Raw genomic sequence first — 120,363 nt, 5'->3', positions numbered from 1 at the left:
GACTGAAAATCAATTGGGGAACTTTAAATATTTAGAGAAGTGTACACAGTGGTTACAGAATATCTGGACGGGTATGATGGGGGAAGATAAGGAAGATCAGTGTAAAATGCTCAGGGCATTACTGGGTAACAAAGCAGAAACAATGAATAAGCAGAAACTCTGGGCATGTTTGAAGTAGAAAAAAAGATATTAGGGTTAGAGGTAACATAGTTGATCGGTAGTGGCAAGAGCAGTACAAGAAGTCAACAAGGAGCTGAGTCACCATTATGATGGGCTCAATATTTCACACTGAGGAAGCCACAAAATAACCCAGGCCCCAAGAGTGTTTCACCTCCATGTGGACCACTTACAGGGCATTCTTCTTTCCATGAAATTTCTATTACATTATTTCTACAAATATATTTACAATAACTCCCTCAGTACCTGGGGGTAGTCTGAGATCATACTGTTCCCTCTTTTTCTGGCAGCCAAAACTGCATAAGATACCGCTCCAACTTTTTTAAGCAGTTAACTACACACTTCTTTTAGTGTGACAGCCAGAAATGAGTGAAATAGGTCATAATGTCCACCAAGAAGTCAAGAGAAATGATCACCCTCTGCACTCTGAACGCCATCTCCTTTTGCTGGCAGCCTCATTGCACTGCTCATAATGACTTTGCTGTCTCAATTCTTTTATTATTTATTTATTCATGAAACATACATTTATGGTACTTCTATCATCTACCAAGGACTCTATACAAGAGGAACTGGAGGATGTTAAAGAGAGCAAAAACAAACACAGTCCCCTGCCTTCATGTAGTTTAGCATCCAATGGGGGAGACAGGCACTGAGCCAATAATCACACTCATGAAAGCATCATCCATCACACGTGAGGGAGGAGGTGGCCCAGGACCACTCATGCTCCCCGTAAGACTGCCTTCCCTTGTCTTCAATCCCTCCAGTGGCACGAAAGAAGAGGGTGCTCCACAGCTCCCTCCCAAGAGAGGCTTATAATCCCTCTACCACTATCTACACTTTATCCCAGTTTCCTACAGTTAGCACAAAAGGTCCCGGTCTCTCAGGAGATCCCACAAACCCAAACCCCCTAACTCCTTAAGCCTCTGACTTCAGCCCCACCCTGACTCCTACTCCTCAAACTCTTCTGCTCTCCCCTGAAGAATACCCAGTCCAATATCAATTAAAATCCCCCCAATAAATACATAAATAAAAATAAAATCCCCAAAGTCCTCAAAATTTCCATGAATGTTCCTATCACCTTTGTGTTCCACCTCAAATCTCCCGCTCCCCTGAGGAATCTGCTTTCCCTGCAGTCGTCTCTGGTGGTGGTTCTTCTATCTCCCTGGGCCTGGAGGGGGGAAATGTATCCTCCTTGCTCCTCTTCTAAATCTTTTTCTTTCTCTCACTCCTAACCCCTCCCCCCTCCCCCCCTCTCCCAGGCTCCCGCTTTGAAACTCGTGTCATCAGACTATACAACCTATTACTTTCCTTATAGGAGCCTTTGGCTCACCTGCCCCTCTTTCTTCTCACCTTTAAAATTCTTCCAACACCTTCACCCCACCCCGTTCTCTTCCCTGGACCTAGTCCAATCAAAGTTTTGGCCCCCACCGCTCCATGGCAACTGCCCTTTTCAAGATCACCAATAACTGCTGCAGTGCTCAATGCAGTGGTCAGTCATAGTCTTCATTTTGTTTTGCTTGTCTTCAATATTTGGCACAGGCTGACCACTACTTTCTTGAAACAGTTCTATCACTTGACTTCCAGAACCTTATACATCCTGGTTTTCCTTCTACTTCACTGGACCCTCCTTCTTACTGTCTCCAGCTGATCCTTTCTCAACTTCCTCATTCTAAAACCTCGGGTCACCTTGGACATTTCTTCTCTAGTTCACTTGTTCTCTGGATGATATCATCTAATTTTTTGACTTTAAGTGACATTTACATGCCAAAGACTGACACATTTATATCTATAGTCCAGACCTAGGGTAACCAACTCATCCCAGTTTTCCCAGGACTTTCTTGGTTTTAGCACCAAATGTCCCATGTCCCAGGAACCTCCTCAGTCCCAGGCAAACCAGGATGGCTGGTCACCCCACCCAGACTTCTCCCCCAAACTGTAGATTCATAAATCCAACTACCTACTCTCTAACTCCACTTGGATATGTACTAGGCATCTTAAAGTTGACGTGTCCAGACTGACCCTTAACCTTTCCTCTCAAATCTGCTTCTCTCATAGACTTGCCCATCTCAGTAAATGGTGACTCCATTCTTCTGGTTACTTATGCCATTAACCTTAATGTAGTCCTTGATCTTTTTCTTTCTTCTGTAACTCATCTTCAATCTGTCAACATATTCTGTTGGCTTTCCTTCAAATGTATCCAGAATCTGACCACTTTCCTCAATTCTACTTTTATTACCTTGACCAAACCACCATCATATCTTGTCTGGATGAGTACAGACAAGTTTAAAACTGATATCTCTGCTCTTTTCTCCAACCCCCATCCACACAGAGTGTTTATTGCCCAAACAGTAACCAGTGCAATCCTTTGGAAATGTGCCAGATCACGTCCTTTGCTTAAATTGCGTAATTATTCTCCACCCACTCAGACTGAAAGCCAAAGTTCTTACATTGACCTTTCAGGTTCTACTTCACCTGATCCCTCTCTGTCTTCATCTCCTGCTATTTGCATGTCCATTTACTCTCTTCCAAACATGCCAGCCTTATGGTTGCTCTTTAAACACGGCAAACATGCTTCTATCTCAGGGCTTTTGCCCTTACTCTTCCCTCTACCTGGCATAGTCTGCCTTCAGGTATATGCAAGCTTCACCCTCTAGTTCAAATGTTGCCTCATCGGTTCCTCCCTGACTATTTAAAATAGCGTGCACTTGTGCACACACATGCACTTCCTATCTTCTCTCTCTGATGTGCTTTTCTCCATAACGCTTAACACCAATGGACATCCTTTATATTTTACTTGTTGATATCTCCTCCATCACTAGATGATGATCCTTAGGAAGGAACTGTTTTATTCACCACTATATCCTCAGCACTTAGAACAGAGCCTCGCACACAATAAATATTCAACAAATATGTGTTATGTAAACAAATGAATGAATTATAAATTGAGATAAGAGCTCCAGAGGGCAGGACTGTAAGGACTATGTAATGTGTAACAAAGGAATCTCAGCCTAGAGAGTTAGGGAGGGCTTCCCTATGGAAACACCCCTCGAATGGAGACCTGAAGGATGAGTAGGTATTAACCAGATGAGGATGAGAAAACAACATTTCAGACAGAAGGAACAACCTATGCAAAGGCTTTGTAGCAGGAGACTTCACAGTGTGTTCAAAGAACTGAAAGAAAACCCATATGCCTGGGGTACAGAGAACAAGGAGGATATTTCGAAGACTAAGCTGGGCAGGTATACAGGGGCATGGTTTTTATCTGTATGTGAGAGGAATAAAAAGACATTAGAAGAACTTAATCTGGGGGTAGATGTGTATATGACCCAATCATATTTGTGTTATGAAAATATTTACTCAGGCTGTTGTGTTAAATGGGGTGAAGGGGGCCAGAGTAGAAACACTGAGACCAGATGGACCATAGTAATAGTATGGGTGAGAAATGATGGCCCTATAGACTAATAAGGTAGTAGTGGAGATGAATGAGTGACAAATTCTGAGATTCTAGGAGTTAAAATGAACCAAGTCTGGAGAGGAGTTAGAGATGGGGAGGCGGGAGAAAGAGGTATCAATGATGATGCCTAAATTGACTAACAGAAGAGAGAGTAGTAATATTTGCTGATTGGTGGGTACTAGAAGAGGACCTGGCTTGAAGGGGATGGTTTAAGAGTTCCATCTTGGACATGCTAAGTGTGAGGAGCCTTTCAGACATCCAACTCCAAGAGAAATTTGTTGAGCTATTTGACATACAGCACCGGAGCTATGTAGAGATCTGGGCTGGAGAACAGTGTTTGGGGACTATCATTGTAAAGATGGTAATGAAGCCTTGAAATTGATGAGACAGCTGATTTTTTGCATGAGTTCCTACTAAGCCATATCTTTCCACCTCTGTACTCACACAGATAACTTTTCAGATAAAAGCACAATTATAATTTTACTCTTAATTTCATTGTGTTAGAGTCAGATTATTGCTGTCACCTGTTATAGTTTTTTTAAGATTCTCATTCTCGGTTTCCCTCTCCTCTTTCAGCCTTGTTGATCCTGCACTACTAATGATAATCAGTAGCAGCAGCAGCAGCATGAATGTTTCTAATCCATTAATAACCACATGGAACCAAACAAAATGTAAATGTTGTTTTTGGTACCCCACTTGGGACCTCCCTCCAGAGAGGCACTAATAGAGGCAAATCCATGTCAGATCAGTCACAGCAACAGTTCAAAGTTCATCCAACTCTTCAACAGCCCATGATGTCTCCCAAGGATAGCATGAGAGAACTTGTAAAATTATTTATGCGTCAGGCAACTTCAGAAACATTACAAGCATACTCTTAAACCTGGTGCTTAAATCCCAGTTCCTTTGTTTGTGACAAGTTTGAGCAAGTTGCTGAAACTCTCTGGGTTATAGTTTCCATTTATAATATACTGATCACAATATCTGTCCCACAGATCTATAGAGAAGATTAAGTGAGGTGATGCATGCAAAACACCTGGCACCTAATATGTACACAAACAGAAGCTTGTTTACTTTTGTGTTATTATTATTACTACCATTTTCCCCAAATCTATGTGCATCTAATTTACTACCAGGTTATATCTTTTTTTTGATAACTTAGTGGGCTCAAGGGAGGATCATAGTCTTATTCCAGCAGATAATAGCAACATAAGAAATCATATATGTGCAAAGTTGGTCATAAGATGGATGAAAAGAGTTGTCCAAGAATAAACTACCATTGAGGAATATTTTCAAATACAGCATAGGGGATGGACGGACATTACTGGTTGAGAGTGAAAATCAAACTTAACAAAGTTTCTTTTTGTTCAAATGTTGGAAAGCATAGACACGTACATTTATTATCAATTTAATGCTGAAATATTTACCACTAGCTAAATGTCTTAGGTACCTAGAAAAATAGGGTACTTACAGAAATTTACATTGTAGAAAATATTGAATTTTAATGGAAAATATAACTTATAATGGAATTTTACTGAAATCTGATCTTTTTCTAAGAAAGTATGCACTGGGAAAGCCAAAAGGAAGAGTACAGCTTTTGGAGACAGAGCTAGGCTGGAAATCTAGCTCCTTACTTACACACTGGGTTGCCATTAGCAAGCTTTGCCATGTGTCTAATCTTCAATTTCCTCATCTACCAAATGTGAAAACGAATGCCAGTGTCATAAGGTTTTTGAGTGCATGAAGTGACTCACCATATGCAAAGTGCTTTATACAAAATAAGCATTTAATAAATGTTAGTTCCACCTTCCTAAACACTGCCAGCTAAGCAAAGGTAAACAATAGGGAAGTAAAAGCCTTATTTTGTTCAAATGAACTGCACTGCACCCAAGCTATTCTAATAATACACTCTACAAGCTTCTTACTATCTTTCATTTTCAGCACTTATCTTCACAAACCTATCTTGGGGATCCCACCATTCATTACAACCAAGAGAAGACAATGAAACAGCATCTATTTTTAAACAGTTGCTAAAAGCTCCAGAAAGGAAAATCTATTTCTAATGATCCTGTGTTTAATCCCATGACACTTGGTAGATGAAAAATGAATCTCATTCTTTGATTGTAACTGTTCTTAGAAGTCACTGAATTTAAATATATATATATATTAATCAATATAATACATGCATGTGATAACAAAGCAAATAGGACTCATGATGAAAGCAAAAATAGCATTCTCATCCTTCTCTTCTCACCTTCAGTACACACCCTAGAGACAAACTCTTTCGGTTGTTTCTGTTTCTAGTTTTGGTGGTTGCTTCCCTAATTCTAGATATCATGATTTTATCTCTGTTTTGATTCATCCACTTTAGACATAGTATCTAGTGAATCCCATATATGAGAGCTTAAAATTCAGGTCACTTACTCATCTCTATTCCTCTCAATGTATGTTATCATTATTTATAGTTTTTCTATTAGTTATCTTTCCATCTTTAATAATATATTTCAACTCTATTTTTTATTCCAAAGGCTTTGGCAGTATCTGTGGCAGCTACATGTCCTAATGGCATAACGTAATGTAAGCTCCAGGAAGGTAAGGAGCTCTGTCTGATGTTTTTCTTTCTGTTTCCCAAGTGCCTAGAACAACACCTACACCCAGTAGGTTCTCAGTAAATATTTGTCAAGTGAATGAATAAATGACTACGCTAATGGTATCAGTGTATTAGCATCCTTACCTTTCCTTCTACACGTCCTTCCTCCCATCAGCTCACTTACTTTTTTACATTGTAAAATTATTAATATTTATAAATTGTCCTGTAAACACAGCAAAGCCTTCTACATTTTGTCTATAAGTGACTTAGGGCTACTTGTCTTTGCTTTCCCCAAACGTTGTTCAGTTTATTTAGTGAGGAGGCCCCTACACACCAACTGCCTACGTATTGGTTTGGGGAAGGGCGAATGAAGTACGCACTGGTGGCTGTGGTTTCATCACAGACCTCAAGTGAATCCCTTGGTTTCAATTCAAGTTCTCGCTTGCTTGTGGTTGATCCTGAGGCTAGAGACTCTGGGATTCTGAAGAGCAGATCAGCTCTTATCTCCTTATAGCTCCTTATCTATAAAACTAAGTCTCTTCCAGCCCGTTTCATTCACCAAGACATTCCTGTTCAGTTTCAATCTCCCAGAAATTTGTTAAAATCATTTGCTTGGGAACTTCCCTGGTGGCGCAGTGGTTAAGAATCCACCTGCCAATGCAGGGGAAACGAGTTCGAGCCTGGGTCCGGGAAGATCCCACATGCCGCAGAGCAACTAAGCCCGTGTGCCACAACTACTGAGCCTGTGCTCTAGAGCCCGCGAGCTATAACTACTGAGCCCACGTGCCACAACTACTGAAGCCCACGTGCCACAACTACTGAAGCCCACGTGCCTAGAGCCCGTGCTCTGCAACAAGAGAAGCCACCGCAATGAGAAGCCCACACACTGCAACGAAAAGTAGCCCCTGCTTGTCGCAACTAGAGAAAGCCCGCGCACAGCAACAAAGACCCAACGCAGCCAAAAATAAAAAAAATTTTAAAAAAAATCATTTGCTTGTTGAATTGGTTCATCCCCACCTTGATTTTCTTTATGGCTAGTGGCTTATTTCTTTTTGTGCTTTTCTACTTTTATTTCAGTAGATGTTAAAATGAAAATGTGTACCTCATTTGTCATCTTAAACCAGAAATGTTACAAGTAATTTCTTAATGTTTTATTTCATCTGTGTGTATGTGAAAGCGATTATAGAATACACATGATTTGTTGTAGGCAACTTCTTTTTGCCTTTCCTGCTCCAAGTGCGACTGCCCACGTGAACAATAACATAGTCAATATGTGATTGTTGAGTCTCTTAACTTTTCTTTCTTATTTTAAATTGAACTCTGAGATTTATGTTAATTCTGTGATTCATCTTTTTAAGCCACGTTAAAATCTTTTTTTTTTTTACCAAAATGCATTTAAAAATAAGAAAACGCATTTAAAAAAGAATATCCCCTTTCCTCCCACGCACACTATGGATGAGAACAAATCCTACCTCAGAGAGGAATGGATAAGAGGAGAAGGGAGGAGGGGTGAATGAGCCACTGTGTCCTGACTTCCTGCTTATGTGGCCATAGAGCCAATGTACTGACTCAGCCAATATTTTCCAAAAGAGGATGAGGCTGGAGAATCCCAGAAAAAGAGGTCCAAAGATCACCTACACTTATCACACTTCCACCTGAAGAAAAGCAATTCTCTTACCAAATTCATTCTTTCATCTAGCAAACATTAGTTTGGAAGAAAGGAGTCTCATATTTATTGATCATACCATGTTCTAACTCTTCTACCTGTATTACATTTTTTTCATGGTTACAAGAAACCATGAAAAGGAAATAGGTATTACAGCAGACTCTTGTCATTTGAAGATTTAACATCGGACGTTTTGGCTATTTGCCAGTAACTCCAAAAGTTTAGGACCTGGCATTTTTCTAAAGGATTCGCTTGAAGCTGATGCCCCCTTGGAGGCTGAGGTTGCAGAGCAAATGATAAACCAGTGAGTGAGATGGGATTATTGGCGAGCATCTCTATTTCAGTTTGAGTTTGCTTTTCTCGCATCTCTTTCCTATCTGTGTAGCTCTCCAGAAGTGCTCCAGTAGTCTTCTTGCATTTAAGGCTTCCACATCTCAAGATTATCCCTTGAGTATTTCAAGGGTCTATTATAATCAAGACATAAATTAATGTGACAATGTTTACCCAGGAAAAAATGGCAAACTGGGACTTGAGACCATTTTTCTAGACTCTAAAATTCATGCTCTTCCTTAGCTCACCCACTGAGCTTCCTCTAATGCTGGGGACCGAACTGCAGCAATAACTTTTGTCCCCACCAAGTCTGAGGCCCCATAAGGAAGGCCGCACCTCTCCCAGCAGCAAACTGGGCTTCAGGCAGTTTATGGGTCCTGTGAAGTTCAACCTGTCAACAAGGAGGCTTATCTTTTCTTTGTTTGCAGGAAGATACAAAGCTAACTCCCTCCTGAGGACCAACAGAATAAGATGAGCAAACACAAGTCATTCAGTTTAATCAGTCAAATGACCAATTTAATAACAGGTAAAGATGTGTGACCTGAAGAGAATATGTATTTCAATCATGAAAAATTGACAAAGAAGCCAAAATCGAGCTCAGAAACAATGGTCTTAAGTTCTGCCAAATTCAGAGGGAGCCCATGACTTAGGCAGTCCATGGTTCACCAGCTACATGATCAGCTGGCAGAGTTTTCTACAATTCCGATGTTCTCATCCATAATAAGGTGAAACTTAAAGTGTTCCAGTTATTTTTAGCAATCACTAAACCAGTGTCTTTGGGCATGGGAAATATTTTGTCAATGACCAAATCTGCTTCTCTCTCCAAAATATCTCATCAACATGTTTCCTTCAAAACAATTAGCTCTGTTTTAGTAAGAAGAAGTTTGCCCACAATGTCTTTAAGGAGATTAATGAGATCAATTCTTCCATAAAATTACCAGTGTATAATAGGGCCCTAAGTGCCCATCCTCTGACTGAGCCTCCAACAGATATTTATGAGCTTTTCCTACTTTGTGTGGCATACTCTACTTGATATGAATGTTTTGGTTTGTTCTGCTTTGGGGGATTTTTTTTTCTCCAAGAAAAAAGTTCAAAAATAATTTCTTAAAACCAGATAGCGTCTGGGCCCCAGGCAGCTTAGTTAGCTGAGATGCCCCTAAATAAGTATTATAATCATTTAGAAAGTACCTAGGCCAGATAATCAGTGAGATTATTAGTGTTTTCTCCTAAGGAACACAGTACAAAGAAAAAATAAAATCTAATACAATTTGCACAAATAACAACCCAGTACATTCATGAGACACTTAGAATTACAGAGTAACTTCACATCCATTACTTCATTTAGTCCTTATGAGGTTCTTGTGAGATAGATATTATTCTCTTATTTAACAAGTCAAGTAACTTTCCTGAGGTGACACAGATGCTATATGACCAAACCCAACTCCATTTATTATATATATTATTCTTTTACTGAGGACAAACCTGGTGCCCATACTAAGTGAGGTGCTAGGGTTACAACAATGAGTGAGACAGCATCTTTCTTCACACTGTGTTTGCAGTGTGTGTACACATATTCTCAGTAAAAAGTCTAACACTTGCTGGAATGCGCTAGAAAGCAGTCTTTTTACCAGCAGACAAGAAAACTCCAGCCAGGCATGGTTGCAATTCAGCCCACCTGCCCTGCTTCGGCTTTGACCTGGATAGATCATAAATCATGTGAAAAGATGCTCAGTCATGGTGCCAATTCTATCTTTGTTCAGATCCACACAAGTTACCAAGAAAGCTTTTCAGCAACCTGATTTATCAGATTGTTGTTATGAGGGCAGTTAGTGTCACATTCATTGTGCCAGGTTGCATCAGTGTTCAAGCTCCGCCCTAGGAAAAAGTAAGGGCAACTCTTGAAGTTGCAGTCACTAAGAGGAAACCATGACCTGAAAGAGGTCACATACAATCACTTACACCAGTTAGATGTGAATAAACTCTTTTTTCTGCTGATATCTAAAATGGGATATAGTAACATGAACTAGTATTCACTCTGATGTCCCCTAAATTCCACTGAAATATTGTCAGAAAATCAATATGTAAAACTTTCAAACCATTGGCCAAAGGCACAGATAGCGGTCTGAATAGTGGAGAGTTATGCCAGCAGGACATGTAAAACCTTACAAATGACTGTGACCTGTGTCAGCTTCACCCCTCCACCTCTTCCACCTGCCTGCTTCTCTGCACTGAGGCACCCTCCTCTGGTATATTCAGGAACAGGCTCTGTCCCCCCTATATCTTTCCTGAACTATATAGCCGGGAGTTGCTCCTCCCTACTCTTTCAAGTCCTGGCATCTGGCATGACGCATTTTGAAGCTGGGAATCCTCTAGAACTTGCAGTCAGAGTCCCCTTTGAGGGAGGCTGCCACTCTTTCCCATGGGACCAGCAGACAAGACAGGCCTATCTTGTTTCTGCTCAGCCCACTTGTGTGTCACGGCCCCAGCCCCACAAAGCGGTATGATGTATCAGTCTTATCCAAACTGCCTACATAGCTAAAAGCACTGGGCCAAGAAAGGAGTAATCTAGTTCAAGAGAAATAGTCCAGGAGCAAAGCACCCAGCAATTTTAAGCCCTTATAGCAATTCCTAGATGGACGTTCCCCAAATCCTCACCCGTTGCCCAACCTGCCCCTATCTGGTGTAATCTCTGCACTTTACATAACCTCTACCATGCAAATCGCCACATTTGGCAAACCCCACTCTTAAGCACAGTGTTTACCCTTCCCTCACTGTTCATTACCCCCAAATCATTCCATCCAAAATAAATCCCTGAGGTGTTCCAGCTCGACAGTCCAGAGTGGCATGTGGAAGTCTCCATCGTGCAAAGCAATCCAGGGTAGATGTGGACATGTCACCTCCAGGTCCTCCCTGAAAATTTCCCATTAGTGAGAGCTACAGACACTCCCCTTCCTTCAGATATCCAGGAAATAGCTGTTAGCTCAGATACACACATCTCTAAAGGACAAACATTCACTCTCAGAGATGGTATAGCCAGAGTTTAAACAGAAATCACAAAATAGTGGCCACAGGGCTTCCCTGGTGGCGCAGTGGTTAAGAATCTGCCTGCCAATGCAGGGGAACCGGGTTCGAGCCCTGGTCTGGGAAGATCCCACATGCCACGGAGCAACTAAGCCCGTGAGCCACAACCACTGAGCCTGCGCGTCTGGAGCCTGTGCTCCGCAACGGGAGAGGCCACGACAGTGAGAGGCCCGCGCACTGCGATGAAGAGTGGCCCCCGCTCTCCGCAACTGGAGAAAGCCCTCGCACAGAAACGAAGACCCAACACAGCCAAAAATAAATAAATAAATAAATAAATAAAGTTAAAAAAAAAAAAATAGTGGCCACAGACATGTTTTATTTAAGCCTTTACATTAAAAAAATTAATCAGTTTCTGGAGTGGACAGAATAAGCCACTGCCCCCAAGTTGTCCACGTCCTAATCCCCAGAACCTGCGAATATGTTACTTTCCAAAGCAAAAGGGACTTTGCAGATGTGATTAAGTTAAGGATCTTGAGACAGGGAGGTTATCCTGGATTACTCAGACGGACCCAGTATGATCACAGTGGCCTATACCAGGGAAAGAGGGAGGCAGAAGCGTCAGAGTCAGAAAAGGAGATGTGATGAAGGAAGCAGAGGATCTGTCAGAGAGATATTAGAAGATGCTATGCTGCTGGCTTTGAAGGTGGAAGAAGAGGCCACAAGCAAAGGAAAGCAGGCAGCCTCTAGGAACTAGAAAAAGTGAGGAAATGGATTTTCATCTAGAACTTCTGGAGGGAGCACCGCCTGCCAACACCCTGATTTCAACCCACGGAAGCCAATCGCACACTTCCAATCTCCAGGACTGGGGGATCATAAACTCATATCGTTTACACCACTTAGTTTGTGGTCATTTGTTTCAGCAGCAATAGGAAGCTAATACAGTTTCCAACATTTAAAAATCAGAAGTTTTGACATTTAAAAAAAATACTTCTTGCCTTTCTTAGAAAATGAAGAAATCTGTCTACGCTTGGCCTACTTTCCATGGCAGAAATCAGCTGAGGAGCAGCTGCCTCTTTTAGAAAGAGAATGGCGTGTATACTCCTCCATCATCCCTCCCTTCCCTGTGTTCCCAAATGCCGAGGCTAAGAGCCAGGTGTGGATCCTCATAATCTGGTTGCTTTCGTGAGCGATGGCTGGTCTGCTTCAATCAATGCTCAGGCATCACTGTGGCCACACCGTTCTTCCTCTACCTTTTTACTGACTTGAACAATCGCTTAAATGGACAGCCATTCCAAGTTTAAAAACCTGCCAATGGAAGGCTACTGCTTTTATCTTCACCTCTGAAAAACACTGTACAGAGAATTGGAAAAACCAGGGAAAGGAGATAAGTGTATCCACAGGCAAGCTGGAAAGAGGAGCAGATCATCATGGTGACACCGGTGAGGTCCCATATCTTCTTGGGTTCAGACAGACTTATTTTGACAACTTTAGTCATGGGTGATTCGTAGTAATTGCACACACACATAAAGATTCTGCAGATTATGATCACTTGAAAGCCCTGGCTTTGTTTAGTTTGAGAGAAAAGGAGTCTAAATTAGATTTTAGAATTTTTGGCCAGTGACGGATATCATGTTTTATAAAATCATATTTTAAATCCAGTGGATGTCAACCAGAACCTAGCTTGTTTTCTCTGGGAAGAAAAGCTTTGGCCACAAACAACTCCTAAAGGTCTTGTAAATAGAAAGGCATAATTCTGAATGTACCTAAAAGGGTACCCAAAGTATCTCTGCCTTGGAAGCACCCACTCAACAACTTGACTCCCAAAAAATGTTTCCACTGTATAGGGAGAATATTTTGCCAAGCCTGGTGCAACCATGATGAGCTTTAAATGTCTAAAGTTATTTTTTAAAAGGCTACTTTATAAAATAGTAGTGGAATTTTTTTGCAATAACACTGAATATCAAAAGTCAGCACAAACAGTACCTTTCCAGAAATCAAGATCAGTTCCTCCGTTAAAAACACCTATTCAGAGCCTTCCCTGTGAACGGGTAACTTCATCTGGCTTTGTTTTTATAACATTTTATAACACCTCTGACGGTTCAACTATGGAAAGGCCAATGATTGTGAACCGGCCAGTTTTATTATTAGGTTGGTTGAAAAGAGTCTGCAGTCCTGAATAGTGGGAACAGTGGAAGAGATTTATTCTCCAAAACTGGCTGTTCCCTCTCAATGTAAACTCTGGTCAAAGAACTGCTGTCTCTGGGAAATGAAGCAGATTTGGAATATGAAGCAGATTTGGAAAATGAAGCAGTTTTAAATTGCTTATGTGAATACATTTTTTTTCCAGAGTGAACTAAGTCACTCTGTTCTCTGTGGTACATGAGATTTCAAAGTACAAGCCCTGAGGAAACACACTGTTGACCTATTTGCTTATGGACCTGTATTAGTTTATTAGAACAGCTGTAACAAAGTACCACAAACTAGGTGGCTTAAGCAACAGAAATTTATTGTCTCACAGTTCTATATCCTAGAAGTCTGAGCTTAAGGCGTTGGCAGGGTTGGTTCCTTCTGAGGGCTGTGAAAGAGAATCCATCCCATGCTTCTTTCCTAACTTCTGGTGGTTTGCTGGCAATTTCCATCATTCCTTGGGTTTGGCTGCATCACCCAGATCTCTGCCTTTATCTTTACAGGTATTCTTCCTGTGTGTATTTTTGTCCAAATCTCCCCTTTTATAAGGACCCCAGGCATATTGGATCAGGATCCAGGATCCAGGATCACCCTACTCTAGTATGATCTCATCCTAACTAATTACATCTGCAGTAACCCTATTTCCAAATAAAGTCACATTCTGAGCTACTACAGGCTAGGATTTTAACATGAATTTTGAGAGAACACAATTCAACCTGTAACAGGACCAAATCCATATTTTATATCAATTGGACCAATCTTTTAGAAAATCATACTAGCAGAAAAAGAAGTTGTAAACTAAGGCTTTTCTCTCACTTTTCTCTTATATGCCATCCTCTCTGTTCTTGGCATTTGGAGGAAGGATGTATATTTATGAATAAGAGGCCTTCATTGGGGTAAAAGCTATAGAAAATTTTGTTCAATATTTAGACGTTGTAATTAGATTTCATCAGAGACTCATTTCCAAGAACTGGAAATGGGTAAATTAGTATTGTTAGGCTTTATTTTAAGAGCTAAAATAAAAGAATGAGAACATTTTGGATAAGATAGTTAATGTTGTTTCTTAAAATGGAGATAACTTGGCTTGGGGGTGGATTTTTGGTACAAAAACCTGAGAGACTTTCGCCCCACGGTGTAACCTTTGCCATTGTTGGCCTTCCTCCTTAAATCTCCTTGGCTCCCCTGCCTAGCTCTCCAGTTTTGATTCTCTTCCTGCCTTATTCTCACTCTTTGCCATCTTCAGTGTATCACACTTGTCTTTCCAGCCACTAAGTGTAGAATTTTCCCCACATTATACTCCAATCCTGTCCCCTTTCCCTGCTCTATCTTGTGACTGCATTTACTCTTTGGCTCCAGTGATCAATTTTAGGTGCCTGATTCCGAAGCTGGTATTTCTAACCTTGACTTCTCTACCTCGCTACAGACTCACATGTCCAGTTGTTTACACCTGAAACTCAATACCACTACAACTGAAAGTGTCATATCATCCTCTGCCATGAGCCATCTTCTCCTCTCCATCACATTGTTCCTGTTAATTTATTATTCTTCTACTCAACCAGGCTTGGAACCTTATGATCATCATATATGTCTGTTCCAATTCTCATATATCCAGTCTTTCTAGAAATCCTGTTGTCTCTACCTCTGATTTGTAAATGATCTTTCTCTGACTTGTCCTAGTTCAAAGCCCTCATTCTTTTTCAGCTGAGTGGTTTACATTGCTTCCTGTTATCTCAGACTCTCTCTGCTCCTTTCTAAAGTATACCCTGCTTCCACTTGCAAAAGTTCAGCTGAAAAAAGTAATTGATTCCCCCATTCTCTATAAATCTTAAACTGAGGCCAAAGTTGTAAACTGGCATTTGTGACCGCTCTACTATGGGTATACTCTTCTGGTTTCCTTTATTTCCAGCCAATGTTGTACAGGTACCCCCTTCTTTGGCCAAACTAGACTACTTGCTTTTTATTAAAATGGATTTGACAAAAGTGGATTTTTCCAAACAGTGCATTCTTTAAGGCCAAAACTTATTTATTCCATATTCTCCATGAAGTCATTTTCTGATAATCCAACAAGGTCTCTGAGGTCTTAGTATCTTATTTGGAACCTCTATGGTTCCACTTAGCACAGCCCCGACAGAGGGATGGACTCATGGTATATGACAAACGTTTTAACTGACTTTCTTTCCCAACAGGCCTTGCCTTAAAGTTATGGGCATGTTTGTGTTATCCTGTCTACTAGATTACAAGGTTAAGAAAAGTGAGGATTTTGTTTTATCCATCTCTCTTTGCCCCATATGCCCTTCCAATGTCTTGTTCTGGGCTTTAATTAGACAACTAATTAAAGACTATTAATTTAAACTATAAATGATACTGGAAAATCAACTTGACATACCAAGAAATTGTGTTATAAACTTCCCAACCAATAGATGAGCAGAAGTTTGAAATTATTATTTGACCTAAATATCTGTTTTGTTAAGTTTACCTTGATTACTAGATTATATAACCTTATCTTTGAAATACAGGTTTGTGCAACACTCTTAAGAAGTTTCCATGGGCTTCTAATGGCTGAGAACTTAGAGGAGAGGGAGGAAGAACAGCAGAAGAAAACTTCATGCACCCATGAGCCCTGTTGAAAGTGAAGGAGAAGAAATGATTCTAAATCCTAACCTCAAGAATGTCCCCATGACAAAATTTTCTCTTGTACCTGTTTCTGCTACTCTTTCTTTTTGTTTGTTTGTTTGTTTCTGCTACTCTTTAGTACAAGGTTTCCTGCAAGAGAACAAGGCTTGGTTTTTGTCTCCTAATTACTTAAGTTGAACATTCAATAATAATAAAAGTTGTTCTCCCTTGTATTTCCTCACAGGCTCACAGTAAATCATCCAAGTCTATTTTTTGCTTATCTTGGTGGCTGAGTTCATCTACAGAGGAATGCGAGGCTTTGCTTTCTCCTCCAACATGATATCCTTGGTTTCCCCTGAGCTGGTGTGATATTCAGTGATAATGATGTTGGAATTTCTAAAAACGGAGAGAAATTTGACACAATGGCAGCTTTCAGATACCTTGCTTGAAAGAAATGCAGTCTAAAAATACAAGTTTACAGATATGGAAAATATTCACCATTTTAATTTATTTGTATAAGAAGCATAGGCATAGCTTTCCACAGTAAGCTGCTATAGCCCTGGACACTTTAAAATGTAATTCAAGTTGCAAAATCTGACACTTTTTTTCAGAAATGTCTATTAAGTAAAGATTACTGAGAAGCTATTGTATGTAAACAACCGTTTTATAGATCCTATTGCATAAGTTACAAGCCACAACTAGAACCGGTTAGGTAAAAGAACTTGTCTAAGTCTTCTGGAGATTGATACCAGCATTTAGGATAACTGCAGTTTAGAGCAAAGGACAGTCAAAACCAGATCAGTCCTGAGTGCTTGGATTAGCTCAGTGTTTCAGAGGTTGAGCTCTAGAGACAGATGACTAGGTTCCAATCCCAACTCCATTCCCTACTAACTGCATAGCTTTAGCCAAGATATTTAACCTCTTTAAGCATCAAATTCCCATGTGTGAAATAAGGATAATAATAGTGTTTCCTTCCTCATAAGTTTACTGTGAGCATTAAGTGAGACTGTATATAAAGTGCCCTCTCCAAAGAAGCCACTCAAGCTGCTTTAGCTATTATTATTCATAGCAGTAACTGTCAAATTAAACCGATAATTATGGTTGTTTTTTTCTGTTTTTGTTTTTAGACTGTAAGTTATCCGGATTTCTTTGGCTTTTTAAAAACAACTTTACTGAGATATAATTCAGATACATTTCACCCATTTAAAGTGTACAATTCAGTGGTTTTTAGTATATTCACAGACTTATGCAACCATTACCACAATCTGATTTTAGAACATTTTTTGTTTTTTGCCTAATAAGCTAGCACGTCTCTTTCTTTTTAATTTTTATACTCTAACTACCTTTTCAGAATTCTTCCTACAGTCCCTGTAAGGCTATGGTTGAATAGTAGAAGGAACCATTTTATTAATGGAACTGCTAGGATTTTTGAAGTTGGAGAGGTGTAAAAATTTAATCAACATGAGGACAACGCTGGATGATGTCTGTGTCCCTGGCTGTCTCATAGGAGATCTAAGATCAGCTAGGCTGGTAGGACAGAGAAAAGCAATGGCCTAACTATTATTTTGTTCAACAGTTAGGTTGTAGGTTGGCATGTAGGTTGGACTCATGCCCTGAGAATGAAATGAGTTCCCTTACGCAAATACACACGATATTGTTGAGGGCTTAGAGAAAGGGAGTATATAATTTTATACCCCTCAGTGGTGTAGAGAGGAGAAATAAAGTGTCACAGGATGGGGGATCATAAATCTCTTTAAAATTCTGAGCTCTGAAGAACAACTCTGGATTAAAATGTGCTTTCAGGTACATTCTTTAGGAGAGGAGCACATTGTTGATTATTTCATCACTTGGCTAAATGCAGATTAAATAAGACCAACTATTCACGACTAGGTATTTGAGGGAGAAGGCTCTACTTAGTGTTAGCTTGAACAGGGCACAGAATGTAAATACTTGAGCAGGAAATTAAACCCTAGTGATGGTATTCCAAGGCCATGCTTCTGAAGTTGAGGTGAGATGGGCTGAACATGAGATTAAATGGTGAATGAAGGAAAACGAACCACTTCACAAAATTGCCTAGTTCCTTCTCTGTTCAAAATACCCACAAACACACATCAATCCATATTCAAACTCCTTGGTTCATACACACAGATTGAAAGCATATTATACTTTGGATTTTTTTAAGAGTGAATAGGTTCAGAAGAAGCTGAACATGTATGTTGTTGCCAGACGGCAGAAGTTTCTTGGATTAGCTCAGGCAACAGCTGCATAAATATTTACGTTGGCTGCCTGCCCCATTCCACTTCTTTGCAGGAAAGAGCACATTTTTTTCCAGTTCGGTTTATTGCTTGTATCTTATGTGAGTTGACTGAAGAACATTATTTCTAAAACTAGAAGTGTTCCAAGCATAACTATGACTTCTGGCAGCAAAAGAGTACCAAAAAATTTTTCTCCTTTTCTGTCTGGCTATTCCTATTCATCCTTCAAGACTTAGCTCAGAATATTCAGTATCAAAAAACGAAAAGGACCTGTGTGAATAAAACTATAAGTCCTTATTAAATAACACAAAGAAACACTCGAATAAATAGAATGATATACCTATTTAACGGAAAGGAAAATTCAAAATTATGAAGAACTCGATTTTTCCTAATTGGATCTATTCTCTATAATGACAGTCAAAATCTCAGTAAGCTTGTTAGGAATTCTCAATATGACTCAAGTTCATCTAGAAAAAAAAGAAACGCTAGAAGAATCAGGAATATTCTGAAAAAGAATGAGAGAACTTCTCTACGCATAAGGTAAAGCTAGAATTGGTAATGCCCCATGAATTTCTAGACTCTAGTGGGTGTAACAGAATAGTCTAGAAATAATCCCACATAACATGTGAATTTGGTATCGAATAATAGCTACTATTTAGTGAGCTCTTATTATGTGCTATGTATTCTTCTAAACCCTTTAATATACTAATATATTAGTATATTATATTAATAATATACTAATATATGCAGTTCTGACAGCTCCAGGAGGTAAGTACTATTATTATACTCATTTTACATATGAGAAGTCAGGTTCACGCAGTAAGTAAACAGTGAAGCCAGAATTTGGACCCAGGCAGCCTAACTCCAAGACTTATTCTGTTAATCTCTATACTATGCAGTATTTTAAATCAACAAGGGAAAAAGATCATTCAACAAAGGCGACTAACAGAAACGCTACTTTACTTTTGATATTACAGCTAATTCTAATTATATATTTTTGTTTGTTTGTTTGTTTGTTTTTGGCCATGCCGCAAGGCTTGTGGGATCTCAGAGTTCCCCAACCAGGGATTGAATCCAGGCCACGGCAGTGAAAGCCCAGAATCCTAACCACTAGGCCACCAGAGAACTCCCTTTATAGCTGATTCTAGATGGCTTAAATATTTTAAAATAAAAATATAAAAGTAACAGAGGAAAATTTGGGCTTTTATAAATCTCAATGTGGAGAGGTCTTTTTACAGCCCACACAAAAGTCAAAATCAAAATAGAAAAGATCGATAGAACTGACTCAAATATTTTAAAACCATAATTAAAGTCAAACAAAGAACTGAATTAAGGGGCTCAAAGGTAAAAAAATAATAATAATAATGCCAGCCACAAAGGGTGAGAAAAAAAGAATGTGAATTGAATAAAATGTATATATGACTTTGGAACCTACATGCTTAACACTCTAATATACTGGGAAAAAATTAAGGGGTGGGAGGGGAAAGAGGAGCTTAAAGTTAAAAAAAAAAGAAGTGAAATAATAATCATAGTATGCATGACAGGCAAACATTAATATTCCTAGCATACAAAGATCTTTTACAAATCAACTAGATGGTGATAAACGTGCCAATGAAAAACATACACAAGTAATTCACAAAATAAGAAAAATAGGTAAAAACGTAAAAAGATGTTTAAACTTATTAATGATTAAATAGGTGCACATTAAAAAGAATTTTTAATTTATCAGATTGGCAGAGACATAAGAGATAAAATTCAATGTTGACAAAAGCATAGGAAAACATGGAATTTGAATTGGTACAACTTTTCTGGAGAGGAGTTCAGCATTTGTGAATCAAAATTTCAAATGCATATAACCTATGATCTAGCAATTCTCTGTGGAGCATTTCTCCACAGAGACCTATCTGTGGAGATCATTGCCCAAATACCAAAGCTATATATACAATGGTGCTATGTTCAGCATTATTTAAAACAGCAAGAAGTTGAAAACAACTGTACTTTGATAAGCAACTACCTAAATAAAGGAATAAATATAATGGAATACTATATAGCCATGAAAATTTATGATGTAATTTAAAACTCATTGATCTGGAGTAATATGCAGGGCATATTATTGAATGAAAAGCAAATAAAAATACTGATTAACAAGTGGAATATGGCCACATTTATATAAAATTATGTCTATAAACACACATACCCACACACCACATACACATATACACACACACATATATGCCTAGAAGGATACCCACCAAAATTTCAATGGTGATTATCTTACAGTGAAGAGATCTGAAGTGAGTTTTACTCTCTAGTCTATATTTTCATGTATTATTTGGATTTTTTTTTTTGTTTGGAATTTTTAAACAAGCAAATAAATACCACTAATCAAAGAAATGGAAGAGACACAAATAAAGCACTACTTTTCCCAGGAAGACTTCAACCCAGGTTGGTCTCAGTGTTGCCCTCTGACCTCTCATAGCACCCAATGCACATCTCAACCACAGAAAATCCACTTTACAATATAAAGATATTTATTGGTATGTGTTACCCCTCCCCACTAAATCATCAGCTCTTGACTATCCCTGATATCCTATTTATGCTGTTCTTCCTGTATTAAGCTCAGAGGTTGGCAAGGGCAGGCACCCAGTTGCTCAACTATTTGGGAACTCAAACAAACATTTTGTAAAGTAATATATTGTTCAGGACAGTATTGTGAATTTTATGAGATGAAGATATGGTTTTTTCCTTTGGTTTTTATGAGATAAATAGATTGTGGAGAAATGCAAAGTAATGCCCTTTTTTAATGGATCTCTCTACCTTTGAGCAAGATACAGGGTCTCAATGAATTAACCAACATCCTTCAGAACCCTTCTTGTGAGTACTGCTGTTTAAGTTGTGACAATGCCTGCCACTGATTTGCTACTGGGAACTTGTCTACTTTTCTGGAACTCCCACGTTCTGCATCTGCAAACTGGAAATGAGGATAATTCACCCAGCAACAGACATCTACCTCCAATGACTGTGGCGATGAGGAACAGCTAACAGTGTTTGCTCGAGGACCCTGCTTTAGGCATGCTTTATTTCAGCTCCAAATTTTCCAGTGAACTCTGTTGCTATTTTGACATTGAAAAACAATGTTTTGGCACTGAGCAACACTCAAAAAAGTTTCACAAGAAGCTCCTCTTATCAGCTTGTTGACTTCGTCATGTGAGGTTTTTCTCTAGCCAGATTACAAATACATTCTGGGGTTAGTGCTTTTGAACTATAGTAACAGATATGAATTGCAGGTAGACATAGTCTCTAATAACTATTATCAGATATTAACATGACATTTTAAATACATGAAAAGGGGAGTAGATAACATCAGATACCCCAAAGGAGCCCTCTAACTGAAATTAGTTAAAAACAGAGATTCAAAAAGTCCATATCAGAAGTGTTACTGTATTCATGAACATATTCTAGAGGACAGTGTTAGTTTTGGTGCTGATGGTGCTATTGCTGCTTTAAAAAGCAGCAGACAGGACAGAATGGAAGTAAGTAAAAAGTTACAGCTTTAGCCCTCAATACACCAACTAGAGTCAATCATTTCACATTATTCTTAGGTGTTCAGGTAGTTACCTCATCATTGGGCTTGTTTTCCTGTGTTTAAGGTGGGTGTGATTTTCACACGCTCCTCCAGCCAGCTTTTAATGATCACATGAAAACTATGACTCTTATTTTATAAATTTTGACACTGCGGGGTGAGTCAAGGTCTTTCTTAGTGTTTGTTTACTTAATCTTTTGGAAATTAAGCTTGGAATTTCAACAACGTGTTATGCACGTGTCATCATTTCAATCTTAACATATTACAGAAAAGTTTATAAGACTTATGCATTGCTAAGCATTTATTTACTTAAAATCAATGGTCCAAAAGTTTTAAGAAATGTAAAACATTGGGGAATATGAATGATATACTTCCAGGAAAAAGAAAGAGAGAGGAAAAGTTAAAGAAAGGATGTTTAGAAATAAGAAGAGTGAAAAAGGAATTCACTTTGCTGTACAGGAGAAACTAACACAATATTGTAAAGCAACTATACTTCAATAAAAATTTTTTTAAAAATTGAAAATGAATGTAAAAATGAAAAAGAGTGAAAAAGGAGTACCAGATACAAGCAACCTACAAGCCGTAGTCAACACAATTGTATATGATGATAATTTATAGCACATTATGGCACATATTTATAGTATAAATACTACAATTAACTTATAGTTCTAAGGTCACACAGTCTTTTCCTTCCACTTTACACAAATATACTTTTCACTTTCAAAAGAAGGCAATCTGTTACATATTCAGTCAAGTCAATGAGCGTTAGCACATCACAACAATAAACTTTTGAAAAAGTCTGCTCATGCCTTCCTAAACTTGTATGTTCAAATCAACAAATTAGTCTCTCGAAAATTCAAACAACGGGCTCATTGGGAATTGTATTTGAGAAGAATGCGCTTGTTAATAAATGTGTAGATAAAAGACTTAGGTAACTACTAGGATCTGCTAGAGGGGTTGATGGTAAGCCAGCTACATCTAATTCTCAATAGTGATATATCTCTATTTCTCGATTTCGCAACCTAAGACGCTATCTCTCAAAGCCCCACTATGATGGATAAGTAATTCACCTCACATTACTCCCTGCTTTTTCCCTACCCCTTCTCCCAGCTTTTGTTGGTTACTCTGTACTTCTTAGCTCTTTTATTGGTTACATAATTCATATAATAGGAATTATTTTGTAATTTCATGTAACTGCAAATAATATAATGCATATAATTTCAAATAATATGCTTAAATTCCCTTTATTGTTCCATTATTTTAGACAGTATCTTAATTCTCTTTCTGTATAATGGGGGAATAAGAACACTACACTATCCTTTACCTCTTCTTTACCCCCATCTCCCAGCTTTGCCAACTACACCAGGGCTTTCAAATTATCAGTATTTAGAGCATTTACATTTACAGCCACCCTGTTCTTGTTTTATAACTTGTATTTAAGATTCTGAGCTTTGTTTAGAGGTTAACTCTAAAAACTAAAAACCAACAGCCAATAGAACATTATTATTATGTCAATATTATTCATTTCAGAATCAAGTACTGTGTTTGAACCTCAGGAGAAAGAAATGTAATCCTATGTAAGGAAAACTTTGCCATTCAAAGAAAATGATTGAAGAATCAAAGTAAAATTAATTCATTGGAATCATGCACAGTTTACTTTGTTTCATATATGGAAATGACTTTATTGCACAAGTTTTTTTTCTGAGGTTTCTAGTTGCCTTTTTTTTCTATTAGATAAGAAACATCTGAACCCTTCATCATATTATTAAAGTAATCTAGCTCCTTTTCCTTCTCTTCCCTTCCCCTCTCCCATTCATCTCTTCCATTTTTCTGCTACTTCTTACTTGATTTCTTGATAGAAAGATATTTGACATCCTGGATTAATCCTTAAGGTCACCTGTTTTTCTCTCATTCTATATTTTTGTCTCATTGCTCTACTTTTAAATTCATCTTTTTATTGAATTTAGGGGGGCAATATTTTAAATTTCCGATCATTTTCTCCTGTTCTCTTTTTGCATACAACCTTGTACTTTCTTTTTTTTTTTTCTTTTTTTATAGAAAAGTGTTATACCCTTAAAGGTCAGAGCCTTGAGAATGGGCTATCCTGTATATTTCAGGCCATAGGCAACATTCTTAACTCTAAGCAAAAGCAATAGAATGCAAAGGCTAAAGTAAAAGAAACAGACCTAATATGGAGTCAGATTTGTTCTTCCCTATTACATGTCAAAGTCCTTCTCTCGGGGACCTAGACCACCCCCCACACACACACCTCTCCCCACCACCAACCTTCTCCCCAGATTTTAAACATGACCCAATATTCTGCACCTAAGAGTCTTGCTGCCAGGCTCCCCCACCAAATTAGAAGTCCGCAGGAGTGGTCAAAGCCAGACTAACACCCTGCTTTTGGACTGACCACACCCCAACAGGGCTGTGCTCAGCTAGGTGAGTTTTCTGACTTCCTTATGCTCTTCATTCTGTCAGTTTCCTTCATAGCAATTAACATGACTTGTGAGTTACTAGTTAGTTGTGTAATTATATGGGTTTTGTTCTTGTTTTGCATTGTTTTATATTTTGCTCTTACTCTTCATCTAACCCACCAGAATTAAAGCTCCATGAGGTCAGGGACCTGTCTGCCTTGTTCATTGCTGTAGCCCTAGTGCCGGCTAGGCAATTGACAACAAAGTCTAGCAGATAAAAGTGGAGAGTCTGGGCCAGACTGCCTGGGTTTGAATCCCAGAACTGATACTCTCTGGCTGAATAGCTTTGGATAATAGAGCGACAGGGTTTTTCCCTCTGTAAAGTCAACCTTGTACTTTCTTAATAGATATCATCCTTTTTTGAATATCTCTGAGGATATTAATTAGAATTGAAAAAAATCATTTTCTTACCTGAATTATCACTTTCTTTAATTCTTTTTTGGTCCATCACTTTCTTTATTCATCATAGTTCTATTTTTTTGGTGCTGTTGCTTTCCCCCTTGTATCATCATTGGTTATCTGTTCATACTTACAAAAGAAAGTCTAGGTTGACGAATTCAAGGAGCCTATGTGGATTTCCTTCACTGTTAGTAGGTTGTTTTTCCTCAAAAGATATCACTGACTGAAGATTTCAGGGTAAGTGGGCGTCATGTTGATGGGTAGGCTTCTTTAAGATACGTGGGCAAGAACACAAAGGCAATCAGGGTTTCACTCCCAGTGTAAGAGCAGGAGGTTTTTTTCTGGAGCCCACACCCTCACTAGGAGCTCTCTCCAGGGCTAATTAGCACTGCATACAAGCTCGGCGTTGGTGGGAAGGAGCAGCTGTTTTATATACAATCCTCCTGCCCATTCCCCTCACTGGGAACCCAAGCTCTTCTAGGAAAGGTGGCTTGCACCTGTGCTGCAGCCTTTTGTGCTAGGGTTTATCTGTCAGTATGTTCTCATTTGCTTTCCTTATGTTGGAAATTTACCTTTGATCTGCTAATGATTCCAGCCTAGCCTGTTTTCAAAAGAACAAGCTGAAGTGTTTTGGTGCTCTTTTCCTGTCATTTCAGTGGTATTTGAGGAGGAAGAATGGATAAATATATGTACTATCCTGTTTACTATCTTTGACTAAAAACTTGTGCTGTGAATTCCTTCCCCACTCTCCCCAACACCCTTCATTCCTTCTCTCCATCCTTCTGTCCATCTTTTCCTCTATCCTTTTCTTTTACAGGTAAGTATCTAGAAGTCTAGGAAATGATATTAGAATTTAAAACAATGATAAGATATATACCCAGGAGTGGAATTGCTGGATCATATGGTAGTTCTATTTTTAGTGTTTTGAGGAACCTCCATACTGTTCTCCATAGTGGCTGCACCACTTTACATTCCCACCAACAGTGTATGAGGGTTCCCTTTTCTCCAAATCCTCACCAACATTTGTTATTTGCTGTCTTTTTGACAATAACCATTCTGACAGGTGTGAGGTGATATCTCATTGTGGTTTTGATTTGCATTTCCCTGATAATTAGCGATGTTATGCATCTTTTCATGTGCTTGTTTTATCATCTTTATGTCTTCTTTGGAAAAATGTCTATTCAGGTCTTCTGCTCATTTTTTAATCAGGTTGTTTGTTTTATTGATATTGAGTTGTATGAGCTGTTTATGCTCTTGGGTATTTATCTGAAGGAAAAGAAAACACTAATTCTTAAAGATACATGCACCCCAATGTTCACAGCAGCATTATTTACAATAGCCAAGATAGGGAAGCAACTTAAGGTCCATCAACAGACGAATGGATAAAGAAGATGTGGTACATCTATACAATGGAATCTTAGTCATAAAAAAGAATGAAATTTTGCCATTTGCTACAATGCAGATGGACCTGGAGGGGACTATGCTTAGTGAAATAAGTCAGATAGAGAAAGGCAAATACTGTATGTTTTCACTTACATGTGGAATCTAAAAAATAAAATAAATAAATGAATATAACAAAACAGAAACAGACTCACGGATATAGAAAACAAACTAGTGGTTACCAGTGAGGACAGGGATGAGGTGAGGGGCAAGATGGGGTAGAGGATTAAGAGGTACAAACCATTATGAATAAAATAAATAAGATATAAGGATGTATTGTACAACACAGAGAATATAGCCAATACCTTATAACAACTTTAAATGGAGTTTAATCTATAAAAAAAAATTGAATCACTATATTATACACCTGAAACTAATATTATATTGTAAATCAACTATACTTTAATTAAAAAAAAAAGCAGTGATGGGAATTTTCCTCTCTTTTTTCATAGAGGTTCTTTATAATGTCCACAATAGAAACTTCAGCTATTTTCCAAAGAACTGAAACTAAACTTAATTCAGTGGTTTTTTTCTCCTAAACAGGTCTCTTTGTAGACTCCTACTATCAAAGAGAATATGTCACATTTGAAGAAAAAAATTAACAGGTAAAATTAATTGGTATATTTTACTAAATAGTTCATCCAACATGACACATTTGTATAAGAATAATTCATGTAACAATAAATTATGTCAAAACAGAGAATATCCTTAATTATTCCTCATATGAATTTAAGAAACACTTTGTTTGGGGCTATATATTAGGTACTGGGCTAAGAGTGCTAATCCCCTGTAAGATAGGTATTAATATTCCCATTACGCAAATGAAGAACAGAAGTTCAGGGAAGTTTAAAAACTTGCCCAGAGCACAGAATCTAGTAATTAGCTAGGCGAAAATTTGAACCCAGGTCTCACTGCAATTCTCACCCCTTTCCCTGTTTCACCTCATATAGGTATTAGGAAAGCCCCAAAGTATTGTAAGCGCTGCCAAAGGACCAACCAAGACATTTAAAACAGGTGTGGCAGCTGTGAATATTGGAAAAACTTTAGCTGTCTGTAAACACAATCAGAAATTTTCATGTTCAGTGAGTCAGTTAACAGTTATACCCACTTCACTATGTAAGTTAAAATCTGTTTGCCATAAACAAATAGACCCCCTTAAGGATATTAAGGATTTTCTGACCTTTTCCATTAGGAAAAAAAAAAAAAAAAGCTTGTGCTAGGGTTGTGTGGTATGGAGGAAAGAAGACAGCCTTTGGAGACAGACAGAAATGGTTCTAGATTCTATTCTGACACTTACTAGCTATGTAGGTGCATGACACATCCTAAGACTCAGTTTCCTCATCTATAAAACCGATAATAATATCTTCTTCACTGAGTTATGGTGAGGATTAAATGAATAAAATGCTGACAAATAACAGATGTTTAAATATTATTTTTCACCATAGTGTCTTTTACTTAAATACCTTAGAATTAATAAATAAGAAGATATGTATATATTTGGTCAATACATAGTACTAAATAAAAAGTAAATCTATCATAGGACAACCCTTCTTTCTAGAATATATATGTACATTAAGCTCAAATATTCCTTTATGTATGATTTACTATGTGACTATGTCCTGTTTATTAGGGATCATTTATCATAAGGTCTATAGTTCTTCAAAACATATATTTCTCCTGAAGTGTTTTAGTCACTATGAAATATATTTATCCTCTTGCATCTTCGATTTGTTTAATTAGATTACTTTTGTATTATCATCACTACAACTGCATACATAAGTTAAGGACAACCACTCTCTAAGACAATTTTGAAAATAACTACTTCAGGAACTTTGCAGTGCACTTTTATCCCAGTAAAATGCAATAAGGAAAATGTTCAAATAGGAGAATATGTAATAACTTACATAGAGCTCAGGGTGAAGAACCTGGAAAAAAGTACTTGAACTTTGATCTCTCATTTGCCCATTCTTTAGATAAAATACTTGCTCCCTTTTGGACTTGGAAAATGTAAACAAGTATCCATATAAGGGTTAAAAGTCGTTTAACTTTCAAAGTGTGCCTAAATGCAGCCAGTTCAGACTTGTTTGTGATAAAAGTATATGTGTTGTCACAAGGTTCTTCTAACGTTTCAACTCTATTCTTGAATTGCTATCTTGTAAAACAAAAATGTTCTGGTAGCAAAGATTACTCTGAATGGTGGATCAAGAGAAGAAAAAGGAGACATTATAAAAGGAGAAGCAATGTTTAAATGAACTAATAAAGAGTTTCAAGTAAGTGTCATTTGGGGAGAAAAAGGTAAATTTCAGTGGGCTTTTGTCTTGGCTGAAAGAAATATCAGATAAATTTACTTCTCAATCACAATAAAATTAGACTCTGTAATTTGTATACCTATGTCACTCTTTTTAAAGTTTTTAATTACTATGTCAACATCCTTAATGCAAACATGACTTTAATATAACCCTCTGAACTTGGGGGAAAAATATACATTGATTGATCAATCAACAGATATAGACAGATAATGATATAATCTTGGTGAACAAACCAAATGATGATATAAGAAGTTATTTTTGAAAATTTCATTAAAGAATTATCCGGAAGTATACACTAAACTGTTCACAGTGGGCACTGAGGATTTGGGGAGTGGGGTAGGAAGAGGGGACTTGAACAATTTAAAATTCTGTGCTTTTTCTTTTTTAAAATAGGAGCACATTATGTTTATACCTCAGACAAACTTTAAGAGTGGTTTTTAATTAAATTGTCATTATCCTTTAACCCAACTGTATAAACAACACATGGAATAAGGAAATATGGGGCAGAATTCTCACTGACATCAATATGGCAGGTAATAAATGCATACATAGGTTATTTGATCTTAAATGATCTCCAATAAAAGATGCCTAATCGCCTAATGTTTTTCACCATAAATGTTTGCTGAGTTCTTTCTTGTTCTCTGTACTCCATCACTTTTGTATATATACCTCCTTTTATCTACACTTTCTCAAATACCATTTTCTTGCTCACAAACCATCCTCTTACAGAAAAACTTTAAAAAATGGCAGCCCATGGGTGGCTTATAGGTAGACCACAGATATATTTGGTTTGACTAGAAAAATGTTTTCAGCATTTTCAAACTAGTTGCCAGTTTTGTGTGACGCCAATTTTGTCACACAAAATTCCAGATTCCCAGCTTCTCTTGAAAGATAAAAGATATGACAAGAGAGACCCACATTCCGAGTTGCTTAGCTGTTCCTTTGGCCTGGGTGTGTGCTCTCCAGCTCGCATACCCTGTGACCTCCCCAATAGCACGTCCAGGGATTTGGCTCACCTCTTGCATTGTTTTTTTGTCTTATGGTGAACAGGAAAATTATTTCTTACTTATACCCTTCTTTTTCTTTTATTTTTTTAAGTTGGGGGGCGGGCAATGAAAGAAATATCAAGGAAGCCAGAATATCAAGGAAGCCAGAGGAAAAAAAAAATAGGAGAAGGCATATTTCTTTATGGAAATGAACACAGCTTTAGGGCTTCCCTGGTGGCACAGTGGTTAAGAATCCGCCTGCCAATGCAGGGCACACGGGTTCGAGCCCTGGTCCGGGAAGATCCCACATGCCGTGGAGCAACTAAGCCTGTGTGCCACAACCACTGAGCTTGCACTCTAGAGCCCGCGAGCCACAACTGCTGAGCCTGTGTGCCACAATTACTGAAGCCCACGTGGCTAGAGCCCGTGCTCCGCAACAAGAGAAGCCACCTTAATGCGAGGCCTGCGCACCGCAATGAAGAGTAGCCCCCGCTCGCTGCAACTAAAAAGAAAGCTCACGTGCAGCGAAGACCCAACGCAGCCAAAAATAATTAATTAATTAATTAATTTTTTAAAAAAATGAATACAGCTTTTCCTGTGCAGACAAAGGATGTCTATGTGGAAAGAATCAACTTTAATAACCACAAGAAACCTGCACAGGAATAGAGAACATGAAAAAATGTAATAATTTGTTTTTAAGTGGGAACAAATAAGTGATACTTTTGTGAAATGCAATTACATGTTAAATGAAAGACTGTTTTCCTACATCTATTCACTTCACTCATTTGTTTTACCTATTGACCCTGTAGGTATTTGAGTTTGTTTCCCCATTTAGAAACACACCCAGACAGACACACATCATCTACCCAGCCCTACTATGCCCTGGGGCAGTACACAGCAAAGGCTGTCCAGTCCAGCAGTGATTTTCCCCCATCTCCCTCCTCTTCCTGCTCTGAACTGCACTTTGCAAAGATAAGGGGAGCACCTGTAAAAATTTCTAACTAACTCCATTTTCCTTCCTTCCACACAGGGCCTCTCTCAGTAGCCCCCCAGTTTGGCAAAACATCCACATTAAGAGCTGAGACCTTCCTTTGCTAAGATGGTTCTACTCATTTTACAAGGTCACAGGCCTTCAGTTATAGCTGCAAACACTCAGGGAAGATCTCCAACCCTAGCTCGACCCCTGCGGGAGGAAGCGGATGACCTGTTCAAGACAGCAGCCAGACCTAACAGAGGCATCTACTGTCTGCTCAAAAGTCAGCAGCAGATCAGTAGCTACAGGGTGATGCCAAAAGTTCTCAGGCTCCCAATTTGGGGGGAAAGAAAAGGAGCCTCTGATGAACCGTGTTTGAGTCAAATCTGCATCCCCAAGACCAATCAGTTTGGGACACAGATCAAGTGTTCAGCAAACATTTGCTGAACACAGAATGTGGCTCTACTCTCTCTGGCCGATCATGAGGAACCTATCTTTAACTCTCTGTCATTAGTTAGATCCAACTTCTAGTAATACTACAACCTTGTCTTAGAGTCCACAAAGTGCTTCTACAAGAATTATCTCACTTGACTCAATCAGGGTAGTTGGGAGGTAGGTAGGGTTGGTTTTATAATATCTCCAATTTACAGAAGAGAAAACAGAACTCAAGAGAGCTTAAAGTGACTTCTTCAAAGTCAAAGAATGAGTCCTGGGCCTCGTGTTTACTATACTTTTATCCAAGCCGCCATAAACTAGACATATAAGCAGGGAGATAAATCTAAAATTGTGAATTATTATGAAACTGTAGGCCTTTAGAGAGAAGCAGATGTTACCCAAAACAGATGTTCTGTAACAAAAGATTAAACAACTGGGGAATGCAATTAAGGAAAAAGAAATCAAGATTTTTTAAAATGTTTTTATACAGAAATATTTTACAAAGATTTTACAACATAGCAAATCATTATGTCATACTATAGAAAGGAGAAAAAGATTAAACCTCAAGGATAAAGAAAGTGCTCAGAGCAACATATTGCAGTCTCCATGAAAGTGCATGAACAGTTAAGGCAAAGTACCCCATTGGTACTGGCATGTTGCAAAATGACTTGTAAAACAGTTTTTACTTGTAAAATATATATATAAAAGGGGTTATTTTCCCTCCATTTTTCTCAAAGATGTTTGAAAGGGATACATTTATGAACAGTCTTGCTCTACAACTAGGTAAAAATAACTCCTGGGTACAAAACAGTAAAAGTAAAAATGCTCTACCAAGCATGTTAAAAGTAAATCAAATGATTTATAAAACAAAACCTTTCCAAGTTTGGGCTTGCTTTCTACATTTAACTTGCCAGGCTGGAGGCTAATTCCCTCATATTCCATGACAGAGATCATTAAGGATAGCAACGTGAGTTAAATCCAGATCTTGCCCTTCGTGTGACTTTTAACTTCTAGTTTCTATGGCCGAACCACTGGCGTGTTTGAAGTCCTCATGCATTCACTGTGTTATAAATCTACTCTACAGCTTTGCTTCTATCTTCAGCTTACACAATAGCCATTTTATGAAGTGTTACATATGCTTAATACAATATTTTGCCCTAGCTAATAAGAAAAATACAAAGGTGGTCTCTAAAGTTAAACCATAAACCCTATTAGAGAACTCTAGTTATGTATTTCATTTTTCCACGTAGAGGTAAAGTCCCTTAACATCAATAGGATCAATAAGGATAATACTGGTTATCAAATTTTAATCTTCAAACTTGGAAGAGAATTTGTTTTTATAACATAACTGAGAATAAGATTTTTTAAAAAAGTAAATTAGCTAGACTTGAACAAGAGTGTTAGGGAAAACTGACATATCTGAATTCTAGTACAGGTAATAAAAATCTGCCAAAGAATAACTTAATTCACATGACTAATCACTCTTTTATGTAAATTTTACCTACTCGTGAGAAATAGGGAAAATCAGTGTTACTATTTTAGTCTCCATATTTAAACTGAGTTTTTCTTTCTCTATTTTTTTTCCACCCTTAAATATAAGGGAAATTAACCAGCTCATTTCTGCTGGCTCAAGTTTCCTAACTAGCTTTTAGCCCTGAAGGTATAGCTGTGGTAAAACCAGAGACAGACACCGAGCCATTTATTGGAATTTTGAAGTACAAAATAGGCACATGTGCTCTACATAACCTAGTAACAGGGATAGCAACAGTTAAACTGTCTTACACATCTGATGTATTAGTTTGATTTGCATCTGTAACTTCTTTATCACCATGACCACAGACAAAAAGTTGGGAGCCCAGAGTTTTCTGGGCAAATCGGAAATACATGATGTGGCCCATTGCCACAAAGGAGACTGAAATCAATACGAGCAAGCCAAAAGCTTCAGGATTTGGAGCCAGGATGACCATGATGAAATGCAGAAGATCAAGAAGATAGTTCATGGAGTTCTGTACACCATTTATAATGCCTCTCTCAGATTCAACTACATTTTCTTGCAGCAACTGTGTCACAGTTAAATCAAAGGACCAAAGACCTATAATAAAAGATATTTTTTAGAAACTTAATTTTAACTTATAGCTGTACATTTCAGATTTATAGATTAAAAATCTGTTGACATGTGCAAAATACATACTTAACCCTATTACCTTAAAGTCACCATATGTATATTTATCATAGCCTAGCCTTAGAGAATTATTTTTCATTAATAAACACTGAGTTATTAGTAGCTTCAAGAAATTGTTTTTACAGCCACAAGACAAAAATAAATCTAATCTACAAACTTCTTAATTCTGTTTTTCTGTGATTATTCATACTATGAAAGCAAAACTCTGAAATCAGAGATATAATAAATCCTATTAAAATTACTAGTATTTTTAAAGTTTAAAATGAGTAGACCTAATATATTGTTATCGTTAAAGTGTAAAGAAACTTTAAACCATTAATACATTTACTGTTTGGGTTCTAAAGCCCCTACAATAAAGCTGTCTTGCTTAAATATTAATGTCTTTGATAAATTAATGAACTGCTTTGTACCACAGGATAAATATGGTTTCATTTCAAGAATGAATTCAGGCAGAGATAATTCATCAGTACTCTATTAATGATTACTTAAATTTTACTTTGTAAGAGGTCTTTACATTATGTTTCCTTCCAGAGCTATAAAATCCATTTGTTTGGCAAAGTATACAATAAACAAATATCAGCTAGAGAAGACCTTTCAAGGATTTTTTTTTCTAACTACTGTCTTATTTTTTTTTTTTTGATTTAAACCTCAAACGCTTTTTTTTACCTTGTCCCATTGAAATATTTGCTAAATTACAGTCCTTTTGGTAAAGTTATAGCAATATAAAGACGCTAAATTACTAAAAGTATAATTATTACTGATAATATCTTTTGAAAAATTAAGTAAACTACATTAAAAGAGTAAGATATCCATTTAGTAAAAATTTTCAAGCCGTAACCATGTTTTAAGAAGGTATACATACATACGCACACACACACACACAAATATAGATTTTTTAAACTATAAAATAAAAATTTCATAATAAGTGACTGGATTATACATAAGGATAAATAGTGGATCTTGCTTAAATTAACATTCAGGGAATATTTTAGACCACTTACTGCTGAATTATCTGAAACCACATTGCAAAAACACACTTTAGTTCATCAATATACAAAAAGAGATTTCTTACCGATTCTAGCAGCAATGACGCCTGCAAACAGCAGACTGACAGAGATTATAGGCACAGATTTAGGACTCATCTCTGGGACAATATTAGCAGGATCAGATCCGTTTGACATGTGTATATCAGTTGTAGAGATGATTTCAGATATTTTTGTAGGTGTAATTGAAAGTGGTTCTGTTTGAATGAACCTAGAACGGATATCTTCAAAAGGAGAAACAGACAAGTCCAAGGGGCTTCCAGGCATGAACACGGAGATCATACACAAGATCAAACAGGAAAGCTGTGCAAATCCTGAGATCAGACCAGTCCGAACCAGGCCACATTTTCGACGTAGCCACGTAAAAGCCACAGTTCCCATTATTCCAGTTATGGCTGATGCTCCCATCAAAATACTGAGGATGGACCCGCTCAGCCCCTGAGTGTAGGCGTACCCTGTAGTGATGCAATCAAAGCCCAGGACAGTCATATAGAGGAAAGCAAGACCCATGCCCGCCAGAAACACTGGCTGGTTGTAATAGGAGACCCATCCATCTCGGAAGGTGCGGAAGGGCTCAGCCATCTGGGAGGCACAACTTAGCTCTTGCTCATGTTCAAGTTCATGGACGTCAGGGTCTTTCTCACCCATTAGATGAGTTCCCTCCAGGGGTTTTGGCTCAGTTTCTGTTAATAAAAGACATTATTATTTGAGGGAGGGGACATGGGGGAAAAAGCCAACTATCTTAGTATTTTTTCTTCTCTCCTTTCCCTCACCCACGGAGGGTATCACCCATGGATACCCTTGGCTACTACAATATAAAATGTATTTTCTTTTACTCATCTAAGAATTCCAGCCAAGGAACAATCTCCAAGTACTTATGTTAAAGAAACAAAATACTATTGATACTTCTCCCCTCCTCGCTTCCCCTCTCTCTCAGAAATTATAATCCCACCAAAGTAAATAGCAGGAAAACAGATCAGATAATGTATAATAATTATCTGGGGAAACACAGAATCTTATTTTCTGGGACCCTTTTAAGATTACATTTGTTCAGAAGCCCAACTTCCTCTTCTCTTCTTGAAAAATGTCAGCCTCATGTCCTCACTCCCTTCCACTGTCTTAACAAATGGCATGTAACTCCCTTCTTTATAGACTCCTAGGAATTCTCTTGTTCTCTTTCTCCCACTGTTCTTCCCATTCCTATGGCTCAACTTTGCCCAGCCCTCCCTCAATGAATTGCCCCTCTGTGTCTGCTGTTCCTGTTAAGGAAAAGGGTCAGGGGTCCCATTCCAACCCCTTGAGGTTCAACCCAGAGTTGCTCCTCCGACCCTCAACAGCCTGGGTTCTGACTTACTACCACATTGATATATTTAACCTCATGCAGACCTTCAGGGGTAACTAAACCTGATATAAATTCAAAATTATTTCCGTCTTAACCAATATTTAAGGTCTGAAAATAAGAATAAAGGGATTAAACATTTTGTTGAGTTTACCTTTGTATACATTCAGCTGTTTCAACTCAGTTTCCTCTTTAGGAGCAGCTTTCACAGCTAGAGCAGGGGTTTTCTGATAAACCTTCCAGAGCAGAAAGTATTCCACACACATGGATACCAAATTCCATCCCGAAATGAATCCACAGCCAATGACTGGGGAGCCAAATGTCATAATCTGGCCTACAGCCATGGGGGCCAAGATGTTCGTTAACTGGTCAATCCTTCGTATTGTAGCATTCATATCTACAGAGGTAGGCGAAAGAGGCAGGTAAGTGTGCAAATCTATCAAAGAGAGACTGCCCACTTACATAATACAACTCAACTAAGAGTGTAGACTCCTAAGATGTAAACTTCTAAAAGCATTCTGCAAGCAAACCATTTTGTTAGAAAATCATTTGTTGTTTGGATCAAGTCATATTAAATTTGCCTCAAAAATCGTGATTCCCTTGGGATTATATAAATGAGCCTGACATCAGCTTTTAAAAAATGAATTCAATAGTAACTCTACATTCATTTATTTCAACAAGCATTTATTAAATGCCTATTATGAGCTAGGCACCATTCTGGCACCATAGCAAAAAATGAAGAATATCCTTCCCTGTCCTCATGAAGTTTACACTCCCAAGGGAAAACAAAAATAATAAATCAACAAGCATATAAATATAGAGCATGTCAGATGTTCATGAAATATTGTAGTGAAAAATAAAGCAGAAAAAAAGGGCATAGAGAGTGCTCAAGGGAAGGGGGAAATTTCAGTTTTATATATGGCAAGGTCAGGGAAGAACTCACTGAAAAAAAGAGAGCATCACAGCAGAGGCGTGAAGCAGCAGGAGGCAGAAGAGTGAGTCATGCAGATATCAGGGAAAAGACAATTCCAGACCAAGGGAAGTGCAAAAGTCCTGGAGCAGGAGGAGCTTGCCCAGAGGAACAGCGGGGAGGCCAGTAGGGCTGGAGCAGAATGAGGAAGGGAGAGGATAGGAAGAGATGCAGTCAGAGAGGAGGGAAGATTGGCCTAATCATGTAAGGTCTATTACTCAAACTTCAGTTTTTATACTGAATGACTCAGGAAGCCTTTGGAAGTTAAAGTACAGAGAGGTGGTATCACAGGACATATTTTTAAAGGTTTATTTTGGCTGCTGTGATGAGAAAACAGTGTAAAGTAAGTGTGTGTGGGGGGGAGGGGTGCAGACAAGTGCAGAGGCAGGGAGACAGGCGGGAGATGATGTGGCATGGTGCAGGACAGTAGCAATGGAACTGGAGAAATAGATACTGGAGGTACTTTAAAGTAGAATCAAGAAGGCTTGAAAACAGATTAGATATGCTATGTGACAGAAAGAGAGGAATTAAAGTTTTTACCCTGAGCAACTATTGGAAGGACAGAGTTTCCACTTACTGAGAAAGGCAAGACTTTAGAAGAATCAGGTTTTGGACAAAAGAATAAGCATCTGGTTCTAGAGATGTTGATACAAGAGGCCCCATCAAGCAGACAGTTAGTCATATAGGTCTGGGGTCTAGGGAAGAAGCATGTGCCAGATTTGGGAGTCATCGGCAGCTTGATTTTTGAAGCAATGACACTGGATGAGATCACCAGGGGAGTGAGGGTAGATGAGAAGAGACAAGGTCTGAGGACTGAGTCCTGGGCATGCCAATGTTCAGAGGTCAGGAAGATGAGGAGGAATCAGCAAAAGAGGAGAAAAAACAGGAGAGCAGGGTGTCCTAGAAGCCAAGAGGTAACAGTGTTTCAAAGAGAGGGGAGTAATCAACTGGCAAGTGATGCTGGTAAGTCAAGAAAGATGAGCACTGACAATCAGCTCTAGACAGGTCACATGGAAGGTATTGAGGACCTCATAAAGAATAGTTCTGGTGGAGCAGTAAGGGCAAATGCCTGATTGAAGTTGGTTTAAGAGATTGGTGCCAACTCCAGGGGACACCATTTCTATTATATTTTAAGTGAGTGGCACACCCTGGATTCACAATGTGAATGTTGCCCCCCTGGCATTATGGAAAGCAAGGCCCTGACCAAGGAAAGAAATTGGAAAGAGTGAGCACAGATATTTCTTTTTGTTAAGTTTTGTTCAAAAGAAGAACAAAGAAATGGGGTGACAGAGACAGGGATTTTTAAGATGAGAAAAGTTGGGCTTCCCTGGTGGCGCAGTGGTTGACAGTCTGCCTGCCGATGCAGGGGACACGAATGTGAGCCCTGGTCTGGGAGGATCCCACATGCCGCGGAGCAACTGGGCCCGCGAACCACAACTACTGAGCCTGCGCGTCTGGAGCCTGTGCTCCGCAACGTGAGGCCGCAACAGTGAGAGGCCCGCGCACCGCGATGAGGAGTGGCCCCTGCTCGCCTCAACTGGAGAAAGCCCTCGCACAGAAACGAAGACCCAACACAGCCATAAATAAATAAATAAATAAATAAATTTATTTTTTAAAAAAAGATGAGAAAAGTTATAGCATGTTTATATGCTGATGCAAATGATACAGTAGATGAGAAGGGATGGAATCTGAATCTACTGCACAAGTGGCAGAGTTGTTCTTAGGAACGCAAGCAATTCAGCAGTGTAGGTCACGTAAACGGCCTCAGGTACAGCTAGGAAGAGTGATGCAAAGGTGGGAGCACACGGAAGTTCTCTTCTCATTTTTCCATTTTCTCAGTAGAATACAAAGCAAGGTCATCAGTGAAAGTGAGGATGGGAGAGGAGGTACTGAATGTATGAGGAAAAAGGAGAAAGTGAGAAACAGTCCTTTAGGAAAGTGGGAGAAGGAAGGGACCAAAGAAAATAGTATGATCATCTGGCAGCATGAAAGGGCCAACTTGAACCCAGTGGTCATGAGCTTTAAGAGAGAGCAAAGTTGTACGTTTTTTACCAGCCATGTGCTACTGTGGAGAATTGGATTTAAGCAGGGTCTTATGAAAGGAAAGTGACAAAAGGAGAGGAGGCCAAGTGAGCTGAGGGTATACACTAGGAGGTATTCATATGGTTGGAACAACTGACCTTGGAATTTAAGCTGGGTAAGGAGGAGAGACAAGAAAGGTGATGAGCAGTAAAAAGGTAGTGGAATTAATGGCTTGTAGGTGCCAACCAGGTTGGCGCATGGCTGGGGTACCAGGAGGAGTGAGCTGGAAAGATAGGAGGTATACTTCAAGTCTTGGATGCTGGAGATTGAGATTATGAAAAGGGAGGGTTTAGTGGTGATACCAAGGTCTAGGGTATGACCATGGGAATGTAGCTGAGTCAGAGTAGAGGACAAGATGAATAAAGGAGAGGAAATCAAGAAAATAACCTACTTTCTCATTCTCTATCTCATGGAGTAGAGTGAAAATTATTGAGACAAGTCCTCATCAATTATGTGGGGCACTTTAAGGGAAAAGCAGTACGTGACTAATAAGTACATTAATAGAAAACTGCCATTATTCTTTCTCTAGTTCTTCCTGGTCCTCAACTGCCTCCCAATTAGTCCTATGTGTGCAGAATGCTTATATGATAACAGGAGAACTTTGACATATTTCACCTTTCACTTGAGAGGCAAAGGCAGTTTTCATTGATCTTACACACAGCCATTTTTTGCCATGGCCTCATTAACTTCCATCTGCCCCTACTAATAAGTTCCTAACAGGGAAGTGTAGAATTGATCCAAATAACTCAATAATCTGAATCCAAAAATCAAGTACTAATGAAAATATACTCTTGGATCTGAAGGCCCCAGAACAAGAACAAAATTTAGTTAAAATGATTTGTTAATCTTTCACTACCTCCATTTTCAAGTGCTCATGAAGCTTCCTAATGCCACCAATTTCTATCTTTTATTTAGAATTTAGAAATTTCTATCTCAGGAAGCTAATAATGTTTAGATGTAATGTAGTGTCAGAAAACAGATTTTATTTTTCTGAAGCAGAATGAATGAAATAATAATTTTGAAAAAGACCTACTCATTTTACTGTTCACAGGCTAGAGAAGAATTGGTCCTCTGAATGTGCAAACATATTCCTTTTGCAGGTTTGTATTTATTCTTACGCAAACACACAAATCTGTGCTCATTTAATTCCAATTTAACTGTTTTCAGCTACAGCTGTGGCACAGAGCATGACATTCAGTAACTACTTACTATTATAAAAGGTATATTACATCTCATAGAATAATAATAAAAAACAGATTTGCTGAGCAAATAGTAGCTAGCAGGTTTGTCTACCTCAAATATGAAATCAATTTTCAGTCAATAGAGTTCAAACAAGAAAGTTATCTGTCGTACTTGATCAAGCCAGCCAGCAGATGTTTCTTTAGAATGGTGGACAAGAAAAACCTCAGAAGCTATTAATAAAAAGTGATTAACAAAGGAAATGAAGAAGGAAATAAAACAACAGATGGAATAAAAACTCAGGCAAAGGAAATGAGTTTCAAAAAGGTTTGACAGGTTAAGGGTCATGGCTCAAAAGAATGTTTTAATAAAACACTAAATCAAGTACCTAGACAAATTAGTTAACAGATTAACAGTATTTATGTGGAAAAAGAGCATCTTTCCTGGAGCTGTCTAAATTAGATGGTAACAGCTATATTTTGACCTGATGCCACTGGAGTTATAAAACTTTTCAACCTTCCAGGGAAAATTTCTCTTGTTCTTTACCCTCGGTGATACAACTTCCAATTTTAAAAACTACTCTGAAATCAAGAAACATTGGGATGAGGAAATGGGAGCAATTAGCATCCAGCTCACAACCTTCCCTGTTTATGGGCACACCCCTCCCCCATCTCACACACACACACACACACACACACACACACACACACACACACACACACACACACCTCACAACGGACACAACCGGTTCAGCCGGCCCTGCCCCGTCTCCTGCTTGGTTTCTAAGTCTTTGCTGGCAACCTCAAAATTTTCTCTTCTACTTTTCCTTTACCCTCCTCCTTTTTTTCTGTTCTATAACTCTGCCTTCTAGCAGGAATGGTACCAAAAACCCATGGTTAGAGCCTTGCTGACCCTCAGGATGGAAGAAGTTTCTGTTTCCTGTTTTGAAGCATGGTTTTTAATTAATTTTAAAACAAACATGGAGGTCGAAACCTGAGGAAAAACAACATGGAGGTTTTCCTTCATTAGGTTACTAACCCGTTCCAGGGGCTGGATCTGAAACAGCACCGCTTCCTAAGCTAATTCACAGTGGACAAGAGTTCAACAGGCAGCTTACTTCCTTTCTTAAATTTGAGAAACTCCAGAAGGTTAGAAAATAGACTGGTTAGCCTGGATTTTTCCACTCTGCAATAATTCCTCAAATAAAGAAGGACAGCTGAGAAATGGCCAGTCATATTTTTGTTATTTTTCTGGAATATCACTTTGTAGTCAGAAAGATCCCAGAAAGTTATGTGGGATCTTTGTTTTTGTTATTTATTTACTTGGATATTTAGCACAAATTAAAGATTCAGTGTAACCTTCTCTTTACTCAGGGCTTTTTTTTTTCAATTACAGACTCTACAGACTTCACAGAGACAACATGAGTTAAGAAATTCAGGTAAGAGAAAGAAAATCATCTTAAAAGCCACTTTTTTCCCCAAATACATTTCAACAGATATATATGTGATGTTTTCAAAATATATCCTTTTTGTGCCCTTTGAATTTTAAAACATGGACATGTATTACATCCTTAAAATTGCACACTAAAAGAGAAAGTAAATAACACAAAGTAAATAACTTTAAAAAAAAAAAAAAAAAAGGACAAAGTCTTATCTTTTAATTCCATGTGACAAAAAAGAGAGATGGAATTATTTCCTATTAGTAAATGATCACAGGAAGAAAAATCAGTGAGAATCACTACTTTAGCTCCAGAGAGAATTTCCTGCAATCCAGACTCACATGTGTTAAATTCATCTTCCACACTCACCATCCTCTAAAATCACTGTGGTATTTCTATCTGGAGCAGTATTATTACTGCTACCACAAAGTGATGACTTAAGCAAATCCTTCATTTTCTTCATTTAGACCTTCCACAGATTTTGTACCCTTTCTCTCAACCTCCTTTCTACCTTTTTTTTTTTTTTAAACCACATGTCTAGTCAAACAAAGTTGCTTGCTGACCCCAGTACTCAATCTTGCCTCTGTGTCCTGATAAGCCACTGAAGTCATCAGGAATGGTTTCCTTGTCAGTCAGGATGGTTGGGAAATGTGTTTGTGATACCCATTATCTCAATGACCAGCAGAGTTGACTCAGCTGACCAGATCGGTAGATAGGAGTACCCTTCCTCCTTTACTCTGTGTAATTTCAATCCAATTTGTGTCTGGGTGCTATATTGGGGGACAGGTGGGGAATATCGAGTGAGGTAGGTTTTTCTGAGCCCAAGTAATCTTGATGTAATGGACGTGTTGCTTTGTAAGCATTCTTCAGACTTTCTTTGCTCCTCTTGTATATGTTTCCAATGGACAACTAAGATGCAAGCTTTTTAAAAACCTATGTTCTACCCTGTATTTCTTTAGTATCATAATAGCAGTTACATTACACCATACATAATATAATAAAAGTTACCAATTATGGTTTTAAAGTTGAAGGAATTCACTTCTAGAGTCTCTCCTAGAATTAAGTTGTTTCCATTTGTTTGGATAAAAACAATATCCATAGTATAACCAGTAAGTACTGGTAATAATATCCACAGTATGACTGATAAAATCACAAGTCAGATTTTCACTGTTCTAAGTATTAAGTAAACATTTAGAAACAGTTAACAGAATTTGAAAGAAAGAGCTCAAAAGAAATGTTCTTCTATTTGCCAGGTTAAAAGAGAAGGTCACTATCCTATAAATTAGCTTCATAACAGTGAGGTAAATCTTTGCACTGAGACAGATAATGTTGTAAGAAAAAGACTATGACTTCAATTTATTATTCTTAAAAAATACTCGGAGAAAAAGGCTTAAGCCTCATTTACTACCACTGATTTAAAGTGAATCCTGATAAAACCCATTTGGTAGAAAGAGAAAAGCAAATTACCTGCTAGTTTGCTTCTGTCGTCTCCTGCAACAACAACAATCCAATCCCTTTGGATTGTGATTGCAGTAGCAGTACTGGCCAGGTTTGCAATATTTGCAATAGTGATGATCAGGATATAGCATGAAGTCTAAGGAATTACAGGAAAAAATTATTAAAATGTCAGTTTTACCACACTATACCTACCTCACTGTACAATATAGTTTAAAATGGTCTTTGGTAACATAATAATAAAATTTTTATTTTAATTTCATTTCATAAAAACATAAGAAATCATTCTACTTTGTACACATGAAACAATAAACACCAGTGGTCAAGTTAAAGGGCATAATGTCTTTCTAATCTGTATCATCTGTGGTACGCATAATACAAAAAATTTTAATAGTCATATGCACATTTATGTGACATAGTTATCATAAAGTGTTAACATAGGGGTGGTTTTTAATTTCCCCCACAAATATGTCCTTTGGAAAAAACAGTGAAGGGGAAGTGAGAAGACCTGAATTTAAATAAGAGTTCTGACACTTTCCAGTTGCATGACAATGGGCAATCAGCTAACATCACTTTGTCTTACTTTTTTCATCAACAAAATGAAGGCAATAGACTAGAAGATTTCTTGTCCTACCTGGCTTTGAACCTCTACAATATCAATCCAAACATACCTAAGAAGATTTAATAGGAACATCAAATTCACTGCTTTCCACTACACCCATCTCTCTCCTCTTTTCCATCAAGCTATCATGAAATCAGAGTGTGGGAAGTTATCTAGTCCATGTCCTCAAACAGAAGTATCACTTATTATTAGAAGAACACAATCATGACTGATTTATATATATGTATATATGGATACCATTTCTTAAATGGTGTGAAAAATTACAGGTTAATAATAAGGAGCTTAAAACTAGCAACTGAATTATGTAATACTCTTAGAACTGCCATTAGAAAACAAACAGGAAGGGGTTTCCCTGGTGGCTCAGTGGCTAAGAAGTTGCCTGCCAATGCAGGGGACATGGGTTCGAGCTCTGATCCGGGAAGATCCCACATGCCGCGAAGCAACTAAGCCCATGTGCCACAACTACTGAGCCTGCGCTCTAGAGCCCATGAGCCACAACTACTGAGCCCATGTGCCACAACTACTGAGCCTGTGCTCTAGAGCCTGTGCTCTGCAACAAGAGAAGCAACCACAATGAGAAGCCCATGCACCACAACAAAGAGTAGTCCCCACTCTCCACAACTAGAGAAAGCCCGCACACAGCAACAAAGACCCAATGCAGCCAAAAATACATAATAAAATAAAACAAAACAAACAAGAAAACAACCAATAGAACAAAATTTAAATTCAAACAATACTTAATGAACGCCTGTTAAGGGCCAAAAAACAAAACAAGACAAAAATGATAGGGGATATTAAAGTAGACACAGAGATCAAAATTAACAGGCCCTAATTCTTAGAAAGGTATAACCTTCCAAGACTGAACTAGGAAGAAATAGAAAATATGAACAGACCAATCACAAGTAATGAAATTGAAACTGTGACTAAAAATCTTCCAACAAACAAAATCCAGGACCAGATGGCTTCACAGGTGAATTCTATCAAACATTTAGAGAAGAGCTAACACCTATCCTTCTCAAACTCTTCCAAAAATTTGCAGAGGAAGGAACACTCCCAAACTCATTCTCTGAAGCCACTATCACCCTGATACCAAAACCAGACAAAGATACTACAAAAAAAGAAAATTACAGACCAATATCACTGATGAATATAGACTCAAAACTCCTCAACAAAATACTAACAAACAGAATCCAACAACACATTAAAAGGATCGTACACCATGATCAAGTGGGATTTATCCCAGGGATGCAAGGATTCTTCAATATATGCAAATCAATCAATGTGATACACCATATTCACAAATTGAAGAAAAAAACCCATATGATCATCTCAATAGATGCAGCAAAAGCTTTTGACAACATTCAACATCCATTTATGATAAAAACTCTCCAGAAAGTGGGCATAGAGGGAACCTACCTCAACATAGTAAAGGCCATATACGACAAACCCACAGCAAACATCATTCTCAATGCTGGAAAACTGAAAGCATTTCCTCTAAGAACAGGAACAAGACAAGGATGTCCACCCTCACCACTATTATTCAACATAGTTTTGAAAGTCCCAGCCATGGCAATCAGAGAAGAAAAAGAAATAAAAGGAATACAAATTGGAAAAGAAGTAAAACTGTCACTGTTTGCAGATGACATGATACTGTACATAGAGAATCCTAAAGATGCTACCAGAAAACTACTAGAGCTAATCAATGAATTTGGTAAAGTAGCAGGATACAAAATTAATGCACAGAAATCTCTTGCATTCCTATACACTAATGATGAAAAACCTGAAAGAGAAATTAAGGAAACACTCCCATTTACCATTGCAACAAAACGCATAAAATACCTAGGAATAAACCTACCTAGGGAGACAAAAGACCTGTATGCAGAAAACTATAAGACACTGATGAAAGAAATTCAAGATGATACTAACAGATGGAGAGATATTCCATGTTCTTGGATTGGAAGAATCAATACTGTGAAAATGACTATACTACCCAAAGCAATCTACAGATTCAATGCAATCCCTATCAAATTACCAATGGCATTTTTTACAGAACTAGAACAAAAAAATCTTAAAATTTGTATGGAGACACAAAAGACCCCAAATAGCCAAAGCGGTCTTGAGGGAAAAAAACGGAGCTGGAGGAATCAGATTCCCTGACTTCAGACTATACTACAAAGCTACAGTAATCAAAACAATATGGTACTGGCACAAAAACAGAAACACAGATCAATGGAACAGGATAGAAAGCCCAGAGATAAACCCATGCACCTATGGTCAACTAATCCATGACAAAGGAGGCAAGGACATACAATGGAGAAAAGACAGTCTCTTCAATAAGTGGTGCTGGGAAAACTGGACAGCTACATGTAAAAGAATGAAATTAGAACACTCCCTAACACCATACACAAAAATAAACTCAAAATGGATTACAGACCTGTATGTAAGACCAGACACTATAAAACTCTTAGAGGAAAACTTAGGAAGAACACTCTATGACATAAATCACAGCAAGATCTTTTTTGATCCACCTCCCAGAGTAATGGAAATAAAAACAAAAATAAACAAATGGGACCTAATGAAACTTACAAGCTTTTGCAAAGCAAAGGAAACTACAAACAAGACAAAAAGACAACCCTCAGAATGGGAGAAAATATTTGCAAACGAATCAACGGACAAAGGATTAATCTCTAAAATATATAAACAGCTCAGGCAGCTCAATATTAAAAAAAAAACAACCCAATCCAAAAATGGGCCGAAGACCTAAATAGACATTTCTCCAAAGAAGACATACAGATGGCCAAGAAGCACATGAAAAGCTGTTCAACATCACTAATTATTAGAGAAATGCAAATCAAAACTACAGCGAGGTATCACCTCACACCAGTTAGAATGGGCATCATCAGAAAATCTACAAACAAATGTTGGAGAGGGTGTGGAGAAAAGGGAACCCTCTTGCACTGTTGGTGGGAATGTAAATTGATACAGCCACTATGCAGAACAGTATGGAGGTTCCTTAAAAAACTAAAAATAGAATTGCCATATGACCCAGCAATCCCACTACTGGGCATATACCCAGAGAAAACCATAATTCAAAAAACACATGCACCCCAATGTGCACTGCAGCACTATTTACAATAGCCAGGTCATGGAAGCAACCTAAATGCCCATCGACAAACGAATGGATAAAGAAGTTGTGGTACATATATACAATGGAATATTACTCAGCCATAAAAAGGAACGAAATTGGGTCATTTGTAGAGACATGGATGAATCTAGAGACTGTCATACAGACTGAAGTAAGTCAGAAAGAGAAAAACAAATATCGTATATTAACACAGATATGTGGAACCTAGAAAATGGTACAGATGAACTGGTTTGCAGGGCGGAAATTGAGACACAGATGTAGAGAACAAACGTGGACACCAAGGGGGGAAAGCAGTGGCGGCGGGTGGGTGGTGGTGGTGTGATGAATTGGGAGATTGGGATTGACATGTATACAATAATATGTATAAAATGGATAACTAATAAGAACCTGCTATTAGAAAAAAAAAAAACACACCAAGCAAAAGTCTAAACATCTTATAAATGTCTACTAGTCGCATTAAGTCAATTACGTAATCTGTTCCCTGTGTTACCAAATTCTGTATATCAGTTTTAAATCAAACGCAGCACATTGTCTTTACACTGCATTCCATGCTCTATACTTACACATGAACATGTTTCTGAGAAATTGCATTTAAAAAATGAAAAATGTAATACTATTTTCATAATTTCTTATATGATAAAAACAAACATATACTCTCATAGAAAAACTTGGTCTATAACACAATATTATTTTCATAATGTATATAAAGTCCAAGTTCAGTCTGACAATAGAAACTCTCCTTACTACACTTTTCAAACCTTCTCTGTGTGTTGCATACATCCATCACTCAGAGAAACTGTGCTTCCCCTATTTTCATGCCTTTATGAATGCCAGTCCATCATTCCAAAAATAAATTTTAAAAACTAAGAGGGATTGATGGGAAGATGGATGTGCCAATGGATAAATATATGATAAAGCAAGTGTAATAAAATGGCAGAAGTAGAAACTAAGTGGTAGGTATATGGGTGTTCAGTGGAGAATTCTTCCAACTTTGCTGAATGTTTGAAATATTTCATAATGAAATCTTGGGAGAATAACATCCCATTTTCAAGGCCCACCTAAATGGCCAACCCAGAACTCCATTTTTCTCGAAGGCACTTAACCATGCTACCATGTATCATAGTTACTATGTGTCACATCTAATCTCGCTACAGGATCCACACTTGAATCATTTTTCTATCATTCAAATGCATCTAATACAACTTATACACAATAATCATTCAACAAAGGGGAAGGAAATACTTTGACTATAGACTGAAAATAATCACTGTTCTTTAGTAATACTACTAATAAAATTATTCTCAAGTATTACAAAAAAAAAAAAAAGAAGAAGTATCCTACTGGTTTTGACATGCTATGTTTAAATTTAAAAAATTATCTTTCCATTCTGAACATGTTCTGATTTCCATGCTGGTTTTTTCTCTGACTTCCATGTATTTCTGGTATCTTTAAATTTGTAAATATACAGTTATTAAAAAAAAAAAATTAACAGGCCCTATTTGTGAAAAGACACTCCCTCAAAGAGTTTTCATCTTCTACCACTAACAGACATTCAATTTTCTACCATCAAGAATCTTATTGAGAACTTACAAGAACCCATCCATGGTACATGGTCAGAAGCTCTTTTTTATGTAAGAAAACCATCATCAGGATGATTCCACACAGGATGACTGAAACATTCTGGATCAGCAGTGAAGTCTGGGCCACTATACAGAGAGAGAAACAAAGTGTTCATACACCGAAACATCTCAAAGGAGATGTTTTTATCCATACATCACTGTTCTACTGTATATGCATATGCAAATTACTACAAGAAATAAGAATATTCCTGAAGTAAATCCTGCCTCAACTATTTCCAGTAGGGCCCAGCATATCACATCAGACCAGTAAAACTTGCAGACAGAATAAAGAACTACCCCTCATTTTTCCTGTTAGTTGAAGCCATTCATAATGACCACATTTTCATTTAGTTTATACTCTTTAGTTTACTGTCATAAACAGAACTATATTAACTACATAAACAAGATCCACCTCTCAGGCCTTTGCAGCTTAGGCAAAAATAAGAACATGTAGGAGGTTATGGAGGAGGTTAAGTAAGAGGTCATGGAATCCATAACCTCCTAGATGGCAGGCTGAACTTGGTAAGAGCGTATGGATAAATAGGAAGGACATATAAAAAACTGCCAAGAATAAAGCAGCAGTGTGTTCCTTTTACTAAAGCTATTTGCATTGTTATGAAATTCTAAACTACACCTTTTCTTACAGAAAATGCCAACTTTCTGAGACTGAGGCACCCATGTAGATAAAGGGCTGGCATAAGGGCAGGTTAGGATACCACGTAAGGACACCTTGTAGTCTTTTCTCTACCACTCAAGAGGGAAGACGATCTAGGGCAGAATACTTAATATCTCTTATGTCTGTGTCTATAAGGTGAGGATATAATACATACCTGCCTTCCTTACTTTACGGGGTCATTTTGATGCTCAAATAAAATACTTATGAAAGCACTTTGAAAAATACAGAGGGTTGTATATGTAAGGTATAATTACAGCTCTTGCCTTTAAGGACAGTAAAGCTCATTCTGGCTTGGAAGATTATATCAAAGCCTTGAGACAAAACAAACTGCTTTCTGAAATTAATTTGAAATAAAATCCCAACATATAATTCGTTCATTCATTGCACAAGGCTATTAAATATCAACCGAATGAGGTTCTTGGCTTTCAGGACCGCACAGACCAGAGGAAAGGTAGACATGTGAAAGGATAATTATAAGAGCATAAGTGCAATAGCAGAGGTATTAACAAAGCTTCATGGGAGTGCAGGAAAAAAAAGTGTCTCTGGTTAACTCAGCCTAGAGACATCAAAGAAGATTTTCATGGAGGTTGTCACATGAGTTGATTACCTAGGATAAGTGCAAGATTGCTATCCCACCACACTCTTCTTCATCCAACTCAACATTCTATCCTAAACTACAATTTCAGTGCTCAACAGTCATAAGGTTAAAGGTCTCTATGTATAACATTCCCACGTTCCTATGTATAATGATGTAAGTAAGTAGGAATTTTTTTTCCAGGATACAAAACCCTTTTCATATGTGTTTTGGTCTATCGATTCTCAAAATAGAAAAATGTCCATCTTGGCCATTTTACTAATAGCATCAAGTCCTAGAATTTGATAATCCAGTTGCTCTCTATCCGGGGGCAGTTATCCTGCACTGAAAGACACAGATACCTCAATCTTTCCCTCGTGTCTAGGATAGACGTGGCCAGGTCTTAGCATTATCAACTGAGGAACTCAGGAAAATTTTGCCCTGAATTATTATCCAAATTGCCCTTATATTCTGAATAATTAAACTGTTCATTCACTTTCTCTCTTTCCTATACAATACTTAATGATTTCAGTATTAATGCTCTAGAATAAATGTCAATATATTATCATTTCTTCTTTTTTCTTCAAAAATGTATAATTCAGCTCTCTGTGATCCAGACTCAGGTATTCTTTTCTGAATCCATTGTTTTCACTTCCCCTACACACCTGCCTATATAAAACACAGTAACCCAAAGGATAGATGTTAAAGCTGTCCCAGGAACGTCACATTAAATGAACTCCAGTGCAAGTCATGGTTAAAGGATGCCAGAGTTAAGTAAACTCTTAATGTTTAACATGGTTCGCAGAAAAGTGCCATGGTGTTAATCATTAACATTTGTAATTTATGAACAGCCAAAAAAGATACCCCACAAAAATCTATAAACTCAGTATCCTGGCATCCCAACTTTGGGCAGGAGCCCCAGGACCCTCCATGCAGAGGTGCTGCCACTGAGCACTCCATCACTCAGGTGGCAGCTGCAGACGCAAAGTGGGTTAGTCACAGAGGTTTCTCTCTAGCTCAGGCACTCGTCTCACAAACACAAAGGCTTTTATAACACCACTCACCTTTAAGTCTGGCATTCTTATCCACCCAATCACCAATGATGGCTCCTAGGACCAGAACAGACCCTGCCACCACCAGCCCGTAGACTGCAGTCAAGAGAAGGCTGTTTCCATAGAGCTCTACCAGAAACACAGACACTGCAAAGTGCCACATCCGATCCCCCTAGAATAAGAGAAAATAAAAGGTTCTGATAAAATGTTGTAGGTTGCTAGTCAATTATACTCAAGAAGTTGCTTCCTTAACAAAAGGGCACTTTCCGGCTACATTATGAGATTCTCAAAGTCAACAATTCCTCTATGGGTTGAATGTAGTCAGGTGTTAAAACTGTTTGTCCTGGCACAATGGAAAATATTCTTGCCCAGATACTAAGTAAACCCGAAAAAAGCATGATGTTAATGAAACAAACATTATCATTCTAGAAAAAAATACAGTTTCCAAGCCCAAGGAGGTTTTTTTGAGATAAAACCTGCTCCTTTTTGTATCAGGTTTCTAGCCGGGCCTGGGATTTACCTATCCTGATTTGAAAGGCATAAAGGAGTTTGCTACTGAACCAGAAAGAAACAAGTATAGTTTACAAATGTCAGTTATGCCTTGAATGTCAAGAAAGAGCCAGTTTCCCAACTTGTAAAATGGTAAGAATGGACTATATGACCTCTCAAGTTTCTTTTACCCCTAACATTCTAAAATCTATGTTCTATTTTCACAAATAAATTTCAAAGTCATAAAACAGCAGAACAATCAGAAAGAGGAAGTTAATATGTGCATATTCTGGTACCATATGAATGAAGATGTCAGAAATAAATACATAAGTAGTTATTTAGTTATTTTCGACACAGTAGTTATTTTTGACACAGACGAGTTTTAAAAGGGGAAAAAAAATATTTCTTCACTCCAGAGTATACAGGGAATTTTGGAATTCATTGCTGTAAAATGTGGAATAACAGAAGCTTTTAAATGAGTCAGGCAAATTAATGTGTAAGAAATCTATAATGGACCTAGTTATGAGCTTTTAGGTTCCACCCCTGACTTGTAAGGTTAACCTAAAACAGGACAACAATGTTCTATCATAACCTATCTCTGTAAGAAATCACTACAGGAAACTAAATTCCCAGGCTAGGCTCCTTATAGACTGGAAGTAGTACTACACTCCTAGTTCTTTCCAATGTCTCTTAACATCCTCCTGAAAAATTTAATGTATAAGGAGCAAAGTATTATCCTAGTATGGCAAATGCTTTTAAACATTTAATAAAGGCAAGACAACAATCTTATGCATCCAAAGTTAAATTGATGCACATATTCTGTAGCAATCATTTATAATAAACTTCATGTAGACCAGTATTTCTCAAGTGCGGGTGATTTTACCCTCTAGGGATCACTAAGCAATGTCTGGAGCTATTTTGGGTTGTCACATCTGCAAGGGTGGATTTACTACTGGCATCTACAGTCCCCCACAACAAAGAATTACCCAACCCAAGATGTCAATAGCGCCAAGGTACAGAAACTTTGGTGTAGAGGATTATGAACATTGTTTAGAACCACAATTTAAAATTAACATAAGATTAGGGCCTTGAGGGATAGGGTGAACATGGTCAAGTAAACGTTAAAACAGACACTGGAAGCCAGTGGAAATACCATGCTTGAAAGACTGATTCTCACTCGATGGTCTGGAATGTGAGCTCTAGAACCTTCTGCACTCTCAACCCTCAGCACAGTGCAGAGCCCAGAGTAGAAACACAACAAATAACTGTGGAATCAACAAAGGAGTGGATATGCAGTGGATCCCGGCTGTAAATGAATATAGAGTAAGACTTATTTATGAACTATATTGTTCTGGTACATTAGATTTGTTCCATGAATGTTCAAGAAGTTTGACGCTTAATCAGTACCATAATTCATATTTCTGGGACAGCTTTTTAAAGTTTGCTCTGAAAACAGAAATCTTTTCCATTTAAGTTAGAATTACATTTCAAATACCATTGTACTAAATGACTAAAAATATATATTCACATACAATTTGCTTGAAACCAATAAAAAGACAAGTTTATACATTAAGATAAAAATGTCAATAAGAATAACAAATTAAGCTATTTTCTTAATCTTTAACATGAGAAACAAATTTAGATTTGATTAGAATAAAATGGCATGAGGCGAGGGGAGGTACTTTATCCTAATCTCTATTCCTCTGAAAAGACAAAAACATATAAATGCCTCAAATGATAGGTTGCCTCCATGAGTGAATTTCCTCTTTCTTAACATAAAGAATAAGAAATATTATTCCACTACTATTGCTTCTTCCTTTTTTAAAAAAATTTATTTTTATTGAAGTATAGTTGATTTACAATGTTGTGTTAGTTTCTGGTGTACAGCAAAGTGATTCAGTTATGTGCTCTTTTCCATATTCTTTTCCATTATGGTTTATCACAGGATATTGAATATAGTTCCCTGTGCTATATAGTAGGTGCTTCTTTCTTTCTTTGTTGTTTTATTTTTTCGCTTTAAAGCAGGACTTGAAACAAGTGCTATGAAATGAAAGTTTTCCCTCTTGCTTGTTCCTGTATGGCACGCCTCCTCCTTGATGGACAGGAATAAAACTGCTCCACTTGGGACTTCCCTGGTGGCTCAGTGGTTAAGAATCCACCTGCCAATGCAGGGGACAGAGGTTTGAGCCCTGGTCTGGGAAGATCCCACATGCCACAGAGCAACTAAGCCCGTGCTCCCGCAAGCCACTACTACTGAGCCCACACGCCACAACTACTGAAGCCCGCGCACCTAGAGCCTGTGTTCTGCAACAAGAGAAGCCACTGCAATGAGAAGCCTGAGCATCGCAACAATGAGTAGCACCCCCTCGCCGCAACTAGAGAAAGCCCACGCGCAGCAACAAAGACCCAATGCAGCCAAAAATAAAATTAATTAATTAATTAAAAAACAAACAAATAAGCAAACAAACAAAAACTGCTCCACTTGCCCCAATTTCCAAAGGGTTTAGGCTTTAAGAAGAAACAGACTCTACACTCACAAAGCCCAAGAATCAGGTAAACTCTCTGTAAAGGTTGACCAAGTGCAATCTCAGGCCCACCCACCCATTCCTTCCTAACATCCATTTCCTGTCCTCCCACAAGCTCTCATCATACTTTGAAGATTTGTTTACATGTTCATCTATCTCCAGTGCACTGAGAGCCAAAGGCCAAATGAATGTCTGTGAATGAATGATCACAGTCATTAATGCACTGAATACTTTTTGAGAGGCTACTATGTACCCAACAATACTGCAGGCACTAGAAATTCAGCACTGCGCCAAAATCAAGATTCATGCTTTCATGCTGCTTGCATCCCAGTGAACAGAGACCAAAACCAAATCTAGAATAGGTCAGGTGGTATAAATGCTATGAGGAAAAATGCAGTAGGGTGGGGCAGGAAGGTGGCATTTTGCATGAAGTAGTTAAAGACCTATGAGCAGAAACCCAAGGAAGTAAGATCTGGCACCAGGCAGACATATGGCATATAAATGGAGACAGTCCATAGCCTAATGCATAAGATTTTAGCACTGGCCGCCCTTTTTCACTGCCTTACACTGTTAGTTACCTTTTTGTAATTAGATATATTTTTTTAAAGCCCAACCTGAATTATAAGCTCCCTGATGACAGGATCCACTTCTTACCATACTTTGTATTCCAGTGGTATAGAGTAAAATATATTGATCCACTGGCAGAAAGAAATGAAGTCAGAAATAAAAAGCATTCAACCTCACACAGACCTAATGCAATATAACCTTCTACCCTAACACCTCTATACTCAGTGTATAGGAAACCATGACTCGGCAGAGTCAGTAGGGTAATGCATAGATAGGCATGTATACGTATGTATATACATATATAATAAATAAGCAGACATCTTTTGTTGTAATAAAATCAGGCAAAGTGTCAAACAGGAGACAAAACTCAAAAGATAGAATTAGAGAGCATTCCTCTTTTGCACTCCTCTGCAATAAGTGAAAATCCACTAAAACTTACATGACTACAATTGCTGTGTTTTGTTTTGTTTTGTTTTAATCCAAGTTTCCCACAAGAACTCCTTTTGCTCAATTTACTGTAAGACTGGAGTAAGCATCTGTCACTTTTCTTGTGTTTTTCACTCATGACAAAAAAGATCCTCCTGGAACAATCACAGTTCCACTCCTTTGGCAAATCTGACCTGCCAACCTAATAACGAAAGGTCGCATAAACCTTAAACTTAATCAGTGTTTGGAAGTTAGGCACCTTCTTCCCCTAAGAGATAGGTCCAGACCACAAGGTGAGAATTTCAGGTACTATCTCCATCACTTATTGGGTTTTTTTAAATACTTAATACTTACTGAATTAAATTGGAAGAACAATTTAATTGTATTTAAATTAATTAAGGGTAGTTCCACTCAATTTCTACTTAGAATCATCAGTTATTGGAAATGAAACTCATGCCCACTCCACCTTGTTTACATGTATTTGCAGAGTCATCCCTGTCTAAGCCTCTGGGGAGAAAGAAGCTGGCCTTTCTAAAAAAGCCATCTTTGAACTGCTATTTCTTAAAGAGCTGATAACTTAGCTTAATAATTTCCCAAGGGCATGGGTACAGATTTCCTCATACAATAGTTTGCATTCATGTCTTAAGAACGATCCAAAAGAAGTTTCCAGTTTAAAAAGAAAGTAACATTCACAAAATTTACTCTCAAAATTCTTTCCCCTTACTTATGGTTCTTTTAAATTAAATATCATACACGAGGCAGGAATAGAATTTACGCAGGTTTATTGCTTTTAAACAATAAGACCAATTGTTTAATTTAAAAGATTCTAATCATCATTAAATTAAATACACATCTAGCATCCTTTGGGGATTATTCTTTTGGGTTGAGGAGTGTTGATGGAGGAATCCAGGCCCACAGAAACACTGGGACTCTTCCAAGACCATGGAAGAAGTCAGAGGGAGAATTATGAGTCAGTTGCTGCTTTTCATTGGATGATGGTTTTTAAGCTAGACTGAGATGCCCCACACATGTCTAGCTACAGATAACATTTTAAAAGACCAGAATTTTCATCACTCAGATTTTTGTTCTTGGGGTCAGTTATATTTAAATTAACCTTAGAATGCTATTTTTAGCCTAACTCAGTCACTCCACTATTCTACTGTATTTTCATAGCGCAGTAGGCTGGAACTTATAATTTTAACAAAAGAAGAAAACAGAGAAATATCTTAAAATGTGAAAAAATAGAAGGTCCATGAGACATCCATCCATTCTTAGGAGCAGATATTACCATTTATTAACCCTTGTAATGCAAAATACAATTTACAAACAATGCAAATAGTCCTGTCCTTGTTAATTCTGTTTTTTGATAGCTGCCAGTCTACATAAAGTATGATAGCTCAATAATTAACAGCATTTACTAACACCTATGGGAAAATATCTTTGGTGAAAATAACTTTTTCGTTAGAGCATGTGTGTTTGGTTGATTTATTTCTTCAGCTGCATGACAAAACTGCAGGATGGCTTAATACAACTGGCCCAAATGAGAGAAACAAGAAATTGTGCAACTATGTTGTAAGAATTACTGTAGATTTTCACTTACCCATGTAGATAGAGAATGACCAAGGTAGAGAAGGAATTTTGCAGAGATCAGGTAGTTTGCTAAGGATCCTGCAAAGACACACAGTAGGTAGATAAAAAGCGTATTTAGTCACTTGAGTGAGCTGAGATTGGAATGCTTACTCATTTGTCCTTATTAAACATAATTATTAAAAACTACTTTGTGGGGCAAACCATGTACATTTCATCAAGTCACCTAGAAATGGATGGGTCGATGAAAAATTCAGCATGACCTCTTGGTCAATAACTGTGTAACTTCACATACAGTCAAGAAAGCGCTTGATTCCACATTCTTTAACTCCATTTTATTGTTGACAAGATAATCCAAACTACCCAGTCTACTTGTCCATCCTTGCCTGTGTGCACGCCCCTTTTCCCATACCTTGAAATGCCTTTCTTCCTTAACCCCCACCAAAATATGAGTCGAACGAGCTACTAATCACACTGGTTAACAGCTGAGCCACATTCCTCCAAAACCTGCGTGGAGGTGCCGGTCTCCACTGCGCAACCTGCTTCTACCCCATGCGTTCGGTCCACTCACCACAGCATCCTCCCCGGCGGTTTTGCCCTCTTGCCCTGGTCATGACACCAGGCGCCCCCCGCTTGCTCTTCTGCTGCTACGGCTGCCGCTCCTGCTGAGGTGCTTGTTAAGAGGAGGGCAGGGAACTGAAGAGAGCACCGCTGAAAACACAACAGCTCCGTGCAAAAAGCCCCCGACGACGACTATAGCAAAAAAAACACAAAAAAACAAAAGGAAAACGGCCCGGGGGTCTTCTTTTGGTCTTCTTTCCAAACTTAGCTAACACTGTAGCTGAAGTTGGAAAGGCAAAGCCTTATGGAAGCGGGTGGGAGGCTCAACAGGCCGGCCGAGCCGCGTCGGTGTCCTGTGGGTGCCGCCGCCGCCGCCGCCGCCGCCTCGGGCCCGGCTCAGGCCGGCCCTTATACGAGGCCTGGGGCGGAGCTCCGGCCGCCGCCGCTCGGGCCGCCCCTCCCTCTTTGGGCCATCTGGGCGTCCCCGCAGCGCGAGGTCAGGGGCCTTGCCGCCCTCCACGCCCTTCCCAGGAGTCGCCACCCGCCCGCGGCGCAAGGGTCCGACTGGCCGCGAGCAACCCGCGCGCCTGCGGGGACAGTCGCCGGATGAACTCTGCTCGCCGGGTTTTCCGCCCTCCGGGAGGCCGCGATTAGAGACCGGGGAGGTCGGGCGGCCGGGAAGGGCAGGACCGCGCGCCGAGCCGGCGGGGCGGCGGGGAGAGGCGAGCGGCAAGCCCGGGGCCGAGCCGCGCTTCTTCGCACCAGCTGCCTGGCCAGTCGGGGAGAGGGCGGCCGCCGACGGTCGTCGTGCAAAGCGCCAGCCCGGGCTTGGGGGTGGGGGAACATCCTTTTTGTTTTGTTTTGTTAACGAAAATCATTTTTAATATAGGTATCTAAATAAATATAATCCGTGTCACAGTGGCCGCTTTCCTGGCCTTCCCATTCCGGCCCGCCTGCGGCAGAGAATGTCTTTTCTTCCCAGGACTGCATAGCGGGGCTTCCCTCAAAGAGCCAGAATCAAAGGGCAGGAAGGGGCGCAAAGATCAGAGTTCAGCCCTCTTCAGAGGAGTAAACGGAGCCTTGGAAAGGTTAAGTCCCGCAGCGACTCGAGCACCCAGCTCTAGCCCAGAGCTAGGGTCTCCAAATCCTTCCTGAAGATGCAACCAGGAGGAAGCAGCCCAAGCGTTTCCTTTACCAACCATCCTTCTCTCTCAGCGCTCTCTGGCCCTCGCCCGCACCCACGCGTCCCTTCCCCACCTCTCCTCCCAAGTGGCTTAGTATCGCACAGGCAGTTACCAGGAATACCGGTTATCCCAGTTGTGTCCCTGTCCAGATAAAGCCATTCGGTGGCCTCCTGGAGGGGCGAGTGAACGACTGTGAAGAAGACCAGACTTGAACCTTACTTGACTTTTCCACCTCCACCCCTACCACCTCTGTGCCAGAACCTCTGGAGTCCCTATAGCCCCCCTGGTTACCTTACCCTTCTCAATCTCCTCAAAACCGGGGGACTGGATCCTACACATTGAAACTCCAACGAGATTCCACACGCTGAGCACAGGCCGGACTGACACCCAGTAGTGAAAGGAGACACACGGGAATATATGCCCTGTATCTAGACTGGCAATCAGGAGCCACAGAGTTCGAGGGGCGGGGTGCAGCTGGATTCAGTTGGGATGTGGTCTGGAGGTCAGAGATAGGGGATTTACAGTTTAGGTACTGCTGTTAACTGCCTTTATCCTTTTCAAGCCTTCTTTTTTTTCCTTTCTTTCACAGCACTTTCAAGTCCTTTCTCTTCTCTCCTGGAGAAATTTGGTTTGTTGTCTGAAGTTGGAGAACAGGGTCATGTATCCACATGTCCTTGAGAAGTAAACCAAGGCACACTCATATGAGGCACCTGCAGAAGGAGGGAACAGAGGAATCAAACTCCTCCACCTTATGGCAATCGCTTACTGGAGATGAATTTTGTGGATAGGTCCTCAAGCAAGGCACAAAAGATAATGATATTTGCCACAGAATATCTCAGCAACAAGGACTTCCAAGTGCTTTACATTAATTTTTACTTGCCATAAGGGGAGTGCTGTGCTGCCCCCAACTTCCAGGTAGCTTAAAGGAGATTCAGTTGGTTAAAAAAAAATTACTTCCGGTCCACACTGTCTGAGAAATGTTTGTGGGAATAGTAGCTAAGTCATGCATATCTCGAAATGTAATGTGGAGACTCTGTTTTCCATTGTCACCAAAGAGTCCTCAGAAGCCAAAACTGAGAGAATGGTGGCAAAAAGAACAGGTGGGAGACTATAGTGAAGCTTGTGGAAAAGAAAATTTGGAAAGAAAACAAGCAAGATCCATAACACCAAAACTAGTAATGTGTTTGCGCTTTGGCAGGGGAATCCTAAGTCCTTATTAATGGGAAAAGTCAAGATATATTTGTTGGGGCTTATAAAATGGAAAGGAATTGAAAATGAAAATGGAATTAAAAAATCCTCAAAATACGCACAAAATGCAAAATGACAGTAATCTCCTGGCCTTGACAGTCTAGATTACAAAGCACCTCTTAAATCACAAGACCCAACTGGCTATTCTTCCTTCTGAGGAATTACTTGACTGGCTGAAAATTAAGATTACTTTCAAAAGTCATATGTATTTTTTCCAGAACTCAGACAACACAACCTTCCCGTCAATGTAATCATAACTAAGGAAGCCATGCAAGTTTTAAATCAGTTTACAAAAAAAAAGATGTCCTAAAAGCCATTTTCTAGTCCATTCTCCAAGTTTTTAAGTTAAATAGGTTAACTAACTTTTAAAAAATTCCAGCCAGAACAAAATGTGCATTTTAATTTAAAATTAATAAGTATTTATGGTTGCAAAATAAAAGAGGTTTATTATTTTATTTTTAAGTTGCTTTTTCACTTACCTGTCAGGCATCCTAAGTTTCCTCTGCTGTATCTGATGTGCTCACCAGGACAAATAAATGCGGATTAAGCAATGGTCACCACTACACTGCTCTAAAGAAAAATAATCGGGTTATCATCAGCTATTACAGGAAGAGCTCAGATCCAGGACAGAGCTTCTGTCGGGTTTGAAAGTTTTTAGCCTAACATAGGAGTGATGAAGCCACGTTGCCATTCAAAAGCCTTTCTCAATGCTGCAGGCATATCTCAAGAACTGTTTGACAATTCTCCAACCTGTAATTGACTGGATCCTTGAGAAATTTACCTTCAGACATCTAATTTAAGTTATGGACATCTAATTAAAAAATAAGTATCCTCTACATTTGCATTTTGTTTGAATATTTCAAATAGATTTGACCTTGCAAAGGTTCTCATGAATGCTGACCTCTCATCTCTCTCTCCCTTTCTCTCCATTTCCCTCTCTCTCTGTCTCTCTCATACACACACAGAGATACACTCAGTAGTCTGCAGCCTCTAGTTGTAAAATTAAATGCAGAATCAGAAGATTCCAAAAGAAATATATTCCTAAGGCAAATCCATAGAGACAGAAAGCATATGAGTGGTTGTCAGGCGCTGGGGTTTGGGGAAGAGGAGAATGGGTAGAGACTGCTTAATGGGTGTGGGGTTTCCTTCTGGGGTGATGAAAATGTTCTGGAACTAGACAGTGGTGATGGTTGTACAACATTGTGCATGTACTAAAAATTACTGAAATGTATACTTTCAAATGGTGAATTTTATGTTATGTGAAGTTTACCTCAATTTCTTAAAAAAATAAATGTATTCATATATGGAAAGTTTGCCATTTTTCAGTAGTAGTAGTCATTGGGATAAATGTAGACAGAAAATCTTAAAAAAAGAAAGAGAATTTGGAAAGAGGAAAAGAGACATCTTGTCCATCACACTCACTGAAAACTCAAAAATCATGGCACCAAATTTACTGTTTAGTTTCTCCATGTGCAGCCAGAAAAAACATACAAATTTCATTTAGTAAATGTTTCAGTCTCTCAACTTTTGCCATAGGTAGTTTCTTTTGCTGTCTAATCTAATTCTCTCACGTTACAATGTAAGGCCCGTTCTCTTGTATGCTGTCTTTAGAAACAGAAGACAGACACTCAGCATCACCACAATATTCCCTTCACATTCTCCAAACCTTGATTGGCCTTACCCAGCCTTGCCTTCCTCAGGCTAAAAAAATAGGGATGGATTTCTCTGGTATTCAGTCATTTTAATTGATCTTCCTGGTGCCCGTTTCAATTGCACCATTTGCTTGCAAGCCCCTCACAGCACAGAGGGCCTCACCCATCTGAGCAGAGTTCCCGGGTCACACACGCTCATATCCTTAATCATCTGTCTCAGACACTCCACACTGCATCCCTGTTTCTAAGCAGCACCTTGAAGATGATTCCCACTAAGCTGGCCATACACTTATGCATGAAGCTTTCATTCTGGACTCCTAGCAAAAATTTCAGAGTTCCTGAATGTTCCCTTTGTGACATAGTCCATGTGTCCAGTGCAAGAGTCCCTGTTTTCCAGCTCCCTCCTCACTCCAATCTTTTACTGATGTGATCATTGTCCTGCTCTTCTATTTTGTTTGTTTTTATTTCAGTAAATACTACTTCCATACTGTTAATTTGTTCCCTAAGAGTTTCATAAGATGCCCAATTGTTACAACATGTCAATTATGAGTGCAGCATAGTAAAAGATAATGGTGTCTCACAGCCATAAAATCCTGACTAATGGTATCCCTCATCTTGGGTCCCTTGAATTTGTGCACACACAGACCCCGTAATAAGGAAGACCCTAATATGATAAAGAAGACCTTTATCATGTGCCCTGAACACAGCCCTCTTCTTCGATGCAATTAGAAAATACTGACTAGAGTTATTATTTCATCATTTAAGGATAATTAAAAATACAATAAGAAGGTCCTCCCAAGGATGTCTGCCAGAAGTTTTACTGCATTGTTACCTGCATTGAGCTGCATCTATAACAAAAGGCACCATGTATGTGGAGCACTGTGGCAGATATTAAACAAGGGGCTTATGAGATATTATCTTGTCTCATCTTCACAACACCCCTATGAAGTAATACTATTATTATCCCCATTGTACACATACAGAAACTGGAGACTCGGAGAGGTTAAATAACTCACCTAAGGTCACTCAGTTAGGGGTAGAGCTAGGGTTCAAGCCTAGACTCGACTGATTGTAAAGCCCTTGCTCTTTCCACTTTGTTATTCTTCCCGTCACCACCTAATAAGCTTGGGACAACGCAGGTGATGCCAATAAGCATAAATAGGGCTTTTTCTTCCTGTTGGCTCCCTTAGAGATGACAGGGACTCGGGCACCCGTAGGGACTTAGAACTAAGCATTGATGGTGGAGGCCACTGTAAAACTGTGGGGGGGGGGATGAATTGGGGGTAATTCCATCTCTTTGGTGGGGTGTGAACCACCTAATACCAGGAGCTGTTGGAATTCTTTCGCATGGTGCCCACTGCCCAAGTCCAGCTGAGAGTACAGCCCCCCTTTCAGAGCACTGTGTGGCTATAAGATGGATAAAATAACATTAAATAGGTTGGTGAAAAGCTCAGTTTTATACTTTTAGGTATGAAAAGGGGAGACTAAAATAAAAATAAAATATTTGGGGGGGGGTTTCCGTTTTTATTTTTAGACTGCGTACTGCTGAATTTTGTAATCAGTATTGAAAGTCAGGGCTTTATAAAAATGTTATCTCAAAAATAGTCTAAAGGAATTTCTTGGAACTGTAAAGGGAAATAGAATTGTAAAAGGGGGCTTAATCAGTATAGATTTTACATGATTAAAGAGGTTATTTTTAAGCTACTTGGAAAGCAACATAGATACAGATTCAGTATCAGGTATAGGAGATTGGGGTTTTTCTATAGTGGCAGAAGAAATGTATTTTTGAGAATAATTTTTCATATTTATAAAATGTTCTACCTAGGAGAATAATAATTAATATTTGCATAGGTCTCTTTAGTCTACAATGTGCTTTGATGTTTTCTTAATCCTCTAATAACTGCAGAAGGTTTTTGATCATGGAGGTCATACATCAAGTCAATCCCAGAAGTCCATTGCCTATGTACACACACACACACACACACTGTACATGTCCCTCTGGAAGCAGGAAAAGTTTTGAGTGATGGGGGCTTGTAATGAAGGATATTATGGGTTTGGAAAGGGGACTGGGTTAAGGAGAACTTAAGGGGCTGAAGATAAAAGTGAACAAAAGAGCAGGGAGAAAGAGAGTGGGCAGCATGGTATATCAGAAACAAGGTTCAGATTAGACATCAGGAGACAAAGTTCCATCTTTGCTAATAAGCAGCTTTGTGTCCTTGGGCAACTTACTTTACCTCTATCTAAGGTCTGTTTTCTTATTTGTAAATGAGTGCTTTAGTTGATCTCTGAGATCAAATTCATCAAAATTGTCTGCGATTCAATACAGTAGTTAGCTTTAGTGATTTTTATTTTCCTCTCAATAATTTTCCATATAATGAGCATGTAATTACTTACATACTTTTATAATGAGCATGTATTTCCTATATATCCAGAAACAAAAAGATTAAACTTTCTGTGGTTTAATTCCTTCACCCACAGGAAGGTTTCCTTTTATCAGTTTATGCCACTTCAACCTTTGAACAGGACTAACTGTAAATTATCTTCAAGGACAATGATCCATAAAATACTAATTAATTAAGCTTTTAAAAAATCTGAGTTGCAATAATGCGTTTAAAATAAACCTCAATAAATTTTTCTGCCACATATATGGTATTGTTTTTTAAGAGGAAAATGGATGATAGTTTTCTATCTTTGATATTACACTTGAATTGATTTCATTATTATACCTCTGGGGAATTTTGAGGTATTCATTAAAGGAACATATGATCCTCGTTTATTTTTAGACTACTTTGTTTATCTACTAGGCCCAAATATTCATAAGCTAGAAAATAGTATCACCAAGTAAGAGACCTTGGTTTGGTAACTCTTTTGGTGCTCTGCACTTAATTAATTTTTTTTTTGAATTGTTTAGTCCATCAGCTATCTGAAATGTAACAATGGGTATTTGAAGTTTTGCTTCCTGAAGACCATTGCATTTACATGTGAAGACTGGTTTTCAAAAATACATAAAATATGCTGCTAGAACTGGTGGACAAAAATATTTTCAAGGCTATCACTCTCAAAGAATGTGTCCTTGAACTTTTAGTTTTCATTTGATTTTGGAAGTCCAGCTTAGGCTGACTTCAGCTTCTTCAAGGATTGTTTTCTTAGTTTCACCTGACCCTCCATCAACACTGACTGTGAGTCTTCCCTTTTCCATCCCCACCCTTTCCTTCTGATAGACATTAATGGCCAATTACTGTGCTGTGGCAAGCTCAGCATCCCATTTCTTGTGGTCACAAGGTATGTACTTATAGTAATTTACTTTGTGTTCTTAGCATTAAGATGCATCCCTAAGAAGTCACATTAGAAGACACTAATGTTTTGACTAATTTAAAACTGCAAATGAAAAACACCTAGGCTACAATTATCAGTTTATGAGGATCTAGGTATCATTAAATGAGTTTAGTTGTTTCTTCTTAGTACCGATTACTTAGACATGTCTAATTTGTTTTTCTTCGTATGAGCAATCGATTGCCCTTTAAGGTAAAGTGGACTGACATAGAATGATGATTAATTGTGTCAGCTCTTCAGAGGGTGGACCATCTACGCTAAGGTCAAACAATAAGGATAAAATGGTTTAGGAAAGGTTCATATTTGTGTCATAGGAATCTCTTCAGTCTACTGAAAAAAAAAGTCTCATTAAGCAGTTGACCAGCTCAAACAAGACTGTAATCATAGCAAATTAAGTGTATTCATTTACCTATTGTGAGTTTATACTAAGCTGGTGAATAAATACTTAGGAAATAATTCCTCACTGAAATCTCATGAATTATATTACATTGGTATTTATCTTTATTTGATTGTGCTATATGGCCCCAGGGAAAATCTGGCATATTTTCTCTTTCAAACTGTTCACACTTTTTAAAGTAAAAGTATTGGGTGGGCCAAAAGGTTCATTCGGTTTTTTTCCGTAAGATGGATAAAGTAGCGCTTAATTGTCGTTAACTTCATTCGAAACAATTTTGTTAGATTGTATGTGACAGCTGTCATATCAGCGTGCATTTTAAAAAAAGACATCAAAATTGGTGAATTTTTGTGTAGCCATTTTAATATTGAAGATGGAAGAAAAAAAGCAACATTTTTGGCATATTATGCTTTATTGTTTCAAGAAAGATAAAAACACAACTGAAATGCAAAAAAAGATTTGTGCAGTGTATGGAGAAGGTGCTGTGACTGATGGAACGTGTCAAAAGTGGTCTGTGAAGTTTCGTGCTGGAGATTTCTCGCTGGACGATGCTCCACAGTCGGGTAGACCAGTTGAAGTTGATAGCGATCAAACGAAACAATAATTGAGAACAATCAACGTTATACCACACGGGAGATAGCTGACATACTCAAAACATCCATATCAAGCTTTGAAAATCATTTGCACCAGCTTGGTTATGTGAATCGCTTTGATGCTTGGGTTCCACATAAGTTAAGCGAGAAAAAACTTCTTGACCGTATTTCCGCATGCGATTCTCTACTTAAACGTAATGAAAACATTCCATTTTAAAAACAAATTGTGACGGGAGATGAAAAGTGGATACTGTACAATAATGTGGAACGGAAGAGATCATGGGCAAGCAAAATGAACCACCACCAACCACACCAAAGGCCGGTTTTCATCCAAAGAAGGTGATGTTGTGTATATGGTGGGATTGGACGGGAGTCCTCTATTACGAGCTCCTTCAGGAAAACGAAACGTTTAATTCCAACAAGTACTGCTCCCAATTAGACCAACTGAAAGTGGCACTCGACGAAAAGCATCCAGAATTAGTCAACAGAAAACACATAATCTTCCATCAGGATAACGCAAGACCGCATGTTTCTTTGATGACCAGACAAACACTGTCACAGCTTGGCTGGGAAGTTCTGATTCATCCGCCGTATTCACCAGACATTGCACCTTCGCATTTCCATTTATTTCGGTCTTTAGAAAATTCTCTTAATGGAAAAAATTTCAATTCCCTGGAAGACTGCAAAAGGCACCTGGAACAGTTCTTTGCTCAAAAAGATAAAAAGTTTTGGGAAGAAGGAATTATGATGTTACCTGAAAAATGGCAGAAGGTAGTGGAACAAAAGGGTGAATACGTTGTTAAATAAAGTTCTTGGTGAAAATGAAAAATGTGTCTTTTATTTTACTTAAAAAAACCGAAGGCACTTTTTGGCCCACCCAATATATGACAACTCTCCTGATTTCTCCTGTTCACTATTTCAGAGACTGCTTGGCTCATCAATGCTATTTGTTCCAAACTACTTTGCAAACCATAATAGTATATAAAGACCCCCATGGGACAAAAGTCCCAGAAGTTCCCTAACTATGCCTTTTGGTCAAATTAAGTAGCTATTATCTTCCTGTAGAAAAAGATCAAAATAGTTGTTTTGATACTTCCAGTTCAAAATACTTTCATGTCTGTAAAAAGACAGTTAGGCTTACACAACTAAATCTGAAAGTCTAGCCTTATATATAAACTGATGGCTCAACAAACAAAAGAGTGGGTAACCATTTCTGGGGTGTTTATAAGGATTACTGGTCAAAACATCTCTGATAAATTTCCCTTTGTCTATATATGTCCAGGTCAACTCTGGGTATAACTACTGTTCAAATTATCCCTGTATAACTATCACCTCCTCAAGGGAAAGGAAACGTCTCTACTGAAATCCATTTATTTTGAAATTAAAAGAGGAAAGAAGATCCTTCTGATATTTAGTCCAGATCCTTTGAACTTAAATTTTAATTGCTAGCTCTGCTGTTAAGAAGTTAGACACTTTTTTAAACTATTCCCAAGAACAAGACTCTAAATGCCAGATGGAATTAACCTAATGGTCCATGGATCCAAGATTCAGTCTCCAACTTTGGGACAAAAGGATAATTTGTAGAAGATGATAGTGGCTTGCCTCTTTGTCTTTAAGGAAGTAGTAAGGCATAGCAGGAGGACACCCTGTTCCACACTAGACAAACCTGAGTTCAATCAACTCTACTTCTTATTAACTATGTGATGAGGTTACCTAACTCTCTGGACCTCAGCTTCCTTTTTGGTAAAATGGAGACAGTAATGTCTCTTTCCATAGTCAATGTAGGGCATAAATGAGATGCAACAGACCTAGTGCCTGGTACATGGTGAGCCTCAAATGTCACTTACTTCATCAGAACCTAGAGACAGACACCTTAGAAACCTGTTAGAGCCATCTCTTCACTGATCTCCACATTTCCTCAATCTGTGTTTTGATTTTGTAACATGAATTTATCATCACTCCCTATCTGAAAAAATATTCCATTTGCTTACACTCAGTATTTTATTTGCCTTAAAAGTTCATTTTCAAACTTTCAGAAAAGAACCCTGATTAGAGTCCCCAAACGTTCTCAAGTTCATGCTCACTTGATCTCCATCCTCTATAATTTCATTGTCTTCAATCATTCCTCCTTTAAATCTTCATGTTTACATATTAAAGTCCTAATTTAGGGGTTAGAAATTGTTGAAAAATTTTGGACCAAGCTTCCTCCTGATCTTTTAAGGAATTGGGTAGTGCTGTCTGGCCAAACTTCCTGGATAACTTCACAAACAGGAAGTGGGGTGTAAAACACATACCCACAACCTGTCCTAAAAGCAGGGGTGAGAAGGGGGGTTTATACGTTAGCCACCGAGTTGAATAACTCATGCCATTTCACCCAAACTACAGGAAGACGTGTCTGTCTTGCTTAACATTGTGTTTCTGGTGTCTAGCACAGTGATTATCACATGGCAGCTGCTTAAGAAATGTTTGTTGATGGAATGAATGAATGAATGGGCAAATGGATGCCATTAAGAATCCCATGTGTATGCTTTGGTAATGTACTATATGTTACAAATGCCTGGTTATATCAGTTAGTAATGCTTTCAGCTGCCAAGTCAAAATACTCAGAATACTACCCAATAGTGGCTTAAATAAATGAGGTTTTTTCCCCCCTACAGTTTGGAGAAAGGTTGTTGCAGGTATGTTGGCTCAGCAGCCCTATGATGTCAGGTTTAGAGTCTCTGAGAGTCTCTTGGACTTTTCTGGCTGGCAAGATTGTTGGAGGAGTCCCAAGCGTCATGTCCTCCCATGACCATGTTCAAGAACAGATGTAGCTAGTGGTACAGGGCAGAGAGCTTCTCTGAGTACCCTGTCTCTTATCAGAGAGGAAAATATTCCACAGGAGACCCCTAGGGAATTGCCCCTTATACTCCATTGGTCAGAACTGGGTTTCCTGCTCACTCCTAGGCCAGAAACTAGAACCACTTTCCCTGAGATCATTGGATCTCCAACTAATATCTAAATAGGGATTCTGTGAGCAAGGAAAAAGAAATAGGGTGAAAATGGCTTTTGCTATCCTCAAAATTACTGTTGTATCAGAACCATTTTCAGGGCTTGTTAAAACTCAGTGTTTTGTTGATATTCCTTGGCTATAACTAGACATAAAATTGGTGCTTTTAGTTACCACTGATAGAGCTGAATGGAAAATTAAGGCAATGTTAATTAATTTGTTAATGTTAATTACATAATTTAATTAAAATGCTGTGTATAATTCAAAGAAAAGGACTAATAATCCTTCGGATTTTTCATCAGTACCTGTGATGTTGCTAGCATTTCTGAAGAAGTGTATTTCGATGGCTTTTTGCCTTCATAAAAGGAATGAAATCTATTCCAACAAATAGAAATAAATTAAGATCTGAACTGATTCTGAAAACTTGTCTTTTATTGTGAGCATAAGAATATCTTGAGTTTGTGTTTGCCCTACTAATCAGTGACCACAAGAATAAAATCATGAATCAAAAGGTGAAAAATTCAAAGTTTTCTAGTATCGTAGAAGCCTTAGATACTATATCTAGTATACAGTGTCATAGAAGCCCTCAAAAAAGTGGAATCCAACCTTTTGAAATTTAATTTAGTTAAACTGTTTATGAAAATACAAGCTTGGTCTCAAAATACTGTTTTCAGTTCAAACCAAAAAGTACAGAGGTTTAGAAATTAGTAGTCCATGTAGGAGCTATGACTTAATAGGGTTTTACTGCTTTGTGAGATTCTCCAGACTATTATTACTAGTGAGAAAAATGTTGCATAGTTTTCAGATATACTGTTTTAGGTGATAGGTATCAAACATCAAAAATACTAAAACTTGCCTGTGTTATATAGTAAGATGTCTCAGAGTAAGACGTCTCCTCAGGAAAAAAAAGCACTTGTTTCCAGTAATTTTTAATGAGTGTTAAAGATTATAAATTGGATAAAAGGATAAAAAACTTAATTTGTTAATTTCCCATTATAACTGTGCTTCCAAAGGTATCTGTATTTAAATTTTATTAAAAACAGACATATATCAGAGGAAGCCTGGCTATCGAACCAAAACACTCATCTCATCTCTACCTTTTAAAAAATAGCCAATTAAAGGTTATTTACTTTTAAATGTTATATGCTGTAAAAGGCAACTACTAAAAATATCTTCAGTTATTCATCAGTAGACCTTCCACACTTTTTATACTATGTGCCAGGCAAAATAGAGGTAGTAATATAAGTCATCATCAACCATTAACTTGTTTTACCACTCTAGTACATACTAAGCATGTACTACATATGAAAGTTAAGATATGAAAGTTATCAGAAACTTTTCAGATATGAAAGTTAAGTTTACAGAATGTAAGATTTTCGTGGTAAGATTGGAACAATTCCACAGAATACAGGATGGGTGGCACTCTTATAGTTTCCTAGCAAGTAGATTATATAAAATCTGAAAATTTTCAAATTTGGTTCTTTTCTCTTTTATCTGTTTACTCATTCTTTTTTTAGAACTCATTTTTCACACTACAACTTACTGGGTGTTAGATCCTTGTAAGAATGTAAGAGAATGTCATTTCTGAACCTGTGCTTATGAAATGAAGCCTATCTCAATCAACTTGTCAACTGAGCTTTAAAATCCCTGGCTGGCAGTGGGTGGGTTCATTTATTCATTTTTGGTTGGTGAATTTTTCTTTACATAATTTTTAAGTAAGGCACAAACCCAAGGAACAGGTCCCATTGCATGTGAGCATTTAAAAATGGGATCTGAGGATCATGATTGCTATGGGTTGAACTGTCGTCCTCCCCCGCACCCCCGCCCCTGCAAAATTCCTATGTTGAAGTCCTAATCACCAGTACCTCAAAATGTGACCTTTTTTGGAATAGGGTTATTGCAAATGTAATTAAGATGAGGTCATACTGGAGTAGAGCAGGCCCTTAATCCAATATAACTGGTATCCTTATAAAAAGGGTAAATTTGGACATAGACACACAAGAAGAAGAATGCCACCTGAAGATGAAGGCAGAGATCTACAAACCAAGGAACACCAAAGATTGCTAGCAAACCACCAGAAGCTGGGACAGAGGCAGGGAACAGAATCTCCTTCACAGCCTTCAGAAGGCCGCAACCCTGTTGACATTTTGATTTCAGACTTCTAACCTCCAGAACTGTGAGACAAACAAATTTCTGCTGTTCTAAGCTACCCAGTTTGTGGTATTTTGCTACAGCAATCCTAGCAAGCTAATACAATACTTAATCATAATTAATTAGAAATATCTGAGGCTGTCTTAGGGGTGGAAAGGCTGTTGAGGGAGATTACACCCTCCTTGGAAAGGAGTTGCCCCTACTCAGGGGAGGAAGGAAGGAAGGAAGGAAAGAAGGGAGGAAGGAAGGAAGGAGGGAAAAGAGAGATTGATTGTCAGCACCATCCAAGGAAAAGAGAACTACCTGACTGGTAGCCCGAGAAAGATCACAATAGTAGATATGAGAATCATTTGCCTTTGCCACATTTACTCAAAAAATCCTTTAAAGCCATCCAATTCACTTTCCTTTCACTTAATTCTCACCACATAATCTAGAATTTACTAATTTAATATCACAGATCACATAGTGCTGGACAGAGGGAGTAATAGGGAGTATTCTTTTCCCTAGAAAGGATATGCCTCTCTGCAAATTAAAACAGTGGTAGAAACCAGCATCTCTTGAGTTTAGCAAATATAACCTACTTATAATAATAAACAATAATAATAGGTAACACTGAGCACTTGCTAAGTACCTGACACTCCTCTAAATACTTTACATATACTAATTCATTTAATTCTCACAGTAAACCATGAAGTAAGCATGATGATTATACCCATCTTACAGACAAGGAAATTGAGGTTTAGATCTCTTGGGGAGCATTTTACTAAGTTTCTAGACCTGAGTGCTAAGAAACTAAACGCTTGACCAGTAATGATCCCCTAATATGCTCTACCTTCTTATACCTGGCTTGAAATACACATTCTCACCTATCATATCACCACACAGGTAGTACCTGCACAATCTCAGCAACTCTGTACACAGTGCAGTTCTCTCTTGAGAATTAAGATAGCAAAAAAGAATTGCAAACAGAATCTATTATATCTTCTCAGATCACCTATGGGTGAGTGATTCTCCAAGCTGTCATCTACCTAGCATCCACAGAGTACAGATAGTAGGAAATAGCTTAACTATTCAGGTGTGCAATTTTGTGCTCACACTATTATATTACTGGGTTAGAAGCAGTGTTGTATACCCAAGATATCAGCTTTGTAAGGGTGAATTTCTTTTGCAAGTACTACATATTTGGATTGCAAGTAATTAAAACTCACCACACAGTGTAATAAGAGTTTTCATGCATCCCTTGGAACCACTGTAATTCCACAGAATGTATGATTAAAAGTTAAATTTGAGGTGCCTGCTTCTCTTTTATAATCCTCCTTATCTTTAATAGATGAACTGAAAATAAACACCAACAAAGTGTAAGCACAGAACAATTCCCTATGGTTAACTTTTATCTTTGAGCAACAAGACATTTAAATTTTGTTACTCCAGTCAGAAGAAGATTTTTTAGGAGCTAAAACTATGGAATGGGGCCTCGAGTATTCCATTATATTATCAATGTTAAAGAAATAAACATAAATTAATCAAAACAGAGACAGGGCTTCCCTGGTGGCGCAGTGGTTGAGAGTCTGCCTGCCAATGCAGGGGACACGGGTTCGAGCTCTGGTCTGGGAAGATCCCACATGCCGCGGAGCCACTGGGCCCGTGGGCCACAACCACTGAGCCTGCGCGTCTGGAGCCTGTGCTCCGCAAGAAGAGAGGCCGCGATAGTGAGAGGCCCGCGCACCGTGATGAAGAGTGGCCCCCGCTTGCCACAACTGGAGAGAGCCCTCACACAGAAACGAAGACCCAACACAGCCATAAATAAATAAAAATTAAAAAAAAAAGAGAGCAATGAAAACAAGAGGTAAACTGAGGAAAAACGTGAGGCATGGCTTGCCAATCTCACTATAAAGAGTAGTTTTTACCTCGTAAACCTTGAGGCAACCAAAGAACCTGGGAGAAGAAAGAAGAGGACCTGGTGCTTACACTGAGGTGGGGCGGAGGGGAGTGGAGAGCTGCTTCCACAGGTCCTGAGCAGCACTGCAGAGGGCCATCCTTGCTGCCTGTGGACACTCACTTAGGCAGCTCCTACTTGGTGGCAGGCATTCTCCAGGTTCCGAAATACAGAAGTGAATAGAATAGACAAGCTCTATACCCCTATGAAGCTTACATCCACTATGACAAACTCAGGGTTTGGGATGTTGATCCCTTATACTTCCAGAAAAGAAAAGTGTGGAGGGGTGGATAGAGATAGAGAACTAACATCTACTGAGCACACACTACGTATGAGGCTCTGGACTGTACCCTCAGTCCAGAAAAATCCTGATCTCCTGCCTACTTTGGATCCTAAATAGAAAAGACTACACTATGGCCTATAATCAGTAGTCTACGAAATTAACGATCATAGAAATACTTAGAATCTTCAAACTGAGGCAGTCTGGGCACATGGAAGACATTTAATAAATACTTTTAGAATGAATGCATTATTAATCATAATTTTTAAAACTGTCAAATAGCTTCATTATTTACTATTGATATTTATTGTATGACATGAAGTAATCTGAAACTGTATAAAAGACACTGTTTGTCTTTCCCTCTTAAAGGGAACAATACCTAGATATTGCCTAAATAAAGAAAACACTTGGAGAACTTAAAGTAGTCCAAGGGGCTATTTTAAGCAAACACTTCAGTTTCTTACATCCGTGAGAATTCCTTATAAACGAACAACATGAAGTCACAAGAGGTCCTTCACCTGAGCAGCATCAGTTATCACAGCGTAGATTCCAGGGGTGGCTAGCTGACCCTTATCTTCAAAATGAATGATGTTGAGAATCTAAGAAATAAACAATGGGGATTGTTCTCCCTTCTGAACTCAAAGGATATACACTTTGAAGAGACATAAAGGGGAAGAATTTCATTTGCTTAGTGAAAACAAATGAAATTGTCCAGTGTATTTGCCTTCTCACTGGAATAAGTGAGCCATGTCTAGACAGGCACGCTATAGAGAAAAGTTTGTTGACTGGTTAGATCATTTCAATGGAAGAAATTCAATACTGAGGAAAAGAAATATAGTTGCAAAATCCTCTGTTCAAACATGAAGAATACTCAAATATAGCATAAATTTGTGATTAAAGAATATGAATAAATGTTAACTGTTCCTATTTTTGATAGCAGTACACATTTTTTCTTTCCACAGCTTCATGATACTATATTCCTGCTTAATTGCTTCCTCAGTAGTCTTCTTTACAGCCTACCAAAAACTAAGGGAAAAAATTTTAATTACCACTATTTAGAGTAAAAATTTTAATTAACCTTCCTAACAAACATGGAAGGGGGAACCAACAGCAAGTCATCTGGATGGGAGTGGAGGAAATCATCTCTGCTTAGGCTGATGTTTCTTTAGAACAAGTGAAGATGCTGGTCATCCTGAACATGAGGTAGAAAGCAAGGAAATAAGCAAAAGCCTATGTCATGAAAAGTGGGCAATTTCTGTATTTTAGGAGTCATAGCTTCATGGTAAAGGTTTATTATTTTATCTGAATTGTTGTAGATTTTCAGCAAGAAATACTCACAATAAAATATAAGTTCAAAACACATTCCAGAGACATGTGTAACTATATAATCATCTCTCTTAATTATCCTTGCTAATAGGAAACATAGTGGTAAAGATCACCCCAAATATCTTTGCTTGAACACTACTTTTCTGTGGATTTAATGGGGTTTGAGGTATAATTGACATACGTTATACTAGTTTCAGGTGTACAACATAATGATTCGATATTTGTATATATTGTGAAATGATCATCACAATAAATCTATTTAACATCCATCACCATATATACTTACAGAATTTTTTTCTTGAGGTGATAACTTTTAAGATCTACTCTCTTCAGAACTTTTAAATATGCAATAGAGTATTATTAACTACAGCCACCATGCTGTATATTATGACTTACTTATTTTATAACTGGAAGTTTGTATATTTTGATTCCCTTCACCCCTGCCTCTAGCAACTACCAATCTATTCCAGATATCTCTTTAAAAACCATATTAATTGGGCTATGAATATAGTATAGTATCAACATATAATATGAAAAGTTGATGAGCAATAAGAATTACTACCTTGGGATTGTTGCTTGTTGCTGTTTCTCTCATTCTTTTGAGAAGTTCATGCCCAGTTTTAATGGAAACTAAAGAGACATAATGCATCCTTAGGAATAAATTTGGGTCTGAGGGAATATGAAAGTTGAGAGGTTTCCATTTCTAGGGTCTCTTTCATTCTAACATTTAGGAATCTGTGTCTTGAAGACAAAGAAGTTAACAGGTGATCACTGGATTACCTATTACACAGAACAGCAAAAAGAAGTTTTCTAAGAACGTTTGATCTTCAAAGTCAGAAGCAAACATAAAATAAATTTATGAGAGGAAGCCAACCTGGGGAGCATACCAGTGGCAAGAACCAACTGGCTTAGAACTAACTGGCTCAAGAGCAGAGGAACGTTTGTATTTCAATGAAAAGAAGAAAAGAAAGTTTAAAAGAAAGGTGATAGTATATTTGATCTGCCAATAATTTAATATTTGAAAACTTCCAAAAGGGCATTTCTACATATTCACATCAAAAAAAGTCATGGTCTCACCCAAATATCCATGCACAATTGTATTTTTATGTACAATACACAAATAGTCTAAGCAAGTCTAGCTCTAAAACATATTTCTCAGGTGTATTTCATGACAAATTCCCAGGCTGAAGGCCAGGGTAAAACCAAGGAGGCCACTGCCCCTTCCATGATAACCATGTGGGTGGCTGCAAGATGATCAGGTGAACACAGAACGTCTATGAACTTCTTGTAGGCAGAACTAGATATTACTCATCTTTAGTAACTCAGCACCTACTACAGTGCTTGATACACAGTCACTACTGGATCAGTGTTGGCTGATCAATTAATAAATGTGTACCTTATAGGTGAACAATCATAGGTAGCTACCTGGATTGGGAATAAGTCACAGACTGAAATTCAAATTATGTTGGCAACTTGTTCTGTGAACTTTCATGAGTCAACTTCTGTCCATTCAGTCATCTAGGAAAGAGGCTGCCTGTTGGAATGTTTAATGTATCTAATGTGCATTGACGTCTTCATATAAAAGTACCAAATTACTCTTTATTAACTAAAGAACTCATTCTTTGTACTTACCAAAGTGCTTTTAATCTTGCAAGCACTTCCAATAATGGCAAATTACTCCTAATATTTTTCTAAAACCTTGACACATTTTAAGGACTAAAAATGTATCTATAGCTCTCATTTGGAATTATTACTTTACCTAGTTCCAGATGGCTTCACTGTAATAATTTTTAAAGCCTTTCTCTGGTCTCTTACCTTTTTCAGAATTAATAAAATATTTTCATCAAAAGGGGTTCTAGATAAAAAGGAATAATGTGGAGGCCCTTACACTCACTATTAAGTTCAAGGTCAATAAGACTTTAACTCTGTTCATTGTATCCAGATTCAGATAAATCTGAAGAAACCTTTTGCCATTATCCAGAGATTCTCAATCTCTGGACCATTACTAGCCCTGGGGACATAGGTCAATTCTAGTACTTAGGTGGCTCAGAATCACCAGGGGACATCCACACTCAATGAAAGAAACCCAAGTCCTCGGGAATCACTGAACTCATTCAGTTCTTCTAGCACCTGAGAAGTTAGGGGGGTCCATCAACAGGACACACTCAAGGACCCCTTGTACTTCTGCTGCTCAAATACAGACCAGTCTTGGCTACCGGTACTTCAGCCATTTCCCGGCATCCCACTGAGGGTCATTTGTTACGATAGCACACTGAGGTCCAGTTTCACAACTGGTGCAAATCTACCTGTCTTCAGTGCTGAAAAGAGGAAAAATGTTAAGTGAAAACCAAAAAAAGCAGAAAGCAGGAACCAATAACAGATTCAAAAAATGGTTATGTCTAACAGGCCCTTTACATGTAAATATATTAGTATTGTCTTCCCAGCTCTGTATTTAACATAAAACAATGATCATTTTGAAAATGAAACACCTATATTTAAAGCATATAACATGAGGACATTAGTTGGAAAAGAAAAAGGTTGAAAGGAACTTTTGTTGGAAATTTGAAAAGGACTAAATATAGATCTTCATAACTGTTGTAAAAAAATTTTAAATTGCATGATTGACAAAAACAAAAATCAACCTCTCTTTTCCTTCTCTGTCTCATACATCAAAATTAATAAATTCCCCCAAAAGTATAAATTATTTCAAAATACAGACTAGTTGTAAATTTGTATTTACAAATAAAATACTGAATACATGTTTTGTTATGTTGTTCATTGTTTATTGATTAAAACGCACTTTGCTGGATTAAAATTTTATTTTGTTACACATACATTAATTTAGGAAAAAAAGAGATGAATGCTTTACCCCCTCTAATTATTGCTTCTTCTTTCTTGGCCTTCCAAAGGAGGGAAACATAAAGGATGAAACTTAACAAGATCAAATGCAAAAATAGCCTGTACTTCATCAAAATCGCTTATGAATATCACATTTATGAATATTTATGTGAATGTTCATAGGAAGCTATGTCTTCCTTGTGATTCCTTAGAACATTGCCAGAACTATATTTTGTTTTATAGATATTCAATTAATATTGATTAAATACCTTCAATCAACATACTATGAATTTTTCCTAAACTTCGATTAACTTATCCCAAATAAATTAATAAACTTTAAAGTGTTTTTGAAAAGTACATGGTTCTTATACAAAAATAATTTATCTCAATAAATAATAGTGGAGTGACGTCTATAGGTAGGAGATATATCAGCAATACAGAGGTAACAAGAGTGACTAAACACAGATTACCATCCATGACAGTTATTCTTGGTTCCCAACCCTCTTATCCTTTACAACAAAGATAAAAAGAGCTAAAGACTCACTTTCCCAAAGTCCCTTACAAGGAGATGTAGCCATGTGACACGGTTCTGGCCAATGAAATGTAAGGAGTATGTAGGGTGTGTTTAGGAAATTTTTCCTTTTCTAATATAAGGAAAGCCAGATATGACTAGCAGCTGCCCTTCCCCTCCTTCCTGCACTGAAAGCTGAAGTGATGCCCGGAGCTGCGGCAGCCATCTTGGAATCAAATGGGAAAGAATAAGAGAATCACAGTGATGCTGGTGCTGACATCACTGAGATGCTGACATATTGCCCTCAGCAACCTCCTCCCAGATTTTGTGTCATGTGAGAGAAATAAAACCCTATCTTTTTAAGCCACTATCAGAGTCTCTGTTGCTTAAAATTGAAAGACTTTGTAACTGATAAAGAGTTAATGAAAGTATTTTTTAAGTACACAAATAACGACTAGAGGTTCAAAGAAGGAAATTACAGAAAGTAGAAAGATATAGGAAAGGCCTTGAAAAAGACTTGGCACTTGTTAAAAGCATAAGAGGCTGGGATATGAAAGTAGGGTGAATTTCAGGTAAAAATTATGCTATGGGCAAAAGATTTGAGGAAAATGTAAAACTTATTCTTCTTTTATTAAGCCATCTGTTCACAAGGTCATTTTGCTTAGTTTTATTTAAGGCTAAAGATTGATTTATATATTTAATGCTGCCAAATATTAACACATTCTCAATAATACTTGCAATATCACAAAAATAACTGATTTATTTTGGCAATTTGGTGAAAAAATGTCCCCAAAAGTATAAATAATGAAGCATTTTGCAATTTTAAACTCCACATGAACTATTTTAAATGCTTTTTGAGTAACTTATACTTATTAAAGTTTATTTTACATTTATTTTGTTTTTCTTTCTTTACTGTGTTTTTATAAACTAGGGAAACAACAACATCCTAATCCCATTTAATCATGATAAATTATTATTTATTACAAAAAGAAACTATCAGTAGCCAATGAATCATTGCATTCTTCATAAACCTGATTATTACATATACATTCTAAAAATAAATACAATAATGAGCTCCTTGCCTCTGCATAGATACGCGCATCATAATTATAAAACTGTGCAGGCTTCAGGTCAAACCAGTAGGTCAAAGCTCTGATCCTAACCAACGCAGGACAAAGCTGCTGATTAAAAGAAAAAATTAAATAACAACAAAAATCCTATCCCAGTGCAAGGGAATGCACTTGACAAATTGTTTATTAGATTCAAATGTCTCTGCTCAGCATAGGCAAATTCATTGAAAGACGAAAATGAAAGCCCGATGAGCCTGTAAAAATGAGAGTTCTCCAAATTTAATTCAAGGTTGAGGATGATCAATTTGGTTATTTATTCAGTGTGTAAGAACACTGGATAATTGGTGTTAGAGGGAAAGACTGGTTTTTATTCTCTGAGACAATCTCTAAACACATAATTTTGGCATTACTCCAATTTGTACATTGTCATATTTCTGGAAGTATGCTTAATTATGCAATAGTAATAACTATGGATGCTTTGTGCCAAGACATCAAGACCAAAAAGTCTGTTGTGTATAAGTCTTCCCAAGCAAATTAAATAATCTTAATAAGTTATTTTAGTACAAGTTAAATATTAAGATGAGTTATATAAGACAAATAAACTGATGCATAATGGCCTCTAAGACAGATACGTATTTTTTAAATTCTGAAGAGTTCAAAACAGGGATGACATTAAACATGCTAACGTAAACTCCCTGTGCAGAGTAAAGCTGAAAATGTTATGTGAAATTATTTTTAATAAATCAAACTATTTTTATTTTAAAGTACTAAAAGGGTACCTGCTGGAAAGATGCTCAATTTTACTATGTTAACTAATGGGAATATAAAAGAATTTAAGCAAGGAAATAGCTATGTATTTGTCACTTTAACTCATATTTATTTTAAAATCCTTAATCCTGGAACATATACAGATGTGTATATATGCGTGTATGCACATATGTATGTGTGTATGCATGTATTGGTTTTATTGTCCATTCATAGCTTCAGAGACCTGATCTATTTGCAGCTAAAACACATTGGTCTTGGGATCTGACTCTCAATAGTATCCTAGGGTCAAAGACTAACTTATTTTACTTTAAAAACATGTTTAAGTTTCTGAAGATTATCTGTATTTGCTTGTATCAGTTACATATTGAATCCTATTCAGCAAACACTGCACAGCTGAGAGCAAGGTTCTAGCCCAGACATACAGGACATACATATCGTTCTCAAACCTCCCTGACTGCCAAACTTAACTACCACCACAAGCACCCTATTTTTAACAAAATCAAGGAATCATAGTTTGTTTCTTTCAAAATTTCTTTACCAACAAAAACAAATGGTCCATGTTCTGGAGTGAAACTGGCAAACCTCTCAACAAGGCAGCCAGCAGCAAGAGAGTATCCTGTCCCCATGAAAGAAGCAGTGGTTTTTCTGTCCACCCCAGGCTGACAGGTATGGGGGAGGCCAGGCAGAGCCAGACAGAGCAGATCCAAAATCTATGCATGCCCATCTCTCTCTCTCTCTCTCCCTCTCTCCCACTCTCTCTTTCTTTTCTAGGTGGCCATCTATCTTTAGTAATCTGGACCATGAGGTAAAACTGATAAATGAGGGACAACCTAGTAAATCAATGAATTCTATTTTGATACCTAAAGAGTTTAGCCAGACATTTCTAAGCTTTCCTCATCAACTGCAAACATTACTTTTCTGTTTTATTTCTCTCAAACTAAGGATGCTAATTTTTCACATACCATCACTTTTGGCGGGGATGGGGAGATTTCCATTATCACTGCCTCCCTGGTGAAAAGTCCACACTCTGAAGTCCAGGCTTCTTCTCTTTCTTTTCTTTTCAGTAGACTTTATTTTTTAGAGCAGTTTTAGGTTCACAGCAAAATTAAGCAGAAGGTATAAAGATTTCCCATATACCTCCTGCCCTCACACATGCACAGTGGTCCCCATTATCTACATTCCCCACCACAGTGGTACATTTGTTATAACTGATGAACCTACATTAATACATTATCACCTAAAGTTCGTAGTTTATATTAGGGTTCACACTCGGTGTTGTACATTCTATGGATTTGGACAAATGTATAATGACATTTTAATCCTCAGTAACTGTACAAGTTATTCTCCATTACAGAGGGAAATTTTTATAAATATATATATATTTTAAGAACCAATTCTTAAAGCCAAGTTATCATAATCAAATTGCTTCAACTCTTGGTGGATTCACAAAAATTCACATTGCTGTTGCCAATAATCTGTTTTTTTTTTCTTTCATAATTGAGATTTTATTGGTTGTTTTGAGGATCAGTACACAGACATTTCAATTTGTACACAATTCTCAACATATGTACCAAAAATCTAAAAAATCATGTAGTTGTGATTCTTTTCTGAACAGTTATTCCAGTGACTTTCCAGCTTAAAATTTAGGGGCAAATTTTCCTTCACAGGATATCAAGTACCAATATCTTCAAATATTGATATGCTGTTACATCATAAGTCCCACAAATTCACAATTTAATATCATATACACTACATACTCAAATTGTCAATCGTTCACAGCACATTAACAGTTACTAGAAGAACTGGACTACCACAACCAAAGATGTTACAGAGTGCACAAAATTCTGCCCAGGAGAGCCAAGATCAAGGGGTGAGTGGTTTGCTTTAGGAAACAATTCTACCAAAAACAACATCGGAAGAGAAGTAATTTAAAGTGTTTAAGACATTAAATGCACAACTGACTCCAAACTGCCATTTAGTATGCTTTGTATTATAGGATATAAAAGCTACCCTCCATTTGTGGAATGTTAAGCTGACACCCAAGACAATCAAAGCCTCCCATATTCAATATCCCACTATTTTCTGGTTGTACCAAAAAATAAACAACCAGCAAATGATTTCATCTCTTAAAACAAAGCATTTACACTTAAAAAAATGGAATGAGGTGGGATTCCCTCCTTTTAAAAAATGTTTCTAGAGCTACTAAAAAACCTGCATTTACAAAACAGTTGATAAAAATATTCCTCTGGATTGTACAAGAAGGGAAACAGGGACCCCTGATAGGACCAGGTGTGTGATATTAATTAGACTTGGCTTCTTTCTCTCCTGCTTCATCAGAAGCTGGGCTCTCCTCATTTTTAGTTTCTCCATTTTCTGCAGGTAAGTCTTCTTTAGTCTCTTGGTTAGCCACTTCAGCCTGTTTTCCCTTTGCTCCCCTTTTCCCTTTTGTTTGCACTTGTTTGTCGGAAGATTTATCCTTTCCTGCCGCCTTTTTTGGCTTCGTTTCCACTTTTGCAGGAGCCGGTTTAGCTGACAACCGCGCCGACCTCCTCTCGGGCTCCTCCTTCGCCGCCCCCTCGGCGCAGCTGACCTTCCTCTTGGGCGCGTGCCGGGTGCCTGGGGGCCGCGGCGCGCCGAGAGCCTTCGCGAAGCTGGGGGGCTTGGCCGCCGCCGCTCCTCCCGCCGCCCCAATAATCTGTTTTCTAATGCCTCAAATTTTTTTGACAGAGTTAACTGGAAGGCTTAGTATTTGTTTGGGATTTTGGTTTTGTTTTGGCTAATTTTGTTTACATTTTTTTAAGCAACAGAATAAAATAGCCAAATTGAAATAATATTCTACTAAATTAATCATTTGGTTGAACTAATTGACCAATTTTAATCATAACAGTGTTATTAAATACAGTGTAAAGTGCCCTGACTGAAAATTAAACTTGCTCGAAATATGGAAATTCAGAAAATGTAACTATATGCATTGCCTGTATACAGCAAAATTTGCATATCATTAATATACCCTCATCAGACCAGAAGGTAATACCATGCGGGCCGTTTAAGTAACCTGACAATACAGTGCGCTTTTAAAAGCTTTGAATAAATGGAACTATACAGAATAATATTTATGTTACTAAACAGTGTGTAACGATGTGTGGCTCTTGAGTGCCACATCAATTGTTATTTAGGTTTTTAGCTTGTTCAGACATCTACCATTTCTAACAAGGATCAGGAAAGAAGCCAGACCAAGATCATGTTAGGCTGATGCTTGGCCGGGCAAATCGTCAAGTAGCTTGCGTTGGTTTTCAGAGCCCCCTTCCCTTTGCCTGACCTTCCCTAGGTGTATCCCCCCATGTGCCTCCCTAGTGCCTCCCACCATATAACTTCCCTCACTGTCAAACTAGCCTCCCACCCCTCACCTAAACCTGCTCCAGGAAATGATGGGATAGACTCACTTTCATGTATAAATAGCTGACAAAGCTTCACTTGTTATCATTCCTGAGTTATATAAATTTTAGGTAAACAATATGCAAAGAATAAAATATTTAATTCTTAAATTTCAGGATCCTGGGAAGTGAAAAAAGTATTTTTGCAGGATGGTGTGGGAACAGGGCAGGCGAGGGGTGGGTGTCTTCTCAGCGAAAAGGATAGGGGAAGCTTAGTAATCTCAAATTATTTTCAGAATTGCAGTAAATATTCCTATGTACTTAGGTCAGGTGAAACATTTCCCCATAAAATGTGACTGCTAGTATTTGCTTATATCAAATAGCTGAACAAGAGTCTGACCTACAGCTTCATAACTTAAACCATAATTATTTACAAGCCTCATTTCATCCTGAGTCACCCCCCCACACCCCGCAAATTACTGTAATCTACAGAAAAATATTTGGTTGTCCACTGCGTGTCGATGTTGATCTGTCATCTTTCACTCTATCCCTGTTGCCTATTTTACCCTGTCAACCCCAATGCCTTGGCTCATACACGAAAGAGAAGAATTCCATTTTCTCATCCTAGCATTAAAAGAACGAAAACAGTAACTTTACTAGGCTAAGCAAGGAACAGGTCAAGAGACAAAGGGCCGAAAATATGTGAGAATTAGGAGAATTGCCAAGAAAGTACTGAAGTCTCCTGATATGATGAGGCTGTTAGCTAAACCCTTCCAGTGCTTCATGAACTATATAAAGAGAGAGCAACTTCCAGAGCAGCATTAGCCAGAATTCCAGTTCCTGTCTCTTGTCTCCGGCAATGGACATAGAAAACAGTGTAAGATGCATCCACCAGGTTTGACAGCAGCTGTACAGCTAATGAGAGATGTTCGCTATGTTTAATCATATATGTTCAATTGTGAGCACCAAGGGTCACTGGCATTTTAGGCTGCATTCCTCCCATGTAGTTTCCTTCCTCCCTCCCTTCCTCCCTCCCTCCCTCCCTTCCTCCCTTCCTTCCCTTCCTTCCTTCTTTCCTTCTATTTTAAAAATATTTTCTATTTTCTTGTTTCCTATCACTTCAACCCAGTGGCCCTTCAGTGACCCCTACTGTGGTTCTGTTTTCCAGGACAGGCCACATAAACAGGGCAAGAGCTCCCAAGAATTTATGGGGAAAGAGGAGCATTGCCTTGAATGGGTAGGAAGTTTAAAAATAAGCTGTGTCTGGGAGAGTCTAAAGGGTTCTCCCTAACCCAATGCCACTTCATTTCCATGATGGAGGCTACCACAGGTTGCAGGTTAAGAATTCAGATGAACCACACATGGGCAGACCTCCTGGATGAGCTAAAGAAAGACATCTTTTTTTCTGACAAGCCTCAATAAACCAGAATAAAGTTGTAGGATGTGCTTCACACAGACTAACAGAAACAAACAAAAACAACGTTTAATAGAAAGCAGCATAGTGCAGCAGGAAAAGCAGTGGCTGCAGAAACAGGAGGTGGGATTCTAATTGCTAGTGAGCTGTATAGCCTCAGATGTGCTGCTTACTCTGTGGCCCTGTTTCGCCAACTGCAAATCAAGTGAGCTGTGTTCGAGGATCATGGCTTTTTTATTGTTTAAACACTTCATGATACTAAGACTAGAAAAGTTGATTTAAACATTCTATGTGTATTACATTTCTATTGCTGCGTAACAAATTACCACAAATTTAGCAGCTTAAAACAGCACATATTTCATAGTTTCCACGGGTCAGGAGTCAGGGCTCAGCAAGGCTCTACAGGGCTGCAGTCTAGGTATGGACTGGGGCTCAATTCTCATCGAGAAGCTTAGTTCTCATATGGAAGCTCAGCTGGTGATCTGCTTCCAAGCTCATGAGGTTGTTGGCAACATTCAGTTCCTGTGGTGGTAGGACTGAGGGTCCTGACTTCTAGCTGGATGTCAGCTGGAGGCCACTGTCAGTATCTAGAAGCCAGCTACAGTTCTTTGCCAAAGGACTTTCTCCAGAGGCCCTCTGATAGCATGGCAGCTTGCTTTTTCAAAGCTAGCAAGGGAGAAAGAGAGAAAGCCTACTAGCCAGATGGAGTCTTATATGATGTAATCACAGAAGTAACATCCCATCACCTTTGCCATATTCTATTGGTTAAAAGTTAGTCACAGGTCCCAGCCACACTCAAAGGGACGGGATTAAACAAGCACATGAACACCAGGACGCAGTGGTCAGGGGGACCACCTTAAAGTCTGTCAGCCACACTTTTGTATTTTTTCCCACACTCTGTTCTTCAGCAGATTCTGTCAGTTCAACATTCAAGACATACTCCAAATGTGCCACTTTTCATCGCCTCCATTTCCAACCCAGCCTCCCTAGTCTACATCATCATTTTCTGTCATTAACACTACTGCTACATGCTCGTGTGCACGCGCACTCACACACACAGAGACATGTGGACACACACACACTTATCTTGATACGACCAAAAAAAAAATAAAATTACTGCTAAAATCTCTTAAATTGTCTCCCTCTCTCTTGCCCTATTAGCTTAAAACCTTCCAATGGACTTCCTGTTATATGTGGAATAAAATCCAAATGCCTTACTTGCATGACCTGGCCCCTGACCACTTCTGTGATCTCAACCTCTTCTGTTCTCCACCTTTTCTCACTCCATGTCTGCTACCACCAAGCCCATTCCCACCTCAGGACCTTTGCGCATGCTTTCTCCTGACAGAAATGTTCTTCCCTTAGATTTTTACTTGGTGGTTCCTTCTCTTCATCCATTCCTCACTCAAATGCTGCTTCCTCACAGACCTCCCTAACCACTCTACGTGAGTTAACCAACCCTTGCCCTATTCCAGGCATTCTCTGTCCTGATACTCTGATTTACTTTCTGCATAGAACTTACTGGTATGTGAAATATGTGTTTTATTGTTCAAAATTTGTGTCCTCCACTTAGAATGTAATGTCCATGAGGACAAGTCACTGTATCTCCAACAGTGCCCAGTATCACAAATATTCAATGAAGAAAACATAGAAAAACCAAACTCAAATTTTTCAAATTAATTGAATAATATTGGTTATCTGGAAATTTACTATATTGTCCTTAATTTTTTCAGTTTGCCACGGACCAATGACAGGTTTATCAGGAACTGCCACCTATTCCCGCCCAGCTTTTTGAAGACCATTACCTCATTTTATCAACTCCATAGCAATTGTTTCCATGAGGGAGCCCCTGTACTGAGTCTAAATAGCTGGTGAGTGCTTGGGAAATAGGTATCTTGAGTGACGGACTCACAAGCTTTCGATCAAGGCGTACAGGAGGCGAGCGCGAGGGGCGGAGCCTGCCCGGCGAGAGCGGGGGACGCGCGGTGTGACTACCCAGGAGAAAGGAAGGCGCTCCAGTTCCGGGTCAGGCCCTTCGCCCTCCTCCCTCGGCCTCCAGCCTCCGGCAGGGCGAGTAGCAGCGGCGCCGGGGCGGCGGCGGCGAATCTGAATGCGGTGAGGGAGACCATGGAGAAATCTCTGCTTGAGATTTCAAGAATTTTGAATACCGGATTAGATATGGAAACTCTGTCTATATGTGTACGGCTCTGTGAACAAGGAATTAACCCAGAAGCTTTATCATCAGTTATTAAGGAACTTCGCAAGGCCGCCGAAGCATTAAAGGCTGCTGAAAATAAGACGAGCTGACTTTCTGAAGAAATCCTGATGAGATATGTTAAGCTCTGCAGGAGGATTGAAGATTGCATTGTAGTTAAGAATGTACAATGAAATCACTGCATGTAGCAATGTGGAAACATTGTCCTTTTTAAAAGAATGATAAAACCATAGCTTTATAAATCAGTGGAAAGTGGCTTACGGAGAAAACTATCAGTTGTGTTTACACCACATCTTTTTTTTTTTTTTAACAGTTCTAATGCTTTGGCACTGCTGTGTTCATATTTATGTATTCCTTATTTATAGCTCTGATAGCTTTAATTTTCTAAGCAGTCTGTCTATCAGATGTGCACATCTGCTGTGCCTGGTTGAAGTATAGTGAAACCCATCGGTAGTAATGTTGTAGTTATGACTTGTTGACATTTCCATTATAAACTTTAACTTTGAATTGTTTATGCAAAATAACTGGATTTATGTTGTATTAGGCTGAAAGTTGACAATTTCGGCTACCAGTTGTGGATTTTGACTTAGATTCAGTATGCATATCAGAATCTTGTTTTTTATAAGAGTATGGAAAAACATTTGTTGTAAACTGCTCTTTAACAAAGAATATTTAGTTTTTTTAAACAAAGTTTGGCAGTTAATAGTGTGAAGCAGATCATATTTGTATTGATTGAAGAATGAAACTTAGAAACTTAGATTTTAAAAGTAATGACAGTGCTTAGCTTACCATTATTTATCATTTGAATCTAAATTTAGTGAGAATATTAATTGAGAATGTTTTTCTTTCTAATTTTTATACTCTGTAAATCACGGCCTTAAAAATAATAATGCATAATGAAACAATTCCAACATGAAAAGTCTTTTTCACTTTTGTTACATAAAAATAATTTGAGTGCTAACTTAATATACCTTGAGTGGTTATCTAGTAAATCACTAAATAGATGGTGTCACTCAACAAAGAATGTTATTATTTTCTGAAGGAATAAAGATTTCCAGTCATTAAACAAAAACGAAATAATCAAGTGTTCTGTATCAGGAATTCTAAATGTGCCTTTCTAAGATCATTTTTATGTGTCATTATTTTTACCCTGAAAGTTTTAACTAATCGAAGTGATGGTTCAAAATAAATTTTAGAAAACTTAGCATGGATTCTGTTCCTATAACAGAATCTCAGTGGAATATTTTTCCCAAGACTAATACAAATTTAATCTGATTTTTTAAGACTTTGTTAGCTTCCATTTAAATGATAGTATAGGTACTTCCCCGGAAATCCAGTCCAATGGTTAAGATTCCACCTTCCAATGTAGGGGGTGCAGGTTTGATCCCTGGTCGGGGAACTAAGATCCCACGTGCCGTGGGGTGCAGCCAAAAATTAAAAAAAAAAAAATGAGAGCACAAGCATATACTCTTTGGTAGCATTTTTTGTTCTTCAGACAAACCGAAGTGATTTTAATAAGGCTTAATAATATTTAATGGCAACCTTCTGTTCTATTTTTAAAATCTAGTCTTTTGACCACTTTGAATTTTTAAATACATGACATCTTTACCAAATGCACTGAAGGTCTATTATAGGGAGAACTGCTTGGGAGACAATAAAAGTTTTGATTGTAAGTCATTCATTTAATTAAAAAACATTGCAAATACTGCATGTTGTTATTTATATAAAATCAGAAAAAGGACATTCTTGTCAAGTTCCAAAATTTGTGTATACTTTTAGGTCATAAGAGTTAATAGTTTTACTTATGACTTTGTGGATTATGTTTTTTATGTGTGAAACAAAGCAGGAAAATATATTGAAAAGGAGTTATGTTTATAGAGGACTTTTTTAATGTGTTACATTTCTTAAATGTAAACATATATTTCTAATGCGTACTTAAGTAATGTTTAAGGAAAACAAAGTAATGCATTTTTGTGCATGTTGGCAGTGTCAAAAATAAAACCATTTTGGTGGTAAAAAAAAAAAAAAAAAAAGACGTACAGGAGGCAATGACCCAGGCATTAGGAAGAGACACCTCTTCCTCATTTAGGAGAAACTCCTAAAAGCAGTCATTTCTATCTTTAGTGAGCAACTGATATACAAAGGAGGTAGGATGATATGGTGAAAAGAACACTGGTCCAGGAGCCAGGAGACCTGAATTCTAGACCTGATTCTGTAGCAACAAAAAGCAATTTAGAATGTCATGTATTTGCCCCGAGCCTCATTTTCCTCATCTATAAAAAGACAGAGTTCAGCTAGATGACTTCCAAGATCCTCTTGAATATTAAAGCTTTTTTTTGAAATCTATGAGTTCCACCAATCTATAAGATTCTATAAAAGGGTAGCTGCTGAGTTGAGTTATTGAGCAAAAGTCTGACCAACTAATTACAGCACCTGTAGAAAGGAAGAAAAATGACCAACAATGACAACAGTAACATTAACAATAACAGCAACAGCAAAGATGGTTCATTCTGTTCCTCAGAAATTAGTCACACTGTCTTTCCATTAACAGTCCTATTACAGTTGCTGACACTTGTCTTTCAGCCTAGTCATATGGTACCATCTCAACAATAAACACCTGAGCCAAAGGACTAGTAGTTGTTTCAGTTATCCGTATCATATTCTAAAAGCTCCTTATACTCCAGCTACCCAGTCTGGAATTCTGGCAGCACAGAGGAAAACTTTCTTTTACCTAGTCCACAGAAATAATGTATTACGACAGAAAAAGGATTTACCAATTTGAGGGCCAACAAACTAGTTGGATGATGTAGACATAGCTTTCTAGAAAGCTTTGGGAATCTTAATTTTCTAGTAATGATATGTGGCCTATATACATAACACTTCAAAGTGATTCCACATGCCATGTCATTTTTGTCTTTCCTTTCATAAAATTGTACTATTTAAGCTCATTTGTAGTCCATACTAAGACATTGCATGATATTCTAATTAAAGCAATAGTAAAAGGTTAAAGTTACTTAAGAGGAAATTCATCTTTTTTTTTTTTTTATTTTTTGGTTGTGTTGGGTCTTGTTGCTGCACGCGGGCTTTCTCTAGTTGCGGTGAGCTGGGGCTACTCTGTTGCGGAGCATGGGCTCTAGGCGCACAGGCTTCAGTAGTTGTGGCTTGCGGGCTCTAGAGCTCAGGCTCAGTAGTTGTGGCGCATGCGCTTAGTTGCTCCACGGCATGTGGGATCTTCCCGGGCCAGGGCTCGGAGCCGTGTCCCTTGCATTGGCAGGCAGATTCTTAACCACTGCGCCACCAGGGAAGCCCCATTTTTTAGCTTTTATGGGTTGCCTAGTATCCATGTGAATTAAACAAATGCTCTCCTAAAGAAATTAACCTTCAATTTGCTTATGCTTAATTTGCTCGAGGTTAGACCAGTTATAAAGACAGCCTAAGGTAGGTTCCTCAAAGATAAAACTATCAAATTTGGCCTTCTACTTGAAGATAGCACTGTGGTTTGACATAAATAATGGACATTTGAAAAACACACAGGAGCAACTGACACAAAAAGACTTACAAAATCTGGCAGACAATGCAAAAATAATGCTTCTTGGAAAAAAAGAATAAACTTGCTTTTAAAAAAGCCCTTGAAAGCAATTCTAAAATAAGAAACAAAAAGGCAAATATTTTATTTCACAATCTTCAAATGTTTCATGACTGCGCCATTGGAGTTTCTGATTCATTCCAATGACCATCTTCCTCTGCCTTTGCCCTCATTTTGAAAGGCTTCAAAATGTGTACAGACCACCCAGGCAGAGTTGACGTTGAAGTTGGGAAGACCACACTTCCCTGCAGGCTGCTTCAGTCTGCCATCCACATGCTAATGAATAACTAAAAAAAAGTATATGAGGCCTGAGAGAAAAATGCAAGAAAAGTTACAAATATAACACTTTCCCATGTAATTCAGACAACAGAGAAAGAAAGAGAAGGGGATGGATGTGGCAAGAAGGCATAAATGTGAACTGACCAGGTCAGAAAGACCAGTGTTGGCAGTAAGAAGTGATGTGAAGTGTGTGTGCTTTAATCACTATCAGGTGAGTAGATAACAGCCTCCATCTTCTTGTTCATTTTACCTGTGTATTCACAGATTGGTAACTGAAAGTGCAAGACAGATGTTCTCTTCCAGAGGATCATTTACAAATCACAGCTCATTCGTCACATGGAATGATTCTAGAACACTCTAAAAGGTGTTCATCAAATTAAAATGCCTCAGCTCTCTCATAAGGGCATCAAGCACTGTTGCTATGGCAACAATGCTAACGCTGGAGGTGGGGGACCCCACTGTGATGATGTGGTTAATTTAAGACTGTAGGAATTCACTGTGATCATGTGCCCCAAAGTGTCTGGGTATTAAGATTATTTTGAAAGCTCTAGAACGTGCTATTGTAACACTCTCAAATTCCGCCTTCTAGATTGAAGACCTAGAATTGTTTTTGTCCAAAAAGAACCACTCCCAAGAATCTTTTACTCATATAGCTGAAGAAATTTCCTTCATCTTTCTCTGGGGCCTGGATTCCAAGGCATGGAGATGCCAAGGGGCAAGGGTGAACAGGCCCCTGCTCTGTGAAGCATATCTGAGATCCAGTCATTTAATCAACTTTGGGTTCATGCTTAGACCAGTGACCTGACAGCTTGACTGTGTTTCTAAGAGAAGAGCTGAGGGAAGGGACAGTAGTGTTCCTTTCCAAGGCCACAGCAATGGTGTAAGCAGTGATTCCAAAGGACATCTGAGGCTGCTGGAGCAGTGACCTTCACAAAGGCCACTGGTGACAAGGCAGCAACAGACTGTGATACCAAAAGGCTGATGTGGGAGAACCTGAGTTCTTGCTCTCAGGCACATTTGATGTGGTGCTTTGAGACTCTCCCAGCGGTTATCTGAAGAAAGAAACCAGGTGAAGGTTGGACTTGGGGCAGTCACATAGGCTGGAAGTTTGTATCATAATAATTTGGATATAAAGGGGGAATTGTGACCTTATTTGAGTCATAGGCTACAGAGACCAGGGACATACACTCCAACATCTATATAAGCTCCTTGAGGGCAGAGGTCTCTGTGGCTTAGTTTATCTGCAAATATGGGTAAAAGTTGGGTTTGAGGATTAAATTCATGTATAATTTATACAAATATAGTTTTATATTTGTATCATATATAAATTTGTTATATTTATATATTACTGTGTTTATTATATATTTATATAAAATTTATATTATATAAGATACTTCTATATGAAATTAAATTACACAGATATAAAAATCATTAAGTATCTGGCCATAAGAGACCAAGAAATAAGTAATAGTGTACAAATTTATATATTTACCCCCCAGGAGAGAAGGAAGAAAGGGAGGGAGGGAGACAGAAAGAAAAAGAGAAAGAAAAGAAAGGGATGGAGGGATGGAAGAAGAAAGAAAGAATGACTGCATGAACAAGCAAATATTCCCCTGATGTGTCTAGAGAACAACGAGAATCCCTAAATATGCAGGGGAGTGTTCTTAGAGAAATAGTACAGAAAGTACCGATGTAAATAAAACAACTCCATATGACACACATAAATCCACCCCCTATTTTAGCTGTTGACACTTAACACTTTAATTCTTACATCCACAAATACTACGTGACTGACAGCAGCCGTGCAACATGAGCAGCCGCAGGTCACCCCAGATCAGAAGGCCCGGCTGGGCCTCTCACTGGGGCATGCCTGTGTTTCCAGCCTTTGACACGGCCCCGAGGAGGCAGCTAGTGGGAGACAAGATGGTGGCTCAGGCTCACGTACATAGCAAGGCAAAAACAGACTACCTTCCTCTTGTCCACCGCCATTCCTCTGAGAGCTCTGTGGAAAGGTGGTGTCCTGATCCTACCTATGACAGCAGGGTTGAGCAAGGCTGATGTGACACAGGGTCTGCCCTGGCCCTGCTCCACCCCCTTGATCTCCTGTCATACATTCAGTTAGAAATGCTGGCTTCCTGTCTCTCTCCTCTCTACACTACCCTGCCCACCTCTCCTCAAAAACACCCAGATTATCTAAATTCTATTAAACTACAACCATATGTATTTCCCCTATGTCATAATATATAGGAAACCACACCATGTATAAGCCGGCACCGAACTAGTCTAATTCTCCAAAGTGTTGGTCAAAAATGGATGTGGGGACTTCCCTGGTGGTGCAGTGGTTAAGAATCCGCCTGCCAGTGCAGGGGACACGGGTTTGAGCCCTGGTCCGGGAAGATCCCACATGCCGCGGAGCAACTAAGCCCGTGCGCCGCAACTACTGAGCCTGCGCTCTAGAGCCCATGAGCCACAACTACTGAAGCCCGCGTGCCTAGACCCCGTGCTCCGCAATAAGAGAAGCCACCACAATGAGAAGCCCGCGCACCACAGTGAAGAGGAGCCCCCGCTCGCCACAACTAGAAAAAGCCTGCACGCGGCAACAAAGACCCAACACAGCCAAAAAAAAAAATGGATGTGGATCAAGGGCTCCTAGTGGCAATTCCTCACTGTGTTTATACTGAGTGGGAGAATCATCTCCATGCCGTTGTCATTCTGGAAGAAACTTAGTAGTCACCTAAGTAGAGCCAAAATAGGAAAGGGAGAACATTGGTATCAAAGAAAGACTGGGCTTATGAGGTCACTCCTGGCTGGGACAGTGCTGGCCACAGAGCACACATTCATCCAACGTGGGGTGAGTTGCTCAGCTGATCCTGGTTGTGGTCTTGACTCTGCTATTTACTAACTGAATCAACCTAGACAAGAATCACAACTTCTCCAGTACTCAGATTCCTCACCTATAAAATAAGAAAATTAAACAAAACTTTTGTTTTTATTTTTCAGAAATTGAATCTTTTCTTCAAAAAAAAAAAAAAATCTTATGTGTGAAACCCAGCCGGGTAAACTGATACAGGAGTACCTGCATATGTGTAGGGATGTTGGGGTGAAAGGGAGCAGAACCTCTTCCACTGATCCCCTCGTCCTTCTGCCATCACAGAGTTTGAGGATAATTGTGACCTCTCAGCTATTCCTCCAGGAAATCTCTAATATTTGATGTGCCCTTGCACCCTCTTTGGTGATGCAATTATTATGTTGCAAAAGAGACAACTACAGAGCAATACAGACTATGTTCTTCCTGCTGCTGCAGGGCTCTCCAGGGTAAGGAAACCCAAAAAGGAAACCCAGCCATTGGGGTTCTGTAACATTCCCATTCCCACCCCTCACCATTTCGCCCAGAGCACCTGTGCTTTACCTATTTTACCTATTTCAGGGCCCTATAAAATTTCTTTTGAGAAAAAGATTCTGTTGCTTTAAAAGTTCAAAATCCTCTATTTTAAAGCAGTGGTTCTTAAGCACTTTTTCACCTTAAAGCACAAGAAAGATGGCATTGCCATGCACCTCACGGTCCCCTGGACGTGCCCAGAGTGGTAGGCAACATCTCCACCCCTCCTCCCACTCAAGGACACAGAAAGGCTTGCGAGAGGGTGAGAGCGATGTTACTATAGGGTTTGTCTTGAATATATGTATTTGTTCCTCCTCTGTGGCTGACATGATTGCTGTCCCCACCACTGTAAGCGAGAAATATATAGGACACATTAATATTAACTTTACAATTCTTTCTAAATGATGGGGTTTAAAAGAGATGAGAATCACCAATACTTGGAGGAAGATGAGGGGACAATATGCAGGATTTAAAGAGATGATTTGATGTGTCTTTGTTTTTAAAGCCTGTATGTTTAAAATGTGTGTGTGTGTGTATAAACACACATATAAAATACTAACTGATATTTTAGTCATTACCTATGACCAGTAATAACTGAGGTTTTTCAAATAAAATTGCTCATATAAACACAATCTGCATAATCAATAATCAAACTTATAAATGAATCAGAGTAAAATCACTCATTACTATATTTGGGGCAATGCAGCCTTTCCTCCGCCCCACAGTTCTCCCCAATACTTTATGCACTCTACACAGTACTGGGGTGGGATGTATCCCACCATCCCAAACCCAGAGAGTGTGCCTGTTGGCTTGGAGAAGCTACACAGCTTGGAGCTAGACGGAAATATCTGTGTTTGGGGCACCTTCCTGACCCACCTGGAGTGTGAGGTGAGACCTGGTGCTCCACTAAATTCTCTTTTATAACTTAAACGTGAAAAGGCCCATCAGGTGTGTCAACAGGGTGACTTAGGTTATGATCCAGGTATTTTATTCAAATTCTTTCTTATAACTTCAAACCTTACATAATATCAATTCTGGGTAAAGTATTATGATCCACACACCCAAACAAAGACAACCTGATCATTTTCTTTTCTTTTTTTTTTTTGATGGGGAGATATCATGGAAATCTAATTTAAAATCAACTCATTACAAATGTATGAGAAATCAAATCAGTTATTTTTACATCAAATATGGTACTGAAATTTATATACTTACTACAGTAACACATATACCTCCCTTCCTTGCCCCTTCCAAAATAATTTTTTTCAGAAGTAAAATATCTCCTACAGTGGGAAAACAGTACAATTAATTTTATTGGTATGTGCCAAACTTTCCATGTAAAATTAGAGATGAAATTACTGTAGCTATATTTAACTTTTTGTAATTTTTAGTAATTTCATTATTAAGCTTACATAAAAGTACATGAAGATAATTTCATTGTAATGTATGTGATTTTTAATACCAAAAAGGTGCTTTTAGAATAAAATAGAATCTCAATTTGCAGGAATCATGGAGATCATTTTGTATATTTTTTAAAACCACTTTATTGAGGTATGGTCAGCATGCAAAAAGTTGTACATATTTAATGTATACAATTCGATGAGTTTGGAGTTAAGTGTATACCCAAGAAACCATCATTATAACCTATGCCATAAACATATCCAGCACCACCAAAAGTTTCCTACTGCCCTATTTATTTCTTTATTATGATAAAAAAAAACACTTAACTATCTCCTGGCTCTCAACTCTACCCTTTCAGCAAAAATTTAAGTATTCAGTACGGTATTGTTAACTACAGGCACTGCGTTGTGCAGTAAATCTCTAGATGGATCTTTTATAACTGAAACTTTGTACCTTTTGACTAATACCTCCCTGTTTTCCCCTCCCCTCAGCCCCTGGCATCTACCATTCTACCCTCTGCTTCTAGGATTTTGACTATTTTAGATTCCTTATATAAGTGGAGATCATTTTATATTCCCCCACACATACTTGCATCTCCTACAACCCTCACCTCTATTCCTGCCAATCAAGCCCCAATTCAATGAAATTACAGTATAGAAATAATCAGTGACTAAAATCTGTCAACTAATTGGCATTAACAGAATTGGGACCCAGATTTGTGTCATTGATATTTAGTTTGGGGATGTTTCAGCTTTAAAGGAAAGAGAAGAACACTATAACAGTCTTTGGGGGGTTTATTTATTTTTTGTTTTGCTTTATTACAACAGTCTTTATAGAGATCTAACTATTTTGTTTGAGATTTTTGGGTAGAGTAATGGGGGACTGAGGCCCAGGGACTTGGGGGAAAGAAAGTAGGGGAAAATGTATCAAATCTGAAGGGAAGCTGAGCCCAGCAGCTGGCACCCAAGGAGAGAGAGCCAACTGGAAGACCTCCTGATGAAACATGGGCAGGGAACCTAGGGGCAGGGATTTTTGACAGACAGCTTTCAAGTCCTTTAACTCTTCTTATTAACAACTGTAATCTAACATCTGCCTTTTTTTTAATGAAGTATAGTTGATTTACAATATTATATTAGTTTCAGGTGTACAACATAGGGATTCAAAATTTTTATAGATTGTACTCCATTTATAGTTATAAAATATTGGCTATATTCTCTGTGCTCTACAATATATCTTTGTAGCTTATTTATTTTATATACAGTAGTTTTTACCTCTTAATCCCTTACTCTATCTTGCCCCCCCCCTTCCCTCACCCCACTGGTAACCACCAGTTTGTTCTCTATATCTGTGAGTGTGTTTCTATTTTGTTATATTCACTAGGTTTTTTAAAATTTTGTAGATTCTGCATATAAGTGATAACATACTGTATTTGTCTTTCTCTGACTTATTTCACTCTGCATAATATCCTCTAAGTCCATCCATGTTGTTGCAAATGGCAAATTTTCATTCTTTTTTTATGTAGTATCTGCCTAACAGTTGCTTAGAACATGAAGGGAGTGGCTCTCTCCTATGAAGAACAGGGAGAAAGCTCGACATGGAGTATGGTGACCAGATGACCAGTGACAATCAAGAACTGAGAGAGTAGTTAAATAAAAAGTGACAAATGACAACACAACAGGCAAGACTCCAAGAAACTCTCAAAAATACCCATAAGGGAAATGAGTTTCACGTGAGGAAGCAAATGGGAGTTTGCATAATTTTTATTTGGATATTAATAGAAAGGACAATCGCAGAATGCCAGAAAATATAAGGCACTCCAGTTACCCTTGGATTATCTAGAACATTCTACTCACAACTAGATTCCTTCTCAATGACTCTGGAGTTACATCATGATTAAGTTAACTTTCTAAAAGCCTGACAACTTGCTAAAACCAGTCTACTTTCTTTACTTGAGGAAGAGAAGATAACTATTTGTAATTGGGGTCCTTACATCTTTTGTACCTCTGTGTAACTTCAGGGAATGAGGGAAAGGAGCCCAGAGAGAGAAGAGAACTAACATTTACTGAGCACCTACTAAGTCCCAAGTGCTTTACAAACATTGTCCTCATTTAATCCACAGCAACCTTCTGAAGGAGTCCTTATAAATCCTATTTTATAGATCAAGAAATCAGGGTCATGGTTAACTCACCTACCTGAGATTACTGTGTTTCTCATGCTTGAGTAAAGAATAGACCCCTTTTATAAGAATCATCAAGAATATGCCAAGTCCCTGGTTTAAAACATATTGATCCAAGGTATGTTTTTAAAGGATCTTTTGGTTATAAATTGTAACTAAAAAAAAAACCTTTTACTCATGTAAGGGTAAACAATAATTTAAAATATCACCATTGAACTGAAAACACACACTTCAAAATACAAGGACCTGAAAATAATGTCTTCACACCCCTAGGTGTCCACAGATTCTTGAGAAACATTACTCTTCTACCATACTCTCATCATTTCAGGTATCAATAAAAGGATTGGACAGTGCTCTATATCATAATAAGTAGAATGTTTGATCATTAGAACTAATTTTTAAGCTTACAGTCTGCCACTAGACATAAAAATCCATATTCCTGATTTCTAATTTGCATACAAACTTCTACAATGTATACTTGCATCTTTGCAAAGCTTTGTCAAAATGAGTCAGCCTCAGAAGATCAAAGTCACGACACCCTCATGCTGTATAAGGCCATTATTTTTGGACCTGGTTTCCCCCAGGGTGTATCCTGCTCCCGTGAGCATGTTCAACAGCTTTGAACAGGCTGAGACTCTTGTTACCAAGTTGATCTGGCCTTTCTGCCCCTCCCTTCACAGATCTGCCTTGCTCTAGGCTTTGAACAAACCAGTTACAACTGGCTCTCTATATATCCTACCCTTCAAGAGCAATTACATATACAAATTCCAGGGTTCAACACACATGATGCAAGCTAAGTCTAAGAACAAATGGGAAAAAAAAAAAAAAAAAGAACAAATGGGACCCTTCAAGCAGGAACTTCCTTTATCCCAGAAACTGCGTCAACCATCTCAACAAAGATGTGATCTGGCAGTCTTCCAGGGCTCCAATACGAGCCCTCTTTGCACTGCTAGAGACAGATATTCCAGCTAAAAGCAAAAGATCTACAAGTATAGGTGGAAAATACATTGTGTAAAAGAAGCACCAGATCAATGCCTCCTTCTTAGGAATTCAGACTTTATCATCTTCTTGACTCTCTCTTCTAGATAGAATTTTTTAAAAAGATCTATGTTACCTAGATGTTAAATCCCATTAGACATCACAAAGGGAGAATTATTTCTAGTTGGGAACCCCGGACCCTTTTCCACTTGGGATTTCATTTGCTCCCCTTTTAGATAACATAACTAATTCTAGTGGATTCAAGGACCTGATCTATTAGTGGCTATTTGAATTACAGAGAAACTAGGTGAACTAACCTACAGAACTAACATTTTTTTTTAATTAATTTATTTATTTATGACTGTGCTGGGTCTTCGTTTCTGTGCGAGGTCTTTCTCTAGTTGCGGCAAGTGGGGGCTACTCTTCATCGCGGTGCGCGGGCCTCTCACTATCGCGGCCTCTCTTGTTGCGGAGCACAAGCTCCAGACGCGCAGGCTCAGTAGTTGTGGCTCACGGGCCTAGTTGCTCCGCGGCATGTGGGATCTTCACAGACCAGGGCTCGAACCCGTGTCCCCTGTATTGGCAGGCAGATTCTCAACCACTGCGCCACCAGGGAAGCCCAGAACTAACATTTTTAATGCGAACTTATGGCCGGTCAGGGACTAGGCTGGATGCTTTACCTACTTATCTCATTGAATCCTCAGTAGCTGTGTGAGGTAGCTATTACTGTGCAATCCTAAAATCTCCCTTTCACCTAGACAACCAAATACCGCAGGGCAGTGGGGCCTCTGGAATCTGTCTATGTGGCCTTGGGAGGCACAACATAGGGGAATTTATGAAATTGTCTTGGAACTACACAGCAAGCACACTGTGTCTAGATTGGATATTTAGTTGCTGTAGTTGGGAGAGGTGGCTGACAGTGGTGTGGAAGGACTCAGCGGCCCCCTCCCCAGTCCTCCAGACTGACCTGCTTCTAGTACTGCCGCCTTGTGAAGACAGTGAGAACCAGCACTGCAGGAGGAAGGATTCACCCTGCATCTCAGGTAACTGCAGGGGTGAATGCACATGCTAAAAATACATGTGATTACTTAAAAAAAAGGAGGTAGGGGAAAGTCTAAACTGCATTTTTCCTAAAGGAAAGAGCTGGTCATGAAACTGTAGAGACATGAGGTTTTCATGGCAAAAGGGGAACTGTGGTTCATGCCACCCAAGAGTATGTTTTCAGTTGCTTTCCCTGCATTACCGAAGGATTGACTTTCTGACTTCGGACGTCTTTTCCATCTAAAATGTCAAGACATACGGGTTCAATTCATGGTGTCAGCAGAAAACGAAATCCAAACTGTCTATTTTTTTCCTCTTACTATTAAGAGCTGAGCCAGCTGTTCTCATGTGCCCACTTGGGCAGGGGAATTGGAAGCAAGTGTGTGGGAGAGAAGGACTGGTGTCAAGGTTCACACAGGCCTGCAGAGGCCATCGTGCTTTCAAGTTGCATTGATTCCCACGTTAATACTGGAAACCTCCCTAAATGATTTAAACTGAAAAAAAGAGTTTGGATTATACATGATTCTTTGACCTCTATCTAGGGAAAAGAATAAACAGTAAATCAGTCCTATATGACATTTCATCTCTTGTTTTAAACGCTGGCAGAGCAATTTACCAAAATAAAAGCATAGCTAATAGGTTTCTTTCTTCCTTTCCCTCCTTCTCTCATTTCTTCCTTCCCTTCTTTCTTTCTTTCTTCTTAACAAACAGGGACCCAAACAATAAATTTGTTTTCCAGCACCCATGTATTGGCTATTAAGTTAGTTAAGAAAGATGAAACTGACAAAACGTTTTTTTCCCCTAAATACTGAACTCCAGTCAGTGACTGAGTTGTTTTCCGTTCGGGGCTTGTTTGCTTTCGACCAGTGTGAGTCTGCAGTCTTTAGGACTGATATCTGGCACACGTCACTGGAGGTGTTAGATAGTGAGAGTCCCGAGCCTGTAGAAGGCTGAAGCATGCAAGGCTGGGATCTCCTCTCTGCTCTCCACCAGCCAGCTCCACTTCCTGCAATTCTTTTCTAATGTGCTTCTTTGTTGTTTTGTAAGTGCCGACCAATACTGTCAAGACTGTTTGCTATCTCAAATCCCAAAATATCCATGACCTTAAACAGAACATACATGATTTCTAAAAGGGGAATGGTAGCATTGATGGCAAACTTTTTTATACAGTCTTTTCCTCCCAGGGAATCAGAGCTATCTTGAAAGAACAACTCAACAAAAAATATTATGTTTTACTGGGGAGTCAGATAATTATAATTTGAATAAGACCCAGTTAAATCAACCAACTGACAGATATCAAGTTCACAACTTCTAGGCTGAATTAGAAATTAGATTTCTACCTTCCCTTCCCCTCTCCCCCAATAATAAAATATGAGCCAATTACAAAATGAGAAACTTACAAATGTTTATCACCTCAAGCAAAATCTCAAGGATAGTTTAAACTTTCACCAGAAAAGGCAGACAAATCTGATGTGAGAAAGATGAGGCTGCTGCCCACTTAGAAATAAAACAAGGTATTAAACCAGGAGCTGGCCCTAGAAAAGATTTTGAAGTGTGCATATTTTGTGTGCTTATTTCCCTAGAGTTTCCGGTCTGCAATTTCCACCCTCTTAATAGCAGCCCTTCCCCCCTGCCCAGCTGCTGCGTGGTATGCACCAGTTTCCTGCACACCACCCAGCCCTCTCCAGAGCTACACTCAAGTAGGGACCATGGAAGAAGGTTTCAGTCAGTGTTTCACCAGTGGGTCAGTTTGAGTAAAGTTGTTAATCTCATGAAGTGTGTTTTGAAGATAAGAAGAGTCATATCTAATTTAATTATGGAATAAAAGACTTTTCTTTGTTAAAAGAACTTTAGGCCTCATTGTCCAGGTTTGGGATTGTGGTGGAGGTGCGGGCAGACAACTCCCTATACTTCTCTCCAGACTGACTGCTGTGCTTAGGTGGATCCAGGCCCAGCAACGGCAATGAGTCTACATAAACATGTCTCATACCATCTGCATTTGAGAGAATTGTGTGTGTTTTGTGACACTGGTACTTTGCAAGCTCCATCTCCCTGGCAGAGTAAAAACACCTTTTGTAAACTGTCTTTTCTTGAAAACAGTAATAGTAAAGCATTTCACCAAAATGCTTTCATACTCATCAGCCTCACAACAGCCTGTAAGGTGGACAGAGTGGGCCTTGCTTCCCCATTCTACAGATTGGGAAATCAATGTCCAGAGAAACTGAGGACCATGGTAAGCGTCAAAGAACCCTAGTATTCTCAGAATTCTTTCCTCTGTACCAGTGGGTCCCAAACATAATATCGGAATCAGATTCCTGGATCCCACCTCTAAGAGGTCTGGAATAGGCCCGGGAATCTGCATGATGGCAAAGGGTTCCCCAGTGATTCTGGTGCTCAGACAGGTTAACCCTAATGAGGCAATAATAAGCAGGCAGGTAAGGAGAGGAAATGGTGACATAGCATTGTGTCTCAGGCAATCATCTCCGCAATCAGCTCTGTGTTCAATTGGATGGGGTCTTCAACAGAGCAGAGCTTGAGAGGGTAGGATAGAGATATAAAGAAAGCAGAGAATCCAGATTTGAGAAAAGAGCAGAAAACGGAAGATTAACTCCAAATTCATAGTCTAGAATCCTATCTATACAAAACATTGATTCGGATTCCCCCAGCACACCAAAGGAAGGAGTCCAGACTTGCTGCTATGTTGATCCTTCACACAGAGCTAGTGTAGAAAACCTGGGGGAAAGTGCTTCCAGAAACCCAGAGAGTCACCTTGGGGGACTGAAATCCCTCCTTCAATTCACTGCAGAGCCACTTAGTGTCTGGAAAGCACAGAATGTTCTTCTTCATGCCAACGTTTTAATAAACATATAACTATAAACCATCTGTTGGATTGTGTTAGATGTGAAATGTAAAGATTATCCGCAGAATAAAAGGCACTCAACAGCAGGAAATCACCTGCAGGGTGGCTTTTTCCATCAATTAGCAGGGTGTCTATTGTCCCAAGGAGAAATTTGATGAACAACAAGGAACTTGACGCCAAACTGCCTGGGTTCAAATCCCAGCACCATGACTTAATAGTGTGTAAACTAGATCGAGTTACTTTACCCCTCTGACCTTCAGTTTCTTCATGTCATAGGGTTACTGTGAGGATTAAATAGGCTAATCTATTAGCCTAGAACAAAGACAGGGACTTAGTAAATGTTATTTATTAGCTAGTACAATTACTGTGCTTAGTTTTAACAGGCAATGAAAAAACAATAGAGTATTTGTTATTTCAATTTTAATGAGACATATATAATCACCAAATCTATCAGTGTTCTCTGGGTACAAACACTATAAATCTACTCTGGCTAACAAAAGGAAGTTTTTTGGAACTTGGAACAAATTGGAAGTCACAGGAGAGCTCACAAAATAGAAGGAAAGTTGAAGAACCAGGTCTCAAGAAGGACAGATCCACACTGTTATGGAGATTAAGGTGCCGGGAACCAGGTGACAGTCTCTTCAGGGCCCTTGGGATGAATGAATCACAAGTCATTATTTCAGAGGGTGTGTTACTCGTTTAAGATTCAGATTCTAGAGCAACTATTGGCCCAGTTGGGATCATGTGCCATCCCCTGCCTAGGAAACAATGGGACATTCTAATTAAGACTCCCATTAAGACTACAAGGGAAAGTAAGTAAAATCAGAGTACTGTTACCAGGTGGAGAGATGCATGCTGGGCAGGCAAAGAGGACGGATATCCATCATTTTACCATTTGGTTATATTCAAAAGTCTTTTATACAATGGTTAGTTGGCATCTGCCTACATTTTGCAACAGATACCAAGATATGCGTGATGAAGTCCTCTGGCTAGCCCCCAAAGGAAGCCAGTTTAACTTACAATGTGCCAGAAACATTAATAATATTCTTTAGTCAAAGCTCCCCAAGGATTCTTAAGCCTGACCTTAAAATCTAAGCCCTTCCCTTTCAAACCTATGTAAGTATGGAGGAAAACAGGCTTAGGAGCACATGGACCATCTGAAGGTCCTGGGGGCTAGCCATATTAATTCCATATTGATGTAGCGAGGAAATAATACCCCAAAAAAGGGGTGGGCAGGGCCTGGATTCTGTGCCTCATTGGAAATAGCAATAGATGCTTCCAAAACGATATAAAGTTTTCAAAAAGTTGAAACTTGACTCATACAAATAAAAAATAAATATGTTTCAAAGGTTTTATTCAATGCATTAATTAACGAGAGAACCAGGAAAATGGTAAAACTGGTACACAGAGCATTTTGAGGATTAGAATATGATTTCTACATTAAATATTAAACTGGTGAATATTTTACTGAAAAATGACATTATAATCACCATAATCATTGGATTGCCTTTTACACCAGACAAAAATCATTTGCATCTCTACTGGAAACAAATCTATAAATTATCATGTAACTTCCTAAAGTCTGAGCCTTTAATCAATAGAATAGTGAGCCTCAAATACAGGTGCATGCCTCAAAGATAACTGAAGAATCCTTGATGTGGACAAGGGCTGGAGGAGGAGACATGCTGCACTCTCTTGGCTTTGTTTCCAAGCCCTGGATAGTTTTTTTTTTAAAACAAGGGGATGTCAGCAGGGAAAGCAAGAATTCAGTGGCAACGAAAGTGCTCTGACTGTGAGGGTATCACAGGTAGAAGAGGTCTCTGCCCAGCATCAGGGAATAAGAGGGGAGGCCTTGCTTTACACAAGGAGTTCCCATGTCAGGTGTTCTTGAAGAAAAAAACCATAATTAACACTGACAGTGGTGACAAGTCATGGTGGGTACTGCATGAATAAAGAAGACCACCAAAAGGCTTGTGTGGATTACATATTAGAATAATTGTATTATTAAAATGTTTTGTTTGATTAAATACCCTTGTTGTCTGTCTGATGCTACACAAATTTTTACTGTCTACTAATTAATTATTTAAGCTTCTGTTCCTTTCTGGATGTAGAAAGCATTTTTCTTTCTTAGCTCTTTAGTTTCTGAAATTCCTAAAAAATCAATCTTTTGTCTTTTAAGTCCTATAACTGAAGGACAAAGCAGCAGAATTCCAACAATATCTGTTTTAAAACTACCATTATAAGTTTATTATCCTAGAACGGAAATGTCTTCATTTTTAGGAAGTCATATTTCTCAGGACATCAAAATGGAATGGATTTTTATTTTCTAGAATTGCTTTCTTCTGCTACTATCTGACACAGGGAATGGATTAGATGACCTCTAGTATCCCTTTATATTATTGCAGTCCCAGGATTCTATAGTTACTAGATTTCCCAATAGTCATATAACACATTTCAGTGCCAGATCACTAAAACTATACATTGTGGCAGATTCTAACAATTCATCTTTTAAATTTCCAGATATCAACACATTTAAAATATAAAATATGTGCTAAGAACAATTACCATACTTTGCCAACTAAATTACAGGTACCTTAAGAGCTGGGATCCTGTCATCTTGTGCAAATATAAGTCTAACATGGTGCTTAGCATATCATAGATGCTCAATAATTATTTTTAAGTGAATCAATGAATATTGTTAAGTTAAATATCCAGAGGTAGAGATTCTGATTAGGAAAATTAGTAAAATTATTGTGTTGGTCTCCAACACAATAATTGAAAATCAAAAATTGAAAATCACTCTGTGAGAATATCGACAAACTGCACATTTAAAAAATTATCTTTTGGGCTTCCCTGGTGGCGCAGTGGTTGAGAATTTGCCTGCCAATGCAGGGGACACGGGTTCGAGCCCTGGTCTGGGAAGATCCCACATGCCACGGAGCGACTAGGCCCGTGAGCCACAATTACTGAGCCTGCGCATCTGGAGTCTGTGCTCCACAACAAGAGAGGCCGCGATAATAAGAGGCCCGCGCACCGCAATGAAGAGTGGCCCCCACTTGCCGCAACTAGAGAAAGCCCTCGCACAGAAACGAAGATCCAACACAGCCATAAATAAATAAATAAAATTTTAAAAAAAATTATCTTTTCCCATTTAAGAATAGTTTATATTTTAGAATATGTAAAAGAAAAGACAGAAAATAGAATCCTTTGCTATTAATTGCTACATCACAAGTAAAGCAACGACTCAAATATTATCTATCTATATGTATGTAACTGAATCACTTTGCTGTACATCTGAAACTAACACAACATTGAAATTAACTATATTTCAATAAAAATTTTTAAAAGAAAAAAATAAAATAAAATAGATAAACAGCAAGGTCCTACTATATAGCATGGGGAACTATATTCAATATCTTGTAATAACCTATAATGGAAAAGAACATGAAAAAACTAACACAATATTGTGTTAGTTTCTGCTATACACCAGAAACTAACACAATATTGTAAACTAACTATACTTCAATAAATAAATTAACTTTAAAAATACTGATAAGATCAGAAGTCTATAGAGTAATCTTCTCCAAGATGTTTCTTCAGCATCTTTCCGAGCATCTAAATTATTTTTTGCTGTGTTCATATCTCATTTCCTTCTGATCATTATCTGCAACTATCACAAAATGATGAAGCTTTTTGTTTTTCTGTTTTGTTGGTTTTTTGCCAAAAAGCAGTAAATAATTAATTTCCAACCTTCTGGGTCACAGTTTTTGGGGAAAACATCATTCTCTTCTTCTAAAGCTATCTAAGTTCTGTTTCAATGTGTTTTCAAATGTGTGTCTTTTGGAGAGCCCTTTCAAAATGAAAAGCAGATGGTGAAAAAAGTTCTTTGCCTGAGACCAAACTATAAAACTGCTGGAAATCTAACTGCGGTTAGGTAAAATAATAACATTTCATGTTAAAAGCTGACTTTCAGGAAAATGATTCCATTTTGTTTGGAAAACACTGTCAGAATTCATACTGATGGGCTCAGGCAGTATAATTGTAACTATCTCTTTTCTTGCTTTTGCAAGGGGTCATAGAGCATGAAATTGGAAAAAAAATACATTTTTGGATCTACAGAAAAGTTCCTAATGCATTCATCCAATAAATGCTATTTCCATCTTCTTAGACACTGTTCCAGGTGCTGGTGATAATTAGTGAACTAGATACACACAAGTTCCCAGCCCTGAAGACTTTATAGTCTCATAGCTGAGACAGACAATAAACAAGTAAACAAATAAATCAAAAATATAATTACAGATTGTGGTAAGTAATATGAAGGAAATAAACGGGTTCATGATAAGTAGTACTAGGGAGAGGGAACCACTTTAGATAGGTTCATCAGGAAAATCCTCTCTGGACAGCTATATTGATCAGAACTCTGTGTGTTCTAAATAACAACTCCAAAAACAAACAAACAAACCAAAAAACAAAACAACACAAAATACTGGCTTAAACAATAAAAAGAATGTAATGACTTGTCTGGGAAAAGGTCTAATTTCCTGCAGGGTTTGGTCTAGCAGCTCAAAGTCCTTCCAGGAGATTTTCAGCCTGCCACCCATCTGTGCTTTCCTCACTGATGAAGTCATCCAGAGGTTCCACACAGTCGCTGCTCTACACTCCTTACCCCAGCACCCCCCTCCCTCATGAATACACAAATATGCCCCCATTCATGAGCATAACTACCGTTCAAGAATCTAGGGAAAGAGGGAGGTCTCTTCGAGAAGCTCTCAGTCAATAGAAAGGAACTTTTCTTTCTCAGAAACCCTAATAAATGTCTTCTCACATCTCCTTGGCTCTGAGTGGGTTACAGGCCCATCCCTAAACCCATCACTGTGGCCAGGGTAATGGAATATGCTTACTGACGTAAGCCAATTGGGACCACACCTGGAGCTGGACATGGGGTCCATCCCACCTAAACCACAAGCTTAAAAGTGGGGTAAGGGTGGAACTCCAGAGGAAAATTGGGTCACTCTTTTACCAAAAGAGGGATGGATGGATGTTGGGTGCAGAACAACAGATGCCTCTATAAGGAGGTGAGATTTAAGCTGAAAGCTTAAGAAGCCAGCCATGTGCTAAGTCAATGAAGCAGGATTCCATGCACTGAAAATAGCAAGTGAAAAGATCCAAGACAGACGAGAAAGTGGCATGTCAAAGCACAGAAAAGTATAGGTATTTATAAGATAGACGAGCTATGATAATTTAATCAAGAACTTGTCTAACCACAAAAGATAACTGCTTTGAGTCTGCTTTCCCATAATCAAATATTGTCCCTCATATAGTAAATAGCTTCACATGAGCCATTTTAATAATATAAGACCATAATATGGCATAAAATGTCACACAGGGTATAGCTAAATAATTCTATATAAATTCCATATTTGAGAGTTATTCAGGCAAAATTAGGGTATGTCTGAGTGAGAAAAATCTCAAGTTACTTGGTTAAGATTTGTTTGAATTATGGGGTTAGCAGTAGCAAATCCAATTGCTCTTCTAATACGTGTAGTAAACTGAGAATAAACTACTGTAGTAAACTATCTCAGGTCTCTCTTTAAATCTATTGAAACTCAATGGAAAGAGTTGGACTAAATTTGACATCAGATGGGGCCTCAATTCAGCTCAGCCACTTAGTGGTTGTTTAAGTCTGAGCAAGTTGCTTAAACCTTCAGAGCCTCATTTTGATCATCTGTAAAGTGGTGTACTAATACCCACCCTTCAGAAGTATTCTGAGACTAATGACATAATGCACATGATAGCATCTGGCACAATATGCTCAATAAATGTGATAGTTTCCTCTTCTTCCTTCCTTTGGAAATCTTAAGTTGAAATAATAGTCACTGAGCAAAGAAAAACTAAATTAAGTAAAATGTATTTCTTCTGGTAAGAAGACATTAATTATAGAATAGTTTTAAAAATAACTTAGCTCTCGGGGCACATACTGATGAATTTCCCAAGAAACAATATACAAATACTTGACTCTACCAATTTTTAGAATTCAGTTGTACTAGTGTAATTGGTGCTGAGATTTATTAAGTCCTTAATGACCCATACCTCAAAGTAGAGACCCACAGACATAGAAAACAAACTTACAGTTACCGAAGGTGAAAGGGTAGGGGATAAATTAGGAGGTTGGGATTAACATATACACACTATTAGACATAAAATAGATAACCAACAAGGACCTACTGTATAGCACAGGGAACTCTACTCAATATTTTATATTAACCTATAAGGGAAAAGAACCTGAAAAAGAATAAATAAATATATATATATATATATATATATATATATATATATATATCACTGAATCACTGTGCTATATACCTGAAACTAACACAACACTGTAAATCAATTATACTTCAATTTTTTTAAATTCCTATAACCTGAATTACTTTCTGCAATGATAACAATAAAACACAGATAAATGAGAGAACAGTGGATAACAGAAAAACAAATTTTATTAACTTGTGTACTTTATGGAAGAAACAGAGTTTCGTAGAAATTTGCCACCTCAAAGCTCTAAGAGAGATTATTGGAAGTGAAGTGTTGGAAGAAGGCAGGTGAATGCTTTCAGTGGACTGTTGGAAATACATAACTTCTAGATCTCGGTTCAGCAGCCCTCCCTCCCAACCCAACCCTGCGCCAACCCTTCTGAGAACCAGCCTTCACTGGAAGCCTCTGGAAAGGCAGGATGAGAGAAAGGAAAATAGAGAAAGGAAGAAGGAAGGAAGGAGCATCTCTATCTCTTCCCACGAGCCTAGAAAACTGCCCTTCCATTGCTGCTTCTGGCCAAGCCACTCTCTGTTTCCATTTAGGCCTCCTGAAGAGAAGGAGGGCTCTATTTCTTTTCTTCATTTTTTAAAAAATTACATTAGAAATACATCTCCCGTACACCCCCACCAGAAGAAGTGTATCAAGTAGAAAGTTAAAGTCCCACCTAATCTTACCTCCCAGAAAAATCTATTTGAGGCAGGACTTTTTGGTCTTTTTACTATGATTATCATAAAATGATAGATGATAGATAGGTTGATAGAATAGATATAAAATATGTAGTTAGAAGGAGATCAAACTGGCCTATAGCCTATATTTTTTTCACTTAGGAAAGCAAAGATATTCTTCTATATCAATATTCATTCATTCATTCATTTATTTAACAAAAATTTATTGAGCTACTACACACTAGATGCTGTTCTGGGCACTTGGGATAACATACATTTAGATGACAAAGTCATCATAACTAATAAAAGGAATTTTTCTAATTCAAACTGATGACTTAACTATGCCTTACGTAAACTTTGTTTTGTTGACTTCAGGGACCTGAATATTCTCACTTGATATGGGCCAGTACAGTTTAGAAAAGAAAGACTACCTCAGAGGTCCAAGTGTCAAACAGGAATCTAACAGAACCACTGGCATTACACCCTCAGAAACAGTTTTATCTTCTTGCATATCCCCCTTCCAAGATCAAATTGATCCTGTGTTGTTACCACTTTCCCCTAACTGGATGGTCGGGGGGTAGACAGGGCAGATCCATTGCAGCACCCTCAGCTCAAAGACCTTACTTGTCATAGGATTTCCTGGTCCACCTCTGAATTCTAGAGACAAATAGGAGAGGAAGCACAGTATAAATTAAAACACGTAACTTCAGAGCTAGAGGAGATATGAAAACTCAGGTAGTTCCTGTCTTTCATTTTCTATATAAGGACACCCACAAATGATGCCAGAGATACTGACAATCTGCATTCATTTATATTGAGTACTTGGCTTATATTAAATTATTGAATCATATCTCCTCACTTGCCTTTATGCCTAAGATTACAGAGCAAGATAATGAAGACAGCCTCTAGCAGTCCTAACTAGATCCCCCCTTACACAAGCTGTTCGATGGTGAAGTCAGGACTTAAACCCAGACAATCCAACTCCAGAGACAAAGCTCTTAATTACAACCTTCTATTGCCACTTAAAAATGGTGACCTTTGCAAATTTCACCTCCCTAAATCTGTTTCCATACCCCACCCCATATCCCTCGTGGGGTTTTTGTAATTATTGATCAGGCATGTATAGTACTTTATCTAGAACTTTAAAGAATCCGAGATTTCACCCTACTTCCAAGCCAAGAAGTTAGTCATGGATGGCGGCAGAAGACATGAGACTCCTGAGAGCAGTGAACGGTTTATTTCTCACAGCAACAGCAGTGACAGAATATCAGCATTTGCAAAAGTTCCCTCAGCTTTATTTCTGCAGGGTAATGCAAAGAAGACCAGGTGTCACCTACATATGCAATGGGCTGTGTTACAGAAGAGAAACCTCAAGTACAGTGAACTCAACTATTTTATGATGGGCAATAAACCTGATTTCTGCTCAGGTTTTTGTATGAACATTTGCTTCCATTTCTCTCAGGTTAAGACTTAGGAGTAGGAGTGCTGGATCACGTGGAAGGTGTATGTACAAATACCCTTGAAGACAGTCAGGAACAAAGGCAGGCAGTGCCTCTGCTTGCAAGACCTGCACAAACTTGAGAGACTAGTTAGATGGTATATAGTGTTTAATAAAGCATATTCATTATTATCAAAAACATTATTGCCTGAGACCAGCTCTGGACAAGCTATTAGGGCATTTATTTATTCCAGGGAAAGAATCAAGGATCCTGAAGGGTTGTTACTTCCTACCTGCTTCCATTCCTCTAAGTTGAAAGCATCATTCTAATGGGAAATATCCATTTTGGGTAGAAAATAAAATCTTCTCGACATCACAGAGAGTCAATAGATAATACTTTGTTGATAGTGGCTGCTTTCCTGACACTTGACTTCTATAATATTTCCCCACATAGAACTATTTAGTCAAGTGACAAAGTTGAGGATGTCTATGATTACAAGTTACAAGCTTCACCTCAAGCCATACTAATAATCTTCTGTTCCCAAGTACCTGTAGACAGCAAGCTTCTGTTCGTGCCCATGAAGCTCCAGCCTACTCGTGACCTTCCATTTCTGCCCTACAGGTTTTGGACATGCTTAGCCAGTCCCTACAGTTGTGTAAACCAATTTCTTATAAAAGTCCATATATAGGCATAGCCACATCCGTACATAAATATACACCCTACTAGTTATGCTTCTCTGGCCAAACCCTGAATGATGCATAATTTAGTACCAGAAATGGTTCCAGGGGAACAGAATTTAAGGATGGGTTCTCTGAATCAGTCCTGGGTTTTCCGGAATTGGTTCTCTAATATGATGAGGTTTAAAGGCACTAATGATCCTGCTTCCAGTGGTAAAGTAGGCATGGGGAAAGGAGAGGGCCAGGTAATTGGGCTGTTCAAGGTATGAGTTGGTAACTGGACTTTCAACTTTTCACACAGACGTTCAACCAGTTCCTCCGTACCGGATTCACACCTCACCCCACGTTGTTCCTCCTCTGGTGCCTGCAAATTCTGAGTCTATTGAGGTTTGCAGAGTGAAGACCTCCCTGCCGGCACCTAAACTGGTAACTCTCACTCTGTTAAGTCAGTTACCATTCCCTTATCTGATTTCCATCTCCAAAAACTGGCGAAATCTCTTCTATCTTCTTCCACTCTCCATAGCCTCTTATTATTCATTTACTTTTAGTGGCATTTGGGAAGACAAAAAAGTTAAAATGTGCATTCCATCAATGGTGTTTAACTGGAATCCCAAATTCTTATTTTAGATGTATGTCAAGACTAGATCCATTTTCTCATCAACATTAGAAAGTATTTATACAGAGATGTGAGGTTTTAACCACATTTCCAGTTGCTTGCTTGTTTTGTATGCTGCAGTTACTAGGTGATTGAAGGATTATGCTCTTGTGCATTGAAATTACTCCTGTTGGATGGCTTCCTTGTACGTTTTGTGAAGGAAATTAATTCAAAATAGACCCCAGAGGTGACTAGAGAGCAAGGCAGACCCACACCCAGAGCCTCAAAAGCTCAGAATGCCAAGCATGAACGCTGTGGAAATCTGATGTGGAAAGTGTGTTTGTCACGTGGTGAAGGACGGGGAGAGCTCTAGTGGGTCAGTGAGGTTGGCCTGAGGGAACTTAACACTGCTTCCAAGAGACGGGGGACACGAAATTCAATTGGACTGCTCCTCTATTTTTTTAAGGTGGCATTGTCGCCAATGGCAAAATGACAATAATTTTAAGGTAGGAGGTGACTATATTTTTCCTCTGATGTGTATGTTAGAATTTTTCCATAATAAAAATTAAAATAATTTTAATAACAATTAAAAGATGATGTGTGCCTCCTGATGAGAGGGAGACAGAGCCAACTGGCCATTGTTTTAACTTGGGAAAAATATAAAACCTAAAGAAAAGTTGCATGAATATATAATATATCCATGACCCAGATTTGCCCTCTTTTAACCATTTGTCTCTTGGACTCCCTTGCTCACTCATACTCGCTTTCTCTTTCTCTGTCCAGATAGATGGATAGACAAATAGATTTTAAGGGTAGGTTGCAAATATCACACCCTTTTACCTATAAATACTAGAGTTTCCATCTGGTTAAAAAAAAAAGATATTCTCTTACATACACATAGTTCACATAAACTACAATAAATTTAACGTTGCTACAGAGTTTTATCTATTCTTTTTATTAAAATCTTGTCAATGTACACAATAATGTCCACGAAGGTATTTTCTTTGCCATCCAGAACAAAACTGTCAGGATCCTGGATCAGCCACCGTCCTGGGTCATCCCCATTCCATGAGCCCCTGTGTCCCCAGTCAGGCTCTGCAGCACAGGTGAAGGAGGCCGGGTGCCTCAGGCCACCCTCCCCACCACCCCAGGCTTTGTCTTTAGGGATGTATTTCATTGAGTCAGCAAGAAAGCCTTCCCTCTCCTCTGAGAAGGAAAATTTCTGTCAAAGGAATGTTTCTGTACAATTAGAGAAAATTAATTATTCCACATGCTACCACATCCCCTGAAGAGGATGGTCCCTGGTCTCTGTTTCTCATAACCAAGGATCTTTATTCCTTCTAAACATATTTGCTTTTCTAGTAGCCAAGTTCTCTCTTCTGTTGGTGTTATGTTTGGGGTTTTGTTTAGGGAATCTCAGAAATTTGGGCTTTGAGGAAGGAAGGAGTCCACTTCAGCCCTTACTGAGTCCTGTTTTGGCCTCTCAAAGGTGATCAGGGGCTGGGAAGGAGGCTGACCTTGGCTTGGCTCTCCCTGCCAGTTCAGAGGTATGTAGACAGCAGAAAGCAGGGAGGCTGCTGGGTCTTGTTCACCCACCTGGATCAAATGAAAAGAAACTAGTTCTCAGTGGCCCTGTTCACAAGTGAAAGACCTTCCCTTCCTCCCTCACAGCAGAGAAGGTACAAAGAGCTCAGTGTGAGAGATACATGTGTGTGAGTATATGCATGGTAACCTTGGCTACCTAACTGTAGGATTCTCTGTACTCAGGGTGGAATGAGCGTGGTAAAACCATATCCATATCTCCTTTCCTCTCTCTGTCAGGAGGAGGCCAAAGAAAGGGACCAACAGTCTGTGAGGCAAAAAAGAAGACTTGGACAAGCAATCTGTATATAGTTTCATATAATACTCAGCTCACTTTTCACCACTGGAGTGTGAACTGGACTCCAAGACTGATACATAAAATTGACTCCTGGCCTGGGCCGGCTCTCCCCACCTCCCCTCCACTCCCCCACCACACACCAAGTCAGCCCAGCTCTGAAGTGGGTCAGGGACAGGACATTCTTCCTGAAAACTGTGGCTTCTGCATTTTAGAGAAGGTCTCCAGGATCACTGGGCCCAGAGCTACGTACACACCTGGCGGGGGTTTGTGTGGTGGGCAGTACTGCTATATTAGATTTTGGGAGGGCTCAGGGCCCAGCCTAAAATTAAGGTAAATTCACTTAAGATTCTGTCAAGTCTGTAGTGTTAATCTGCCTGGGAAGCAAACTTTAAACATGACAAATAGGTCTCCCTCTGAAATGGGCACCCTAGAAAAGGAAAGCCCCTCCCAGTGGAAGCTGTTCAAGATGCCCGATCTGATGACACATTGCTAGGTGAGAGTATTACTCTGCAGAAGTGTTCATGATACAGCCTCTCTACCTGGGGAAAAATGAGGCAGAGAGTGAAAAAATGGTTTGGAATTTAGTAAATAAGGAGGAAGGAAGAAGAATAAAAAGAGACTAATCCAGCTGGTCAGAAGGAATGGGAATGCTCCCATTATCCCCAGTCACATCCCTCCCCCCCACACACACACAACCGGAGCCAGGTCCCATCTCCTTGAGGCTCGTCAGGCACTGTGAGCGTACTGATGCCATTCTGGAGGAAACGTACAAGGGTCTTACCTTTGATCACAAAATAATGTATATAGGAATATCGTCAGGCGTGGCATGGCCCTCTCTCCTCTCTGGGAAAGGTGACCTTAATGTGTTCCTGCCAGCTACACTTGACGACAACGTGCAGGGCATGCACACGGTTTGATCACCAGGGTTGAGGCACTGCCTTGTGATTTTCAAGCTCTTGGTCAGTCTCTGGTAGATCTCCAGAGACACCTACAATTCATGCAGGACAGGGGAGTCCTACTCCTTGCTCCCAGGGTTCAGTGGTTGTAAGGTTGCCTTGGACCCCAGTTCAATGCTTTGAAGCCAAAGTAGTCAAAGATACCAAGCAAGTCCTCATTTTCATGCATATCCATGTCATCTGGATCAAAGCCACAGAATTCCAAAGGGTCTGTCTTCAGGCGAAGAAGATATCAAAGGGATGGAACCATAAAGAAGTAGGCGAAGGTAACTTGTGGGGCCAATGAAAGGTAAAGTCAAAGGATCCCCTTAAGCCACCTGATGTACCACCACCAAAGTGTGGGCCTGGAGCGAGGAGATGGGGCAAAGTGCATCATCCTGTCTCCATCCCAGTCTCATCACCCTGCCCAAGCTCCCAATTCATGGGCCTAGAATAGCAACCTTTATCTTTTACAGAGAGAGCCAGTCTCACAGAGGAAGTAAAGCGTACAGATGGCAAGATTAATTCCAACTCTTAATAATATAACAAATAATACTGCACATCCCTCATTTTATTTGATTCTCATAATTTGAAGTTCAGAGAGACTGAATTACCCAATAAGTGAAAAATCTAGTACTAGAGAAACTCAGATGTGACTGACAGTCTTGGAATCTTTGCCATGGACCCATAGACCCTAACCAAGGGCTGAATGACTGGTCTGGGGACACATCCAAAGTCATCCCTGGTCCCCAGATTTTTTCTTATCTCCAGAGATACATAGGAGGTGAAGCAATCAGACAGGACTGAAAAACACAGGAGGCTAGTAAGGAAGGATTCCCTAATCCTACTCTGCTTCTAGCACTGTTTCTTCTTTCCAGGATCCATCCCATACGAGAAAACAGGAGGGCAAAACTCATTAGCTGAATATTGGTGGGAGAGATGAGGAGCCATTTCTCTTTTGAAATAAAGTTTTCAAATACTTCGTACTCACACCTAGGGCTCATAGTATTGCTCAATTCCAAGGGTCATGGTTCACTTTATATAGAGTTGCACTCCAGGAGGTGATATTGACATAGAATATGATGGGAATGGGGCTCCTTGGAGTTCAGGATCCCAAACCCGACATCCCACACCTAATACAAAGCCAATCAAAATGCATGAATGGGCTGGCAGCTTGGGATGAAGTGACTCTGGTCGACACATTTTGGGGGGTTGGTGTTTTAATGTTATTATTTGTCATAAATTTAATGGGCAAGAAGTAGTATGTTGGTGTTTTAATTTATAGTTTCCATAAGTTTATTGGCCATTTATGTATATATTTTTTAATTATTTATTTATTTATTTTATGGCTGTGTTGGGTCTTCGTTTCTGTGCGAGGGCTTTCCCTAGTTGCGGCAAGTGGGGGCCAGTCTTCACTGTGGGGCGCGGGCCTCCCATTATCGCGGCCTCTCTTGTTGCGGAGCACAGGCTCCAGACGCGCAGGCTCAGTAGTTGTGGCTCACGGGCCTAGTTGCTCCGCGGCATGTGGGATCTTCCCAGACCAGGGCTCGAACCCGTGTCCCCTGCATTGCAAGGCAGATTCTCAACCACTGGGCCACCAGGGAAGCCCGGCCATTTATATTTTTAATGAATTTCCTGTTCATGACCTTTAGCTTATTTTTTATAGGCTTTCTTTCTTTCTTCTTTTCTTACTGTTGATTGGCAGAATTTTTAGAATTTTAAACTTTTGTCTCTTATATGTTTCAAATATTTTTCCCAGTGTTATTTGTAGTTTACCTTTGTTTTGGGGGTCCTTTACCATACAGAAATTTTACAATTTTATGTATCAAGTCCGCCAAACATTATCTTTTTGACATTGTTAAAAATTCAGACGGTTTTAAACACCAGACAGATTAACAACAAATAAGTGGCCCAGGAGAGGACCGGGTGAACTAGAAAGCATTTTTTTAATAGTAAGGAGCATTACTTCTTCTAAAAATGGAGGAATCCTCTAGATTATGGATATGGCTGAGCTGATTTTCATGCTCTCCCAGAGCTCTGGCCAAGGTGCCACAGGCCTTGATGGAAGGGTATGTGCAGTCATGCTGGGCTTGAGGATTCCTCAAAAGCACACAGAAGCTCTGGAAGGAACTTTAATGACTGAATCACAGAAGATGTGACTTGCCCAGGTTGAGAGTGGCCATTTTTCACATGTCCACTTTGATGCAGAAGTACTAGCTCATCCAGCTTTGATGCTTGGATAGCAAGTAGTGCAACATGACGGTATCTCATCAGTAAATATCTCTAGAAACTGAGAAATTGCACTGAAATCCGTTTGCGGTGACTATGAGTAAATACCCTAATTTTCCCTCTCTTGTACCCACTCTCCCACCCTTTGCCCAGCTCATCTGTACTCCCTCCAGTCTCATCTTAAAACTTCCTTTAATTTCCCTGACCTTTCCCTGTCCACCTCACTCACCCCCTTATCTGCTTTGATGCTCTTCATACATGCTCCCACAGTAAAATGCACTTTCCATATCGTAGCATTTATCACTTCAGAAGATAACTGTCTGCTCACCTGTCTACCTCTCTAACTACATCACATGCTACTTAAGGCAAAGACAGATGACTGCCTTGTTCACTATTATATTCCCAGCACCTAGCCTAGCACAAAGTAGAAGCTGACATTTATTTGGGGCATGAAGGAATAATGTGTGGACGGCTCTATAGAGCTCTACGGCTCTATGGGAAGTACTGAATCTGCCTCGTATTTTCATTCTGCACAGGAATTTAGAAGGCACGCTGGATGAAAGTGGTCTTCCAGGCTGGGCCAAGAAATGCCTTCTGGTTTGGCAGTGACTCAGCCTATGTCTCTAACAGAAATCTGAGAACTATGAAAACAAACATGTGGTCATTTGAATCTCTCTCCCTGTTAGCTGGGGAGGGCTCAATTTTCATTCCAGAGGATTTTACATGTCACTCTTATTGTTTATTTTGGGTTAAAAAAAAAAAAAAAACTTGAAAAGAAATCAAATCTCTAATATGGAACACAAACTGCTAAAAAAACATCAAGGGGCCGGGGCAGGGAGGAAGAGATGGAAATAGAAAAAAGACAGTGAAAATAAACTGAATAAAACAGCTTTTCAAAGCACATTCTTACTCTGAGACAACAGGGAGCTGTCTGACTCTGGTTCTCATGATGTAAAACATTTGACAAGTTTGTTGATCTTCACAAGGAAAAAATAAAAGCAACTTCTTGATTTGAAACTAGACTTTTTCTTAGATACCACGTGGAAAACAAATGTTATCTTTCCTCTTCCTCAGCAGGGATCTCAGCCGAAAAGAAAAAGAAAAGAAAAAATTCTGACGTTTAGCCTTCATGAATAGGATTGTACTATACAGGCTAAACATAAATACTAGGAAACAGCAAAAAGAGTGGATGAACATAACTCCAGCTTCAGCATAAAAAGCAAACCTTTACCTGTTAATCTTAATGATATTTTTAAAAAATGTTTTTAATGCTCTTAGAAAAAAAAAAAAAAGGTGGTTCTTCTCTATCCTAGCTGTGGAGGTACTACTAGAGACACTTCAGGGGTGTCTGTGTGGCTGACCCCTTCCCACTCTCTCCCTCCCCACCCCTCCCATGGGCACACACCTGCTTCCACCATTGCCCCACAGGAAAGATGAATCTCAGGGACATGTGATGCTCTCTCCCTGACCGCAGCTGATTGAATCGGGGTCAACATCTTCCCCCACTATACCAATCAAACATATTCTCTCAATCTGAAGCAACAGACAGACATTGAAGTCAATTTGACTTTCATTCATCCCCCTTTACAGTCAGAATAAATTTCTGCTGCTTGAATCACTAACTTAATTACAATTCCATTGTCATATAGCAAAGAAATAAAGAGGAGGAGAGAAAGAGAGGGAGGGAAAAGAAACATACTAAGGATTTCCATGAGTTAAGATAAATGTACACTTACCCCTAGATAGGTTCTCAAACAAAGCGATTCAATACATTTTGACCTACTGGAAGTCAAATCTCCATTATTAGGATCGAATATCTATAGATTCTGAACATATGTATTACAAAACAATTTACTGGTCTTGAAATTTCTAAAATGGTTTCACAGCTTCAATAAAAAAAATTGTATCATATCAGTAAGTCATTATAAAATTATCCATGAATTTTGAACTTAGATATGAATCCAGACAGAAAAAAATGAAATAACTCACTTCCTTTGGAAAATATGGAATAAAACTGAAGGCAATAAAGCCATTTCCAAGAGTATTTAGCTATTTTTAATATAAAAATTCATTAATAGGTAATGATATCGTAGACAACTGAATTCTAGGTGAGCCAACATAATTAATTACAAAAATTATACTCATTTATTCAAAATCATTTATTGAACTCAGCTATATGCCAGGCCCTCTAGTAGGCAATGAAGAATACATCAATGAACAAAATAGACATAAATCCCTGCCAAATGGAGCTTACATTCTAGAGGGGGAAGAAAAACAAAATTAATAAAATATGCAGTAATGAATATTGCTCATGGCCAACAGGAAAAATGTTCAGAGATCTTAACCAGGCAGTCAAGTTCTGCAGCAGCTGGGCCTTGACACCTTCCTACTCTCCTCTCCCACCAACACCCACACCTCCCCTACTCCAGTTTTGCAAACAGGCTTATCATGCCTTCAAAGCCATGTCTCCAAGCTTCTGCTGAGGCTGCTTCTTTTGTCAGAAGTTCTTGTTCTCCTCCTGTGTCTGGTAAATTTGTACTCATCTCAAGAATCTATCTGAGCTTTGTTTCCTCTGAAAAGCCTTTCCCAATTTCCTCAGGTAGAGTTAGGTACTCTTTTTTTCTGAGCCCCATATTGCTTTTCCATTCCTCAGGAAAAATATTTATCACACAGTGGTAAAAATGTTTCCTTGTCTGGTTTCTCCTCTTGACTGAGAGTTCTTTGAGATTAGAAACAATTTTATTCCTCTTTGTACCCTCAGTGGATAGCAACACTGCCAAGTACATAGTAGTTACTTAGAAGTCTTGGTTGAGTGAATGTTGAACAGATTTTAAATACTTTCATAAGAACATTCAGCAAAATACTGTCAGAGAGAAGATAAGAAAAGGAGTCCCCAGTGTACTTGTTCCTATATATGTACCATTCTGCATACTGAGTTGTGGCTCACATTCCAAAATCAGACAATCTAACCCAGGCACATCACTTATCTCTGAAGGAAAGATCTCTGAAATCCTTGGTGGCAGAACATGTACATAGCACGAGCTATTTCATATAGCATTAAGACTTAAAATACATTCAAAATTAGCAATGTGAACAACTAAATGGAAGAACTTAAGCAAGTGGTTTTAATTGGAAACATTTAGCAATGTCTGGAGTGATTTTGGGGGTCACAATTTGGGGGATGGAGCTGCTACTAGCACTTAGTGAGTGGAGACCAGGGATGCTGTTAAACATCCCACAAAGTACAGGATAGTTCCCCATTACAAAGAATTATCCAGCCACAAAGATCGATAGTGCAGAGGTTGAAAAACTCTGACCTAACCCTTCCACCTCAAGAAATTATAATTTTTTCCCTCAAGTCACTATAATGATACTGAAAGTTATGATGGGCTCTTATGTAGATATGACTGCTTCCCTAGTCAACTGCTAGAAATGTACAACCTCTAAAAATAACTGTAAAACGTTGTACTCTGAACTGAAAGAAATGTTGATCTCAGGGAAAAGGGAAGGGCTGGGTTTTCATGTTCCACATTTGATCAGTAGCAATTTGAACTCTGCTAAAACAATTAGATAACAATAATCATCATACTCGATCCCAGAAACATTTGGATGAATTATTAATAAACATTAATCCAAGCATTTTGCTGATAAAATGGATGATTACTTTGGAAAGAACCACTTGGCTACTTAGCAACAAGATTATCAACCTTTGTAACATTTTAGCAACACATACAAGACTAGAGTAGTTTCAAGATAAGGAACTACATCAAAGCAGAACAAGAAAATCTGAAAGCACTCTAAATGATGACACCTAAGGTTAACTAGCCACGCAGATACAGAAATATGTCAAGAATCTGGTGAGGGTGGCAATACTCCAAGCCCTGCTACTTTAGTCCAGTGACACAATAGCAATGTGGTACAAAAGCAGATTTCTACTTCTGGCTCCAACTTCTTACTGACCATATATTTGATTGTCTAGAGGTGATCTTCACTTAGATTTCCCTTTGACAAACAAAATACAGCATTTCAAAACCTGAGCTTGTCATCTTCCTATAATAAAATGGAAGCTTCATTATTTTCAATGGCATCACCCAATTTCTGAGCTCCTGGACTCAATCCTGTTATCTTACATTTCACTATGTATATACTTCAGCCTCATCATCCAACAACCCCTGATCTGTATCATGCACTGTCTTTTGAATTTGGTCCTTTGCCCCATTTATTCCCTTTTAT

At 38.6% G+C, this 120,363-nt stretch overlaps 2 protein-coding genes and 1 pseudogene across 3 annotated transcripts; 1 reads left to right on the top strand and 2 right to left on the bottom strand.

Moving 5' to 3' along the window:
* Window positions 1–31,731: 31,731 nt before the first annotated feature.
* On the bottom strand, window positions 31,732–56,778 carry SLC40A1 (solute carrier family 40 member 1). Its single transcript, XM_082397367.1, has 8 exons — window positions 56,434–56,778; window positions 55,876–55,943; window positions 50,281–50,440; window positions 47,938–48,053; window positions 42,593–42,719; window positions 35,611–35,853; window positions 34,147–34,800; window positions 31,732–32,984 (listed from the first exon to the last, which is right to left on the bottom strand). The coding sequence occupies exons 1-8, from the start codon at window positions 56,474–56,476 to the stop codon at window positions 32,671–32,673; spliced, it is 1,725 nt and encodes a 574-aa protein (XP_082253493.1). The 5' UTR covers window positions 56,477–56,778; the 3' UTR covers window positions 31,732–32,670.
* Window positions 56,779–56,932: 154 nt separating this feature from the next.
* On the bottom strand, window positions 56,933–83,738 carry LOC309630941 (non-histone chromosomal protein HMG-14 pseudogene; annotated as a pseudogene). Its single transcript has 3 exons — window positions 83,658–83,738; window positions 82,804–82,858; window positions 56,933–81,405 (listed from the first exon to the last, which is right to left on the bottom strand). The product of its transcript is annotated as a non-histone chromosomal protein HMG-14 pseudogene (transcript).
* A 166-nt stretch (window positions 83,739–83,904) lies between these two features.
* LOC309630940 (uncharacterized protein) lies at window positions 83,905–96,125 on the top strand (the record flags this gene model as incomplete). Its single annotated transcript, XM_082396777.1, has 2 exons — window positions 83,905–83,992; window positions 85,400–96,125. The coding sequence occupies 2 exons, from the start codon at window positions 83,905–83,907 to the stop codon at window positions 85,789–85,791; spliced, it is 480 nt and encodes a 159-aa protein (XP_082252903.1). The 3' UTR covers window positions 85,792–96,125.
* Window positions 96,126–120,363: the final 24,238 nt, after the last annotated feature.

Source organism: Balaenoptera borealis (assembly GCF_965194805.1).
Source record: "Balaenoptera borealis genome assembly, chromosome: 6".
In the NCBI taxonomy this organism is placed as follows: Eukaryota; Metazoa; Chordata; class Mammalia; order Artiodactyla; family Balaenopteridae; genus Balaenoptera; species Balaenoptera borealis.
This window is presented reverse-complemented; position numbering and strand designations above follow the sequence as displayed.

What these genes read in the sequence shown, in the direction of transcription:
- SLC40A1 (XM_082397367.1), bottom strand. Translation starts at nt 56,476, where the DNA reads ATGACCAGGGCAAGAGGGCAAAACCGCCGGGGAGGATGCTGTG. An exon ending in CCGCCGGGGAGGATGCTGTG is followed by an intron (nt 55,944 to 56,433) that starts GTGAGTGGACCG and finishes GTGTCTTTGCAG; the next exon opens with GATCCTTAGCAAACTACCTG. An exon ending in ACAGCTGAATGTATACAAAG is followed by an intron (nt 34,801 to 35,610) that starts GTAAACTCAACA and finishes TTTTATTAACAG; the next exon opens with AAACTGAGCCAAAACCCCTG.